The sequence below is a fragment of the Mangifera indica genome, chromosome 12 (genome assembly GCF_011075055.1).
Source record: "Mangifera indica cultivar Alphonso chromosome 12, CATAS_Mindica_2.1, whole genome shotgun sequence".
Classification (NCBI taxonomy): Eukaryota; Viridiplantae; Streptophyta; class Magnoliopsida; order Sapindales; family Anacardiaceae; genus Mangifera; species Mangifera indica.
Genome location: NC_058148.1, coordinates 14,297,334 through 14,433,490, shown reverse-complemented (window position 1 = coordinate 14,433,490; position 136,157 = coordinate 14,297,334). Strand labels below are relative to the sequence as shown.

At 34.6% G+C, this 136,157-nt stretch overlaps 16 protein-coding genes, 2 non-coding genes and 2 pseudogenes across 24 annotated transcripts; 9 read left to right on the top strand and 11 right to left on the bottom strand.

The window, feature by feature from the left end:
* Window positions 1-1,762: 1,762 nt before the first annotated feature.
* Window positions 1,763-11,225, bottom strand: LOC123192977 (probable LRR receptor-like serine/threonine-protein kinase RFK1). Its single transcript, XM_044605719.1, has 24 exons — window positions 11,025-11,225; window positions 10,657-10,819; window positions 10,159-10,230; window positions 8,052-8,120; window positions 7,887-7,958; window positions 7,712-7,783; window positions 7,548-7,619; window positions 7,390-7,461; window positions 7,234-7,305; window positions 7,081-7,152; window positions 6,914-6,985; window positions 6,686-6,754; window positions 6,529-6,594; window positions 6,245-6,313; window positions 6,082-6,129; window positions 5,086-5,129; window positions 4,554-4,927; window positions 4,130-4,328; window positions 3,671-3,799; window positions 3,366-3,487; window positions 3,059-3,269; window positions 2,719-2,956; window positions 2,476-2,626; window positions 1,763-2,403 (listed from the first exon to the last, which is right to left on the bottom strand). The coding sequence occupies exons 1-24, from the start codon at window positions 11,116-11,118 to the stop codon at window positions 1,981-1,983; spliced, it is 3,045 nt and encodes a 1,014-aa protein (XP_044461654.1). The 5' UTR covers window positions 11,119-11,225; the 3' UTR covers window positions 1,763-1,980.
* An 11,042-nt stretch (window positions 11,226-22,267) lies between these two features.
* On the bottom strand, window positions 22,268-24,351 carry LOC123192107 (annotated as a pseudogene).
* Window positions 24,352-25,612: 1,261 nt separating this feature from the next.
* Window positions 25,613-30,602, bottom strand: LOC123192974 (probable leucine-rich repeat receptor-like protein kinase At1g35710). 2 transcript variants are annotated; one of them, XM_044605712.1, is made up of 3 exons: window positions 30,341-30,602; window positions 26,238-30,174; window positions 25,613-26,138 (listed from the first exon to the last, which is right to left on the bottom strand). In XM_044605712.1, exons 1-3 carry the CDS (start codon window positions 30,410-30,412, stop codon window positions 25,852-25,854), a joined length of 4,296 nt encoding a protein of 1,431 aa, XP_044461647.1. In that variant the 5' UTR covers window positions 30,413-30,602; the 3' UTR covers window positions 25,613-25,851. The 2 variants fall into 2 exon arrangements, with proteins under 2 accessions (XP_044461647.1, XP_044461646.1); XM_044605711.1 differs by lacking the exon at window positions 30,341-30,602 and having other exon boundaries at window positions 26,238-30,329.
* A 3,512-nt stretch (window positions 30,603-34,114) lies between these two features.
* On the bottom strand, window positions 34,115-42,181 carry LOC123192975 (probable LRR receptor-like serine/threonine-protein kinase RFK1). Of its 3 annotated transcripts, XM_044605713.1 has the most exons (24): window positions 41,890-42,180; window positions 41,520-41,682; window positions 41,096-41,167; window positions 39,885-39,953; window positions 39,726-39,797; window positions 39,551-39,622; window positions 39,387-39,458; window positions 39,229-39,300; window positions 39,069-39,140; window positions 38,916-38,987; window positions 38,749-38,820; window positions 38,508-38,576; window positions 38,351-38,416; window positions 38,067-38,129; window positions 37,900-37,947; window positions 37,598-37,641; window positions 37,093-37,463; window positions 36,668-36,866; window positions 36,080-36,211; window positions 35,775-35,896; window positions 35,466-35,676; window positions 35,149-35,386; window positions 34,919-35,069; window positions 34,115-34,847 (listed from the first exon to the last, which is right to left on the bottom strand). In XM_044605713.1, exons 1-24 carry the CDS (start codon window positions 41,984-41,986, stop codon window positions 34,410-34,412), a joined length of 3,057 nt encoding a protein of 1,018 aa, XP_044461648.1. In that variant the 5' UTR covers window positions 41,987-42,180; the 3' UTR covers window positions 34,115-34,409. The 3 variants fall into 3 exon arrangements, with proteins under 3 accessions (XP_044461648.1, XP_044461651.1, XP_044461649.1); XM_044605716.1 differs by lacking the exon at window positions 36,080-36,211 and having other exon boundaries at window positions 41,890-42,181; XM_044605714.1 differs by lacking the exon at window positions 39,551-39,622.
* A 3,443-nt stretch (window positions 42,182-45,624) lies between these two features.
* Window positions 45,625-48,565, top strand: LOC123193280 (seipin-2-like). The gene is made up of 2 exons (XM_044606157.1): window positions 45,625-46,695; window positions 47,769-48,565. The coding sequence occupies exons 1-2, from the start codon at window positions 45,769-45,771 to the stop codon at window positions 48,252-48,254; spliced, it is 1,413 nt and encodes a 470-aa protein (XP_044462092.1). The 5' UTR covers window positions 45,625-45,768; the 3' UTR covers window positions 48,255-48,565.
* A 306-nt stretch (window positions 48,566-48,871) lies between these two features.
* LOC123193281 (aquaporin NIP1-1-like) lies at window positions 48,872-50,524 on the bottom strand. Of its 2 annotated transcripts, XM_044606159.1 has the most exons (5): window positions 50,344-50,524; window positions 50,025-50,249; window positions 49,641-49,838; window positions 49,374-49,435; window positions 48,872-49,261 (listed from the first exon to the last, which is right to left on the bottom strand). In XM_044606159.1, exons 1-5 carry the CDS (start codon window positions 50,440-50,442, stop codon window positions 49,051-49,053), a joined length of 795 nt encoding a protein of 264 aa, XP_044462094.1. In that variant the 5' UTR covers window positions 50,443-50,524; the 3' UTR covers window positions 48,872-49,050. The 2 variants fall into 2 exon arrangements, with proteins under 2 accessions (XP_044462094.1, XP_044462095.1); XM_044606160.1 differs by lacking the exon at window positions 50,344-50,524 and having other exon boundaries at window positions 50,025-50,255.
* Window positions 50,525-54,337: 3,813 nt separating this feature from the next.
* Window positions 54,338-55,412, top strand: LOC123193499 (probable C-terminal domain small phosphatase). The gene has a single exon (XM_044606520.1). The coding sequence runs from the start codon at window positions 54,379-54,381 to the stop codon at window positions 55,234-55,236; it is 858 nt and encodes a 285-aa protein (XP_044462455.1). The 5' UTR covers window positions 54,338-54,378; the 3' UTR covers window positions 55,237-55,412.
* Window positions 55,413-58,886: 3,474 nt separating this feature from the next.
* LOC123193787 lies at window positions 58,887-59,098 on the top strand. The gene has a single exon (XR_006497149.1). It is a non-coding gene; the product is annotated as a small nucleolar RNA U3 (small nucleolar RNA).
* Window positions 59,099-59,252: 154 nt separating this feature from the next.
* LOC123193114 lies at window positions 59,253-62,414 on the top strand. The gene is made up of 5 exons (XM_044605902.1): window positions 59,253-59,443; window positions 59,857-60,768; window positions 61,079-61,279; window positions 61,415-61,610; window positions 61,977-62,414. The coding sequence occupies exons 1-5, from the start codon at window positions 59,357-59,359 to the stop codon at window positions 62,159-62,161; spliced, it is 1,581 nt and encodes a 526-aa protein (XP_044461837.1). The 5' UTR covers window positions 59,253-59,356; the 3' UTR covers window positions 62,162-62,414.
* A 1,651-nt stretch (window positions 62,415-64,065) lies between these two features.
* On the bottom strand, window positions 64,066-67,308 carry LOC123193752 (BES1/BZR1 homolog protein 4-like). Of its 2 annotated transcripts, XM_044606840.1 has the most exons (3): window positions 66,938-67,308; window positions 64,412-65,175; window positions 64,066-64,321 (listed from the first exon to the last, which is right to left on the bottom strand). In XM_044606840.1, exons 1-3 carry the CDS (start codon window positions 67,151-67,153, stop codon window positions 64,318-64,320), a joined length of 984 nt encoding a protein of 327 aa, XP_044462775.1. In that variant the 5' UTR covers window positions 67,154-67,308; the 3' UTR covers window positions 64,066-64,317. The 2 variants fall into 2 exon arrangements, with proteins under 2 accessions (XP_044462775.1, XP_044462774.1); XM_044606839.1 differs by having other exon boundaries at window positions 64,066-65,175.
* Window positions 67,309-72,312: 5,004 nt separating this feature from the next.
* Window positions 72,313-74,575, top strand: LOC123230295 (heat stress transcription factor A-4c-like). Its single transcript, XM_044656463.1, has 3 exons — window positions 72,313-72,473; window positions 72,560-73,345; window positions 73,444-74,575. The coding sequence occupies exons 2-3, from the start codon at window positions 73,130-73,132 to the stop codon at window positions 74,431-74,433; spliced, it is 1,206 nt and encodes a 401-aa protein (XP_044512398.1). The 5' UTR covers window positions 72,313-72,473; window positions 72,560-73,129; the 3' UTR covers window positions 74,434-74,575.
* Window positions 74,576-77,612: 3,037 nt separating this feature from the next.
* LOC123192568 (transcription repressor OFP5-like) lies at window positions 77,613-79,099 on the bottom strand. The gene has a single exon (XM_044605157.1). It carries the CDS (start codon window positions 78,894-78,896, stop codon window positions 77,712-77,714), a length of 1,185 nt encoding a protein of 394 aa, XP_044461092.1. The 5' UTR covers window positions 78,897-79,099; the 3' UTR covers window positions 77,613-77,711.
* A 2,374-nt stretch (window positions 79,100-81,473) lies between these two features.
* Window positions 81,474-83,495, top strand: LOC123192730 (annotated as a pseudogene).
* A 669-nt stretch (window positions 83,496-84,164) lies between these two features.
* TRNAE-UUC lies at window positions 84,165-84,236 on the bottom strand. The gene has a single exon. It is a non-coding gene; the product is annotated as a tRNA-Glu (tRNA).
* A 2,084-nt stretch (window positions 84,237-86,320) lies between these two features.
* LOC123193206 (U-box domain-containing protein 17-like) lies at window positions 86,321-88,985 on the bottom strand. The gene is made up of 2 exons (XM_044606032.1): window positions 88,826-88,985; window positions 86,321-88,679 (listed from the first exon to the last, which is right to left on the bottom strand). Exon 2 carries the CDS (start codon window positions 88,617-88,619, stop codon window positions 86,466-86,468), a length of 2,154 nt encoding a protein of 717 aa, XP_044461967.1. The 5' UTR covers window positions 88,620-88,679; window positions 88,826-88,985; the 3' UTR covers window positions 86,321-86,465.
* A 4,062-nt stretch (window positions 88,986-93,047) lies between these two features.
* On the bottom strand, window positions 93,048-101,933 carry LOC123230352 (protein STICHEL-like 4). The gene is given in 7 exon segments (XM_044656545.1): window positions 93,048-93,365; window positions 93,984-94,047; window positions 94,151-94,802; window positions 96,522-97,076; window positions 97,468-97,687; window positions 98,325-99,548; window positions 99,551-101,933. Coding segments are annotated over 7 exon segments (3,636 nt in total). The 5' UTR covers window positions 100,379-101,933; the 3' UTR covers window positions 93,048-93,272.
* A 5,334-nt stretch (window positions 101,934-107,267) lies between these two features.
* Window positions 107,268-110,168, top strand: LOC123230298 (ER lumen protein-retaining receptor A-like). Its single transcript, XM_044656465.1, has 6 exons — window positions 107,268-107,499; window positions 107,917-108,182; window positions 108,758-108,873; window positions 109,498-109,571; window positions 109,668-109,731; window positions 109,829-110,168. Exons 1-6 carry the CDS (start codon window positions 107,409-107,411, stop codon window positions 109,863-109,865), a joined length of 648 nt encoding a protein of 215 aa, XP_044512400.1. The 5' UTR covers window positions 107,268-107,408; the 3' UTR covers window positions 109,866-110,168.
* Window positions 110,169-114,392: 4,224 nt separating this feature from the next.
* LOC123192850 (protein GRAVITROPIC IN THE LIGHT 1-like) lies at window positions 114,393-116,700 on the top strand. Its single transcript, XM_044605518.1, has one exon. It carries the CDS (start codon window positions 115,150-115,152, stop codon window positions 116,569-116,571), a length of 1,422 nt encoding a protein of 473 aa, XP_044461453.1. The 5' UTR covers window positions 114,393-115,149; the 3' UTR covers window positions 116,572-116,700.
* A 349-nt stretch (window positions 116,701-117,049) lies between these two features.
* On the bottom strand, window positions 117,050-121,467 carry LOC123192849 (probable alpha,alpha-trehalose-phosphate synthase [UDP-forming] 7). 2 transcript variants are annotated; one of them, XM_044605517.1, is made up of 4 exons: window positions 121,262-121,467; window positions 118,936-121,037; window positions 118,588-118,861; window positions 117,050-117,962 (listed from the first exon to the last, which is right to left on the bottom strand). In XM_044605517.1, the coding sequence occupies exons 2-4, from the start codon at window positions 120,921-120,923 to the stop codon at window positions 117,654-117,656; spliced, it is 2,571 nt and encodes an 856-aa protein (XP_044461452.1). In that variant the 5' UTR covers window positions 120,924-121,037; window positions 121,262-121,467; the 3' UTR covers window positions 117,050-117,653. The 2 variants fall into 2 exon arrangements, with proteins under 2 accessions (XP_044461452.1, XP_044461451.1); XM_044605516.1 differs by having other exon boundaries at window positions 118,936-121,046; window positions 121,262-121,466.
* Window positions 121,468-123,144: 1,677 nt separating this feature from the next.
* On the top strand, window positions 123,145-126,804 carry LOC123192106 (sodium-dependent phosphate transporter 1-like). The gene is given in 12 exon segments (XM_044604566.1): window positions 123,145-123,294; window positions 123,424-123,546; window positions 123,672-123,741; window positions 123,898-124,022; window positions 124,395-124,434; window positions 124,437-124,498; window positions 124,627-124,713; window positions 124,830-125,267; window positions 125,365-125,474; window positions 125,550-125,655; window positions 125,750-126,004; window positions 126,676-126,804. Coding segments are annotated over 12 exon segments (1,695 nt in total).
* The last annotated feature ends 9,353 nt before the right edge of the window (window positions 126,805-136,157 follow it).

The window sequence follows — 136,157 nt, the reverse complement described above, 5'->3', positions numbered from 1 at the left end:
TTTTTTTCAACTTGTGCCTTGATAATGTGGGCAATAAATTTTCTGCTACTCTAATTGGCAAATTAGTTTATCATACAGTTGCAGAGTAGAACATTTAATTAAAGGTTGATAATGTAGTCGACGCCCTAGTCAAAGTGTTAAAAAAATATTATTTTAATAAAAACAAATATATCATATATATAAAAATATAATTAAAATACAATCGAATTCATAATTAAATATACCGATTTCAAGATTAAGAGTAAAAAAAACCTTAAATATAATGGGCAAATAAAATTTTATAATAAATTTAGGTCAAACATCGAGGTCTGTAAAACCCATGGTTTCCTTAAAATAAATTTATCTCATTCTTTTGTGTGTTTAAGGATTTAAACGGCTTTTGTTTTCTAGGGCTGCTGGTGGGTGTTATTTTGCATTATTGAATCATGGAAAATTGGTAGCCATTAATGCATGAATCAAATAACTTGAGTAACTAGGAAAGTGTCAATGCCTTTCCATTTCTTATTAATTTTGGCAATAATTTCTTCATAAAAATCCAACTGTGAATACTAAATTTCAGACTTTGACTCCCATCAATCACATTTGTTGATAATAATACTGGTTTCTTTGATCGCCATACTTCATATTCCATATCTAAAGTTATGGTTCAAATTTTTAGATTATAATTAAGGGTGGATGTGACCTGGTCAAACCTAAACACCCCTTAACCCAAGTTTAGTTCAAATAAAAAATAGTTTAATTTGAGTTTATTCTTTATTTTTTTTTAAGATATGGTTCAAATTATTTATTTTTTTAAGTAAAAAAGATCAAAATTTTAGTTAGATTTTGAACAATTAACTTTATTCTTTGCTTTTGAGATTCTTCATATCTCTTCTACTTAAAACACGTTCCATGTTCTTTATTAATTAAATTAAGTAGAAATTGTTCATTCTAGCTCAACAAAATTCATAGAGCCCTAGACCAAAGGAAGAACACCATTGGGCTTCGATGTTTATGGGAATCCAAACGATGAGCTATAATATTATTTGCCGAAACTACTCTTATATATAATTTTGTTTATTTGGGCATGTCTCATGAGAGAACAATTAATTTACTAGTATAAATTTAAAAAAAAAAAAAAGGGCCATATTTTGGTGGGTAGTGTTGTCATTTCAGTTAGGTGTCTTATTTTCATTTTATCCATGTGATTATATACAGATAACGTGGAAAATTTTAAAGGAATGATATAAACAATGAGAACCAATTAAAAGGGTCTTTCATGGGATATATAAAGGTGATTTTGGCTCGGTTGAATCCATCATTCAACTCGAATAATCTAAAATAAAGTTGGAGCATTAGCTCAATAATTCAATTTAAATATTGCTCGTTTGTCTTTTTGACGACATTGTTCATATCACAAGTAATTCTACTTATCTCATCTGTAAGACTGTTTACCTCATTAGCTACCTTCCAACAACATTATCTACCAACACTAAAATTAAGAATAATAGATTTGAGCTGAACTCGAATCAACATTGAGTTCGGCATGAATCCACCCTTACATATTAAATTACATTCACATGATAAAGAACCAAATTACAATTGAAACTCATTGTTTTCTTGCTTCAAGATGGAATAATCTAATATTTTTTGAGTCCTTAACTACTAGATGTTGCTTTTCAGACAAGTAATAATATGGTATCAGAGAAAAAGTTGGATCCTGAAACTCTCCTTTCTATTTGGCAGAATTGGCAAAACATGTAACATAAATCAAACTCAAATCTAAAGAGAACAGATTCCATATCACATGCATATATGAGTACAAATGTTGGTACATTTCTTCAAAGATTTAATACTAATTCAGTCCTCTACTGTTAAATTGAGCTTCTGGGACAGCAACAAATATGCTATTGATACATTGCCTCCTAAATGTTAACGAAGTTTACGACCAAAAGATAGATAAAGAGAAAGTGAGAGACAGTACCTGTAAGGTTCTTTATACTAGACACTGGTATTGATGTTTGAAGAGCCAGACCGTGATGGCGTAGATGCTGAAAGTAGAACATCTGAATTCCCATCTGTAGCAAATTTATACCTCAAATATGATTCATCATCAATTGTGTAGAGGTCCTGGGGTGGTGTTGGATGCTGAGTTTGACTGCGGTTCAGTTCATGGAAGTCTCTTATGGCTTTGAACCTCAAATCTTGACTGTGACTACCTACTTCAGGTGTGAAATCTGGGATCGCTGTTTTCCCTTCCATCATGCTTACAGCTTCGGACATAGCTGGCCTTAATGTTGGTGAAGCATTTGTACACACTAGAGATGTTCTTATCATCCTTTCAGCTTCCTCTTTGTTGTATTCTGATCCCAGCTTTGGATCTACTAGCTCCATTATCTTCTTTTCTTGCTGCAACTTACAAGCCTGCAAAAGACACGCCATTAAGGACTAATATAACATCCATCATCAACACGTAATAGAATGTTAGTTTCTTACCCAATCTAGAAGACAACTGCAATCCTCAGCTGGACCATAACTCTTGTTGTTTCTCCCACTAACAATTTCTAATGCAACAATTCCAAAACTGTAAACATCTGCCTTGTAAGTCAGATAACCCCAAAGTGCATATTCTGGTGCCATGTATCCTCTGCATATATGTTCAAAATATTTAGTGTTTTATACTGAAACAATGACATTATAAACTTTCAGCTTGACAAGAGAGACATGTGATTAGCCTACATTGTTCCAGCAACTCGAGTGCTAATATGGGTTTTCTCCTCCTCATCAAGCTTAGCCAACCCAAAGTCCGATATTTTGGGGTTTAGATCCTTATCTAGCAAAACATTGGTAGTTTTGATGTCTCTGTGAACAATTTTGAACCTTGATTCTTCATGAAGAAAAGCTAAACCTTTAGCTATCCCAATACAGATCTTTTGTCTAGTTGGCCAGTCTAGCTTCAATTGACAATTTTCATGACCTTAAAACAAACAATTAATTTCAAGATATAGATATGACCTTAAAACAAACAAGCGAGAATGAACCTTCACATCAATAAGTAGATGCAGCAGATTCAACTTACCAAACAAAGCACGGGCAAGGCTGTTATTCTCCATGTATTCATAAACTAGCAATAGTTGATCCCCTTCAATACAACATCCATGAAGTTTTACAAGATTCTGGTGGTGCAAACAGGAAATTATGGCTATCTCATTCAAGAATTCTCGGTTTCCTTGCTTTGATTTTGAAGAAAGTTGTTTCACAGCAATTATAGTACCATCAGATAATTGACCCTATACAGGAAAAGAAAGTGTAAATATTTTAAGCAGATCATTGGAGAAAGTTATTAAGAGTAATATAATTGTGGCCCTAAAGATTAAATTGTATACCTTGTAAACAGGTCCAAAACCACCTTCTCCAATCTTGTTCTCAGGATCAAAATTGTTAGTGGCAGCTTTAATTTGTTTCAAGGTAAAAGAAATTGTTTTCAAATCTGATCCTTCTAAAACATCTGCCCAAAGAATGAAAGAGAAATAGCTACATTAAGATAACAAACTCATAGTTGCTAGCCACCATAAGATTTTTGTAGATAAATCATCACCCAAATGACATAGTCTTTCCAAGTTCAAACTTTCGAGAAAAAAAGTTGAACATGGTTGCAATAACTATCCTACAAGATTAAAGAAGACCAAACCATTTCCTTTGCGCCTCCTGATTCTGGAATAGTATCTCCAAGCAAGGATACCCAGTGCCAAGATTATGAGACATGATCCTACAACAACACCTGCTATGATTCCTGCAATCTTCTTCGCAGGTTTGTAGGCTGCCCAAGAAAACCCACCAAGAAATTATTATTACTTATTCTCTTGTGATAAAAATTGGATGAAACAGGGGAAATGTCAACTCTTTGATTCAAGTGCACATGTATTTGAGCAAATTACGACAAAATATATAATTTCAGTAATATATGCTCTAAGTTGCATATTCTCACATTTGTTATATCTAGTTCTGTTATATGATTCTGATATCTGTTGCCTCTACCAGCAAATGGGTATTATATAATTTTCGAGGCATTTCAACAACAGTAGCTTTTACATGACATTGTTTGAACAAGACTGTATTATGTGAAATTAGAAGAGAAGAAATCACTCACTAGGATCCACCACAGAAATTGCTGATACGAGGGGGCCATAGACTCCGCGTACAGGATGAGCATTAGTCCCTTTGCCAGCCCAATAAAAACGGATCTCTAAAACGTTATCCGTGATAGTAGCATTATATTTTCTTGTAACTGGCTTTAGAACCCCTGAAGCTTCAGCTTCTATATTAAAATCCTTCTCGACTTGTTTGTCCTGTAACATGGAAATCCGGTGAAACCTTTTTAGTTTGTCCTTTCCTGTGAGGAACAAACTCTAGCTGAACCTATGACCCAAAACTGTTAGCTTCAAGAACATAGCACCTTGAAACTTGGCCCGTACTTACAATCATGTGTAACAAGATATATCGAAAAAAGATACAATTGACACAGCATTATTGACCCAAAAATGAAAAGGTGTTTCTTGATTGTGATTATTTACCTGAACATAAATATCAAATATGCGCCTTCCAAGGCTTCCATATTTGTTGTCATTTGTGAACTGGATCTCAGCGAAGTCTAGACTGACAACATAATTCCCATTTTTTAAGCAATATCCAAAATAAGTAAGCGAAAGAGGAGCTTTGCGGGCATTAATGAATAATTTTGAAATGTCTGATGAGAGCACATGTTCAACAACATATTTCTTGTTTTGTTCATTATTATCATCACTGAAGTCTCCAGTACTACTAAATCCCCAATGATCATTTGAATAATAAGTTGCAGCACCACCCTCAACTTCTCCATCTCCTTCAAATGTGCTGCCATTTTCTTTTACATTACTTCCACCGCAATCAATGTAGAAAGAGCGCCAATCTACGAAACGAAGAAAATGTGCAAGACCAGCTTAGCAAGAAGCTCTAAGTTGTTTTCGGCTAAGTAGAGACAATTTATGCATAGAAAACAGAGATTTACATGTGATCAATGTGTCAATAAATTTATTTATACATAATGGATTTCTTAGGCATACTTACATCGATGACATTTCTGATTAGTCTTGCACGGAAGAACCCCACTTCTAGTTTAAGTCCAGTAAAAAACAGTTAGCATAATAGAGAAAACACTTAATGTCAAGAATATATTACTCTGTGAGACAACGAAAAATGAAATAAAAAATTATTTGATAATTTTGAAATATGTTTTCAATGGAAAAATGGTTGCTTTCTTGATAGATCAGTTAAAAAGAACAGAAGGGACAATCTAATATAGGGATGGCAATAGGGAGGGGCGGGGAGGGGATTGATATCCCCGTCTCCATTCCTGTCACCGCAGAGGATATCAATTTTGATCCCCTGCTCGTCTCTGTTACGGAGATAAAAATTATTCCTTATTATTTTTCCACGAAAAAAATCCCCTCCCCATCCTTGAGGGAAAAATCCTCTTTCCATATCCACAAAAAAAAAAAATCCCCTCCTCGTACCTTCTAAACACAACATAAATATGTGAAATAAAAAGATTAAGTAAAATTAAAATCAACTTATTATTTCAAAAGTCGCAAATATCATACATTAACCATCTTAATATGTGCAACAAAAATGTAAATAATCTAAAACTATAAAAATATGTTAGTATTTTAAGCAAAGATATTAATACAAAGGGGTGGGGACAAGGGCGGGGCGGAGACACATGTATCACAGTCCTCAATTACGAGAATTTTTTTTATCCTCATCCCCGTCCCCTTCCCTATTTCTATTGGGGAATCCCCTCCTTATCAAGGTCGGGGAGGGTCAAGGCTCTAAATTCGGGCCAAAATTGCCACTATAATCTAGTATAGGCCTCTGCCTCACTTGGCAAACGTGCAAATTGACAGTTTCATGCTCAAGAATCTGGCTCCTCTAAATCTATAAGATCTTAGAAGACAAACAAGTGGAGATGATGATTGGATGATAAAATGAATGATACGAGCGAACTTCTTGATGCATTGGTTGCTAAGGCTCACTTAAGCCAAAAGGCCAAAAGAGGTAACTTACAAATTGTTTGCTGCTGAATAACTTCGAAACAAGTTCAGATTCAATTCCCTAGTAACATAACAAATTATAAAGCGCATATCAGCACTGGGATCCACCATATTTGATTGTGACACAGAGAAGTAAACAGAGTGGATTATCGAATAAAGAAAATATAAAAATATACTGTGACTGCATGCTCTGACAAGCAGGATGCTCAGAGGTTGGCTGATTGAAATTATTGTAGGAAAGATCCCTGCAAGAAAGAAAGAAACGGAAGTGGAAATTCAATTTATAATGATGAAGCAATTGAAAAAATATAGACTACTTCCTTCTATAAATTAAACAAGCCATCCAAGGTTCTAAAACTGATAACAGTATGCAAAAAATTAGTGTATACATTGAGGTGAACAAATATCAGATCCATGTAATAAAGATGCTAAAGAAGAATACAAGAGATATGATACACACACATTGCTTCCTTTCACTAATATTGACTCTGGTATATCTCCTCTGAGAAAGTTGCCGGTTAGGAATCTGATGAAGACCATTAAAGCAGTTAGTATGGTGGAGCTGGACATGGCAAAATAAAACTGAAAATCTAAAAAACTAGCTTTCATTGACTTACATAAATAGCAGATCTTTAGGGATTGGAACATTGGGAAGTTCCCCAGTTAAGTTGTTAAAACTTACGTCCCTATTTAGAAACAAAAGATCTATCATTAAAACATAAGCATATGGAGTTTAACAAAATAATCGTATAAGTGTAGTCGAACTTGTTACATTGTCAGGAAGTTTAGTTTTCAGTTTTCATGCATATAGTCATTGTAAATTGATAGTTCAGTAATGTACTTACAGAACTCTCAGATTATTCATTCCCCAGATGTATTTAGGTATCTCTCCTGAAATATGGCAGTTCCTCAAAGTCCTGGAAATCCAATGTTAAAATGTGATGATTTGGTGAGACAAATTTTATTCCAACATCTGTATGCCAGAAAATATAGGAATAGGCAATGAACTTACAACCGTCTAAGGTGGGCATTCTTACTAAGAACAGGAAAAGCTTGATTTGTTCCATCTATGTCACTAATCTTTCTGTACATAAGAGTGTCAGTAAATTATTGCATTAAATAGTGCATATTCTTGTAGTTGACTAGTTGAGAAATATTGACTCACAATTGTTGTAGATTTTCCAAAAGGGAGATGGATGATGGAATGGGTCCTTTCAGTCCACTACCTAGAATTTCCCTTCATCAACCCAAAAAAAAAAACTGCTCAAGAACTCGATAGTTTGAATGAGTTGCAAAACTTCAGGAAAGTAGATGATTTTACAATCTCTCAAGCTGACTCCAGTTTTGTATAAATTCTGGTATGCTTCCATTGAAATTGTTATCATTGATCCTACTGCATTGTGCAAAAAAATCTCACTAACACTTAAAATTCAGACAAACTCTGCCCACACTCTTACAAAAATATTATGAAAAACTTACAAGTTTGTCATATTTGTGAGCTGAGAAAATTCATTAGGTAAATTTCCAGTCAATCTATTGGAGGAAAGCCTCCTGCAACCAAAATTTAATTGATAACTTCAATAAAAATGCTGATCATGGCTTAAAAAAACAACTGAATATAAGAAACCTACTAAATGCCTTACAAAGTTTCCAGGTTAACTAGCTTCCCAAGCTGAGTGGGTACTGTTCCTGAGAATTGGTTTGCTTCGATGTCCCTGGTAAAATAAAAACAAAAAGATAGACAATAGGACATATTTGCCTATTTCTCAACAGTATGGTTTGGACTATTTAGTGCAGGAGTTTAAACTTAAAGCTTACAAGAAAGTGAGACTGGTGATGTCCCCCAGATGGCTCGGAATATTGCCTGATAATCGGTTCCCAAAGAGAGAGCTGCATTGACAATTGCCAAGAGTTGATAAATTCATCATTTATTACTGTTTGGTTAGACTGATAAGGCAGAAATACATACAGCTCAGGGCTTACATAAAATTTAATTGCATCGAAGCCCATTCGACTGGTATGGAACCATTCAGGTAGTTGTAGGCAAAATCACTGCATACGGACAACAACATAGGCCTAATTCAGAGTTTTTTTTTTTGGTAAGTTAATTCAGAATGTTTCCGCTCTGCAATTAAAGATTTCTATTAAAGACAAAAGAGGGAAAAAGAAGAAAATACTCAGAAAAGCCTAGAAAATGATGCGGATTATTAAGAATACAGATTTTAATCAAAAGTTTTCATACTCCTTCCCACTGTAGAATCCTAAATGTCCATTCCTTCCTAATTACGGTCCATGTGTGGATTTTCTAGTTGTACTGTTGTAGTGAGGAAGCTCTCTCCTACCCAAAAGACAAAGTCAATGGTTAAAGTTATTCACGCCTATATATTCACACTCAATTTCTCAAACAACGTGAGATACTCAACAGTCCTCTCAACTAACAATCTTCCTTTAACCAGGTAAGCCAACCAGGATATAAATTGGCCAAACCTTCCCTTAAAGGCCTTTGGGTTATTAGATTGGAAATAAATCCCCCCTCAACGAGGCATTTGGGCTATAGATTGCAACTTCTAAAGAATCTTTTCCCTACAGGCTAATTTTTAACATTCTTGAACCAGGCCACTGACCTCCTATTAACCTTAACTAGGTCGAACACCACACCACCAACCACGCCACACACACACCCCCCCCCCCCCCCCCCCCCCCCCCTCCTCCTCCTCTCAAGGCCTCTGGGTTATTAGGTTGGAGAACAATCTCCTCTCAAATGGGTCTTTGGGTTATAGGTTGAAACTTCAAAAGAATATTTTTCTATCACACATTGGTCTATCAACAACCTCCCTTCAACCGGACGGCCCAGTTGGGAGCTTTTTCCTATGACACATTGGTCCATTAACAACCTCCCCTCAACCAGACATGACAAATTGAGAGAAAATTTTCTAAACTTGTTAAGATTCTTAAAATAGGTCAATCAACCTCCACTTAACTAGGTCAAACGTCCTTTTCATCTGAGCTTCCAGAACTGGTCAAACAAGGTCAAACAACCCATGAGCATCTAAATCCAACCCGGCAATAAGAGGCAACCTCCCCTTACCAAGTCAGAAAGCAAGGAGTAAAAGGTCCAAACCTCCCAAGACTCCTAAACCAAGCCAACTAACACACACCCCCTAAACCGGGAAGTAAGAAGCAACCTCCCCCACCAAGTTGGAAAGCAAGGAGTAAAATGGCCAAACCTCCCAAGACTCATAACCAGGCCAAACGACCTCCCTTGCCTTTGGTAACAACCTCCTCTCTACCGAAGAGTCAATTTAGGAGCCCAAACCAACCATATCAAGTAGAATGTAAAAAGCAATCTCTCCCTTCATCTAAGCCTCCTGAATCCTACTCCAAAAACTAACTCAAGGGTAAGGTTCTTCCTCATACTTATATACCAACACCCAGTTCGTTTTTCAACCAATATAGGATACTATGTAGCACGGAAACGGAAAAAGAGAAATGTGAAAAAGCGGAAACGGAAATGTGGAAACGCATTTTTTAAAAAATATAGGAAACGGAAATATGAAAAAACTTATAAATATGAAAAATATAAGAGTTTTTTTATAAATACTAAATTTTTTATAATAAAAATACATAAACTTGTATAATATAAAAATAAATAATTAAAAAAAATGAAGAGAAAGAATACTATAAAATATAATCATAGAACCTATTATAAATTGTTCTTAAACAAACGCATGTAGATATTTAAGAAAAAAACAACAATACACACCAATCTATATGATATGTCGAGGAGGAGATGAGTAACACAACAAAAAGTAGAGAGAAGATGAATTCAATATGAGATTTAAAGACATTTTTTGTTTGAAAATATAAAAAATATGTGTTTAATCGATTTCACGATTTTTCTTCTAAAATAAATGTGTTTCAAAATTTTTCAAAAATTTTGAAATGACTCGAAACGTTTCCTACAAGTTTCGGGGAGTTTCGGAAACGGAAACGTTTCTGAAACATGGAAACACATCCTATTGTAAGTTTCCATGCTACTTAGATAGGATACTCTACACTTTTAAAAAATATTCAGATTTGTTTAGCTCACACTTTAGAGATATTGGGAAGTTGGTTTAGTTCAGGCGGAAGAACTCCAGAAAGGTCGTAACGTTTGAATTCTCTGAAATTTGAAACAAAACATATCCAGAATCAGTTAGTCACACCTAAAAAATGTAAAATCAGGAACAAAACCAAACAATTAAAATGATAATTCTGTAATTTAGAAGAAAGGAAATATTCCACTATTAAGTCAAAACAATTAAAATAAATAGTAGAAAATATTAACAAGAGAATTAAATATACATGTTGTAAAACGACGTACCCCTTAAACTCTCTAATTTAATATTCTATTGTGTATTGAAACTTTCCAGAGAGGCATCATAGTACACAAATGGCAGTTCTCACTTTGATGACCACACAAGTTCACCTACTTACTGACGGCTAATTTTTTTCTTATTTCTTACGAGATTATGTGGAGGCTGTAAGGCTTTTTCCTAAGCTCATAATACCACGCTATATTGTCTATCCAAAGAACAAGAAAACCTACATTACTGAAATGCGGTGGGTACTGCCATCGGGACCCAGGATGCAACTGATGTTCTTGGTTACTTCTGTGACAGGCGATTTTTCATGGATTTCACAGGCAGTGTCAGCATCAAAAGTCCAGTTAGTAGCCCCCATTGTTTTCACAATTTGATTCAGAACATCAACTGCAACACATCCACAGACAAACAAAATCACAGAAAAGATCTTCAAATATCTTCTAAGGTCTCTCTTTTCCCCGAAAGATCTTTATGCTTTTTATTGTATGAACAGTCAGTATGATCACTTATACTAGTACTGAAGTGGAAAGTTAACCATGAACAAGGAGAAATTCAGCAGAACAGAAATTTGGGGAAGAAGAATTGGTCTTACCCTCAGATTGAGGCAGCTTAGCATCTACATATAGTTGTTTCACGACAAAACATAACGATAGAATCGATACAACGAGTAAATGCTTGAAGAACATCTTTGAAACTGAAAAGTTAGGAAAGATGCCTTCAACTCTCAAGTTCTTGAAATTCCCCAGATTCCCTGTATCTTCTTAGCTAAAATATGATAACTGTTACATGTTGATCAATCTTTATAATATATGGTAAAAGAGTAAAAATGTTATGAATGAGACAGTTATAAGCAAAAAAGCTAGACAATGAAACTTAAACAACCGTCCGGATGGGATATTTTGTCTATCAGCTAAGATGAATTTGAAGTCATGCTAATTAAGTAATCAATTACTGTTGTCTTGTTTTCTATGTCGTTTTACCATGCATTAAGAAAGCGTTTCGTAAAGTAATAAAAGATTTCGGAAATCTTTCATTAATAATAGTGATTGACAGATAATATAAAAAATAATTTTATTACTACATTCATTTTAGTTATTAAAATATCTCTAAGATAATTTTAGTTTTTGTTACTATTTTATCCTTACTTATTAAATTTTAAAAGCAAAAATGCCCTCAATTTTTAATTAAAATAATACAGAAAATATTTTTATATTTATTAATTTTTCATATAATAAATAAAATAATATATAATTATTCTTCAATTACTTTCAACCAAACATAATAATTATTTATATATTAATTTTATCAAATATTGTAATAAATTTATACTAGTAATTTTTTAGGTAATCTATCATTATAATAATATTTCATTTTCAGTAATAAAAAATTACATGAACCAAATGCATCCTAAGAAGATAAAAATAAAATTTGCTTTGGAATATATTTGACATTTAGATATTGTATATATTTTCGGCAAAAGATAAATAATTGTGATAAAAAGGCTTTTAAGTTTATGACAACAATGTTTTGTGCATATAGCAGATACTTTGTGATCACTATTCCGACACGACAGTAATTAGTTATGGATTACATCTTGTATGATTTGTAACTTTTTTTTTTTTAATTCTGTTACAAATAAACAATCCCTTCCTTCGTCATTTGACAACCTGAATATTTTGCTCTCAAGTCTTCAAGTTCTTTATGACAACTTTCATTTATATTTTCTCCCAAGTTCTTTTGGCAAAGTAATCATCCACAAATTGATAAAATTGGCGGTGGATTGGGGTTAAAAGAATTTTAACCTTCCAAAGTTTAAGGGTTAAAAGAATTGCGGATAGACGATTTTAATTTAGAAACAAACGATTTTAATCTATATTCATTATAGGAAGATCTGAATGTATTTTTTTATATAATTTTAAAATTATTTCTTTCTATTTTTGTATAAATACATGATTATACACAAGTAAAGAGATGATAAATTATATTTTTATATTGTTACTCCCTAAAATATTCACAAGAGAACTTAATAATATAATAAGGAACGTAAATTTTCGAATAACAAGTTGAATTATTTTTAAACATTTTACTTTATCTTAATCACTTGCATAAGATTACATAATTAACTTTACATACTTGTTATTGATAGAATTTTCATCATCAATACATATTTATACTTCTGTATTGAAATTGTCTTGTTGCAAATTAGTAATTTACTTTATTTTCTTTTTAATTTGAACGAAAGAATAATAATTTTATAAATAAAACAAATCGTGAAATGTTGAAAAATTAAATTCAGCGTCCCTTTCCACTTGACTTAGGCTCATAATTTGGCTAAAATATCAAATGAGTCATCATGCTGGCGTCCAAAAGGGAAAATTAGATTCTCCACGTGTCAACTACAGGATATCACAGTATTTAAAAGGATTATTATGAAATGATTCCTTTTATAAAGCTGGCCACACAACGTGGATATCTTCACATAAATAATATTATCTTAATCGAAAAGAAAATCTGTCATGCAATAAATACTAAGAAATGTCAGCCATATATTTTGAAGTGGATGGCCTAAACTCAAACCACTGACACAGGCAGTAGGACCCACCAATTAGCTATGTTACGTGGATTTGGAAGTGTTTAAAGAGCACAAATTATGTCAGAGATTATATTGGTAATAACGAAATTTCACTCATTTCACCCTGATAAGATAAAATAAATGACTAAAATTATTTTTGAATGGAATAAGAGTATTAATAGAGGTACAATATCTAAATATTATAAAATTTTTCAATTTTTGTATACATTCTCAACTTTCTTTTTTAGTTTATAAGTATCTTAAAAAAAGGTAATTTGACCACATTCTTGAGTAATGAAACCGACAAGAGAATTAGATTGAGGTAAAAGAGTAAAATATATTAAACGGTGTGGTTGAAACCTTGTCCTGCATGCACCATGGCTGCTCCTTACCAATAGTCCATCGGGACATATCAAGCAAAAATGTGTTGTTTAATTCAAAATATGAAATTCATGTTTCAAACTTTGGAATCGCCAAATTTCTCAAGCCATACTCATCCAATTGCACACTTGCAGACACATATGAATACATTGCACTAGGTATATATAATTCATTAGCTATTTTCTGAAGAACAATTACGATTGCATACATAAAGAACAATTATGATAGATATTCTCATGATTTGTCTTCTATATCACAGAATTAGTTTATATGATAAAGGTAATTGAGAAATATGATGTATATAATCTTGAAATGTTAGCATTAGAAGTGATAATGGGAAAACATCCAGGTGATCATGTCATTCCTTCTCGGTCATCTCGATTCACTCAGGAGAACATGTTACTAAGCAATATTTTGGACCAACGTCTTCCACTTCCTCCGCCTACTATTCAAGATTAAGCTAGCAATTGATTGTTTGAACTTCAATCCATAATGTAGACCGACCAATGACATGGTTTCTCATTTGTTTACGTAAATGTATTTGACAAATTATGAATATTTGTGATCACATTTCTCCGTTCCCATATCCACAATGGGCTTTTTTCTTAGTTTTTGTAAATGTATTTGGCAAGTCATGAACCACAACAGATCATATGTAATAAATATATTTATTCAAATATCTATTTCAAAAGCTACAAAATTGAGCTTTTAGAATCCTTTTATAAATCTGATTATGTTGTAATCAGCTTCAAATTTAATCAGTTTTAAAAGCTGTTTAAAGGATAGAAAACAAAAAGTTATATCGATAATTTGATAGAAGGGATAAATTTGTTATTGTAAACTCATTATGAAGTGTGGATATGACTGTAATAAAAATTTTATATTTCATTTTTTACTTATCGATTTTCAATAAATGAAAGAGGTAGACGACTACTTTAATAAAGAAATTTCTTTACGTGTCTCTGTCTTGCATTCCATCAAATTTAAGAATGAAATTGAAAAAGATAAGGGGGACTACAATTTTATTGCTCATGTAGTTTTCTGGGACATAATTTTTTTGTTACTTGCTCCTTGATATTGTGGGCAATAAATTTTCAGGAACTCTAATTGGCAAATTAGTTTCTCGTATAGTTGCAGAGTATGACATTTAATTAAAGCTTGATAATGTAGTCAACGACGTAGTCAAAGTGGTATTGGATGCTGGGTTTGACTGCAGCATCCAAATTTATTGATATCGTCGGATTTCTCGAGCCATACTCATCCAATTGCACACTTGCATGCACATATGAATACATTGCACTAGGTATATATAATTCATTTGCTATTTTCTGATACATCAGTTGCATACATAAAGAACAATTACGATAGATGTTCTCATGATTTGTCTTTTACATCACAAAATTAGCTTACATGATGAAGGTAATTGAGAAATATGATGTATATAATCTTGAAATGTTAGCATTAGAAGTGATAATGGAAAAAAATCCAGGTGATCATGTCGTTCCTTTTCAGTCATCTCCATTCACTCGGGAGAACATGTTACTAAGCAATGTTTTGGACCAACGTCTTCCACTTCCTCCGCCTACTATTCAAGATTGGGGTAAAAGAGTAATAGTCCATCGAGACATATCAAACAAAAATGTGTTGTTGAATTCAAAATATGAAGTTCATGTTTCAGACTTTGGAATCACCAAATTTCTCAAGCCAGACTCATCCAATTGCGCACTTGCAGGCACATATGGATACATTGCACTAGGTATATATTTCATTTGCTATTGTCTGATACATTAATTACATACATAAAGAACAATTATGATAGATGTTCTAATAATTTGTCTTTCACTTTACAAAATTGGCTTACAAGATGAAGGTAATTGAGAAATGTGATGTATATAACCTTGAAGTGTTAGCATTAGAAGTGATCAAGGGAAAACATCCAGGTGATCATGTCATTCCTTCTTGGTTGTCTCCATTCACACGGGAGAACATGTTACAGAGTAATGTTTTGGACCAACGTCTTCCACTTTCTCCGCCTTTTATTCAAGATTAAGCTAGCAATTGATTGCTTGAATTTCAATCCATAATGTAGGCCGACCATGAACATGGTTTCTCATTTGTTTATATAAATATATTTAACAAATTATGAATATTTGTGATCACATTTCTCCGTTTGCATATCCACAATGGGTTTTTTCTTAGTTTTTGTAAGTTTATTTGGCAAATCATGAATTGCAATGGATCATATGTAATAAATCTGTTTCAAAAGCTACAAAATTGAGCTTTTAGAATCCTTTTATAAATCTGATTATGTTATAATCAGCTTCAAATTTAATCAGTTTTAAAAGCTGTTTAAAGGATAGAAAACAAAAAGTTATATCGATAATTTGATAGAAAGGATAAATTTGTTATTGTAAACTCATTACGAAGTGTGGATATGATTGTAATAAAAATTTTATATTTCATTTTTTACTTATCGATATTCAATAAATGAAAAAGGTGGACTACTTTAATAAAGAAATTTCTTTACGTGTCTTTGTCTTGCATTCCATCAAATTTAATAATGAAATCCAAAAAGATAGGGGGGACTACTTCAATTTTATTGCTCATGTAGTTTTCAGGGACATAATTTTTTTGTTACTTGCTCCTTGATAATGTGGGCAATAAATTTTCTGGAACTCTAATTGGCAAATTAGTTTCTCGTATAGTTGCAGAGTATGACATTTAATTAAAGCTTGATAATGTAGTCAACGACGTAGTCAAAGTGTTAACAAAATATTTATGTTTTAATTAACTGTAAATAAATTATATATTAATAATATAATTAAAATGCAAACGTATTTAATATCAAATATAACAATTTCTAGATTGAGAATAGAAAAACTTTTAATATGACGGATAAAAAATGTCAATAAAATTTATAACAAACTTGGGTTGAACTTTGATGCCTATGAAATTGAATAATATATGTTTTTTAATTTTACATTAACGGAAGAATAGCAAGAAAGATTCACTATTCACCATAAGACAATCTAGATAACATTTCAAACAAAAATTCAGACTTCCACTCACATCAATAACATTTGTTGATAATACTTGTTTCTTTGATCCCCTTACTTCATTTTCCAGATTTTAAAATTTTAGATTATAATATGCATATGAATAAATTTTGTTCTTAATACATATTATATGTCAAAGAAACTATGCAGTTAAGTGTAACTAGTAATTAAAATTAGAACATAGAATTTACATTAAAAAAGCTAATGTGGAAAAAATCTACAAACAGAAGATAGAAAAATATTAACCATGAATGACGAAGAGTACAAGACGGACGAGATATTATTATTCGACACACTTACTTTTTTTAACATACGCCACTTAGTCATAGGTCACTCCTACTCTACTACGTATGTATTAAATAAATATGCATGGAAAGTTCCCACTTACTTTTTTTAGGCTGTATCAAATAAATTAGGTAGAAACGGTTCATTCTAGCTCTACAAAATCAACTCTGAAACAAATTTGATATTCTCAAAATTCTTGGTGTCCTAGACCAAAGGAAGAACAACTTCAAGCTTCGATGTGTATGGTAATATCATTTGACGAAATTACTCTCATATGTATAACTTCGTTTATATGGTCATGTCCCATAAAAGAACAATTAATTTAACATTATAAATTAAAAAAAAAAATAGCCATATTTTGGTGGGTAATGTTGTCATTTCAGTTGTCTATTTGGCTGAAGTAGATGAATTAGGTGTCATATTTTCATATTATCTTTGTGTTTATAAAAAAACATGGAAATTTCTAAAAGAAATAAAATAAATAATGGGAACCATTTAAAAGGGCTTTTCATGGGATATATTAAGGTAATGTGGCCCAACCCAAATTCATCAATCAGCTTAAACAATTCGAACTCGAACTAGAGTTTTAACTCAACAATTCAATTTAAGTTTGACTTCTTTATCTTTTTAATGATATTGTTTATCTTATTAGTGATATTATTTACTATGCCAAAACCATTGTTCATTCCATCGATATAGTACCATCTACTAGCACTAAAATTAAGTATGATAAATTCGAATCAAGTTCAAATTGATCTTAGGTTTGATATGAATCCACCCCTACATATTAAATTACATTTACATGATACTGAACCAAATTACAAATGAAGCTTGTTGTTTTCCTCTATTAGATGGAATAATCTAATATTCTTTTCAGACAAGTAATAATATGCTATCAAAGAAAAAGTTTTGGATACTGAAACTCTCCTTTCTATTTGGCAGAGTTGGCAAAACGTGTAACGTAAATCGAACTCAAATCTAAAGATTAACAGATTCCAGATCACATAAATATATGAATACAGATGTTGGTACATTTCTTCAGAGATTTAATACTAATTCAGTCCTCAACTGTTAAATTGAGCTTCTGGGACAGAAACAATATGCTATGGCTGCATTGCTTCATAAATGTTAATTGAATTTTTACAACCGTAGCTTCAATCTTATTGACAGTAGAAAATTGATACAGAAAGAAAAATACGTTTAGAAGAGAACTTTCTTGAAATATTTCATTCATTTCATTCTACAAACTAAAGCTATATATATAGGCTGTTTTTACAAAAAAGTAAGTTTAGCAAATCTTATCAAACGTGAGACAAGAATTGCTTAAACTTAGGACAGCCACACATATATTTTCTAGAGACTTCCAACCCACCTAATCTTTAATATAATAATATAAAAAAATAAACATATAGCAGCCAAAAAGTATCTAGAAAAATCTTAAATAACTTAACACTCCTCCTTAAGATTTTTCTTGAATACTCCAAGCATTTTCCTTTGTTCTTCATATTTCCCTTTTTGCAGACCCTTGGTTAAAATATCAGCAATCTGTTCATTTGAGTTGCAATGCAGCAGCTTGATCTCCTGGCTTGACTCAGCTTCCCTTATAGCATGAAACTTCACTTTTATGTGTTTTGATCTTCCATGAAACACTGGATTCTTGGCCATTGAAATTGCAGATTTGTTGTCAACCCATATAACTGTTGCATCAGTTTGTTTCATGCTGAGATCCTCCATCAGATTTCTTAACCAAATGGCTTGATTTGCAGCACCTGCAGCTGCAATATACTCTGCTTCAGTAGAGGATTGGGCCACTACCTCCTGTTTCTTAGAGCTCCATGAGAAAACACCAGAACCTAAATTAAATGCATATCCTGAGGTACTCTTTGAATCCTCCAAGCTTCCAGCCCAATCACTATCAGAGAACCCTTGCAGCAATCCTTTTTCAACTGATTTATACTCAATACCATAATCCAAAGTCCCTTTAACATATCTAAGGACTCTTTTAGCAGCTACCATGTGCTTCTCCCTTGGCTCTTGCATGAATCTTGATAAAAGACTAACTGAATACATCAAATCAGGTCTGGTGATGGTCAAATACAAAAGACTTCCTACCAACCTTCTGTAGCATGTAGGATCAGCCAATTCACCATCATCTTTTTTGGTTAATTTCTCATTTGCAACTAAAGGAGTAGATACCACCCTACAATTCTCCATCTTGAACTTCTTTAACAACTCAATAGCATACTTTTGTTGAAAAATGAAAATTCCACTTGACTTTTGTAGAATTTCCATTCCAAGAAAGTAGTGCATTTCACCCAAATCTGACATTTCAAAATTGATTTCCATTTCAGCCTTGAACTTCTTCATTTGCACTTCACTACTTCCAGTTACTAGTAGATCATCAACATATAAAGACACAATTAACATGTTTCCATATTTATCTTCTCTAATATAAAGAGTGGCCTCAAAGTTACTCCTCCTAAATCCTGAACTTGTCAAGTACTTGTCCACCTTGCTATACCAGGCTCTTGGAGCCTGCTTCAAGCCATAGAGAGCTTTGTTAAGCTTATAAACATGTTCTTCTTTCCCTTTAACTTCAAACCCTTGTGGCTGATCAACATAAATTTCTTCTTCAAGCTCTCCATTAAGGAAAGCAGATTTGACATCAAGGTGAAACAATCTCCATTTGTTTTGAGCAGCAAGAGCAATTAATAATCTTATAGTGTCATGTCTCGCAACCGGTGCAAATGTGTCACCAAAGTCCACACCATATTGTTGTGCATAACCCTTAACAACAAGCCTAGCTTTCAACTTGTTCAAAGACCCATTAGGATTAACTTTTGTCCTATACACCCATTTTACTCCTAAAACATTGCTTCCATGAGGTCTTTTCACTAATTCCCAAGTTTTATTTTTCTGAATCATATGCATTTCCTCCTCCATAGCTTGAACCCACCCTTTATACCTTGTTGCATCCTCATAACTTGAAGGTTCAACCAGTGCCACATTACATTTTTCATAAATTTCTGCAAGTGACTTAGTTTTACCTTTTATAGATTTATCTGGATCATCAGGTTCAACTTGTGAACTTGCTTCAACCATTTCTTCTTGATTTGCTGCAAGAACATTACTTTGTTTTTCTTCTTTACCCTGCTGAACTTTATTTTCTTCCCAATTCCAAAATGAATCCTCATCCACAAGTACATCCCTGCTAATTACTATCTTCTTGTCTTTCACATTATAGACCCTGTACCCTTTGGATTTTGCTGCATAACCCATGAAAATACCAACCTGTGACTTGACATCTAGCTTGCTTCTCTTTTCAACTGGAATGTGCACATAACAACAAGCTCCAAATACCTTCATATGCTTTACAGATGGCTTTACGCCACTCCATGCTTCAATTGGGGTTGCATTCTTTATGGCAGCAGTTGGCAGCCTATTTTGTAAATAAACTGCAGTATAGGCAGCCTCAGCCCAGAATTCATTGGGTAACTTCTTCTCAGCCAATAGAGACCTCACCATTTCCACTATACTTCTATTTTTTCTTTCAACAACCCCATTTTGCTCAGGGGTATAAGCTGTAGTCAATTGGTGCATTATTCCTTCAGCTTCACAAAAATCATTGAACTCCTTTGAATTAAATTCCATTCCATTATCAGATCGTACAGCCTTCAGCTTGCATCCAGATTTAACTTCCACCATCTTCTTGAATTTTTTAAAAACTTCCAGAAGTTGAGACTTGAATCTTATGAAATAGATCCAAGTCATCCTAGTTAAGTCATCAATAAAAAGGACAAAGTACTTGTTTTTGTTCAAGGACTCTGTCTTCATAGGGCCACACAAATCCGTATGTATTAATTCAAGTTTCTCTTTTGCTCTCCAAGTTGCAGTATGTGGAAAAGGCAGCCTATGTTGCTTTCCCATTTGACATGAGGCACAAACACCATTAGGTTTCACTATTTCAGGTAAACCATGCACCATACTATTTTTCTGCAGTAAGTTTAATGAATCATAACTGCCATGACCAAACCTTTTATGCCATAGTTTTGAATCAATCACTCTAGCAAGATTTGCCCTTTCTTTAACACAACTCCAATTTAATGGAAAACTTTTATCCACCATAGGCAACTCAGCAACAAGATTATTTTTAACATCATAAATAAAACAACAGTTCTCTTTAAAAAACAAGGAATATCCATTTTGCATCATTTGAGCTACACTAAGCAAATTTTGAGCTAAACAAGGTATATAAAGCACATTGTGAATGTATTTGATACCTTGATTAGTTTGGACAGGTATGGAACCCTTCCCTTGAGCTTGAACTACTGCACCATTACCAAGCTTCACTTTGGTGTTGACAGATCTATCCAGTTTATAGAAAATGGTTTCATCTTTCGCCATGTGGCTTGTACAACCACTATCAACATACCAAGTGTGCTTCCCTGCTGCTTTAAAGTTTTGAGTGGCCATGAACAAGCTTCCTTTGGTCTCCTGATCTTCTTCTTTTGTGTAATTTGCTTGTTGAGCTTTCTTTTCTTGATCTTGTTTTTGCTTCAGCCTGCAGCTTTTTTCAACATGACCAAGTTTCTTGCAATATTTGCATTGAATTGGAGGCTTTCCCTTAAACCAACAATCTTTTTCTAGATGATTGGTTCTATGACAAGAATTGCAAGGAGGGAATTTGCCTTTATTTTCTGAATTCTTTGAACCTGCCACTATTTTTCCTTTGTCTAGTTTGACTCCAACAACCTTCTTGCCATTCTTTTTAGCTTGATTTCCCTTGTGCATTGCTTGCAAAGCACCTTCAGTGACTTTCTCTTCTCTCATAAGTGATCTTTGCTCATGTACCTGCAGTTTACTTAATAATTCAACCACAGTCAGAGTTTTAAGATCACAAGACTCCTCTATTGCAGTAATTTTTGCTTCAAATTTTGCTGGAAGACTGATCAATATCTTCTCTACAATCCTTTTATCTGTTATTTCTTCTCCAAGTAGCCTGATCTTATTGACTAGATCAAGTAACTTAGAAGAGTAGTCCTCTACAGTTTCCCCATCCTTTATTCTTAGTAGTTCAAACTCCCTCTTTAAACTCAGGAGCTTGATTGATCTAACTCTTTCACTGCCTTCAAATTCATCTCTTAACTTTTCCCATACTTCCTTTGGAGATTCACAAGTCATAATTCTTGTGAATATAACTTCCGACAGAGCTGAATGAAGACAGGTCAAAGCTCTTGGCTTTTTAGCTTTTTGCTCTTCATGAACCTTGATCTGTGATAGAGTTGGATCAGGTCCCAAGGGTGCTGGATCTGGTCCATCCTCTATTGCCTCCCACAGATTCAAAGCTTGAAGATAAGACTTCATCTTCATAGCCTATATATGGTAATTCTCCCCTGCAAACTGAGGAGGTCCAGTTCCAAGAAAGTTGCTGCTGCTTGACATCTTTCTTCTTCCACAGATCCCTCAAGAATACAGCTCTGATACCAATTGATAGTAGAAAATTGATACAGAAAGAAAAATACGTTTAGAAGAGAACTTTCTTGAAATATTTTATTCATTTCATTCTACAAACTAAAGCTATATATATAGGCTGTTTTTACAAAAAAGTAACTTTAGCAAATCTTATCAAACGTGAGACAAGAATTGCTTAAACTTAGGACAGCCACACATATATTTTCTAGAGACTTCCAACCCACCTAATCTTTAATATAATAATATAAAAAAATAAACATATAGCAGCCAAAAAGTATCTAGAAAAATCTTAAATAACTTAACACTTATTAACATCACAATTGTCGAATGAATAACCAATAAAATTTTTACAACCCGAAGATAAGTAAAGAGAAAGTGATAGACAATACCTGTAAGGTTCTTTATACTAAGAATTGGTATTGATGTTTGAACAAGAGCCAGTTTATGATGGCATAGATGTTGAAAGTTGAACATCTGAACTTTCCTCTTTAGCAACTTTATACCTCAAATTTGACTCATCATCAATTGTGTAGAGGTCCTGGGCTGGTGTTGGATGCTGGGTTTGACTGCGGTTCAGTCCAGGGAAGTCTCTTATGGCTATGAACCTCAAACCTTGACTGTAACTACCTACTTCAGGTATGGAATCTGGGATCGCAGTTTTCCCTTCCCGCATGACAGTTGGCCTTAATGATGGTGAAGCATCTGTACACAATAGAGATATTCTTATCATCCTTTCAGCTTCCTCTTTGTTGTATTCTGATCCCAGCTTTGGATCAACTAGCTCCATTATCTTTTTTTCTTGCTGCAACTTACAAGCCTGCAAAAAACACACTATTAAGGACTAATATCACATCCATCATCAGTATGTATAGAATGTTAGTTTCTTACCCAATCAAGAAGGCAGGTGCAATCCTCAGCAGGACCATAACTCTTGTTGTTTCGCCCACTAAAAATTTCTAATGCAAAATTCCAGAGCTGTAAACATCTACTTTGTAAGTATGATAACCCCAAAGTGCATATTCTGGTGCCTTGTATCCTTTACATATATGTTCAAAATATCTAGTGTTTTATGCTCAAAAAAAATGAAAAAATTAACTTTCAGCTGGACAAAAGAGACATGTGATTAGCTTACATTGTTCCAGCAACTCGATTGCTTATATGGGTTGTCTCCTCCTCATCAAGCTTTGTCATCCCAAAGTCTGATATTTTGGGGTTTAGATCCTTATCAAGCAAAACGTTGGTAGCTTTGATGTCTCTGTGAACAATTTTGAAACTTGATTCTTCTTGAAGAAAAGCTAAACCTCTAGCTATCCCAATACAAATCTTTTGTTGGGTTAACCAATCCAATTTCGGTTGACAATTTTCATGATCTCAAAGCAAACAATTAATTTCAAGACATATTACTCAAACAAAAAGGAACCATGACATCAATAAGTAGATGCAGTAGATTCAACTTACCAAACAAAGCAAGCACAAGGCAGTTATTTTCCATGTATTAATAAACTAGAAATCGTTGATCCCCTTCAATAAAACATCCAAGAAACTTTATAAGATTCTAGTGTTGCGCACACAAAACCGTGGTTGTCTAATTCAAGAATTCTTAGTTTCTCTACTTTAATTTTGAAGAGAGCTATTTCACAGCAATTACAGTACCATCATATAATCAACCTTGCGCAGAAATACTGCAAATATTTTAATCAGATCATTGGAGAAAGTTATTATATTAAGATATATAATTGTGGCCCTAAAGAATAAATTGTATACCTTGTAAACAGGTCCTAAACCACCTTCTACAATCTTGTTCACAGGATCAAAATTGTTAGTTGTAGCTTCAATTTGCTTCAATTTGCTTCAAGGCAAAAGAAATTGTTTTCAAATCTGATCCATCTAAAACACCTGCCCAAAGCACGAAAGAGAAATAGCTCTATTAAGGCAATGAACTCATAGTTGCTAGCCACCATAAGATATTTGTAGATAAATCGTCAGCCAAATAAGATAGTCTTTCCAAGTTCAAACTTCTGAGAAAAAATTTTGAACATGGTTGCAACAAATATCCTACAAGATTAAAGAAGACCAAACCATTTCAATTGCGACTCCTGATTCTGGAATTTTATCTCCAACCAAGGATACCCAGTGCCAAGATTATGAGACATGATCCTACAACAACACCCACAATGATTTCTGCAATCTTCTTCTTTGCAGGTTTGTAGTCTGCCCAAGCAAACCCACTAAGCAATTATTATTATAATCAGAAACATACATATAGATTTGGCATGAAATTGTGCTTTCTAAATTGATTACTTAAATATGTCATTCACTTGTGATAAAAACTGGATGAAACAGGGGAAATGTCAACTCTTTGATTCCAGCAACATGTATGTGAGCTAATTAAGACAAAATATATAATTTCAGAAGTGTATGCTCTAAGTTGCATATTCTGAAATTTGTTATATGTCTAGTTCTTTAATATGTTTCTGACATCTTTAGCCTCTCCCAGCAACTGGGTATTATAAGATTTTCAAGGCATTTTCAACAGTTTCTGATGTATATCTATGATGAACTAAGGTAGATTACATTATATTGTATTTTTCATGCAACAGTAGCATTTGAATGACATTGTTTGAACAAGATTTTATTATGTGAAATTATAGGAGAAATCACTCACTGGAATCCACCACAGAAATTGCCGATACGAGGGGGCCGTAGACTCCCCTTTCAGGAAGAGCATTAGTCCCTTTGCCGGCTAATTAAAACAGATCTTTAAAATGTTATCCGTGATGGTAGCATCATATTTTCTTGTAACTGGCTTTAGAATCCCTGAAGCTTTAGCTTCTCTATCAAAATCCTTCTCGACTTGTTTGTCCTGCAACATGGCAACCCAGTAAAACCTTTGTAGTATGTCCTTCCCTGTGAGGAACAAACTTCAGCTGAACCTATGATCCATGGCTCCTTGGAACTTAGCCCGAGTTTGGAAACCATATAGCATAATTGGGAAAACACTGAAGGTCAAGAATATATTACTCTATAAGACAATGAAAAAAAAAAAAAAAGAAATGATTTCTCGACAGATATGTTTTCAAGGGATTGGTTTCTTGACAGATCAATTAAGAAGCACAGAAGGGACAATCGAATCTCAGCCTCTGCCTCACATGGCAAATGTGCAAAATAAGAGTTTCATGTTCAGGAATCTGACTCCTCTGAATCTCAAAGATCTTAGAAGACAAACAAATGGAGATGAAGATTGGATGATAAAATGAATGATACAAGCAAACTTCTTGATGTATTGGTTGCCGCTGAATAACTTCAAAACAAGTTCAGATTTCAATTCCTTAGTAACAGAACAAATTATAAAGAAAATATCAGCACTGGGATCCATCATATGTGATTGTGACACAGAGAAGTAAAGAGAGTGGATTATTGAATCACTGATATATAGAACTTTTATTTTCAAGTAATTTAAACATGCATTTCTTAGTTTTGGAACTTTTATTTTTCATAAAGCCTTGACTAATACATAAAAATTATAAGGAAATAAAACGCATGCCTTGAAAACTAGATGCTTACAGTGAACCAGAATAACAAAATAACACAAATTATATTTCTTCCATAGCAGAAGACATTCTACTTAGTATTAATAAACGATCCCTTGCGGCTCAAAACATATGAGAAACCACTTCCATGGTGGGCCTGAATTCAGGATTGGAACCCAAGCAATCAATTGCTAGTTTTATGACTGCCATTAGTTGATCACGAATAGTAGGCAAAGGAAGCGGAAGACGTGGATCCAAAACATTGTTCAACAACATGTTCTCCCAAGTGAACAGAGAGGACAAAGAAGGAATGATATCACCTGGATGATTTCCCTTAATCACTTCTAATGCTAACACTCCAAAACTATATACATCGCATTTCTCATTTACCTTCATGGTGTAAGCCAATTCTGCAAAGTCGAGGATAAATCATAAGAACATATATTGCAACTTTTCTTTATGTGTGTAGTTAATGAATTAGACAACTATAGCAAATGAATTATATATACCTGGTGCAATGTATCCATATGTGCCTGCAATTTGTGTCCAATTGGATGAGTCTGGCTTGAGAAATTTGGCAATTCCAAAGTCTGAAACATGAGCTTCATATTCTGAATCCAAAAACACATTTTTGCTTGATATGTCTCGATGGACTATTGGGGGGGAGCAACCATGGTGCAAATAGGACAAGGCTTCAGCCACACCTTTTAAGATATTTACTCTCTTACCCCAATCCAATTCTGTTGCTGTAGCTTCTCTACTAAATAATGTGTCCAAGCTACCTCTTTCAAAATACTCATAAACTAAGAAAGAGTGTTGAGAATGTACACAAAAACCGATAAATTTCACAATATTTCGATGTCGTATTTCTGTTAATGCACTTATTTCATTCAAAAACTCTTTTTGGTCATCTATATCATCAGAATGAAATGAGTGAAATTTCTTTATTGCCAAAATAGGCCCTGATAGAAGTTGTGCTTTGTAAACACTTCCAGATCCACCACTCCCGATGCAATACTTGGCATCAAAATTCTCTGTTACACTCGCAATTTCTTCAAACATTGTTTTCCCATCAAAATTTAATGCTGAAAGAAATTTATAATTGTTCACACTTCTACGTTCTTTCTGTAGCTCTTGTTTCTTTCTTCGAAAACAAAAGAACATTATTGTCACAACAATTAGAAGAGCAAGTGCTCCTAAAGCAACAAAGGAAATTACCAACCTCTTTTCTAAGACGTGTTTTTGTGAAGTGAGAGAGCTGCAAGGTGTGAATCCACTAACATTGCCACACAATCTTTTATTCCCTTGTAATGCTTCAATTGGAGCATCTCGAAATGCTTTGTTGTTGGGAATTGGACCTTGTAACTCGTTATAAGATATGTCAATACGTGACAATCCATGCATATCTTCAAAGCAACTTGGGATGAAACCAGAAAGGTTATTGTAGGAAAGATTTAGATATTCCAAACTCTCCATGTTACAAATCTGAGAAGGTATCTCTCCTTTGAGTAAATTATGACTCAAATCTAGTTCTGAGAGTTGAATCAAATTACCCAATTGAAATGGAATTTCGAGACTAAACTGATTGTTTCTCAAATTTAAATAATGCAATTTCGACAGGCTCCCTAATTCTCCTGGGATTGACTTGCGTAATCTATTTGTAGACAAGTCAAGGTACTCAAGTTCTGTGAGTAATCCAATTTCATGAGGTATACCTCCAGAGAGATGATTCCTTGTTAAAACAAGCTCGTTAAGAGAAGTCAACTTTCCAAGTTCCACTGGAATCTCTCCAATTAAATGATTTGAAGAAAGGTCAAGTTCATGTAATTCGATCGAATTTTGAATATGCAGCACAATGCTCCCAGTAATATTGTTTCCAGAGACATTTAAAGTACCTAACCGAGAGCACCTTGCCCAAGTAGATGAGATTTCACCATAAAATTTATTGTGACTAAGATCTATAAAAGTTAGATTTGGATAGACACCAAAATCCTCAGAAATATTTCCAATAAATTGGTTTCCTTGGAGGCGGACTCTAATTAAGCTTGAGCATTCTTTCAAATCTTTAGGGATACGACCAAGCAAATTGTTCCCACCAATGAGAAAGGTGGTAAGTGATCCACTTCGACAAACATTATGGGGAAGAGAACCTGTAAAGTGATTATGGGACAACTCTAGTTCAATCAACTTCAATAAATTCCCAACTTCATGAGGAATGATGCCAGAAAGGTTGTTGAAGCTTAGAAACAAAGATTTCATATTGCTTAGATTTCCAATGGAACGAGGAATAGAGCCACTCAGGTGATTCGTGCTCAACCCCAAATCTGAAATAGACTTCAAGTTGCCTATCTCCTCGGGAATGGAGCCAGAAAGGTTATTGGTGTAGAAGTATAAAACTTCTAAATTGCTTAAATTTCCAATGGAACGAGGAATAGTACCATTCAGATGATTTTTGCCCAACCCCAAATCTGAAACAGACTTCAAGTTGCCTATCTCCTCGGGAATAGAGCCAGAAAGGTTGTTGGTGTGGAGGTATAAAACTTTTAAATTGCTTAAATTTCCAATGGAGCGAGGAATAAAGCCACTCAGATGATTTGTGCCCAACTGTAAATCTAAAATAGACTTCAAGTTGCCTATCTCCTCGGGAATAGAGCCAAAAAGGTTGTTGGTATGGAGGTATAAAACTTTTAAATTGCTTAAATTTCCAATGGAACGAGGAATAGAGCCACTCAGGTGATTCATGCTCAACCCCAAATCTGAAATAGACTTCAAGTTGCCTATCTCCTCGGGAATAGAGCCAGAAAGGTTATTGGTGTAGAGGTATAAAACTTTTAAATTGCTTAAATTTCCAATGGAACGAGGAATAGAGCCATTCAGACGATTTTTACCCAACCCTAAATCTGAAACAGACTTCAAGTTGCCTATCTCCTCAGGAATAGAGCCAGAAAGGTTGTTGGTGTGGAGGTATAAAACTTTTAAATTGCTTAAATTTCCAATGGAGCGAGGAATAAAGCCACTCAGATGATTTGTGCTCAATTGTAAATTTGAAATAGACTTCAAGTTGCCTATCTCCTCGGGAATTGAGCCAAAAAGGTTGTTGGTGTAGAGGTATAAAACTTTTAAATTGCTTAAATTTCCAATGGAACGAGGAATAGAGCCATTCAGACGATTTTTGCCCAACCCCAAATCTGAAATAGACTTCAAGTTGCCTATTTCCTTAGGAATGGAGCCAGAAAGGTTGTTGGTATGAAGGTATAAAACTTCTAAATTGCTTAAATTTCCAATAGAACAAGGAATAGAGCCACTCAAGTGATTTATGCCCAACCCCAAATCTGAAATAGACTTCAAGTTGCCTATCTCCTCAGGAATGGAGCCAGAAAGGTTGTTGGTGTGGAGGTATAAAACTTCTAAATTGCTTAAATTTCCAATGGAACGAGGAATATAGCCACTCAGGTGATTTATGCCCAATCGCAAATCTGAAATAGATTTCAAGTTACCTATCTCCTCGGGAATGGAGCCAGAAAGGTTGTTGGTGTGGAGGTATAAAACTTCTAAATTGCTTAAATTTCCAATGGAACAAGGAATAGAGCCACTCAGGTGATTTATGCCCAACCGCAAATCTGAAATAGACTTCAAGTTGCCTATCTCCTCAGGAATGGAGCCAGAAAGGTTGTTAGTGTAGAGGTATAAAACTTCTAAATTGCTCAAATTTCCAAAGGAACGAGGAATAGAGCCACTCAACTGATTTTCGCTCAATATTAGATTTGAAATAGACTTCAAGTTGCCTATTTCCTCAGGAATGGCGCCAGAAAGGTTGTTGGTGCAAAGGTATAAAAATTTTAAATTGCTCAAATTTCCAATGGAACGAGGAATAGAGCCACTCAAGTGATTTATGCCCAACTGCAAATCCGAAATAGACTTCAAGTTGCCTATCTCCTCAGGAATGGAGCCAGAAAGGTTGTTGGTGTTGAGGTATAAAGCTTTTAAGTTGCTCATATTTCCAATAGAATTAGGAATAAAGTCACTCAATTGATTATCCCCCAAAGCTAAATTTGTTAGGGAGTTCAAGTTTCCTATCTCATTAGGAATAGAACCAGATAACTTATTTGAATAAAGGTAAAGGACCTCTAGATTTTTTAGGTGGCTGATTTGAGGAGGGATGACACCAAAGAGTTCATTCACACTTAGATCAATGAATGCAAGATTGGGAAATAATGAGAATGATAGTTCATGAAGTGTGCCTTTCAGACTTGTGCGTGTCAAGTTAATACTTGTGATACTTCCAGCACGATTGCAAGAGATTCCAAACCAAGTGCATGGACTTATCTTGGTTTTGAGGTGGCTAGAAGTGTTTGTGGAATTTGCAGAAAAAAGAGTCCATGATGACAGAAGGGAATGACTGTGGTTTTGAAGGCTGGCTTTCCATTTGAGAAGAGCCAGTGCTTCCTGAGTAGAATTAGAAGCAATATCAGTTGAAGAATGAGACATAGCAACAAACAAGAGAAGGAAAACAAGTGAAAAAACACTCTTCAAGATTGGCAACCCCATTGTTTCTGAATTATGTAATGCATATCATAATTTGGAAACACTGATAAATATAAAAGCAAATTACAAACCGTGTGGATGCTTGAAAAGTTTCCCCCCTAATTTCCTGCTCACGAAATAAAATTTTCAAAAAGCTCATGGCGTGTATGCTAATGTTTCTTGCCCTCTATTGACTCAAAAAGTGCCCCTGTCCTCATTCAATTATTGATATGCTTTGATGTATTACATCTCATTCAATTATTGTCTTTGCCGGTAAGTACACGCATAAATGTGTAACACATTGATGGTTGAAAAATCTCCAATTTCAGATTTAGGTTAAATATTAAGTTACAAAAATTTAAATATAAATCAAGAAAAAAATATACCCAAAATAGAGAACATTACCATGAAGAATAACTGCCGCATTATTTATTTCCAATTATGTCGATCTGGTGTAAGTGTAACAGTAATATTCTTTATTCGATGTATATATATAAAGCATGAAAATTTCATTTTTTCAAAACACAAAAATACAATCAATATTCAATAAAAACAAGTATTTTATTTTTCCTTTCATATTAATATATTTTTAGTTAGTGGCTTGGTGGATTTTTCATTCTGTCTAACTCAGTAGATAGAAAAGAAGAGGCAACAGCATTTGATATGAGCTTTACTATTGAATCATGGAAAATTGGTAACCGTTAATTGCGGAACTTGGACTTTGTCGGTGTCCTATTTCACGTGTGACTGGTTTCTTTGATACTTCTAGGTCATAGAAACGTGTGGCACGTTTTGACTCAACTCAAGTTTGAATTTTGAGTCGAGTTCAAGGTAAAAAAGTTGATTCACTATTAAATTTGAGCCCAATTTGAATTAGAAAGAATTTGGCTCAGTCAATCTGAAAAATCAAGAGATGGTTCAATTCCATTTTGGCTCACAACTCTGTTTGGATTATATCAGAATGATGTAGTTTTTCTTATTATTGAATAAAACAATATTATTTTGTTATTTAAATACAAACTCAAATAACATATTCGAGATATAGATTTGAATCATGAACTTGAGACAAACTTAAGCAAAATTCAAACCATGAACTCACATCTTATTGGTTTCCCACTCGGTCTATGTCAAAATTATAAATTATTATCAAAAATATATTAGACTTACAATTATGAAGATTGAAGTTCATATTACACAAAACTAATTGATTTATGTTAAAATCTAATTCATAAACTTATATACCATTTATTTTACTTAATTTTATTAGATATAAAATCGATTTCCTTTTTATTTGAGTCTTCAACAAATGTCATTTTTAAGTTTTTGAAAAGCCATAATTTCACAAATTATCTATTTTTCCTGTAATATTAAATTATAAATTATTATTTAGATATTTTTTCTATTTATTTTTTAATATTAATTATAATTTAAAATAAAAATTATTTTTATATTATTTCTATTTTTATATTATTTTTTCTTTTTTTTACCACTATCGATTTGCTACCTCCCATCTCCCCCTTGTCGTCATTCCACCTTCCTATTATCAAATATCACCACGACAACATTAGTTGTCATTGCCATTATGCTACCAACACCCAAGTTTGTGCAACATTTCCCCTTGCCATTACACAAATTCCCTTTCCCATCTTCATACCATCACACCACCTCCTCCTCCACCTACTTTTAGAGGTGTCAAATGGGTTAGCTTGTCAAGCCCGATGTGATACCCTTAGGCGAATCCCACATCGACAAAGCACGGGAGAGATGCTGGGTCTGTGTGTGCTCTGTCTATGGATCCCACATTGGTTAGTGGTGGGAGAATTGAATTGGTTAAATAGCCTGTGAGCTCCTTAACTGTTAAGACGCGTTTTGGGTTGCAAAGCCCAAAAGCAAACCCATGATGGACTGTGTGTCCAAAGTGGACAATATCTTGACAGTGGGCTGGGTTATTAGACCAGGGATGTTATCAATGGTATCAGAGCAACTTCGCGTGTCCTCTTGAACGATGGTGGGGCAAACCTCAGCGAGGACGCTAAGTCCCGTAAGAGGGGGGTGTATGTGATACCCTTAGGCGAATCCCACATCGACAAAGCACGGGAGAGATGTTGGGTCTGTGTGTGCTCTGTCTATGGATCCCACATTGGTTAGTGGTGGGAGAATTGGATTGGTTAAATAGCCTGTGAGCTTCTTAACTGTTAAGACGCGTTCTGGGCTCTAAGTGTTGGCGGCAAAGACCGCAGGCCCAGGAACAAAACCCCGAAAAGGCTGGGCCGTAAGGGGACAATATCTTGCCAGTTGAGTGAGGGCCCACTCGTTTCCCTGCAAGACGCGTTTTGGGTTGCAAAGCCCAGAAGCAAACTCATGATGGACTGTGTGTCCAAAGTGGACAATATCTTAACAGTGGGCCGGGTTATTGGATCTGGGGTGTTACACCCGACCCATGGGTCTTGGGCCTAGACACAAGGTTTGTAGGTGGACTCGATCTGTCACTGTTTTCATAATTATTTACAAAATTAAATAAATAAATAATTCATTAATTAATAATTATAATATAAAAATTATTTTTTATTAAAATTAATTGGTTGGCTCGTTATTGCAAGGTTCGACCCTATATATAGGGTTGAGCCATGGATCTTATAATTTATATGAGTTTATGCAACTTGTAAGATCTGTTATTGTGCAAATCTTAAGTCTAACCCGACTTATGGGTCTAGTGAACCTGACCAGATCCAACCCACTGCCACCTCTACTTACTTCCCTAATTTGTTCAACATTTTCTGCATCCAACTCTATTACAATCACTCCTCAACAAAAATCCAAAGTCACTTTTAACAAAACCTAATAGAAGAGATACACTTGATCCTCCATTTTGCATCTAGATAAGGATGACATTGATACAAGATGACTAAAGGTTGTGGCATGGCAGTGGAGGATGAAAGATGAGGTTGGTTGTGGCATGTCAGTGGAGGATAAGAGATGAGGTTTCGTGTGATGGTGGAAAGGAAAGAGTGGGTTGTAATGTGTGATGGGGCCTACTGAACTTAAACAACAAGTTCAATTGTTAATAAAAGTCGGGGATGATGATGGTGGTGTCATTGATGATAGAGGTGATGGTGATGATGTTGATGTTGATAATAGTAGGGATAGTGGTGGTACCGTCAATGGTGACAATAAGTGATAGTATTTTTGTGATTATTTTGTGAAATAAATTGTAGATAAACAATTTTGTTGCAATTTTGTTTTTTTATTATAATCATTTTTTCCTTTTGTTTTCCCCTTTTTTTCTTAAAATGTAGCTAAATTTAATAATATAACTTGACGTAAAGTAAGAATATATCATTTTTTGACTTTAAGAATGATAACTTATCATTTTAATATAATTCGGATGCAATCAATATCCCTAATGATATTCAGGATAACAACATCCACAAAGTGACCCTTATGATAATTATATTTATTTTATAATGTTAGATTGAAATAAAATATAATTTTTTTAGATTTCCATTTGAGTTAAAAAATTTTAGATTTAAGTTTAAGAAAATCTATAATTTGTGAAATAAATTGTAAACAAACAACTCTGCTACAAGGGCATTCCAATAAATGGTTTTGTGCTTACGACTGCTCTGTGGGCTGGGCCAGTAAGAGATCCTTGTTTCTTCCTTTCATATTAGTTGGGGTAAATTCTACTCAAACTATCTCAATTTGAATATATTATTCGACTCAAATAATTTGAACTCATATTGGATCTTTAATTCGATAGTTTGATTCGTTTGTCTTCTCAGTGATACAGTACATCCTTTCAACAATATTATTAACCCCATTGACAACATTGTTCATCCCATTAATAACATTCAGACAATACTACCCACCAATACTAATGAATAACATATAATGTATTCGAGCCAACTTTAGGCTCCACATGAATGTCAGTACATTTCTTCAGAGATTTAAAACCAATTCAGTCCTTAACTGTTAAATTGACATTTTAGGACGGTAACAATATGTTATTGAGCCATTGCTTCATAGATGTTAATTAAATTTTTACAACTGTAGCTCAATTCTTATTAATATCACAATTGTAAAATGAATAACCAATAAAAATTTATTAGAGATAAATAAAGAGAAAGTGAGAATCAATACCTGTAACGTTCTTTATACTACAAATTGGTATTGATGTTTGACGAAGAGCCAGTCCATGATGGCATAGACGTTGAAAGTTGAACATCTGAAATCCCTGTTTCAGTCAGTTTATTAGCATCTTTATGCCTCAAATATGACTCATCATCAATTGTGTAGAGGTCCTGGGCTGGTGTTGAACGCTGAGTTTGACTGCGGTTCAGTCCATGGAAGTCTCTTATGGCTTTGAACCTCAAATCTTGACTGTAACTACCTACTTCAGGGATGATATCTGGGATCGCAGTTTTCCCTTCCAGCATACTTACAGCTTCGGACATAGTTGGCCTCAGTGATGGTGAAGCATTTGTACACAATAGAGATACTCTTATCATCCTTTCAGCTTCCTCTCTGTTGCATTCTGATCCCAGCTTTGGATCAACTAGCTCCATTATCTTCTTTTCTTGCTGCAACTTACAAGCCTGCAAAAAACACACCACTAAGGACTAATATCTCATCCATCATCAATATTTATAGAATGTTAGTTTCTTACCCAATCTAGAAGACAAGTGCAATCCTCAGCTGGACCATAACTCTTGTTGTTTCTCCCACTAACAATTTCCAATGCAACAATTCCGAAGCTGTAAACATCTGCCTTGTAAGTCAGATAACCCCAAAGTGCATATTCTGGTGCCATGTATCCTCTGCATATATGTTCAAAATATTTAGTATTTTATACTGTTTTACTTTCAGCTTGACAAGAGAGACATGTGATTAGCCTACATTGTTCCAGCAACTCGAGTGCTAATATGGGTTTTCTCCTCCTCATCAAGCTTAGCCAACCCGAAGTCCGATATTTTGGGGTTTAGATCCTTATCTAGCAAAACATTGGTAGCTTTGATGTCTCTGTGAACAATTTTGAACCTTGATTCTTCATGAAGAAAAGCTAAACCTCTAGCTATCCCAATACAAATCTTTTGTCTGGTTGGCCAATCTAACTTCAATTGACAATTTTCACGACCTTAAAACAAACAATTAATTTCAAGATATATTACTAAAGCAAGAAGGAACCTTAAAATCAATATGTAGATTCAACTTACCAAACAAAGCACGGGCAAGACTGTTATTTTCCATGTATTCATAAACTAGCAATAGTTGATCCTCTTCAATACAACATCCATGAAGCTTTACAAGATTCTGGTGTTGCAGACACGAAATCATGGCTATCTCATTCAAGAATTCTCGGTTTCCCTGCTTTGATTTTGAAGAAAGCTGCTTCACAGCAACTATAGTACCATCAGATAACTGACCCTGCACAGGAAAAGTGTAAAGATTTTAAGCAAATCGATAGAGAAAGTTATTCTATTAAGAATGATTTATAATTGTGGCCTAAAGATTAAGTAGTATACCTTGTAAACAGGCCCAAAACCACCTTCCCCAATCTTGTTCGCAAGATCAAAATTGTCAGTTGCAGCTTTAATTTGCTTCAAGGTAAAAGAAATCGTTTTCAGATCTGATCCTTCTAAAAAATCTGCCCAAAGAATGAAAGAGAAATAACTATATTAAGATAATGAACTCATAGTTGCTAGCCACCATAAGATATTTGTAGATAAATCATCGCCCAAATAAAATAGTCTTTCCAAGTTCAAACGCTTGGGAAAAAAATTTGAACATGGTTGCAATAAAGATCCTACAAGATTAAAGAAGACCAAACCATTTCCTTTGCGCTTCCTGATTCTGGAATAGTATCTCCAACCAAGGACACCCAGTGCTAATATTATGAGACATGTTCCTACAACAACACCTACAATGATTTCTGCAATCTTCTTCTTTTCAGGTTTGTAGTCTGCCCAAGAAAACCCACCAAGCAATTATCATTACTTAAAGATTTGGGCATGAAACTGTACTTTCTAAATAGATTACTTAAATATGTCACTCTTTTGATAAAAATTGGATGAAACAGGGGAAATGTCAACTCTTTGATTGCAGTACACATGTATTTGAGCTAATTAAGACAAAATATATAATTTCAGTAATATATGCTCTAAGTTGCATATTCTAACATTTGTTATGTCTAGTTCTATTATATGTTTCTGACATCTGTTGCCTCTAACATTTGTTATGTCTAGTTCTATTATAATTTCAGTAATTTTCGAGGCATTTTCAACAGTTTCTGATGCATAACTATGATGAACTAAGGTAAACTGCATTATCTTGAATTTTTCATACAACAGTAGCATTTATATGGCATTGCTTGAACATGACTGTATTAAATGAAATTAGAAGAGGAGAAATCACTCACTGACATCCACCACAGAAATTGCTGATACGAGGGGGCCATAGACTCCTCTTTCGGGAAGAGCAGTAGTCCCTTTGCCAGCCCAATAAAACCGGATCTCTAAAATGTTATCTGTGACGGTAGCATTATATTTTCTTGTAATTGGCTTAAGGACCCCTGAAGCATTAGCTTCTATATCGAAATCCTTCTCAACTTGTTTGTCCTGCAACATGGAAATCCGGTGAAAACCTTTTTAGTGTGTCCTTTCCTGTGAGGAACAAATTCTAGCTGAACCTATGACCCAAAACTGTTTGCTCCAAGAGCATAGCACCTTGAAACTTAGCCCGTACTTAGGATCATGTGTAACAAGATAGACTGAAAAAGGATACAATTGATACAGTATTATCAACCCAAAAATGAAAAGGTTTTTCCTGATTGTGATTAATTACCTGAACATAAATATCAAACATGCGCCTTCCGAGGCTTCCATATGTGTTGTCATTTGTGAACTGAATCTCGGCAAAGTCTAAACTAACAACATAATTCCCATTTTCTAAGCAATACCCAAAATAAGTAAGTGAAAGAGGAGCTTTGCGGGCATCAATGAATAATTCTGAAATGTCTGATGAGAGCACAGATGCAACATAACGTTTGTTTTGTTCATTATTATCATCTGCGAAGTCTCCAGTACTACTAAATCCCCAATTATCATTTAAATAATAAGTTGCAGCACCACCATCTACTTCTCCATCTCCTTCAAATGTGCTGCCATTTTCTTTTACATTTTTCCCACCACAATTAATGTAGAAAGCGCGCCAATCTATGAAATGAAGAAAATGTGAACATTTTTTTTGGATAAGTTGAGAGCATTTATGTATAGAATATCAAAAATTTACTTGTGATCAAGATGTCAATCAATTTATTTATTCATAAAAACACCTTAGACATACTTACATCGATGACATTTCTGATCAGCCTTGCATGGAAGAACCCGACTTCTAGTTTAAGTCAAGTAAAAACCAGTTAGCATTATAGAGAAAACACTTCAAGGTCAATAATATATTACTCTATGAGACGATGAAACAATGAAAAAAATTATTTGATAACTCTAAAATGTGTTTCAAGTGAAGAATGATTGCTTTCTTGACAAATCAGTAAAAAGCATAGAAGGGACAATATACAAAAAAGGAAGCCTTGGAGCTGCATTTCTTTTTCATTGGTTGCTAAGGCTCACTTAAACCAAAAAGGCAACTTACAAGTTGTTTGCTGCTGAATAACTTTGAAACAAGTTCAGATTTAATTCCCTGGTAACATAAAAAATTATAAAGCAAACATCAGCACTGGCATCCACCATATGTGATTGTGACACAGAGAAGTAAACAGAGTGGACTATTGAATCACAAATATATAGAAATATACTAACTGCATGCTCTGGCAAGCATGATGCTCAGAGGTTGGCTGAGTGAAATTATTGTAGGAAAGATCCCTGCAAGAAAGTAAGAAACAGAAGTGGAAATTTAATTTATAATGATGAAGCAACTGAGAAAAAATATATAGACTTCCTTCTATAAATTAATCAAGTCATCATAGGTTATAAACTAATACAAGTACACAACAGATAAGTGTGTTCACTGAGGTGAACAAATATCAGATCCATGTAATAAAGATGCTAAAGAACTCAAAGGATACAAGAGATATGATACACACACATTACTTCCTTTCACTAATATTGACTCTGGTATATCTCCGCTAAGAAAGTTGCCAGTTAGAAATCTGATGAAGACCATTAAAGCAGTTAGTATGGCAGAGCTGGACATGGCAAAACAAAACTGAAAATCTAGAAAATTGGCTTTCATTGACTTACATAAATAGCAGATCCCTAGGGATTGCAACATTGGGAAGTTCCCCAGTTAACTTGTTAAAGCTGAGGTCCCTATTTAAAAGCAAAAGATTTATCATAAAAACATAAGCATATGGAGTTTAAAAAAATAATTGTGTAAGCGTAGGCAAAGTTGTTACATTGTCATGCATGCAAATAAGGAAGTTTAGTTTTCAGTTTTCAAGCATATAATCATTGTAAATTGATAGTTCAGTAATGTACTTACAGAACTCTCAGATTATTCATTTCCCAGACGTACATAGGTATTTCTCCTGAAATATGGCAGTTCCTCAAAGTCCTGGAAATCCAATGTTAAAATGTGATGATTTTGTGAGACAAATTTTACTCCAATATCTGTATGCCAGAAAATATAGGAACAGGCAATGAACTTACAACCGTCTAAGGCGGGTATTCTTTTTAAGATCAGGAAAAGCTTGATTTGTTCCATCTATGTCACTAATCTTACTGTACATAAGAGTGTCAGTAAATTAATGCATTAAATAGGGCATATTCTTGTAGTTGACTAGTTGAGAAATATTGACTCACAATTGTTGTAGATTTTCCAAAAGGGAGATGGATGATGGAATGGGTCCTTTCAATCCACTACCTAGGATTTCCCTTTATCAACCCAAAAAAAAAAAAAAACCGCTTAAGAACTCGATAGCTAGAATGAGTTGCAAAACTTCAGGAAAGTAGATCATCTTACAATCTCCCAAGTTGCCTCCAGTTTTGTATAAATTCTGGTATGCTTCCATTGAAATTGTTATCATTGATCCTACTGCACTGTGCAAAAAGATCTCACTAACACTTAAAATTCAGACAAACTCTGCGCAAACTCTTACAAAAATATTATGAAAAACTTACAAGTCTGTCATATTTGTCAGCTGAGAAAATTCATTTGGTAAATTTCCAGTCAATCTATTGGAGGAAAGCTTCCTGCAACCAAAATTTAATTGATAACGTCAATAAAAATGCTGATCATGGCTTAAAAAAACAACTGAATATAAGAAACCTACTAAATGCCTTACAGAATTTCCAGTTTAACTAGCTTCCCGAGCTGAGTGGGTACTGTTCCTGAGAATTGGTTTGCTTCGATGTCCCTGGTAAAATAAAAACAAAAAGATAGACAATAGGACATATTTGCCTATTTCTCAACAGTATAGTTTGGACTATTTAGTGCAGGAGTTTAAACTTAAAGCTTACAAGTAAGTTAGACTGGTGATGTCCCCCAGATGGCTCGGAATATTGCCTGATAATCGGTTCCCAGAGAGAGAGCTGCATTGACAATGGGTTGATAAATTCATTATTTATTACTATCTGGTTAGACTGATAAAGCAGAAATACATACAGCTTAGGGCTTACATAAAATTTAATTGCGTCAAAGCCCATTCGGCTGGTATCGATCCATTCAGGTAGTTGTAGGAAAAATCACTGCATACAGACAACAGCAATTAATGATTTCTATTAAAGACAAAAAGAGGAAAAAAATTAAAATAGTCATAAAAGCCTTGGAAATGATCCAGATTATTAAGAATGCAGATTTTGATGAAAATTTGTCATTACTACTTCCCACTACAGAATCCTAAATGTTCGAATTTAAGGAAAGTGTTAATTAGAAAAGTGAATTTTCCAGCCATATTTTGTTGGGACACCACAGAAGTAGTGTTGGCGCTCTTGTAACACATTGGTCCATCAACAATCTCTCCAACCAAACAGGCAAACCAGGAATAAACTAGCCGAACCTCTCGTTCATTTGAGCCTCTTGAACCAAGCCAAACGAGGAGTAAGAAACAATCTCTCCTCAATTGGGCCTTTGGGTTACTGGATTGGAAAGCAACCTCCCCTCAATTGTGTCTTTGGGTTACCGGCTTAGAACTTCTTAACAGCCCTCCCGTATCATACACTGATCCATCAAAGCAACATCCCTCAACCAGGTCTTTGGGTTACCAACTTGGAAAACAATCTCCTGTCAAGTCTAGGCTTTTATGTTGCCATGTTGGAACTTCAAAACGATCCAACCCTATCACACATTGGTCCGTCAATAACCTTCCCTCAACTAGGTAGGCCAATTGAGGAATAAGTCGGTCAATCCTCCCCATCTTTTAAGCCTCTTAGACTAGGGTAAGGAACACGAGGCTAAACCTCCTTTTCACTTCGGAGAGCAAGAAGCAAACCAAACCTCCCATTCATCTAAGCCTTCTAAACCAAGTCAACCAAGGAGTAAGAAGCAACCTCCCCTCGACTAGACCTTTGGTTTACCAAGTTGGAAACCCATGAACCAAGCCACCATGACCACGCCAACTGGGGAGTAAGCAAACACCCCCACAACTGGACCTTTGGGTTACCAAGTTGGAAAGTAAAGTCCCCTCAACTGTCACTATAGTGGATTTAGCCATCACAAAAGCGTTATTGGGCTCTTCTACTCCAAAAGAGAGCTCAAGAGGGGAAAATTTCCCTTACTCTTATTTATCATACCCAATTTGTTTTCCTACTAATATGTGATAGTTAACAATGTCAAAAAAAAAAAAAAATTATACATGCATAAAGTATATATTCAGAATTATTTAGCTTACACTTTAGAGATATTGGGAAGTTGGTTTAATTCAGGCGGAAGAACTCCAGAAAGGCTGTAACGTTTGAATTCTCTGAAATTTGAAACAGAACAGATCCAGAATCAGTTAGTCACACCCAAAATATGTAAAATCTGGAGCAAAACCAAACAACTAAAATGATAATTCTGTAATTTAGAAGAAGGGAAATATTCCACTATTATGTCAAAACAACTAAAATAAATAATAGAAAATATTAACTGAGAATTAAATATACATGTTGTAAAAGGACTTAGCCCTTAAACCCTCTAATTTAATATTTATTGTGTATTGAAACTTTCCAGAGAGGCATCACAGTCCACAAATGGTTGTTCTCACTTTAATGACCACAAAATCAAAGCAAATTCACTAATTTCTGCAAACATATGCAAAGAATAAGAAAACCTACATTACTGAAATGTGGTGGGTACTGCCATCGGGACCCAGGATGCAAGAGATGTTCTTGGTTACTTCTGTAACAGCCGATTTTTCATGGAGTTCACAGGCAGTGTCAGCATCAAAAGTCCAGTTAGTAGCCCCCATTGTTTTGGCAATCTGATTCAGAACATCAACTGCAACACATCCACAAACAAATAAAATCACAGAAAAGCTCTTCAAATATCCTCTAACATATCCTTTTTCCCTGAAAGATCTTTATGCTTTTTATTGAATAAACAGTCAGTATGATCACTTATACTGGTTACTGAAGTGTAAAGTAAACCATGAACATGGAGAAATTCAGCAGAAACAGAAATTTGGGGAAGAAGAATTGGTCTTACCCTCAGTTTGAGGCAGCTTAGCATCTACATATACTCGTTTCACTTCAAAGCTTAAAGATAGAATCGATACAAGGAGCAAATGCTTGAAGAACATCATTGAAATTGAAAAATTAGGAAAGATGCCTTCAACTCTCAAGTTCTTGAAATTCCCCAGATTCCCTGTATCTTCTTAGCCAAAATATGAAGACTGTCACATGTTGATCAATCTTTATATTATATGGTAAAAGTAAAAAAGTTATGAATGAGAAAATTATAAGCAAAAAAGCTAGACAATGAAACTCAAACAACTACCCGGATGGGATATTTTGTCTTTCAGCAAAGATGAATTAGAAGTCCTGTTAGTTAAGTAATCAATTATTGTCTTCCTGTTCACTTTGTCGTTTTTCCATGCATTAAGAAGATAAAAATAAAACGCGTATAGCAGACATGACTAAAGAAGCAAGTGGGGATTGAACGGCATGGTGTCTGGTTTCAAAAAACCTCAGCTCCCAGGATTTGAAAATTCATTGGTTTTCGGTAACAAATTAATATGGTTAGTTGCTTTGGAATATATTTGACTATTAAATATTGTATATATTTTAAACAAACCATGAATAATTATGATTAAAAAAAGCTTTCAAGTTTATGATAATAATGTTATGTGCAAATAGAAGATACTTTGTGAATACTTCTCTGACACAGGACATTAATTAGTTATGGATTACACATGGTAAGATCTGTAACTTTTTTAATTCTGCTACAACTAAACTATCCCTTCCTTCATCATTTGACGGCCTGAATATTTTGCTCTCAAGTCTTCAAGTTCTTTATGACAACTTTCATTTTTATTTTCTCTCAAGTTCTACTGGCAAGTAATATTCCACAGATCGATAGAATTGACGGTGGCTTGAGGTTAAAAGGATTTTAACCTTTCAAAGTTGAAGGGATTTTGGCTTTTATGTTCAAGGGGATTTTAAATTTCTCATTTTAAGCTAAAGGCTATTTTCTGGCACATGATTCGTGATTGTTTGAATTACGGAAAAATTTGTATCCATGTAATATGTGCACGATCAGCATGTATCATTTATAAGTATAAATTATCAAGATGATCTGACCTCTATGGCGGGTCGCCGGTCGGTAAGGTCCCATGATTCGCATACAACAGTAAACAAGTCCTAGGAAAAACTCCTCCATGACAACTGCATCATGGTTGAAATTTCTAGGGGCTGCACAGATCAAAAATTGAATCCTTGACTTCAGGATTCCTGTCACTCTCACAAATAACCAAGACAGCAGCCTACTTCAGAGAGTCTTAGCTTCATTTGTCTATACTTGATTAAGGCAACCGAGATTCTTCCTCAAAAAAGCAACGAAAACATAAATGATCCACCTAGTATTTGACAAGCCTACCATTTTGAATTTTCTTTTCCATTCACAAGTCTGAACACGTAAACATGCAAGTCAAATACATTCAAATATAGCGAGTGAAGAATATTACCCAGATTTCATTTATAATATCAGTTGGCTTTCCTTTCTCAATGTAAACCCGTGACTTCTATTATTAAATGCATATTTTTTAACGGTGTCTATCTTCATGAAGGAGATAAGGTTTGAATTGGTAAGCTTAGTGGACAAGTGGGATCCTTTTTTATTTTTCAACATTGACATGAGGGGACCAAGAGTTGCAAACCCACATTGCAGAGAAGGTTCAAAGAAGGAGACCATGTCAGAGAGAAGCCATTCAGTCTTGTTTGCCAAGAATGCAGCTCTATTAACTGCTGGTTTGGCTGATTCAATAACACTCATTGACTTCTACTGACTAACTAATATGAAGAGAAAACTCTTCAAGAAATAGTCTACTACACCATATACACTAGGAGAAATGGTAAAGCTTCAACTCCTCTTCAAAATTATTGTTGTATACTGATAAACCAAATTCTGTAAAAAATTATTAGAATACTAGAAGCAAATTCAAGAAGTGGATTTCCAGTAAATGCAACGAACATTATAACGGATACGACCTGTAGGCAGAACATATACAATCTATCATATCAAATATATACTAACTAATGTTTACATACATATGTTGTCTATGTAAAAAGGAGAGAAAGAGTGCATCGTAATTAGAAGGAGTAAAATTGTTCTCTTCTTTATCTTATAGTCTTCTTTACTAATAATAAAATTTTCTATCTTTTACCTGTGATTGTTCACGTATTGGATTTTTCACATAAATTATGCATTTTTGTTTAAAGTACTTGTACAGTTTGCTGTCTTTTTTCTTTGGAATTCCTATCAATAATATATAGCAACTTATGGGACAATGAAAAATAATTGGAGACACTTTCAACAAAACTTGTATATACGCAACCAATATATAGATAGAGACTGTTAATATTGCTGATTGAACCAAAATCAATACAAAATTTGTAATTTACAAGTGGGTTGAATTCAATAGTAATAAATACTACAACTTGCATGAAGAACCGACAAAATTAATGAAATTAAATTAAGTAAATCAATAAATAAAAGACGACAACTACATCCAACTGGATCTTTTCGCTCTTCCCATCTGATTTGTCCACTGCTTGGGGCCATCTCCGCCAAGTTGTTCAGTTCATTAATTTCATTGAATTTACCATTTAGAGTTTAAGGTTTATAAATCTCCAGGCTGGTACGACCCACCTGACAATTCAAGAGATGCTGGCTGATTGTAAATAAACCATTCTTCGAGCAAATGTCAGTTACAATTAAAGAAAAACTTAGAAGAAAATTGGAGAGGAGAAAGGAAATGAAGTAGAGAAAAAGAATCTGGATAGCAAAATTATTCTCTATTATTCCCTTTCCAAAATACAAAAGCTTTTATATATATATATATATATATATATATATATATATATATATATATGAGTCCACTCACATGACAATTAAATATGATAATGCTAAGCTAAATTAGATAAAACTTACTAATTATGTTTGCTCTCATCCTTACAGAATAAATCTATTTCATCTAATGAAATCATTGAGCCACATAAATGGTTTCCTAATCTTTTTTGGGTATTTATTGGTTTGCACTTCTTGGATCCCTTTACGAACTTCAATATTGGATTGTTCCTCGTTGTTTAGCTTTTGTGGTTCTTCCACATGCCCTTCATCCCTTGTATTTTGTTGTTTCTCATCAACTTGCTCTAAGTGTATGAGTTTGGTTGTATCACAAGCTCTCAAAACACTAAGAATGTCATAACTTTAGCGTCTGGTAAATGTAGGGGGTAAGTGTCAATTTTCAAACCATGTGGGTTTTGTGAATCCTCATGCTCATAACTGTAGAAAGCCAACCAGATGGAAGTAATTAGCTCTTGATTCGATTTGAGTTGAATTTGAACAATACTTAGTCCAAGATCAACTTAAAGGCAACAAGTTTAAATTCAAAATTGGTTCTTAATTCCAAAATGCCTATCAAATTGAATGTTGGATTGGATATAAATTAATTTCAAGCAAAACCCAACTCAAAATCAATTTGAATTTAAAATGTTCACTCAAAATCGATGAATTAAAACTCGAATTTAGTTTAAAAATAATTTTACTTTGAATTTGATTTAAATCAATTCAAATTAAATATTTTAATCAACTCAAATTCAACTCAATTTATAAAATAAGTTTAATCTTTATTCAAACTTAACTCATGCAAATTGGGTTTGAATTTGGGCTGAGATAAGCTAAAGTTTAGGGTTGATAAGATATTAACCCCAAAATTGAGGACCCTTCTGGGTGTACCAGACTGACGCTGACCACGTGTCTCGAAACTGGTTGTGTCAGCAGAAATGTAAGAATCGGAGGTCTGTGAAAGGAGCGAATGCGAAATTTTCAATCGTGATGTAATTTATCACAAACCCTAATCTTTTAATGGACCCACCAAATCCCACCGACGATGACGACGATGAAGTCTTCTTCGACGACTTCCCCTGCCACAATTGCCTTCATGACGATCAATCAGATCAGTCCTCGTTGGAAACCAAAGACATCCCCTCGCCTCTGCGGCGCCGTTCGCTCTCTCGTCGTCGAAGTGAAATTCATCGAAATTTGAAGGAGAATGAAACTGTAATGGATAAAAGATTGGACTCGGCTGTGGACCGAGTTGACTCATTCCGAGTCAGTCAAGAGAAGACTGAAGAATCGGCGGTAACTTTCGAAAATGAGGACCCGGTTGGTGACTCTGTTGATTCGGTAGACTCTGAGTCTTCGAGTTTGCTAGTTTATATTGCTGGGTTAATGATTAAAGCAATTTGGTTTCAATTCAATTTGCTAATTACCTTCGTTTTATTTCCTGTATCGATTTTATCTTCTTTCTACATGTTTGTACTTGACCCATTTCGTACATTAAAGCGTGGAAGAGAGTGTTTGATGCTAAAGTTTTACAATTTATGGAATTTGATTTATGGGATTGTTAGTCCTTTGATTCATGACTGGTTAAAAGGGAATGAATGGGTATGGAAGCTTTTTTTGAGATCAGGTTGGGGCTTTTTTTGGTCTATTTATGTATGCTCTATGTTGTGTGGGTTATTGCTGTTGGCAGTCGTGATTAGTGTGTTTTTTATGAGGTTTTTGGTGAAGGAGCCAATTCAAATAGAAGAGACTCTGAATTTTGATTACACAAAGAATAGTCCAGTCGCGTATGTACCTATTCAGTCTTGTAAGGGTGTTTTTTGTGGCTTCAATTGTGAAGAGAAGAGTTTAGGGTCTCGGGTTATACCAGTGGATCATAAGTTGCAGGTTATTGTCATGTTGACATTGCCAGAATCAGATTACAATCAAAAACTTGGGATTTTTCAGGTAACTATTTGTTGCAAAGTGTGTGATTTCTTTTGGCTTTGTGTTCTTTTCATGTTTCAATCAAGTTAATTGTCTTGAATCAGTCAATAGGTTTATATTAGTAGTAATTTAGACTTTGTAGTTTGCTCTGTTTCATGCAACAGCATTTGCTATTGTTCAAACTACTAACTTATGCAAAGTTTCTTTAAAATTTAAGATGTTTTTAAGTAATTTCAGATAAGAAAACTAACTTATTCAAGTGAATGAATCTTAAATTTTCTGCTAATCAATTGTTACTTCAGATGTCCTGTATACACAAGATATTCTAGTAGGTATTAAGCTCTGCTGCATTTCTATATGTGAATTAAAAGTGATAGTTTCTTCTTGCAAGTTGCAATATCAAACTATAACCAAAAGATTGAGACATTATTTCCTTTTAGAGGATGAAAGGACCTTAGAGAACGATTTTAATGATGTGATATGGCTCTAATTCTTAAAGAATTATTCCCAGGATCTCTCCCTCATCTCAGTGAAGTTTAATGGCATTAGGTTGAAGTTGATAAATTTTATGTAATGAGGATGAATGCTAGATAATGAACTTCTACCTAGTGACAATAAGCTTTGGTTGTTGTGAAGATTAGCTGGAATCTCTGAAGAGAAAGGGTGATTTATCAAAACAACAAAAATAATGAATCTTAATACCAGTTTACCACAACATTGTGGCCACTAGACCATGTGAACTTAAATCACTGGTTGCTTTTTGTAAAGAAATACGTATGCCAATTGTCTTTTTGTTTGATAAAAATAAATTTTATCATATTCCATCACCACTATCACATCTATCCTGAATCTGTTCTTAACATGTTCTGTTTAGAAGTTGATACTGAGACTTGTAATATGCAATCTCACAGCCACAAATATTTTAGATTGATTTTATTTCCTCGATTCTTAAATTGTCAAGCATTTTTGTTCATTATCTTTTCCTTGTTCTTGAGATCTGTACAATAATTGTAGCATTGGAAATTTGATTGCATTTTTTTGGGTATGTAGAGGATTGGCACATTTCTAACTGATTTCTTTTCTTCCTTTTGAAGGTCAGAGTAGAACTCCTTTCTTCTAATGGCAAAACACTTGTGAGTTCAAGCCTTCCTTGCATGTTAAAATTCAAAAGTGAACCTGTCCGTCTTCTTTTGACTTTCCTGAAAGTTGCTCCAATTGTTGCTGGGTATGTATCAGAATCTCAAACACTGAACGTGAAGCTTAAAGGTTTCAGAGAAGGGCATGTGCCTACTTCATGCTTAAAGGTGAAAATTGAACAACGAGCAGAATATGTGGCTGGTGCCGGTATCCCTGAAATATATGATGCCTCACTTATCCTTGAGTCAGAACTTCCATTTTTCAGAAGAATTATATGGTATTGGAAGATAACCATATTTGTATGGATTACCATTACGTTGTTTATAATGGAGTTGTGCTTCACGCTAATCTGTTGTAGACCTATTATTCTTCCAAGAGCAAGACCAAGGGGTGGTTCTGCAGGCAATAGTGCCCGACCAATTAGAATCCAGTCACAAACATAGTTAAGGCCATAAGGCTTCAGCGGAATCCAGTCACAAAACATTGTTTAGACCATGCGGCGTCAGCAGAATTCGGTCACAAATTTAGTTATGGTCATGAGGCTTCAGCAAACTTGACTAAACTGATGTTAGCAAAGGTTAACATCACTCCCAACACTTTCACAGCCAGATTCCTCGTAATTTGATCTTTTCTTATTTGTAAATCCTTTTTGGCAACTATGTACATGTCTTTATGTTGTAAACTCAATGGTATAAATTAATCTACATGTAACATTCATTTAGAGTTGTATTTATCAGGAATATTTCTTTTGGAAGATCTTCAGTAGTTTCCATTTTTTTCCTTTTTTAAGTTCATTTCAGTCTTTAAACTGACTATTAAATCATTCAATAAAATTATATATAATGACAAATAATTTGTATATTTAAATTATATACCAAAAGTTTGTACACGTTCGATTGCTCTAAATCACTAATTGGCTAAATCCTTATGTAATGAATAACTTTATTCTGGGAACAAACAGGATCAATCATAAGCTTATCTGCCTTCTTTCCAAATTTAATCAGTCAACGTAAGCCAACAAAAATTGCTAAATCGGAATAAAGAAAGAAAACACCAAGAATAACAAGTTCAACTTATTTTACTTTCACATTACCGGACTGAATACATACATCCTAAGAGGCTAAAATGTCAATCCACCCCAGTAACATGAATTAGTTGAAAACCTCCAAAATCTATCTTTTAGTGTACACAAGTTAATTAGCCTATTCATTCTGTAAATTAAACTCCTTAATTGAACTCTTAGGGCCGGTTTACACTCTTCAGGAATGAAGCGCTCATGGTAATCTCGCGCAAGGGCTTGTCTGTGTACCTCACCGTATTGTACATCCAAGCTCCAGCTATGGCTCCAAGGATGGGTGAAGTCAAGTAAATCCATATACCCTTATACTGGTTTGAAACAAGGGCAGGTCCCAAGCTTCTTGCAGGGTTCATTGATGCTCCTGATATTGGTCTGCACAAGACAAGAAATTAATATTCTACTGAAGATGGCCTATGCTGAGCTCCAACATGTCTTGACTATGATATGTTTAATAAGTTTAAAATGATTAATTAAGTTAATATACCCTGAAATCATCACATTAAGCAGCACAGTGGCACCGACAGCGAGCCCTGCAAGCTCTCCAATCTGCAAAAGCAACAGATCAAGCCGTTGTTTTAACATTAAGAGTCACAAACTTTGGTATTTAGTAGACAGGTTAATATTAAAAAACTTCAACATATCTGAAATTCCTTTTTTGTTATGCAAGTTAATTAGCCAACATATTGAATAATTATTTATATCTAATCATAAATTAGAATAAATAATCAGGGGAGAAGGAGGATGAACTTACAGCTCTGTTATCAGTTGCAACTCCAGATATAACAAACATCAGGTAGAATGTGATTATGAACTCAATCACAAAAGACTGCAAGTCTGACCCAGTTGGTGCCGTTCCAGCAAAGTGGTCATGCTTCCCCTGGAATAGCAATCGAAGAGTTCCAGCCGCCAGTGTCGCTCCAAGAACTTGACCTGCTACATAAGCTGGTGCCTGCAACATTTAAGCAAAGTAAACTTGATACAAATCTAAGCTGAAATAGAGTTGATTTTAGTATAACTTAAAGCGCCTTAACCAGAAAAAACTGAAATGATTGTCAACAGTGGCTGCAGTCATAATAGTAGTAACACAATTTTTGTTGAAGTATTGACCAAGTTTTCATTGCAGCAGCTTAATTACCTGTTTCAATGGAAGCCTCTTGCAGGTAGCAAAAGCAATGGTGACAGCAGGATTAAAATGAGCACCAGAAATATGGCCAACAGCATAAATCATCACCATCACCGCCAGTCCCCACACTATGGCAATTCCAGGCAGTGTCACAACCTTGTCCTTGTCCGAATTCACCACCACGGCCGCACAACCAGCAAAAACCAAGAAGTATGTGCCAAAAATCTCAGCTATTATCTGCATAAACACAACAAGCAACAACTCAATGACCCCATATACAAAACCAAATAATTTTTCAATAGAATTCAGAAGAAGAAGAATGTTCAATCACCTTCTGCATGAAACACACAGAAGGGGAAGGAGTATTTTCTCCATCTTTAAAGTTGAGAACAACTTCATTGCATCCATTGCTCACTACTGCCTCGGCCATATTGATCTGTATGCACAAGAACAAAATATTGAACTGGCGAGGTAAGGTGGATGATGTACAACTTAAGGACAACCGATGAAGGGCCCCTTATATAATGGAGAAAGAAAGACAGAAATGGCAAGGTGAGGTTGGACTGTAATTTTTCACAAAGAAAGAATATTAATTTGTCATAAACTTTATATTAAATTATTTACTATATTTTCTTTTTGAAATATAAACGATGATCAAATAATAATGTCTGTCAGTTTACTTTGAAGGCATTGAAGAAGGAAAAGCATTGAAGAAGGCTAACAAGTTGCTTCAACCACCCACCGCAAATACGGACAGACATGCAGGTTTCGATACTATCCTTATTTATTATCCTCTTTAATTTTTTTTTATATTAATTATATATTTTAAATAAAATATGGGATTTAATGCCACATTCCATCATTATCACTGTAACAAAAAAATAATATTAAATATATTATTTTATTTCTAATTTAAAACCAACCAATCAAATAATTAACACGATAATGCCTATATTTTGTATTCACACTTTTTCATACAAAAATTTAACACCATTTATAGAATCGGGTTTTAGCACAAATATAGAAAATGTAATTATTATATTATCTTAATTGGTTTGTTTTTTTTAATTTTATTATATACCTTTAAATGTTATTATTAAATATAATTAATTAATAATATATTAAAAATAAATATTTTATAATTTAATTATAACGACCCAAAATGAGAGATGACCCAAAAAAAAAAAAAAGAAGCCATAAATAATAGAGTTTTCTATATTTAACCATTTCAACTAATAAATTACTGATGATAGATATCTTATAATTAATTATATCTGCCCCAAATTACGGGAGACAACAAGAAAAACGGCCTTAAAGTCACAAGGGATTTCATCATCAATTTTTCGAAAGGGAATGAGAGGAAATTTGTTGAATGTGAATCAAAGACTGTCATAAAGGGTAGTTTTGTAATTTAGCAGCTAGAGACAGCTTAGTATGTTTTGTTATTTTCAATTAAAGTCAAAGATATTTAATTCTTACGCTAAGTAGTAATAACAAAATGAGATTTATTATATTATGGGAAGAGAACTATTTTTTACTCAAATTTTAGTTCAATTTCAAAGTTATACTCATGAAAAATAAAAAACTCAAACTTTTATTTATGATCAAATTATTATCTAAATTTTCAATTAGAGACATAACTAATCATTACATATTCTTCGTATATCTACTAACTCTTCTTAAATGTCTCTTACACATATTTCATACTTTTATCCAAAGAAAAATATAAACATGTAATAATTGTCCCTAATTTTTGAAGTGCGAGTAGGGCGAATAGGGCTCTGAATGAGAGCAATTAGTTCCACCAACATGAAGGCCTCGAGCTATTGACTATGGCGTCTGAAATAAATGTCATAAAATCAGTTTCAGTTTATTTTAATTTTACTTTTATAATTTACAAGTACTTTTGTCTGCAGATCTGAATATGCATAATCAATCTTCAACTACCAAATTTCCAGTCGGGTTTCAATGCATGATATTGGCCCATGGTATGATGAATGAAATATTTGGAAAGTAACAGATGAAGAAGATGAAGATGGTTCAATTTTATGTCCTATGAAAAGTAAATTACGCAAATTTGACTTGACCCATATATTCTAGATCTTGGTGATCTCATAATATGTCACCATTACGTGGGTTTTTCTTCTTATTGCTTAATTATGATTAATTAAATTAAGAAAAAATTAATCAACTTACTTTTGCTTGACCGTTTGTATTTGTTTGTTATAATAATATCCTTTTAGGCTTAAATTATGCCTTGAAAGTATCAACTAACTCATTAATTCTCAATTTCTTTGTAAATTTTTCTTCAACAGTCATCAAATTTTGACTCATAGTTTTTCTCTATGAATTTAATTTCATGTGGGCATGTGCAACCACTGCTCCACGTCGTCAAGCATATGATATTAGTAAATAAGCACCAACGTAACGTTTATCCCTTTATCATCCATCATGTTACACGTGAAGACTTTCTTTGACCACCTAATTTTATATGTTTCACATTTAAGGACATAACAAACTAAAGGTAACTTTTAGGAATTGTGACTAAACATGCCACCCATTTGTCAATCAACCGTAAATGCAGGTAGAAATATTATCACTCAGAGTTAATGAGAATGATTTTATACGACAATATATCTCATCAACATTTATAAGACATTTCATCTCGTATTTATTGAGAGAAATAATCATATTTGGATTCAATATCTTTGTTCATCATGTTATAAATACAAAGAATTATTGTATAAGTAACTACTAAAAAATATATATATCTCTATAAATAAAGTATAAATAATAACATATCATTATGTAATTAGATAATTTTAAACTAAAGATAGAATAACATTCAATCTTATAATGACATATCATTATTTATACACATAATTTTATTATATAGTGAAAAAAAGCGTTGTGTACTTAATCCTAATCATCGTTATCATAAATGTAGGGTTTAAAATCAGGTATTTAGTGAGGGATAGAAGATCTCATCAACCCATTAAATTAAATGTTTCACAGATTTGGTAATAGTTTATCAATATCATATATTTATGGAGACTGTTCATATTAAAATGAAAGGCAGACGCATACAAAGCATCAGATTCTATCATGCCACTGACATATAAATATGGTGCACTTGCAGTGCACTGGTGGCTAACTCTGGTGTGAAAATAAGTAATAAAACATACTGTTTCAACGCGCAAGGAGCAAGCCACCTTTATGTTTGATCAAATCAGTCATCCTCTCTTTCTTCATTTTTCTGCCTTCCCATTAATTCTGTAGGAGACTTAAAGCCATTTTTGGACCCATTTTTCTACTTTCGTGTTTTCTTTTCGGATTGGACTGCGTCCAACACTGTGAAATTTTCAAACCCAGATGGGTCCTTATTTGTCTTTTCCCATTTTGAGATTCTGAAAGTGTCTTTGTAATCTTCTGCTTTCACACTTGAAATTCTCTTTTGTTGTCAAATTGGTTTGGTAAGACTGAGAGTACCCCGTCAAAGGGTCCCCCATTTTTAACGGAGATTCACTAGAATTCCAAAATTTATTGTTTCAAGATTAGTGGCAGACAAAGACTTCTGTAGCATTTCACTTTATATAGAATTTTGCTTATAGCATGCATATCTTTGCCTGCTTGATTGTTTTCATCACTCAGCAACTCATTTTCGTAAACAAGTCTAAGTTTAAGTCACGAATTAGACTCATTTTCATAAATATTGCAAGTATGAGTAAAAAAATTGAGTTCATTTTCATTAACAAATCCCAGTTCAAGGCATTTCGAACATTCAAATTCAAGCTCTACTAGGACCAAATCCAAAGTCAAATTGTTTCAAACTAGGTTTGAGCATCATATCATCTGTTTCAAGCTTATCTTTAGCTGTGAATTTTAAATTCATACTGATCTCAACCTGACCTTTGTTTGGGTTTGCCCTGATGGAATCCAGTATTATTTCAAAAGCAAACGGGAAATGCAGTTGGGCTTATTATTAGAGTTTGTTGCTTATATGGGCCAAGTTTTTAGTCGTAAAAAATGTGAAAGATCCTTTGCCTTGGGCGTTTTATTTAACAATAACAAATGAAAGCCCATTTAACCTTTTTACCAAAATAGTCCACTAAAATCTTTATTTTGATTTAAAGCAAGGACGGAGCAGACAAGGGAGGCATCTTCCATTATTCTCTTAATTTCTTTTAGCCCCAAATTTTAAGCAAATTAATTATTTCCCATAAATTTGACAATCTCTAACACTAACAAAATATAGCTTCGGTTCCGAGCCTCCTCCCTTCTCGACCGTTATACCAAACCACAATTTAAACCCCCAAAGCTGCCCATTTCCGTTCCCTAAATTTCTCAGGAAAAGAATGCCATAAAAATGGTGGCCAAGTTTACCAAAAAGGCCCAATCAAAAATCTCCAAGAACAGCCATCGCCGCCGCAAGAAGTCCCCCTCCAAGTCCGGCTCCGCCGCCAACTTCATCTCCTCCATCAACAAATCATTAAACTCATGCAAGCGCCGTTTCGCCAAGTTTTTCTCCAAGTTGGTGCGTATGACCACCACCCCAACTCGGAAAAGCAAAGGCTACAAAATATTGAAAACCGAACAAAAAGATAATCCTGAATCTAAAGATCAGATTCTTGTTCCTAAAGTTCTTTTCTTCTGCAAAGAAAACGTTCTTCCTCCTCTCCTATCTCCCGAGAAAAAAACCATCTTTCTCGATCTAGACGAGACGCTAATCCATTCAAAACCCGACCCTCCTCCGAAAAGATTTGACTTCGTTGTCAGGCCAAGAATCGATGGAGAGTTTATGAATTTTTATGTCGCAAAACGGCCCGGTGTGGATGCTTTCTTGGAATCCGTAAGTAAAAAGTACGAGGTGGTGGTATTCACGGCGGGATTAAAGGAGTATGCGTCGTTGGTTCTCGATAGGCTCGACGAGAAGCGGGTGATTTCGCATCGGCTTTATCGCGATTCTTGCAAAAAACACGATGGGAGGTTTGTAAAGGACTTATCAGAGATGGGAAGAGACTTGAAGAAGGTGGTGATTGTTGATGATAATCCCAATGCCTATGTATTTCAGCCGGGAAATGCAATTCCGGTGAAACCCTTTACCGGCGACGCCAAGGATAAGGAGTTGCGCATGCTGGCCAAATTTTTTGAGGGTTGTGATCGTTTTCTTGACATGAGGGATGCCGTGAAGGCATTTGGGCGCTTTAAGGACTACTTTGATTAAGATATGAGAGCTCGAAAATGTGTTTTCTAATTATTATTATTATTTTTTAGTTTTATTGTTGAAGAAAATTGTATTACACAATGAATTGCCAAATTAGAAGAATGCAATGAATTGTAAAAGTTTATTTTAGGGATTGAATTCAGATGCAAAGCTTCTTTGCATGATGCATTGCACCATGACAAGTTGATTGATTATGTTTGTTTGTTTGTTTAAATTTTTTGTTTGGATTTAAATGGTGTTTAAGAATATACCCATTTACAATATGTGAAAAAGTGGAATGTTGAATTAATTGAAAAGCTGAAATTGAATTAAAGATCTTTAAGAATTATCACTTAATACTTAAAATTGACAATTGAATAGAAATTCCCCTTAATGGAATGATCATTCTGTTATAGTCATCAAAATCACAAACCATTAATGATAAAGAGAACATTTTTATTTTAATTAAAAATGGGCATTCGTATTAGTGTAATGAGATATTAATGGTTTTTTTTTCAATCAAAGAACGTGTGTTTTATGACTTGAAGTGTGTCCGTTCTAAGGATAAAGTATCTGTTAATACAAATGTAAATGGTAGTGATTATTCACAAACCATCAAAATTGTTATGACATATTTGATTAAACAATGCAATTGTTCATCACACCTAATTGATGTGCCAAATTATTCCTATATAAATGGTGGACAAGTGGAAATCATTTCACTTGTAACACTTGATTGTGGTATATAGCAAATCAAAGCTGAGTTTTTCAAATTTTACTAACATAAAAGAGTCGGTTTTGAAAATTTTCTAACTATTAGCTCTGCTCTCAGTTACATAAACTAGCAAGAAGATATCCATAGAATTATTTCACTGACTTTTATAGGTAGCTGAAGATTACATGAAACTTTCTCACTCAACTCTTGGAGAGCTTTAATAAACTCTTCTGGCGACCTCTTTCACCTTTAAGGACAGCAGTTGATTTGTTTCAGTCAGTAACCACAAGAATTTTCCTATTTAAGTCTTGGCAATTTGAAGTTAAGTTCAAATAGCGTCTAATTCCTGCTTTACCAGGGCAGATTCAAAGAAGCAATAACAAGGTATCTAGCATAAAGACTACGGTTTCCCAATTACAAGAATTTATGGTTGGCAGAATTGTCTCAATGTTTCCTGCTGGATATCCAATATTAAACAATAATGGTAATATGCAATTCAACATTACCCACATCTCGTTTCTCCACATAACATCATCAACCACAGCATGGAATCAAGATTGAAACACAATTTTTCAATTCTAAATATACGCCTCTTCTAGAAGACATTTTTCAGAACACAGCCCACTTCTGCAAATAGAATCTTATCTAGTAATTTCAATTTAAGCAATACAAACATGCTACGATCTATATTACCATTATACAAGCAGATACTAATAAATAAACCCAAGACAAAATGCCCATATGGAACTGCAAAGTTTTGGTTTAAGGAAAAGTCCAAAACCTCGTGGGCAGCAACACGAGGAGAGCATACGAGGTTGTTGGCTTCGTGGTGATATCAACAGCAAGGAGTTGGTCTGGGATTGGCGAGTGTAGGAGTGGAGTGGAGCAATACGGGTTGTTAAATAAGGGACTAAGTCATCTCTACACAACTAGTTAGAGATTGAAGTCACTCCCTTAATAATTCTAATGCAAACAAAACCAATAACACTAAACCCAAAAGGGTGTCTGCAAGGTTGACCCTCGAGAGTCGGTGAGCTCAAGGGTGCTGCACAGACAATTCTGTTGTGCCAAATCTGTAAACTTGTGACATGGTGCTTAAGACAGAGTTCATGAACAGGGTTAAGGCAATGCCAATCCCATTTGCCGACACTATGTGCATTTTGGAGGAAGGAAACATGTATATGGTGAGTTATCATGTGACGTTGTGCTCCAGTCCAAGACAATCGCAGCCATGCAACTGTCTAAGAGCCTAAAGCATGAACAGTCAACAATCATATCAGTATTGATGGAGGAGTGATCGGATGTGCCAAATGACATGCCCAGGGAGACTCTTAAGGAGTTCAAAGACCGGATGTCTGCAGAATCACTAAAGAGGTCGCCACTTGAACAAGAAGTAGATCCCTGCATTGAGCCAAAGGCAGGAACTTAGTTGCCATCTTTTGCATCAGGTCGGGTAGTGCCTCCCAAGTTGGAAAAATTGACGAGGCAGATGATGGACTTGTTGGATGCAGGGTGTATCCAACCTTCCAAAGCACCCCATGGAACGCCAGTGCCATTTCGGGATAAGCATGACACACCAGCTCTGCACAGATTATCGAGTGCCCCACAATAGTTTCCAAGGGGTGTGATGGAATGGAGCTCCAGCTAGGGAAGGCCAACTTGATGGTGGACACACTAAGTGAAATGGCCACTACCAATTCAAAAAAGGGTCCTGCAACCATCAAATTAGCTAATGGGCAAGAAGAAAAGATTAATTTGGCAAGATCTTACACGGCTAGGGCAACCAAAAGGAGGAAGAGTGGGTTGACAAAAAGAGGACTTTGAATGAGGCTCACAACAGCATACTGAAGTGGATGAAGATCGGCAGGTCGTGGCATGAGAAGAGAATCTATATATAACACAAAGCTTCTATTTAAGTAAATCCTAAGGGGGTCTACTCTGATAACCAAAAGAAAATATTGATTACAAACATTTATATGGAATGCATACGACATCATCCACGTGTCTATCGTAAAAACATAACATGCCATACATGCTTGTAAAATTTCTTAGTCATCAATAGATGACAAGTCTTATGTGCCTGTCAGATCCCATCCAGAAACTTTCTCAACATCAAAATCTACATAGTTTTAAGTAAGCATCCCAAACAAGTTAAGAAAAGGCAGAATTTGAGAAGCAGAAGCACATACCAACGAGAGAACATGACCAACAATTAACTCCAACACACAACGTAAAAAGTAAAGTTATCCAAAACAGAAGGAAAAATCTCATCATTGGCTTCCTTCAAGAATCAGAAAGTTTTCCCTTCAAGAACAACTCTCTTCAAAGAAAATCCAATTAATGGTGCGAATTGAGAATGTCTTCTGTGCTATAAATTAAATCCCAAACTTTCCAAAGCAGAGCTAACTCCATAAATTTATCAGTAATGACAAAGCACCAACAAGCTATCTCAATTCACTCATATTAAAAAAGGAAAGGAAAAAACATAACGCAAAATGGATTAACACAATGCAATTCAAAATCAAGCTCACTTAGTGGACAAGGTCATGAATCACAAGTAAAGACCTGGTGAGGCAACCGCCAAGCTTCAGTTTTGCAAAAGCACATGTCATCGAGAGCTTCGCTACGGCACCATCGGCACTTAGGGGTCTGGGAACACTGAGATCTTGACAACATTTCATTGCAGCTTGGGATCTGGGCTTGTTTCCTTTCAACTGCCAACAGGTTTCGATTTGAAGATGAAGAAAAAGAGATTGATGTGGGATTGAGAGGATGTGTTGAAGAAAACTGGAACAGACTCGATAGGAAGATGAAGAGGATCAGCATCAAAACTGAGCTTCTACAGATCGCTGCCGCCATGGGGAAGACAAAGTGCACTTGCAATGTTGAATCCCACATCGATGAAATATGTCTCTAGAAGGGCTGTTTTTATAGGTTTATGAGAAGCCTCCGCGGCACGACCTTACTTGAACAGGATCTGTTCTATAGGCTCGTACCTCTGTGTCCTTGAGTTCTAAGGAGACAGGATATCAAGTCTGGTGGATGAATCATGACCGTGTGATCAGAGCGTGATTAACAGTGCCTTTGGTCGACGGTCACTGGCGCAGTAGAGGATCGTTCTCAGTTAAGTAGTTTGGCTGGGGTGATCGCACGGTTGTCTGACAGACTCTCAAAATTTTTTTTTCCAATTTTATCCCTGCGTTGCTGACTTGTCAGAGTTTCATTCGTCAATCCTAAGTAAAGACCACGCACATTACTGTAGGGTGCCACGTAAAAGGAACGTGAAAAAGACGTAAAAAGGTGTGCAAGGAAACAAGGACTCCAAAGAGACGCCATTTCAGCTCAAAATCCCTAAATAATTTAATTTCACACAACATATTCTAAAATTCTTATTCAATTTATTCAAATCCTTCTTTTCTTGATTAGATGGGCGACAATCAAATGAATCCCAAGTCCGATTTGGTTGAAGACGGAGCTCCAGGATCCGGTCTCCCGAATCCTCCTCCTCCGCCGGTAAGTTTTTTTTTTTATTATTATTATAATTCGTTTGGTCCAGTTTTTTTTTTTGTTTTAAATTTGATTTTATAGTTTTATGGATATTGAATTCAATCCATGTTCCGTTCTTTTTTATTTAGCTGACCAGTTTGGGCGTTTAGTTCTTATGATCAGGCGTAATAATAATAATAATAATTTCTTTGAGTGTTATTGTGTTCAGGTTGTTCGTTGCATATATTGATCATTAATTGGATTAACAGAATTTTGAAATTCTTCGTACATGTGGTCTAAGATGTGAAAATTTTCATTGAGTGGTTAAATGTTAATCTGATTGATTTGAATATATTAGGATAGAGATTAGTGAATAATTCATTGTTGATGCGTGGTTGTAAGTTTTTTTTTTTAATGGGGCTTTTGGTGTTTAATTACAGGATGTTATGGGAACTGAAGATTGCGGAGATCATTCTAAATCACTACCCGTTGTTGTCTTTGAGAGTAAAAGAGTTGTTGAATCTAGAGATGACGATACTCAGTTATCTAGAGAAGTTAATAAGTACGAACAAAATATGGATTCAAAGGCTGCAAAGAAAAATATGGGAAAATACTTCTATTATGACTCCCCACATTACGAAGATACTGGGATATGGATACCTGTTTCTGTTCCACCAATGATGGAAGGCGATAATGAAGAGTGGGCAAGGGAGTTTCATGCAAATGGGGGTTACTTACCAGAAGGTGACATGGGGTGGAGCCAATGCCTTAAGGAAGATAAGGAGTTGACCATGTGGGATGTTATAGCGGAGATGTTACTGGTGGCTCGTGGAAAAGTAAGTGCTATCGCTAAGGGTGATATTCATCGATGTAACTTTTCATGGATATCAAGCCATTTACTTGAGCAAGCTTGGCAAGAGATGGCTCAAACTCTCACTGAGGCCAATTTTGGTAATGTAAGTGAACTTCTTGAAGCAGAGCCACCAAAATGGATGGCTGATAGTACTGCTTCTTCTTGTATGCTGTGTGGTGTGCGGTTTCATCCTATTATGTGCTCCAGGCATCACTGCCGGTTTTGTGGAGGAATATTTTGTGGTGAGTGTTCTAAAGGAAGGAGTTTGTTGCCTGTAAAGTTTCGAGTTTCTGATCCCCAGCGTGTCTGTGATGTGTGTTGTGTGCGACTTGAGTCCATCCAACCATACTTGATGAACGAAGTAAGTAATGCTGCTCAGTTGCCAACCCATGACCTGACAGACCTCAGTACATTGAGATCCTGGGTTAATTTTCCATGGGGGCAGTCCATGGAATATGAGATTTACAAGGCAACAAACACAATTCGAGGTTATACTAAGGTAAGATTCAAGTTCCAATGATGTTCCATTTTTGCTTGAGTCATATCTCTTTTTGTGAAAGCTGCTATATGAATAAGCCAATGAATTGCGGGGATCACTTTTAATAAGTATTTAAGCAAAAGTATTAGTTCTCCTCATATTTATTCTTTCCTAGCCCAAAAACTGTGCTCAAGAATTATTACATGTGGACCTTGGATCTAATTTGGAGACATAAGCTCTTTGCTTATATATTTTTAGCTGGATTAAAGAATTCTATTATGTTCTTCAAAGGCACTTTTTCTCATTGTCTTAATTAAATATTTCATCTCAGGTTGGTTATCTAAAGCCTGAGAAATCAATTCCAGATGTTATTTTACGGCAAGCAAAGGGCCTTGCAATGGTATCTATCGCAAAAGTTGGGATGATGGTTACCTACAATATTGGAACAGGCCTTGTAATTGCTCGTAGGGAAGATGAATCATGGTCTCCACCATCTGCCATTTCTTCATTTGGTGTAGGATGGGGAGCTCAGGTGAAGTAACTCTTCTTTGAGGATTGCCAGAACTTAGAAGAAACTTTAATTTCCAGCTACTGATGGTTAACAAATATTTTGGAATTATTCACCTTTGTTTTATCTTTTCATTATTGTGGGGTTATTTGCTTACAGGCTGGAGGAGAATTGACAGACTTCATAATTGTTTTGAGAACAACTGAGGCTGTGAAGACATTTACGGGTAATGCGCATCTCTCTCTTGGAGCTGGCTTGAGTGCAGCAGTTGGCACAATAGGACGGGCAGTTGAAGCTGATGTACGGGCTGGTGACGGTGGTTATGCTGCTTGCTATACATACAGTTGCAGTAAAGGTGAAAGTTTTGTTGCGATATTAGATTTATTATGTATTTATATGCCAACTCTTTTTTCCTCCTCTCATATTTTCTGTCTTTCTCCAATTTACCAGGTTCATCATTTAGGTTTCTTTTTTAATTTTTTTCAAGTAACTTTCTTCTATGTAAACTATTCAAATTGGTTAATTGAAGGATTGAATCTGATTAGAGTTCAAATTGGTTTAATATTGATCCTCAAAGATTTTATAGTAGAAAATATTTCTTGGCTCAACTAGTAGTATTGTGAGATGCAGAGATGCAAGCCTCTCCTGCTGCTGTCACTTGATTCATCATTTTTTTCTTTTTGCCAATTCCTTTTATTTTGCTTTATACTTAAATATGCAGGTGCATACATTGGGTGTTCATTGGGAGGAAGTATTTTTACCACTCGTGCACGAGAGAATTCCCGGTTTTACGGCAGTCAATCCATAACCGCATCTGATATACTTCTGGGATCAATGCCAATGCCACCTGCCGCTGCTATTCTCTACCGGGCACTTGAAGATCTATATCAGAACTTTGAGCATTAGTTACATTGGAGTCGGAATGAAATTATTTGCCTGTATATAGGGAAAGAAGTAAAAAGAGAAGGCAGAGTCCTGGGCGTATGAGACGTTTTGTGGTGAAAGCGTCTCGTGTGCGTGATAGATTTTTAGCCACGATTTGTTGGGTTTGTAAATACTTTATATTCAAGTGTACAGTATGTTCACATGAATTGATTAATTGTAAAGCAACGTGGTTATCGTTCTTTATTAGAAGACAAGTTAAAAAATTATGAATAAATCTTGTCCACAATTGAAGTCCCAACCCACCCATGGCACCGGCAGTATGATAATAACCAGAAAAATTCTTGTCTCAAGACAGAGATAGAGAACTTATTTACTATTTTCAATTCATTTTCCGCCAGGGGTAAGGATGGGGGTAAACCTGATTCAAATTCACTTAAATCAAAATTATGACTTGGTTTAATTGAGTTAATCTGAAGCAAAAGTTTTAATTTTGACGGTTCATTTCAAGATTGGCATATTTGTTCATTTGATAATATTATTTATCTTATGATAATATTGTTCATTTATTTAATAATATTATTTCCTCTGTTAATGATATTTTAATGATATTATATGTCAATTCAAGTAAGCTCAAACTCAAAAGTGGATTTTGTAGCTTCTAGAGCATGGGTTAGTTTGAAATAAATCCACCCCTATAGTGTGTAAGCCCAAAAACCCCTAAATCAGATTGGATTGGTATTGAGAACTTCAATAAATAAAAAATAAACACAGAATAAGGCATAATATTAAATTTATTAACTTATTAATACAAATTAATATATATTATATCAAAATCCCTTAAACATAATAATACATATTAATTTGTATAGATAAGTTTTTTTTTTAAATGTATTTATGTAGATAAGTTAGTAAAAAATCTTAAACAATTACCAAAATATATTTAGTGAAAAAATATATTAATATTTTAAATAAATTTGTTATGAATTAACCTATTATATGTGATTATTATGCAATTCTTGAAGTTAAGATTACATTATTAAGATTAATTTTTAATTAGGAAAATTAAATGTACAGAAAAATAGAATTATTAAATTATAAGTAACATAACATAAACTAAGGGAAAAAATAATTTTATATATAAAATTAAAACCAATTAATCTGAACCATCTCAACCCAACCCTATTTAAGTTGATTAGATTTATTTTAAAGTTTTACATTATCAATTTAAAATTATTTAACCACATAATTATATATATTTTACATATGCCATTAGATATTATAAAACTATGGCATTCTTTGCTTCATGACTTGCTCCCTTTACCAATTGGACCTGTGAGATGTCATCCCTTTTTGTACTAATTGTTTAGTCTAACTTATGATCTAATTTAAAACTCGGACAGGACCAGCCCATCCGACCAGGAAAAGCAATCACACTAATTTAAGCATATCATTGGGACCATATTCATCCCCTGCATCTACAGATATTTAATCACTCACAGCAACGACCATAATAATTGTCCAACAACATGCCCATGATAATGATTCCCTCCCCTTCCTAATCCCACAAATTCTCAATTATCATAAAGTCACAGAGAGCTGGCATGCAATGCATTCAACTTCATTCTAAATGTTCGACATTTAAACTGAAAAACCTCAAATCTGCTGCCCAAACCACTAAAACATTAATTGAACACATAAACAATAGTGGTTATCTATGTCAATTAGTGTGATGGAAGAAGGCACGGAATGAAAAAAATCATATGCTATGAATAATAAATCAACAGCAACCATAAAATCAAAGTACTCCTACGCGTGCACAAACCCTTTTAAGCACAAGCCAAAAATTACACTAAAAACCAAGTCCAATGTATCAATGGGAAATTCTATTTGGGAAAATGCGATAAAGTAGGGAACATAAGAACGAATTGAACCAACAGGGCAAGGTCATCACAATGAGCTATTTATAATTTTAACTTTTTGTCCTTTTCTTTTTGTTATGAAAAATAGAAAGTAAAAAAAAACAAGGAAGAAAGGTACTCCTACTCACTGTACTTCTAATTCAGCTGCCTTGCCAACTGAAAACGCTAGATAATTTGAAGTTGAATTTTGCACAAGCAATGAAGAAGCGAAATCAAGACACTCACATAATTCCCTCATACCTCTTACACAAACATTCTTTATCTGCAATAGCAGAGTGAACATATAGGTAACAAAGCCAGAAGGAACTATATAATATGCTAAATCATACATCCACAAATGATTTTGATTTACCTGGTTCTAGAGTTTCCCAGTGTAAGTTCAAGATCATCAGATACACATTCCTCGTGGATCCTTTCTCCTTCCCAAGGCTTCACTAAACCAGTTGCATTACAGCCAAATGCAAACTCAGCTGCAATCCCATCCATCATTGGAACATCTGCCATTTGATCAACACCAGCTGGAACGGCAGGAGAGCAGGTCCCACTTTGTCCAGGAGTCCACATCCGTGACGGTCCACCTGACAGAACCTCATCTCTAAAACCAAACGGATTTGGAGCGACAAGGCTGAATGTTGGAGATGATGGACCACTTTGGGGAATTTGAATTCCTGCAAGCCATCCCGAATCAGGCAGGACTTGACGGCCAGGACTTGGTGGGGTTGATGATGGCATGTAAGAATAATGCTGCCCAGCCAAGGATGAGCCAGCAGCAGGGTCATCCCAGTCATTTTTTGTTCGAGGAGTTCGGGCAGTAGGCGAGCTCAATGGAGGGGTCACTGGAGCACTTATGGAACCCCCATGAATATAGAGATGGTGCAGGTGTTTAGATGAAGTTGATGATGAGCTGGAAGAGAGGTTTTTGAGCCATGGTATGAGGGAATTGGCATCAGCAACACCATTTGCATTGGCAGCATAATGAGATGCACGCGGACTGGGGAAGGAAGATGAGGCAGGACTTGGATTGTAGGATGCACATGGACTTGGATGGTATGATGAGCATGGACTAGCTGATGCAGACCCTCCTACAATGTCCATGCGTTCTACAGGTTTGCAGCCCTACAAAAAGGCATAAAAAGGAAATTAAATGGGCAGAGCAAAATTATTCAAACTTTACTATTATCATGTATTCCACCTCATAAAAGATTAAATTATCATAAGAAAAAAAAATTGACAATTATCATATGCACTACTGTCCAAATAGACACTTCCTACTTTATCATCTCATTTCAAGCTAAATTTCATGTGATCATGGGTCATAAAAGTCAAAAGTTAAATTACTCAATGAGATTGTGATATTTGTATGAAGCTTTCGGTCACTTGACAATATCAATAACTGGAAGCACATTTTATTGAATGAACTAGAATGGTTGACTCTTAATTCTGGACCTAATATCTTTTCATATAAGTACCTAAACATACTGATGTCACATTAAAATTTGATAAATTTGTGCGGACACAATTCAACCACTAGAAAGAAAACATCCTTAATTTAAGTTGTTCCATTATATTCAGTTCATATTTAGTTCAAAGACCAATTTCATATTAATAAACCGATCCTACAGTCAACGGTGGCTTTCATCACAAAGTCTTAAACGGCACAACTTCATTATATCTAAGAAAATGACAACATTATCTACTAAGATAGTTATCTCCATTATCTCCTAGACCCCACCACATATGTCAATCAAAACACAATGCAAAGGTTTTAACCACTAAAATCCTTATTGACCCATAATTTTCAAAGAAGCCATCAATACAGAGTAAACCATTTTAACTGTTTAACACGTATGCAGGATTGAATAAATGCGTAGTGAACTTATTATATAACTACAATCACTACAACAAGAGCCACCAAATCGGCCACTCGCATCCAAATTGCAAAATAATGGTGGATAGTGTAGTAATTTCCACCCGACATGTTACTATATTAATACATTATGCACCTCATAACACGCTATCTCCCAACATGATGTTCCTACCTTAATCAAAGACATCCCACACGCTTTACTGTCTAAATTAAAAAATTATTGCAAAATGTGGAATCCAACGATTCATACTCCATTTCTGATTCAACAATTAATAAACTAGCAAACCCGCCGGCCCACCAAAAAAAAAATACCCGGGAATTTCGCCAAAAATGTTACAAAATTACCAGAGTAACCTCACAATTATGAAGAAAGTTCGGCCTTACAGTGGCAATTTGGGAAGGTAACAGTAAATGATGACGTGGAAGAAAAGGTTTTCACGATAAAATGTAAAGCGCTTGAAAATCGAGAATCTACAAAAGAGGAAAAGGAGAGATTGAGCACAGAAACAACAGAGATTGCAATAAAGCAAAGTGGAAGTTCAATCCAGCAAAAGGATCAAACAAATCGACGGAACTGCCCCTGTAAAAAGCATCGTTGGGATGACAAATCATGGATATGGTCGTCTTTTATGAAAGTAATCCGAAACACTCTGTCCCTCTCCTCATCCCGTTGTCATATGAAAATCAAAAACAACCAACAGGGAGCGAATATTACGATCTTGTGTTTCGTGCTATCAACTATAATGATATTTTCTATCAAATCGTGTAAAAATAAGCAACTAAAACAATCTCCACCGTCGATCATGCAACATCACGAAATGTTATCTGACCTACGCTGAGCAACTGACCGGCACAGGTCACCATGTCAATATCAACTTTGAATGAACAAAATTTTCCATTAATTTCCAGCATCGATTTCAAATTTAAGATCCACGTAAATGTTAACTATCACCACTGAAAGCATGACATTAATTACTAACAATAATTAATATTTAATTAATGAATAATTACCTTTCTGTAAGTGGTGCCGTCTTCTTCGACGGTCCAACCGGCTTCATTGCAGAGAGCTTTCAAGACTTCGTTGTTGTCGCAGTGTTTAGGCAGCTTGTAGTTACCGTACATTCTCAAGCCGGAGTAGATCTTCGCGGCGATGGCTCGTCTTCTCCGCTCTCGTCTCTTGTTGTTATCCCTCTCCTTCCACGTCGGCATTCTCGTTCCCGACGTCATGTTTTGAGGAACTTCTGTTGGTCCAGAAAACGACGTCGCTTTATGAGCGTTGTCTCATGAGAAGGGAAAATGATCGGAGAGGGAGTGAACTGATTGGCGGGATTTTTTTAAGAGACGGGGTCCTGAAATGAAGTGATTATTTGGAGGAGAGGGTGAACTAAATACAATGTGTGAACTTTAATGGACATGGAAATGTATTGTAATTACCAGGGTGCCATTTTTTGTGCTTTATTCCGAGATCACGGGGCTAACACGTGTTTAGGCTTTTTATAAGTTAAGTCCATGTGATGTAGACTGTAGAGAGTGGGCTCCGCGATACCCAAAGCTTAATAAATTAAACGGTGTCGTAGTGTTTGCTGTCTTATTAGACTCTTTTTTGGTCGTGGAAACCCATTTGCCGACTAAACAAAGGAAAAAGGAAAAGAGGGTATTATGGGGAGCTTGCAAGGAAATTTTGTCAAATCTGACTTTGGCCTTGTGGATTTGGATTTTGGGTTAACGCCGAGACCTTTCAGGCGAAATATTTGACCATCTATTCAGCTTATTATTTAATTGTTGGCGTGTATTAAATTTGGTGATTTGAAAGGAGGAGGTATCGACGGTGGGGGAGCCGTTGCACGGCGGCGTGATGTGATTTGAGTGACTTCATGGTGGTGAAACGGTGTCACTTTGTTGTCAGTGTGGATTTTAGAAATGATGTGACTGAATGTTCGTCGGATGGTCTGAGAGTAAGTCAGGTCAGTGCTTCTCTCTCGCTGCAGTCTTCACGTGACCGTGCCCACTTGCGCCTTTAGCGTGACTAACGAGAAGAGAGACTTATTTTCTCAGAAGATAATTAGATGGCCAGATGTCAAGAGGTTGTTGGTCGGTAAATGTTGGGCAATCTGACATGTGCCACCCTCTCCGATGAGCTTTTTACTTTTGTTGTCGATTAATAATCTTCGAGCCCTACTTTCACCTAGTGGAACTGCACTATTATTCTCTACAATATTACCGTTTTAACCGCACATATACTTCAGTTATAAGGGTACTTAGGTCATTTAATAAGGTCATGGGATGACGAGAGGGTCCTGTCTGACATCGATGTTGATACAATCCATATTGTCATTTGATCCGAAGTCCGACGTTCCACACGTGCGCCGCGGACTCCAAATGGCAATGAATAAATTGGATTGAAATGAGGTCAGTCGGGTCCGCCCCAGCCACCCCTATGGCTAATGAGGTTGCCGGCTAGGCAGTTTTTTATTAGCTAGCAAGCAGCCAATGGCACAGTGATGTGGCACCTTTTAATCATACGGGGAGGGGGAGAGAGTTAGACTAGCACCGATTACGGGGGTTTTGAAAGTTAGTAGAAAATGGTGGGGACCAATAGGTTTGGAAAATCTTATCATATCCGTTAAACTGGTGGCGTCACGTGATGGCCGATATGCCCGCCACCCACGAGGCACTTTGACGCTGATTTATTTTCAGGTGAAAGCTTGGTTGGTTGCGTTGTCGTTTCAAGGTTTTGTTATTTGTCACTTCAATCTCAACTCTCGCTAAAAACAAAAATTAACTCACATCACGGCCGTTGGATCATTTCTTTCTTTATGCTTTTTTGGGGAAATTGCAATTTAAAGAAATAATAATTTATGTTGGAATAAAAATAATTATTAATTACTTGCGTTTCAAGTCACTGGACACTCTACCCTTCGAAAAATTTTATAAACAACTTTGTATAAATTATTGGCATATTGATTTTTATTATTTCAGAAAAGTAAACAATTATTAATAAAATTATCTCCCCGTCATCCATATACTCCATATTGGGGCTTTCATTTTCTTCTACGCAGTACGACAATCGTAATGCCCTCAAGAAGATTCGGTTGGCCCAATCACCAATTGTTTTTCCCCTAATTTTATGCTCTAGTGAAGATGGTAATTTGCGACAGGGAAAAGGAGTATTTCTCACCCAAATTTTAGCTCAATTTCAAACTCATACCATAAAAGATGAAAAATTTAAACTTTCACTCATAACCAAATTTTTATTAATTTTTTCTGTTAAAAGATGGATAAAATAATTATTTTACTGTATGTATTAAAAATTATAAAGTTTATTACTTTTCACCCCAGGTTTTAAAAACAAATATTTTACCTTTACCTAAAGTTTTTAAACTTTGAAAAATAATATTTTCACCCTCAAACCTAGGATTTCCATATTTTTCAAAACTCAGCCACTTCCTATAACTTTCAAAAATAAAAATTTCGCCCCCACTCTTCAACTTCATTTTTCGATGTTGTCTCTGATCTCCTCCTTCGTCTGGTGTGACGATGTTGGTGCAACGAAAAGACAAAGATCTCTTCATCACACCACCGTGCGACAAAAAGATATATCTTCATTGCATAACCCATATGACGAAAGACGACACTTCATCATCCTCTGTCTCTCGTTGGGTCGTTCAGACGCAATGACAAAGGACAACGAAGCGTCATCCTTCGCCTATTCTTCCAGATTTAGACAATGCTTCATCGTATAAACTTGGGTGATAAATGTTTGTCCTTCGTTGTCCTTTGTAGCCAAAGAAGGGAGATTGGTGGAAAGAGTCGGCTATCAGTGGTGGCCAGAGAAGGAAGCAAACCCTAGGGATGAAATCTAAACTTTTCAAACTTTGAGGATGGGTTGAAATGTTAGTTTTTAAAACCTGGAAGGCGAAATGATAAAAATTTTGAAGTTTTAAAGTTTATAGATAAAATGATGATTTTATTCTTATCTCTAACTGAAAATTTGGATGACAGTTTGGTTATGAGTGAGAGTTTGAGTTTTTCATCTCCCATAGGTGTGACTTTGAGATTGGGCTAAAATTTAGGTGGAAAATAGTCATTTTCCCTTTGTGACACTAACATGTTACAAAGCGGGTTCCATTGGGTAATTTTTATAGGAATAGCAAACAAGTCATATTTGTGTTAAACCATTTGTAAATAAGTGAAATTTGGGTTAACCCTTGATACTCCAAGCACAATCTCGTATATAAGTATTGTGTCATGTTCTTTCATGACAAAATAAGTCAAATGGGTAAAACAAGTAAAACGGGTCATATTATAACTCATTTCATATCAATTAGTTCATAAATGGAATCGTATTTGGGTTTGATGTCAATTTGTTCATGAATGGAGTCAAATGGATGTAAGTCGATTAGAGAGATGATCGAACAGAGAAAAAATTGTAAAAAGAGGACGTTGATATTGTAAGAGATGGTAACCAGAGAATAAAAAAAAAAAAACCCTATAAATGTTATAAGAAAAGGTTATTTTTCAAAACTGAAAAATTTGAAATTAGAGTAAAATTGTCAGTTTTTAAAACTTTAAAAAAAGGAAATAAAATTATTTTTTTTAATATTACTAATAAAATAACAATTTTATCCTTAATATTAATAAAAAATTTTAATAAACGTTAGATGATGGATAAACATTTAGATTTTTAAAATTTTATATATGGGAGTTTGAGAATACATCGAACCATTGGTGGAAATAAGTTTTTTTTTTTTTTTTTTTTAGAACTAGGATTTTATTTGACCAATTGCACAATCGATGTTGAGATTTGCCATCATATATATATCCATTTGGAAGACTTTAAGCATAATATAAACTAAACTAGTAAAGCTACTTGATATATATTTCGTAGCTTACCGTATTCAACCAGTTTATCTATTATTTATTTTTTGATTTTTTAATACATTGATTTCAAACAATTAGATTTTAATCCGATAATTAAACTATGAATTGTTACTTTGAGGGTCAACAATCAAGTTGGGTCTAGAACATGGTATGAATAACTCATTTAATCAAATTCTGATTTGTATATATATATATATATAAGTATATATATATATATATATATATATATATATATATATATATAAAAGATCCTAAATCAATCTAAGATAACTTAAAAAAATTACGTTATTAGGTTGATTTCAATGTTTGAAACGTACAGAAAAATTATGTAATAGGATAATATTAAACAAATAAAAAATTATATCAAATAAAATAGACTCAATAGAGTGTATTGAACTTACATATATATATTAATTACAAATCAAGTTTGAATTTAGAACAATTTAAATTTGATTTGATTTAAAAAAGTTGAGTTCGAATCTTAATAATTTTTTTTAAAATCATATCAAGTTCGGTTAGATTTAAGAAAAGTCGAGCATGTTCAACTCAAGTTTCACTATAATATTAAATTGAGTAAAAATCAATTAAAACAATATCATTTTTTATATGTATTGATTAATATGACTATCGATTCAAATTAAATTTCTTTGAGATTATGAGTTTGTGCAAGTCGAACACTTCGCTCGAGCATAATATTACAAAACCCAATAATACAAATCCTTAAGCTCAATTGCTATCTCGGTCTGAATCCAGTGCTAATTTTAACCGACTAAAGCATTACATATATGTCACAATCTCACATCAAAAGTGATGAAGCTGGATGCATTGACCACAATGTAAACTCCATTCTCATTTTCACCATTGTTTGAACCAATAAAGGCCTAAAATATGGTAAACGTGTGAGTTTGACGCTGACCCGAGCAACTTGTTTGCAAGGCCACTGGCCCGCCCTTTCTGTGAGCCGAGCCTAAGCCGAATGAGCTAAGCAAATCCTTTTCGCTTAGCATGGCAAAATCAAAATAAAATGGGAGGATCTTTACGGCCCATAAACTTTACTTTAATATCGTCAATTCCTACAAGTTTTTGAAATTTAATTACTACACCCCCCAACCAGAAAAAAGGCTTATATAAATATAATTTAGATATTCAAATTAAAAATAATATTATGTTTATTTAGTTTTTAGTATATAATTAAATACTTAAATAATATATTATTATATAATTAATTATTATTTTATATTTAATTTAAAATTATCTAATTATAATTATATAATAATTGGTTTTTAATTGCATATGCAAAACTAAGTGTACGTAAATTTGATTGATAAATCAAGGATAAGAGGGAAGTTTCTCAAAGCAAGTGAGAACTTAGTTATTAACTTAAATTCTGGGAAGTTATGGTGACATCACATGTATCAGTCCACATAAGCAAGCACGTCACACAAATACACGCAAACACTGGTACTACCAGTCGTCAATAGCCTTTTATTTATTGAATTACACGGCTAAAAGGGCAAGTTTATACATAAATTACATGGTAATGAATTTGCATGTAATAATTTTGTTGTATTAAAACCCTAAAAAAAATCTCTCCACTCAACTAAACGAATCGTTTTGGGGATCGGAACCATCCTGCCAGCGTGACGTGACGGCTATTTTCTGTTTGGTAAAAGCTCCGACACCTTGAGCTCTTTTTTTTATTCTTTATTTTTATGTGGAATTTAATTGAAATTGGATGTTTGGGAAATACAGGGATTGACTGCTACTGTTGTTAGATACTTGGGAAATTTTTGTGGGTTTTTAACTGTTTTTGGATTTGACGATTCTTGAAGCTTCGGCAAATCTTGGATGATAAGTTTGGTTTGGTTGTGAGTGTTGTGAGGTGAAAAGGGTTTCTGTTCTGTTTATTGTGGAGCTTGGAATTCGGGTTTTTTCCATTTGAATTGTTCCTTGATTTCGTTAGTATCATTTTAGCTGTAAAGAGCTCAAGGAAAATTGTGCAATTTGATTGGGTATTTGCTAAGAGTAAAGGGTTTTTCATTTGGAGATTTAAGAGTTGTAAATGGTTTTATAGGAATTTAGTGTTTGTAAATTCACCGGATTCTAGCAACTTTATGAGGTCCTTAATGATGTTTGATCTCAAATGAAACAATGATGGAAGGGTTTGCTTTTTGTTGAGATTGAAACTTGGAGTGGATATTGAAGTTTTTTAATAAAAGTAATTTGAGCTTTGTCCTAAGGTGCTGAAAATATTCGAGCAAGTTGAGAGTTTGCATCAGGTTTTGACTTTAGGAAATTTGATTAGAATTTAAGAGGTTTGCAATGGATGACACACAAGGCAGTTCAAATTCGCTTCCTCCTTTCCTTGCGAAAACATATGATATGGTAGACGATCTTTCGACAAATTCGATTGTGTCCTGGAGTCCATCTAACAGAAGCTTTGTTGTGTGGAATCCGCCAGAATTTGCAAGGGATCTGCTACCAAGATTCTTTAAGCATAATAACTTCTCAAGTTTTATCAGACAGCTCAATACATATGTAAGCCATTATTGTTTCATTTGATTGGTATATTTTATTTGATTTAATATTTATATAGATTAATGCATATGGTGATATTGACTTATACATTTCAACAGGGTTTCAGAAAAGTTGATCCTGAGCAATGGGAATTTGCAAATGAGGATTTTGTAAGGGGTCAACCACATCTTATGAAGAATATCCACAGACGAAAGCCAGTTCATAGTCATTCTCTTCAGAATGTACAAAGCCAAGGAAATCCATTAACCGAACTAGAAAGGCAGAGCTTAAAGGAAGAGATTGAAAGATTAAAAAATGATAAAGAATTACTCATTTTGGAGCTACAGAGTCATGAGCAGGAGTGGCAAGGGTTTGAATTGCAAATGCAGCTTTTGAAGGAGCGTTTTCAGCATATGGAACAGAGACAGAAGAGGATGTTGTCTTCTGTGGCTCGAGCCTTGCAGAAACCAGCCATTGCCTCAAATCTTGTGTCACAATTGGAAACTCATGATAGAAAGAGAAGACTTCCAAGAATAGGTTACTTCTACAATGAGGACAACATTGGAGACAATCCGCTGGGGACTTCCCAAACTGTAGCTAGAGATAATGGTGAGAGTGCTCATGCTTTATCATCAAATACAGAACAGTTTGAGCATTTGGAATCCTCCTTGACCTTTTGGGAGGATATTGTGCATGATTTTGATGAAACTACCGTTCAACTTAATTCAAGCCTAGACTTGGATGAATCTACAAGTTGTGCTGATAGTCCAGCCATATTGAATGCTGATGTTAGGCCAAAATCTCCGGGAATTGACATGAACTCTGAGCCTGTTGTGGCAGCTGCTTCTGATCCTGGTAGGTCAAGGGAACCAGCTGCTGTGACCACTGCTCCTGTGGCAACTGGAGTCAATGACGTATTTTGGGAACAGTTTTTGACAGAGAATCCTGGTTCTACTGAAACCCAGGAAGTTCAGTCAGAAAGAAGGGATTCTGAGGGCAGAAAGAATGAAAACAAACCTGTTGATCCTGGCAGATTTTGGTGGAATGTGAGAAATGTAAATAGTCTTGCAGAACAGATGGGGCATCTAACACCTGCAGAGAGAACGTGATATTGTTTGATTGTGTGTTTTTTTTTTTTTTTAAATTTTCCAGCTTTTGATGCCACGATGTTCTATGTTTGTAGTTCACTGTTAGTCAGAACATCATGATTTATTGTTGTGCCACAAATTCCATTATGCTTTTTGGTTTTAATTGCTGTATGATTTAAATGTTCTGCTCAATCTGCTTTTTTTTTTTTTTTTGGGGGGGGTGTGGGGGAGGAGGGAGGGAGGTGAGGGGAAGGGGAAAGACATTTGTGAGCATGCAGTAAAGCTCATGCCTTGATGTTGTGTTTAGGCAAGAAGCTGCTGATCTTTTAATCAATCTTTAAGACTCCCTGTTAAACTATCCTCCTTGCCCATCCACTGATACACATCTTTTCTTGAAAAAGACATTAGATTATGATCTGATTGTTACTGGTGTTCCCAGTTGATGATCTGTCATTTAATATATGCTACTACTAGAGGAATCTAACGTGCCCAGTTTAATCAAGGAAACTTCCTTTTACATGTCTTGTCTACTTTTCTCCTCTTGGATATGGCCTCGTGACTTTTTATTACTTGTTTCATATCATCCAATTATTGATTTTATGGCTTCATGAGTTAACTTTAGACTAAGGTTCGCAGCTTGAACAGCCATTTGTTAGGATAGATTTGAATGCCTGTAGTAGTACCGTTTCCCTGCCAAAAGTCAAATTGAATGCTTTTCAGGTTTTTTATTTATTGGTGTCATGCCTTGCCTTTCTCGTTAATTGGGTGCTCTGCTCACTGTTTCTTCTGGATTGACCCGCTGATAAGATTGCTTCTGGGGACGCCCATGTTTTTGTCGCTGTAGCACTAAAACATGAGTTGCTAATGGAACAAATATCATTCTTATAATCTGGAGAGGCACTTATATTACCAACTGGAGTAAAAGAATCAGTTTGACCACACAGCTCCTGATTAATTGAACTATTTATGCGTATTTTCGCCTTATTAACACATTCATTATTTCTGATTGACAACTTTGAAATATGATGAACTATGGCCTGTGTGGCTAGGTAGTCTTGACTAGTGTCTGGCTGGTAACCATGCTACCTCGCTGGTAAGTGTGAGCATGCTTTGCACTTTCTCTCCGAGCTATACATAGGTAAAGGGCATTTCATGATAATGATTTGTGCTCAACAGCAGAATCTTGCATAATTTCAGGCATGATATGGCAGCAGAACTTACTTTTGTTACACTACTATATCGCTTCCATATGACTGGTGATCATCTCATATAACTGTAATGCCCTTGGGAAAGAATCAAGGATTCTAAAGTTCTTTCGCAGACGTTAATGTAATCGCATAGCTTCAACTGTTCTTCCCCTTGAATCGGATTTTGCAAGTTAGTAAGATGAAGTTTGATGCATGCAGAGGACTCCCATTAGCAGGATTAACACTTGTCCTGACCAAATTCATGTTATTTGACAGTAGACAGGTGATTGTTACTAGTAAAAGAGGCAAATCATTTTACAATTGCGTATTTGAAAATGGGCGATTTGCTGGTGCCGAGAAATTCTCAAATTTTCTACTTCTACACGTAGAAACCGGAAACAATTCTAGCGGGTGAAAAGGTGAGAGGCCCCGAAGTTAGACTCTCTTTGGGAGTTCTTTATTGCCATAATCTCGCCTCCCCCTTTCTGTCACAATATACCTACTGTTTATGAAGAAGATATAGATGATATTCGCAGCCGCAGGAAGCATAGCATTTACTGAGAAAGTGCTGCTGGGTAGTTAGGTTACATATAACACAGCTACCTTCAAGCTTTCCGCCGTAAGCACATGGCTAATAAGCTATGTTATCAAGTGCTATTTTTGGAATGGAATCTTGTGTAGCCGTGCTATATGGCTACCACTGCACCAGTTCAGAACCTAGCTAGAACATTTAGTGGATGATGGTGATGTTGTCCTCTTTACTGTAATAAAGTTGCTTAGTGTTAAGTTTTATATGAATTGACATGGGCTGGGTCGAAAGGACAATATCACCTCATAAGCATCTCATACAGAATAGAAATGGAATAAAACTCTAAAATTGTAGAAATGGTGGGAACGTTTGAATTTGTCAACAGTTGATTCTCCAGTGTACTTCCATTAGTTTAATTAAGAAATGGTTTACAGCACAGCAATATGTATTGCCAAATCCGCATAATGTGCTTGATAAAATGCCAACCGAGACGTGGTTTCTGGAAATGCCATGTTGAGTGCTTATGGAGTTAATGCGCGAATTGTTTAATTAAATGGTTGAAAGGAGTGTAGAATCTTGGAATATTATGACTTTGGGGTATGCAAATGTTGGATTGGTTGAAGAAGCTTGACAGGTTTTTAATAAGATGCCTCTGAAGAACGCTTTCCTGGAATGCCATCAACACTGTTTAATGTTTATGCGCTGCATACGCGAGTTGTTTCAAGGAAGTTTTGGTCTTGTTTTAGGATATGCAGAATGCGAAAGTAAAGCCTGAAAGTTGCACATTTGTGAACGTTTTGTCTGACTTGGTTGACGGGGATTACGTGAGGAGGCTGAGGAACTCAACTTGTGAGAAAATTGCCACAGAAAGAAGCTCCTGTGGTCTGGGAATCACTTTGGGGAGCTTGCAAAAACCGTGGTAAAATCTATTGGCCGAGTTTATCGCTGGGAAATTTACCCTGAGAAGTATGAATTAGACAATCCAAAATGCAAGCTCTTCCTGGAAATCCTAGAGCTAAACTCAGTATGAAACCTACTTGTTTTAGAAGCCCCCTTACCAGTAGCCATGCACTGTAGATTGTAGTCTGTACAAGAATAGGCAGTAGAATATGAGAGAAAAGGTGCCTCCGGATCCATAACTGTTGCATAAAATTCTGCCAAATGGGATGTTAAGATTGTTTGTACTTGAAGAATTGGAATCTCTTCATCTTTAGAACATAGGAGGGCAGAATATTGTGGGGAGGCACCTAGGGATAGTGTTCCCTAATTGTAAGTAGCTAATTTTTGTACTATTTATCACCTAAAAACCTATTTTCTTTTAGTTCAATCAGAGGAGGGTTAGACTTAAGTTGAATTATCAAACTGAAACTCTAACTTAAACAACGAGCTAAGATAAGTTTATTTGATTCAAATCCAACCCTCAGTCCTACCAATTTTCAACTTGAGAGGATTTTGGTTGCATGTGTTATATATTTAAACAAATATTTCAATGCAAATGAAATTAGAAGCATGATATTAAAACATTAATACTGTAACTATTGATATTATGATTACAAGTTTGCCTATCATTAGCTAACCATTAGCTAATTATGGAAGTCCATTTCCTTCTGTATTTCATTGTCAAAGCTAGCCCGGGTCATCATGTCATACCATACCTGCCGGAAAACCTTGATGATGAGATCATGGTATTCATCGGAATTCAACGTTAGATAGCAGGCCAAGAGCTCTTCGAGTTCTTCAGGCTGGTTGATCTTCTTCTCCATGATCATCTCCTTCATCGAGTCTCGAAAGTCTTTTTGTGGATCAAATGAGGTTTTCACCACAGCAAAGCTCTCTAGGCCTGTTCCTCCCTCCATTGTTTTCTCTTTTCCCTTTCTCATCTTCAGTTTGGCCTTCTTCATGTCTTCAAGCGCCTTTATTCTTGGAGAGGAAACTTTCACCTTGCCACTCTGCTTTGTTCTTTTTCCCTGTAATTCTCTGCTTATGTACAATGATTTCCTCTGGCTATCATTCTTGGACTTTACCTCTTTGATCTTCATCTGTTTCAATTCTTCCCACTCTGAACTCCGTGCTGCAAATTCACAACCTTCTTCAGCTTTTAAATTAAAGTTCTTCGAAATTCTCAATGACAGACGATGCTGTTTCTCTCTCTGCAATTCCAAGTTGTCTTTTTCAACTGATTTTCTTGATTTCTCCTCTGTTTCAATTGAACTTCTTGAAACTCCTGGATTCATTCTCTTCAACTTCTTTTCAGTTTTCACCTTTGGTTTCTTGAAAATTGCTTCATGTACTTCACTTTTGCATGCGTCCATCTGAGGAAAGATCTCCAGGTCTCTTGAAGACTCTCTAATCTTCCTTGAACTCAAACTCAAATTCTCAAACATCTGAATCTCTTCTTTTCCCATTAATGTTGTAGCTTTTGATCCAGAACTCTGCCAAGTCGAAGGTAGAACGTCCAACTCATCATGAGAATTATACCAAACCGAGCTTAAAACACTCCTGCTCTTCCCCTCAACACCCTCTTCGCCAAACGATAATCTCCAGAAATCATCACCTTCTCCACCATAGAATCTACCTCCTCCTCTACATGTTTTCGAACTTACAAAGGTTGAATTCCACTTGGCATCACCGCGCTTCTCTTTACCAGGCTTTGGTTCCACGTCTCTACTCTTTCGCCTCAGCTTAGAAAGCCATGAAATGGGAAAGACATGGGAGATCAAAAAAGAAGAGGAGCTGGATTTACTTTCTTTCTTTCTTCCCCACTTCATTATCTTATGGCTAACAGAGATAAGTGAGTTAATTCTCCAAATGGGAACTGTTTGAAGAAGGAGACGATCACATGACGAGTTGATGTTGATGTTGATCACATTCAGAAAACTGAATAAGGTCTAGCAGTTATGGGGCAGTTGGGCTGATAAATAGGTAAGTGGCGGATTCTTACTGGTTTTTTTGTGTTTACTGATATTTTTCTTGCCTTTTGTTTTTGGGGTTTAAAAGAAAGAACCGCTCAAATTCATGTGACCCCTTTGGCCACCTTTTTCTGATTTAATAAAATTATATACACAAAAAATGACATATTCTCATATAATTAAATGTTGTTTTATCTCTAATTTAAAACTATCAAATCATATAATAACATGTTATTATATATATAAAAAATTATATATATTATTTATGCACGTAACACTATTTTTTATACTTTATGATTTGTACCTGGATGGAAATTTATGCCAAGGAAGGGACCCTATTTCTGCAGCTCAAGTTAAGTAACAACCTAAGTACATTGATCAGAAACTCAGTTAAACCCAGATGTCCACTTCTCTTTTTTCTCCCAAATTACCTCAAGACTTCTCCATTGGCTGGCTGTCTATTTTGTTCAATATTAGATGATTAAGGCTGACAGACAGTCCTCTCTTTTTTGTATGATTTTAGTGATTCAGAGATGTTTTTTTTTCTTTAATCATTTCCTTGTCTTTGGTACTAAAATCAAATTGATTGTTTTGTTGTTCCCTCTTTTGCTTTTCGGCTTTTCTACCTTTGGTCGTCTTCTTTTAGTCAAACTTCGGTTCAGATTCTCTGCAGTAGCCGAAGAAATCTTATAGGTTGGATTGGGCTAGCTAGAACATACTCACCCCAACTACTCTAAACTACTTCAGATCATACCTCGCAGTGGCTCAAAGAGAGAACTTACCATATTAAACCATCCTACATTGATAAAAAATAAAAGAGATATTATTGATATCTCATATCGATTTAAAATGACAAAACATAATAGGCCAATCTGTTGGATCAGATGTTACAAAACTCAATAATTTTTAATCAAAATCAGTTTCTTTTTTGGCTCTGTTTTCTGCCAGCTTCAATGGGTTCCCCTCTATACTGATGTAACAACACACAAACAACTTGCATTTTTACATTTTTCGGTAAGTCATTTCTCATTTGAAAAATATCTACGTAGGCTTGATAACAATTATCTTTAAAAGTTAGGCATGAGTTCAAGTATTTTTTTATAACATACCAAAATGAAATTCTTAATTTATTCAATTCAATGGTTATGGAATCAGTCATTAAATTCATAGTTTAACTTACTCAGTGTGATTAATTTCGTCCTAAAGGGACCGTCCAATTCGGGTGGGGTTCTTCATTCATATATATATATATATATATATATATATATATATATATATATATGAATCTTTTAAAGTCTAAATTTTACAAATTGGAAAGTTTCTCATTTTATTACAGGCACTTCTTCGTCTGAATATACATATTGGCTAATTTTACAATGGCGATAGCAAGAGCCAAAACAAAAGAGAAAGGCTAATTCATGAACAGAATATAAGAAGAAAACCCAGTTAACTCTTTAGTTTTTCTTATGATTTGACTTTTAAAATCTTGAATTATCTCAATTAAGTAAACATATTTTGGGTGAAAAATACTTCAGTAATGGTTCTGGAATCAGCCTCCTAGGATGGTTTACACCTCAAGTACAGAATCCTAACTTTGCTCTAACTTCATGAATAATGGAAGTATCACTATGGTTAAAAGAAAACCATTATATCTTAATCCTGAGGCTCACAAATGTCAAGTCTTTCATCCTAACCGCTCCTGTACTGTTTTCTTCAATTTTTAGTTCAAATCAGAATATGCATTTTATATGCTTAGCAATAAAAAGAAATATTATTGTAATCAAGAACATTATTGAAATTAAGCCAGTAAAAACAGAGATGGTAAAAGTTAGATAGCAGAAATCAAAGATTTCTGTAAAGATAACCGGGTTTGTCATTGTTCTTTCTGGTAGGAAAGTCAAGATCAACAAAAAAGCTTAAGCATCAAACCGCCCTCTATGATTTAGAAATTGCATTGCACCCATAAGGAATTAACTATAGTGCTTGATTTGACTGCAGTTCACCTAACACTTAGAAATTAAAGAGCCATAAATTTATTAAATTGGACTTTAATAGTATGTTCAAGCCATTAGCAGTAAGAATAAAGTATGAGTTATGAAGATCTTATTAACTTCCCTTCTTGAAAAACTTATGGACTACCAAAAGTGTAGATAATGCTTCATTTTCAAATCCATTCAATACATTGTTTGGCCAATATTATCTCTTATTATGTGGAAGCAGTAAATTCCCTTGTGGAAAAGTTGAACTTCTGAAAGAGATGGGCTAGCCCTTTTCTTTTCTGGTAGGAAAGTCAAGGACTAACAAATGCTCAAGCATCAAACTACCTTCTAAATACAGAATTTGCACCCAACAAATGGCAAAATTAGGAAAAAGTAATGATATATTAGTGCTGCACAGCTTTACTTACACCTAACAATCAGTATGAGAAAGGCATTTAAGATAAGAGTAAGTGCTATGCCTTTCAAAAGTAGGAACAAAAAATTTTAAAGCAAACTCCACAAAGTTTTAATTAAATAAGTCTCATTATTTATTGATTGTTTCATACATAAAAAGCACAAAAACTTTGTTATAAAAATGTTCTTCATCTCAACTTAGCTTGAAATATCATCAATGGCTAAACTCAGAAAACCATGGAGCATTTCTTTTGCTGTATATCTAGTTCTGGTTTTTCTTTGCAATGGTTGGCATGCAAGTGCTGAAACTGAGTATATATCAGCCGTAGGCGATCCAGGAATGAGAAGGGATAGCCTAAGATTAGCCATTGAGTCATGGAATCAATGCAATGAGGTAGGAGAAGAAGTTCCTCATATGGGAAGTCCAAGAGCTGCGGATTGCTTTGACATAAACAAGGCTTCTCCACAGTCAAATGGTAAGTTCCCACTTTTTAATTGATTAATTACCAGACTTGCTGCAATTTTTCTTCTGCAATGTAGAACAAATAGTCATTCTTTACATTTTATCCTTATGTTTGGCAATTAATTTATGTGTAGAAAAAAACTGTTCCATTTGCAACATGCTGCCCTTCATATTGGTCCACAGGGTGACAGAGGCAGACAACAAGCTAGGAATTGGAGACCCTTTTCTTGGATTGCAACCAGATGCCTTATTCAATGCAGACCTCTATGCTGCAGAGAAGGAACTCTATTTGGGATCCAAATGTGAAGTTAAAGACAACCCAATTCCTTGGCAATTCTGGACGATCATGCTCAAGAGTGGTAACATGGACACTACTGCAGCCAAGTGTCCTAAAAATGGGTATAAAGTTGGGCCATTTGGCCTTGATAAAGGGTTCCCTTGCTTTAGAAAAGGTGCATGAATCAACCATTGATATATCATGACTACACCACATTATAAGGACCAAATAGGACTACTCTTAATGGACGGTTTTATGGCTCATGGGATTTGAATAATGATTTGAGTAAAGGATTAGTGGGTAACATTTCTTACCATTCTGTGGATTGGGAGAAGGAAGTCGGAAAAGGAAGTTGGGTTTTTCATCATGTCTTGAGGACTTCAACAAAGTATCCATGGTTGATGCTTTACTTCAGGTCAGATGCCACGAAGGAGCTCTCTGGTGGCTACCGTTATCCCACCAAGGGTATGTCTAAGATGGTAAGTTATTTTCACTTCAATTTCGCTTTATAGAAGAATTTTCTTCAAATTTGTAACTTTTCGAACAAGCAATTTAGGTTGTTGAACAATCAGTAAAATCCCAGATGTATTTTGCAGATTCCAGAATCACCAAACTTTAAAGTAAGGTTCACTATAAATGTGATCAAAAGTGGAGGTCCTAGCAGCCAATTCTACCTAATGGACATTGGCAGTTGTTGGAAGAACAATGGACAACCTTGTGATGGCAATGTAACATCAGATGTTACTAGATACAGTGAAATGATCGTAAATCCCAACACAACTTCATGGTGCCATCCTGACCATCTTAGCATATGTCCACCGTGCCATACTTTCCCTGATGGAACACGCGTACATCGCAACCGCACTGCCTGCTTCCCTTAGCTGCTTATCACTTGTATTGCTCCCCTGGAAATGCAGAGTATCCTAAAATGCCTAACACTTTATGTGATCCATACAACAATCCTCAGCCTCAGGAAATATTGCAAATTTTGCCGCATCCCGTTCGGGTGTTTATGGCTATCCTACCAGGCAAGGAGAAGGTTGGATTGGTGATCCAAGGACTTGGGAACTTGATGTAGGAAGATTGTCTCGGTCCTTATATTTTTATCAGGATCCTAGTACTCCTCCAGCTAGAAGGCAATGGAGGTCTATTGATTTAGGAACTGAAATTTTCAAAGACCCGGATCAAGTTGCTGAGCGGACTGTTCAGTGACTTCGATATCCTTGTATCAAATCAATGAATATGCAATGATACAGAAAGAGAGAGAGAGATTAGGTGCAAATCAAAATATGAATTAATTGTAAAGTGAGTTTCTTCAGCTTCAATCCGAAGGATTTCTGCCATTCTTTTCAACATATCAAGAAAATTTCTCAATCAGAATTTTCTGCTGCAAAAATTTGCAGGCTGAATCTCCATAATGAACCATAAAAGATGCACGTAATTGAACTTGTACAAATTTAACAAAATATACAAGGCATCTCCATAAACAACACATTCATAAGCAATGCTGTTAAGGGTTCATATACCAAGCATCTCTATTAATTACAAAAGAGTTAATTCAAAGACCACAAAAGAACCAATTCAAAATCAGTTTGATATTGACGAATTGAGTTTTGAATTTAATTTGAAAATAATTTAATTTTAAATTTGATCCGAACTAACTAAATTTATATATATACACACTCTCACTCTTGTACTCACTCTCAATTCACCCCTCTTTACTATTGTATGGTATTTTTAAACATTCTGCTCGGTTGGGGTGCATGGTGATCACAAATTATGAATTTTTTTTAAAGAAAAAGTAGAATGAATTCCCTTAATCAAAAGAAAAAAAATTATCTTCACATTATAAATTTTTTAGGGAAAACTTTATATTGTCTTCAAGTTATCAAGTTTATTTTAGAAAAAAAAAAAATCTTAAAATATAAATTTAATAAAATATTGAAAAAGTAATATTTTAAAACAGAAAAAATAAATTTAAAAAAATGAAAAATTTCCGTTGCCGGGAATCGAACCCGGGTCTCCTGGGTGAAAGCCAGATATCCTAACCGCTGGACGACAACGGATCATTTGTTAAGTTTTCTCAAGAATATTTTATAAATTTATTTTAGCTTAAATCATAAATTGCTCTGCTTGTTTATTTATACCCAGCTGTGCCAATTATAGATAAAACCACTCCATTCTGTAATTTGCAATGATACTAACGATATTTTATAGAAATAATTTTTTAGTGAGATAAACATGTAAGTGTTAAATTTGAGTTGGGCTGATTCTAGGATTTTAGCTCAAGCTTAAAATTATTTAAATTGATGTATAATATCATTAAAAAGATGTTAATAAGATAAATAGTATTATTAAAGAAAATCATCGGAAAGATAAATTAACCAAATTATTGAGAAAAAATTTTAACTCAAGTTTGATTTGTTCGAACCGAATCGAATCGACTTAAATCTATTCATATATATAACACATAGTATGTACAATACAAAATCAAATATCTCATTTATGATCAAACAATCTTCAAAGTTTAAAATTGAAAGAAAAGAATAGTTAATCTTCAGAAGTGCACAACCGATTAAAAGATAATAGTCACAAATATCATCTACCTAGTTTTGTTTTGTTTTGCCCTGAAGTTGATGACTAGTCTATAACCAAATCCCTCAAGAACAGGTAGAGAGGCAATAGGGAAGCCACAATTGCATTGTCATGTGACATATTACTAACTTCAAACTTGTGACTAGGGCAATTGAGATTGACTACCACCAACCCCATTTAGGAACTTTCTTCAGACCATTTTATCAAACCCTATATTCCAAATATGTATCAAGCTACTTACCACGGTAAAATAACTGACAAAAATACGAAATCTCAAGTATAGAATTAAAAGACTTAAATTTGACTTCAAACTCTCACAAATAAACTTTAGTACACATATTAACACCTTTTGATATGTCTGTATTAGAGTAAAAAACATTAATAATAGGTTGTTATTGTTAAACTAATCTCTTCGGAGTTTATCAATTTGATGGTCATACTTTGTTAAATAGGGTTCAACTACCACTCTCACCACCACCACTACCATCACATTTCTATCTTTGTGGTTATCTCCAATTATTTCCCAACTAAACGGCCTGCTTGTGATCCCACTTTGTCTGTCTGCCATTCAATCTTAATCCTTTAAATCACATGGCTGATGGTGAATGCTTTTGCCCCACCACATCCAACCATTTTCGGAACTCTCAATTGCAACAAGATTCTTCTCAATGTCATATTTCCCCAAAGAGTGGACTCAAATGGGCATCTTAAACTCACAAAGCTCTGTTTATATGTATTTATATAGACGAATCACAATATGCCTGGGCCATTAGAATTGAGTTCAATTCACTAAAAAGCATAAAGTATGTACTTCATTATCATGTTGACCATATCCTTTACTACTGCAACTTTTTGATGCAACTTCAGCAAGTTGATGCAGGTCTGGCATGCACCAGCCATTGGAGTTTAGTAGGCCAGAGAGATTGACATCGTCTCAGGATCCTCTAGAATCGGTGATAGAACAAAACTTGGTTTCTAAATAGGATTACTGAAAATGACAACCACTAGGTTGATCGCCAGTAAGCTTCCCATTATTGAAATTTATTCTAGCCTTTCCTTAGAATCTCCATAAAGCAATTCTCAGCAGAAATATGCCTTATTCTTGTGATTTTTTTTAACATTAAGAGGATCTAAGCCCTCTTTTTTTACCATCTAGATTCCTATATGCACTCTTTCATCACATGTGAAGGGTTAATACAAGTAAATTATGCCATTCAGATCATAACAAGATCCTCAGCATCTTTTTAGGACTCTCACTGAATGAGGAAATATGCAAGATAGTACAAGACCAATCAGTTCAGCCATATAACGTCATACAATTAGCCTTAGGGCCAGCCAGAAGCTAAATATGCAGTCATATAATCAATATTTGGATCTTTCTCAAGTATATTTAATTCACAAAACTACTGAACAAAGTAGAAGAACAATCTGAAAAAGAGCCTGTTTCTTGAGCATCTGTAAACTGCTGACATTTATGTTGAGTCCTTTAATATTAAGTTTCTAAATCAATAAGCATTACTTGTTAAAATTTGAAAGGGCTCTAGAACATTTGTCATTCATTCAAAACAAGTATGGTATTGCTATAACTTTAATTTTTATCATAACCTGAAATTTCAGTGAAAGAATTTGTAACTATTACCAACAAAAATGTGAACATATATAAGTAGGGAAGACAACACCACAAGAGTGGCTGTTTACTATTACAAAACAGGCACAGACATAGACATAGGTACGGAGACATCACCAGTGAAACTTGAATCCCTACTTGCAGCTGAATTGCCTGAAAATGCATAACTGACACCCAGTCCACTGAAATGCAAAGCAGCATTTTCACACCTTTGAAAAACTCTAGCAAGGGATGCTGCCTTTCTTCTTGCCCGCTTTGTACCAGTAAACAACAGAGTCTGAAGCAAACCAGCCAATGCTGGTGCCTTAAGAACTCTCTCGGTTGTGGCTGCCCCACCACTCCTGCACAATTCGAGTAATGCTGCAACTGCATTCTCTTTCCCCCTTGGTGTCCCACACCTCATCATTCCAATCAACCCTGCCACAGCCATTTCCTCTTTCTCCACAGCTGCAGCCCCAATTTGCTGCCTAACAATTAAGGCCAATGCACCTGCTGCTTCCTCTGCAACCCCTTCAGTTCCCAATGCTTCGACTAGTGCTGCGACAGCCCCAGCCTCTATCATTCTCAGACAGTTATCTGTGTGCGTAGATAGATTAAATAAAGCAGTAACAGCATCCTTCTTCCCTCTAGGGGTTCCAACTCTCAACAACCGGGCCAAGGCCTCAGCTGCCCCACTCTCATCAGCTATTATCTTCTTATAGTCATGGACGGCAGAGAGGCTAAACAATGTTGCTGCAGCATTTTCCCTAGCTTCTGTTGTGAGCCCAAACCTCAGAACTTCAACAATAGATGCCAAACACCCTTCCTCATCCATGATACGACTTTTGTTCTTGTCATAAATTGATAGATTAAGCATTGCAGTAACTGAATTCTCTTGTGCAACAGGGTCATGAGATGAAAGTAGCTTGTGGAGATGGGGGATTGCACCAGCTTGTGCTATAAAAGCACGGTTTTCTTTTCCTGTCTTTGCTAATAAGCGTATCTCCCGTGCAGCCATAGTCTTTGCAGCCTGCAACCCATAAGCTAGCTGTTCAATGAGAAGCTCTGCCGTGGCTTTGTTGGCTTCAATTGCAGCTTTACTAGGCAAAGCCGCAGCAAAAAAATCTGCAGAGGTATCTGTAGCCTCTGGAGGGTCATATGGAATTCCATGAGCCACACACCACTGCACAATTAAATTCCTCAAAGCTCGATTAGGAATAAGGCGGGTATGGACAAGCATTTGCCCCGTCTTTGGACAAGAACAATGCCCTTCCTCCAACCATCGGGTAATTGAACTTCTATCATAAGTCTGTCCAGTTGAAATTATCACTGGATCATGCATCAAATCCAACGATATTGGGCAGCAGAAGTCCTTCAGTACTGGTACTGATAAAAAGGTATCTGCAATCTCTTGAGAAATCAACCCTTTTATTGGCTTCTTCTGATTGCCAATTCTCAATCTCACCTCATCTTCCTCGAACCCGAATAGCAAAAACCTGCAATATCGTGTCACCGCAACAAACCCATTAAGGACAGCAGCTGTTGGCTCCACATCTCCCTCATGGTTAGAAATTTGCTCCTCTAAAAACTCAATTTCAGTTCTACAACTCTTAGCGTCTTTAATCTCCAAATTATCCACAAAGAACGATCGCAACTCCACATGATTTGGTACCTTCCCATTCTCAAACTCATCAAGAAAATAAAAGAATTTAACCCTCAATGAATCATCCTTTTCATCTATATACAATTTAGCCCTCCTAGCATGTGTCTTTATAAGGTCAACCTGCTCCCTAACGTCCTCGCTCAAGTCAACATCATTAACAGGAAAAACATCCAAAAGGGTCGATATTTCTTGATTCAAATCATGAAAATGCCCCGAAATAGAATGATTTTGAATCAAAAGCCATAACTTACTGGACTGTCCACAATAATCAAGCAATATTTTGCACCTGTAAAGAACCAAATAGAGCTCCTTGAAACACAACATGGCCGTTGAAGGAAGAACATTACCCGAATCTCTTAAACACTCTAATAACACAAGAAAAACCTCGATCTTCCGAATCAAAGAACGAAAATTCTTCCTCTGAAAGAAGAAAGACTTGTTGGAAAAGCAGGAAACAAGCTCAGATGAAATATTTACAAGGGTCTGTATAAGAGCCACATCAGTTAAGTCAACCGGGGCCAGGAATGCCTGCAAAGAAGGTGATCTCCGTCTCCGAAGGGACGAAAATATTGCCGCTGTAGCCATAGATTATCCAGAAATAAATAACTCTACCCAAAAAAATCGAAGATTTTAACGCAACTCGATCTAAAACAATGAAGATAACTCAAAGTCAGTACAGAAAACAAAACAAAACCAAACCAAACCAAAGAATAATAATAAAACAATGAAAAAAAAAATGGTGAAACCGAATGACAAAAAAAAATAGAACAAGACTAAGAAAAATCTCTCACTCTTGTTCTGGGTTTGAATTTGATGTTCATAAGAAGAAAATGGCATAAATAAATAAGATAGGTTTAAAAGTGAACTCAGATTGTGTGCCGTATGCGCGTTTGTTAAAGGAAAGGAAGAACAGAGTAAATTTCCAAGGCTTTTATGAATTTCAATTCAAGGGAGTTGAAGTTTGTTTTTTTGAAAACGACTTGTATGGTTTTTGATGCTTAATCATCCAGATTCTTCTCCAATTGCCTTCTTCTTCTTACTCTTCAACAACTCTTCATCGATATTCACTCTTTTACATTTACAGTCACAGCAACCTTAGAAGAATTTTTCCCCTCGATAATATTATTATCATTTTTTTTTTAATTATTTGGTTAAGTATTTTCATGGTTATTAGTGTATTACATAGACAATACTTATTAAATTTCAGGTATATTGAAAATATTCGATATATTTTTTTAGTATATATATATATATATATATAAATTATGTATTATTATATGGTTAAATATTAATTTATTTTTAATTTAAAGTTACACAATCTACATTATGTTATATATTTTTATTGTAATATGGTATGATATATTGATGGGTACAATTTTTAGATATTTGATTATGTGATAATAGGCTATTTGAGAATTTTAATAATTTTAAAAATTATTTATGATATTTTTTAATATTATAATATAACAATTAAATTTTTTATTATTTTGTTAAGATGTATATTTTGATACAGAATAAGTGATTCAACTCTCATAATTATTATAACAACTTTACTAAGTGATCATAACTTCTTATCTAGGGTCGAATTTCAGTTAATTTAAATATTTGATTAATTAAAATTCAAATAATAATAAAAATAATTTAATTTAAATTAATTCAAACACAAATATTTAAATTAATTTTAACTAATATTGTATCCGTAATTCAAATTTGTGAGAGAGAGCTCTTAGTAAAATTGATTGAATCTATCGTTATTTTTATTAATTAATTTAATATTTTTTTTTGCCGTATGAGGAAATTAATTAAAATATTTAATTTATTTAAAAGCGAATTTCAAAATTGACGTCTAGAAATTTTCAAATTATTGGATTAGGTTCCGGGTCATGGAGAAGTTTATTATAATATATATAATTATAGGCCTTTTCTTTATAATTATACATTCAAAAAAATATTAACAACTTTCTTATTATTGAAAAAATATATAAAATAATAAATACAAGTTCATACGTGTATAATATAAAAAAGCTTTCCTCAAAAATAGTGACATTTATTTGGTGAAGTTTTACCTTTACTGTTGAGTAAGATTTATTTACTTTTTAAAAAATTAAAAGTAAGAAAAAGTAAAAAAAAAAACTAGATTTGGTTGGAAGCGTTGACTAAAACAAAGGTGGTGGACCCACGTGACTCTTGGTTTCAGGCGCGCCGGTGGAATTTCAGAGGCCATTTAGTGTGGGCCGCGCCTATTTATTATCTTTTATTGTTATTTTTTTTGAGATACTTATCAAAATTACGTTTACACCCCAACCGAGATCATTCATGATAAAGTTTAATTTAAAGATGCAACTTAATTTATAAATTAGGTTAAATTATATTAATTAATTATTAAAATAATATTATTTTATTAATAATTATTAATCTAAATCATAAATTAAATTAAATTAAATTATTTTTATTTAAATCAAATAATTTAAATTTGAATCATCTTTTAACTTTAATTTAACAAATTCAAACTAAATTTAAATCAAACAAAATTAAAAATATTTAAATTTGGTTCAATTTGTACCAATTCGTACTAACAAAAACGCACTCAAGGCCCGGCCTGGCAACTCTTTTTTTAAAGCTTCGACTGAAGGCAACGTTTTTGAAATTTAAAAGCTTCTACACTCAATTATTGCAGCCTCTTCTTTTTGGTGTTTGATTTTTATTCTTAAAAAATATTTCAAAATATAGCCATCATCAACAAAATAAATTTATCTAAAATATAATTTTCAATTTAATATTTGTCAACAATGAATATATTTCATATTAAATAATCTCATAAGTAAATAAAATAAACTCTCAAAAATATGTTTAAATAGTGTAAATAAATATAAAGGCAAAATATTATATTTGGGGGAATTACCTCTCATTTTCAAATAATAATAAAAAATAAAATTTATATATTAATTTAGTTTTTGTCTGTGTTACCGTGGCTAATGATTAAAGATTTGACCAAATTTATATATTAATTGAAATTGGAAGTTGCGTTTGGTTGTTCTTGTTTGTTTTTGATTACCTAAAATTTAACAATTAATTAATTTCTTAAATTACGTAAATTTTGGTCAGTCCAAATCTCTCAATTAGTCTTTAATTTAATTAGGCGAATTAAGTGGGATTATAAATAATTTAATGGAGATTAGTGAAATGAGTTAAGTATGGGCGGAACAGAAAGGTTGTTCAAAGCTTCTGCTTGATGTCTTTGTCAGTTTGGCTTTGCTTGGTATTTGGTAAAGCCAACAATAGTCCATCTTCAATTTTATATATATTTTAAAACCAATTATTTGATTTTTTTTTTTAATTTTTAAATATGAAAATAATTAAAATAATATATTTTTAATGCATTTAAACAATTTCAACAAACATTTTATAGATTATATAAATATATCAAAAAATCATATGTTTTGTTGAAAATGTCTAATTCCGAAATTTATGATGAATAGTTATTCAGTGTGATAAATAGTAATTATGCACAATAGTATCTATAATTTGTGTACGTGTCGGTAGGTGATTAGATGGTTATGGAAGTCAACCTTGAATTACACGCCTAAGACAAGTACAGCTGTGGCCGTAGTCGCGCCACGAAGAAAGAAGTCAACTGATTAGAAAAGTCAAAGAAAAGCAAGGGCAGACATAGGGTAGAATGGACGGTATGACCAAAGAAAGCTCGGCCGGTTTGTCTGTGGTGTGGTAAAAATCAAAACCTTACCTTAGTGGTATGACGTGGGGAATTTCTATTGGAGAATAGAGAGTGAGGGGTCATAAGTGCCGGCTGTTTCGCGTTTACGTGTGCGTGAGTGCGGAACGTGTATTGTATTGTATGGTTTCTGGTTGCAAAGCAACACAAGTGGCTACCGCCACGTGTCCTTTGCTCAGAAATAATAACTTCTAAATCAGGATTAGTCTATCAAGATATGATTAACATCATAGGATTCCCCATTTTAAACACTTTGTATTAAATACTAACAATTCCCAATTGATTGTATTTTAGCTCTTTCTGATCAGGTGCCAACTCATAATTATTTTTATCAAGACTTCGTATTCTTATCTTAAAGTTACGTATAAGAAATATCAATTGAAATTTCTTTTGATAATATATTAAAATTAAATTATTAATTTATCTGATTTAATAATTATAAAATCGATCATTAAATTTAAATTTTATCTTATTTAATATGATTGATTTAATTATGAGAATAATACTCTAACTATAAGCACTCTCATAAATTGAGTTTAATGATAAATCTGATTCGATTCAAATTATAATTTTGAATTACAAATACCTCCTTCAAGTTTAGTGTAAATACAATACAGTCCAAAACCTGACCAACCCCCAACCAAGAAGATAAAAGAGCAACTTTTCAAATGTCTTCCATTCATATTGAAATTAGACAGGGCACAAGCTTGTATCGTATTGTCCACACGTTCATATTATTTTCAATAAGTGAAAGCTGCGTCTGAACATTCCATAATCCACCATCAAGTTGTATACAGAAATTGCTTTTGATAGACTTCTTGTTTCTAAATAAATGAAAAATGAAAAAGTTTGTCTTTCTGCAAAGTGTACAGAAAAGTTTGGCTTTCCTGGAACCCAAACAAGCTGACCAGGTCCAGAGTATGAAAATCTGACTGATGATTTTAATGGAAAAAATGATTGAATGTCTAGCTTTTGACTCATGGGTTCATACATAACAGTTATGAGAGGTTTTTTCTTGGAGTAAACGAGGGTTTAATGAGAAAACAACTTCAATGCTGCATTTACTTTGCCCAGATTCTTGTTTTCTTTCTCATTTTTCTTGCTTTTCATTTCTACAACTCCATTGGTAACTTTCAATAATCACTTGATTTGAAAGCTTGAATTTGATATAAAGGACTCTAATATTGATATTAATCTCATAAGAAATTCCCCCAAACTAGGGGTGCATTTGATTCGAGCCTTGGAAATGTTGAAATCACAAGCATCCTAAAACAGAATAATTTAGAGGGATGAGGGGTAACCCATATGAAAATTCATTAAAAGAAAATGCACTACAAGATTTTCTTTCCTAAATTTTCTCATCTGAAATAACTACATTTTATTCAAGGATTGGTAGATAGAACTGAACTGACCTAATAAACGGCAATAAAATGGCTAATTACAGGAATAATATCAATAACTCACACACGGAACCGCTGAAACCATCCCAAAATTTTTACCTTGCCCTACCTTGGAGATTTAGAAGAGAGACATTTTCCACAGGAGACAAGCTTCAGCAATGAATGTGGCTTTCGCGTTCTAGTTTTCAAACGGGAAAGCTGCAGATGCATACAAATATACTTCAATAAATATGTACCCGTAATGAACATGAAACAACTCACAGCAGTACATAATATATGATATGCAGTGCTTCTGGTTCCCTACGAAATAACCAGAGCTGTATAAAGTTAATACAGATAATCACCTATATATTTGTTTAATGCACCATTATCAGTTAAGCATCCATAAATTTGTTTTCTCTCCCTCTCCAACTAGCTTGCCTAATACTGGATTAACAAGAAATCTTCATAAATTAATATGCCTCTAATTCTGCTTCCAGAAATTGAAGTTTTATTGATACTCTATTGCTTTAGATTAAAAAGCGAAGCACCACATATTGATGGATAATGAAAACATTTAGCAAAATGAGTATTAGGTCATATGTAGCAAAAATGAGTACTAGGTCTAGGACTGTATTTGAGCCAAGCCAAGAATTGTTGGGCCTGAGGTAGGCTCAATTGCAGCCCTAAGTAGGTTATATGTTGCAAAACAAGTACTAGGTTGTCAAGGTCACATTTTGCCAAGATGAGTTCAATCTCAAGTTTGCCAAAATTCGTACTAGTAATAGTATTCACCGTTAGAAGTGAGTAAAGAAAGTTGAGAACGAGATGACTTACCTTCCGACGTGTTACTTGAGTTGCTTTCCAGCAAAGCAAGCTTTTTGATCTAGGCTCCAATCTCCTGTAAAGTTAACAAACATAAGAGCCACAATATTTAGTGCCACAGTTAAAGCCTTCGTGAATACTTGCAACATGGTAATTATGGAAAGACTATAAACACTTACAGATTCTCTTGTTCAAGCTTTTCAGCAATAGAAACTGCTTTACGTCTTGACCATCCACTTCGCAGTGTACATCCTTCTGCCTGCTGAAGTACATGTGCAAGGGAAACTTTGCCTCTCACAAGGCTCTGGCTCTGACTTTGTTCCCTATGTTTCCTTCTTTCCAAGGTGGAGGCCAAGGGTGATTTCTTCTGTGAAGTCGAGGCATCTCCCATCAATGTACTTCCACCTCTTGTATTGTATTCTGTTCGACTGCCAGCATGATCGTTGTCTTTGGTTCCCCGGGGAGAAGCTGGTACTTCAAAAATTTCACTCCTTTCCATTTCAAGAGATTCAGCATGCAAAAGCTGTGCTTGGGCACTTGCTTCATTAATACCTCTATCTCTGGTAACTCTTTTGTTAAGTTCAAGAGATCCAGCTGAAGGCAATCCGTTGCCCGTATTAGACTCCACATTAGTAAACATCTGAGAATCTTTGGGTGCTAAGCTAAGAGGTGAATGAAACCCTGTTCCACTGTCATTCCTCGATTCACATCTAATTTCTATTCTAACCGGAGAACCAAGAACAGATTTAAATGCTAGAAAAATGTGATCCTTAAACTTTTCTGCCTTGGATTTTGTGAGATGCGAACTAAACATCAAATGTACGGTTGGAGCTGAAAGAAACAATCAATGCAGATGAAGAATTAGACACCAAGCAATGAATGAGCAAAACTGCATTAAATAAAAATTATAAAACATAATATCAAGTAGAGTAATAAGATTGTCAGATAAGCTTCTGGTATAGAAGCTAGAGGGAATGCCAACAAAAAGTTGTATTCAGGGAGTCTACAAACATGATAGGCAATGCTTAACAAGGCATATCTCCAGTAATGGTTTGGGAGAATGAAGCATGGATAGGCTGCCTGCAGGATCTAAAGATAGCATTAACAGTTAAAATCATACTATGATACTTTCAGCACATGAAATCTTTCTGTACAGACAAAAAAATCAATGGAAGTCAAGTTAAGACATCAACACAAGAGAGGTCAAGTAAGAATACACAAAATCATATGTAGTCGCGAAAAAAAGAGTCCACAAGCTGAACTTCCAAACAGAGTAGCAATACATTATGCTGAAATGCATAGTTGCAGTGAAGGAGAATAACGATTCTAGTAACTGGACGCTGAGGACAATTGAAATACAAATTTGGTGACAGAAGTGTATTATTTAGCAGTTCTTGTGGCTGTTTCAGAATATCTACACCATGGCAAGCCAGGGTCCAATAACCAGCTAAAAGTTTTAAACCAACTGTGTAAAGCAAGCCAAGGCAATACAACAGCTCAAACTTTTACTAAAGTGGATGCAACCTAGCTGTTACCAAACCAAAATGTGGTCAGCGAGAACTTGATAATAAAAGGCATGGAGACAGCCTAACTAATTAGTAAACATCGAAATAGCATTTAGAGAGCATTAAAATCAAAGTGTGGCAATATGTTTTGAGTGGTAATAGGAGATAAAGTTGTCATCACAAATGTGGGACGGAAATTCTCCACATATCATCTTATACTCCACTTCCAGGCCAGTTACCTGTTGTCAGCAAGATATGCCTGCTTTTCTGCAGTGGCACACAACTAAAACTATAGGGAGGATATTTTTATTGATAGTGAAGCATGTTCCAAAAATGGTAGCACGCATGCAGTAGACAGAGACTCAACTTGATAGACGAAAAGAGAAAAATAAAATATATATATTATTCTGGGTTGCAAAGGAAGTGATAGTGGTCAGTTCATTGCATCACAGAAAATTTCCAATTTACTAACATTCAGAGAGTACAAAAATATATGGGGAGAGGCATGCATAATTTTGTCCATTTGACTTGAGCAAATGTAGACTACCTTTGTGACCTGAAAGTTGTTGGAAACTTCAGGTGTAGCATGAAAGAACATAAGAACATTGGTTGAACTGTTCTTTAACTTTTGACAAAGAAATGAAAAAAAAAAAAATGGAAGGGGAAATTGAGTGAAATGTCAAGAGAAGATTACCTCACACATTAGGGAAATAAAAGGATTTTGTTTAATTTGATTTAAGCCTTTATGGAATGAAATGAATGTCAAGTTTCTTCGATTCTTAAATAGTGTATTAAATCACCTTCAAGATCCCGAGTTCCTTAAGTTCAAATTCAAAAGCACCCCAGTGACATGCAACGGGATTCAAAAGCACTAGATTTTCAGTTTAGGTTTAATACGATTCTGGTTTCACTAAACAGCACCACAAACAATTAGCTTTAAGAATGCTAAGGACTCTCCCACACAATATAGAAATAGGAGGCCGAGAAATTTCCAAATCTTTCCAAATAATTGCTTAAAGTGAGCATAATGCACGTTAGGATGTACCTGCACCAAAACTGACAGAGATCAACCTTCCTTCTCTGTACAAAAACTCTTTTATACCATTGTTTTGAATCTTCTTAAGCACTTCCAACCAGGTTTCTTCAATTCCAGTGTGGCTTTTGCCTGAAATCTGCCTGCCACATAGTCTAATTGTATCAGTGGATGTTTGTTGAGGAGCCATCCCAGCTCCAACATGTCTTTCTCTATGTAGACTAGGACCTTTCATCATGCTATTTTTAATGAAATCACCAGAACTTCCAGCATGGAAATTTTCCAATCTAACATTCATTGACATGCCTGCCTCTTTATTAGAAGTCACAGCTGGGTCACCACCTTTCCAGGTCATATTTCTACCACCTGCATTATCTAGGGCGAAGGGACTTTGATTAAAACTAGTATCTGCAGAAGAACTCGGCAATATATACTGCTGATCTGGAGCAAGTTGAAGCAATGCAGCCGTTAGCCATGTTAATTTATCATTTGACGTCCTCAGTTGTTTCTCAGCTTCTGACAAAGTTTTTAGAGCTTGGCGCAGTTTCTCCATATCTTCTTTTGACACTGGAAACAACAAATTTATTATAACATTTCTAGATGAATAATAATCTTGAAAATAAAAGATAAAACTTAAAAGCTGAAAATGATAAAGATTTGAACTCCAAAAGGAAAAAAATTTAAGATCAGAGAAACTTAATAAATTAAACATAGTCAAGGTAGAAGAGCTGAAAGAACTTCAGACTGCACCAAAACTGTTCAAAGATATTAGTAAGTGATAAGCAGTTGTTACAAAGGAGCTGCCTTAACCTAATCCCAGGCATAGTAAGCAATATACAGTTCTGCATACGCATATTTAAAAGGATCTAATACAATTAGCACCACTTAAAATAGAATTGATGGATTTGCTAATTATACGAAGTTGTAGGAACTGAGAGGAAGCAATTTTTAAACTCACATCGTTGTCTCCGAAAAAACCTCCTTCTATGCCTGTCTTTTGTGAAATCATAACTACCAGCAAGAATATCAGTTATCACAGTAGCAAGTTGTGACATCAAAGCGAAAGGCTCCACACCAGTTTCCATTATCACCCTTAGATTCTTTACAGTGTTTACTGTGTCTGCAGATAATGCTAAATCAAGAAGATCCACCAACTTTTCATCAGAGATAAGCCCAACCTGTGAAAAGAACTCATATTTCAGAGCAATTTATGCATAAAACCACCAGTAAATTACACTTAACAAATAATATTAATATTTTTACCAACCCACAGACTTTATGGGTGCATGAACAGCCAGGTATGGGAAAAAATCTGTTCTATTGTCATTAATATTTTTACCAATTGAACAATCAGACCTCCTCCAAGAAAACATACAAGACGACGAATCACCAACTACTTATCTAGAAAACTCAAGTCACACATTAAAAGAATAATCAAGCGTCATCAAATGAATATCAGAGACAACTTCTAAAAAAAATTGATCATAAAGCATAATTATAAAGTTCTTTAGAATACGAATAGCTCGGCAGCACCTTGCTGAATCAATAGTCAGACTGTCTACCTACAGAGAACATTTCAATAGCATTGCTTTTGAGGTTACAACTATTACCTTATGTATATAAAGAACATTGAAGACATTACAATACAAGGAAGGTATCATGACAAAGAAGTCTTTAGTAACAAAGAAAACAAGAAATGGAGATGGTCATATGAGCTCAATTAATCATGATTATATAAAATAACCGACATAAATAGTAAGAACTTAAAAACAACTAAATATTTTGATTCTGGTTCCAAAAGAATAAAGAACTCACCAGTTCTTGAACCAGAGGAACTGAAATTCTCTGTCCAAGCAAACTAAGTTGCTCCAAGGTCATCTCTGCATCCCGCAATGATCCATCTGATCTAGATGCAATAAGTTTTAGTGCATCCTTGTCAATTTCTATATCTTCCTTGGATGCAATCCACCGTAAAGTATCGATGATATCTGCATCTTTCAACTTTGGGAAAAAAAATTTCTGGCACCTGGATATGATTATATGAGGCAAAACATCAAGGCTTGAACTGACCAAAACAATAACCATACGTCTAGGTGCTCGATCAGTGACCTTTGATATAGCAGTCCAGCAATCTGAGGACATACTATCGCAGTCATCAAAAACAAATATCCTATATTGTGATGGTAACTTGGAGATCACCATATTGTCAAGTAGATTCAGGATGCCCTCAAAGTCAAAATTACTGACTGGACCAACTTCACATATATTTCGACTTTTACCCATATCATGAGAAATGCAAGAGTTACAAAAGCCACAAGGTTTGGGATGTTCCAGAGACTGACAGTTCAAAGCTCGAGCAAAAATGCGAGCACAGGAAGTTTTCCCTGTGCCATGAGGTCCATAAAACACATATAGCAACCCAACTTTTCTTCTCATGGCGGCATTAGAAAGAGCTTGTGCTACCAAATTCTGTCCCACTAGATCTCTGAAAGTTCTTGGCATGTATTTTTGTGTCAAATTTTGGTGCCTCCCATTGCGGTTTGCACCTAACTTATGCTGGTCACCAGATGTACCTTCAGAAGCAAGGTCAGAATCAATGTCATTCTTCAGTAAATGATCAGCAAAGATACCTAGCTCCCCAGAATAGTCATGCATCCAATGGTTTTCAGTGCTTTCTTGAGATCCAGATGCCTCAACAAGCAGAGGCAGAGCCTCCGCATCTGATTTAGTGGATGAGATAGAATGATCAGATGCCACAGGCATAGGAATATCTCTTCCATGGGAAGCTCCTTTCCTCATCCTTGAGTCTGACAGACCACAAGAAGTTAAACTTCTTCCAGCCATGTCAAGGAATGTTTTACCCCTATGATGAATTCTTGACCAATTCCATGGAATTCCACACCCATTTCTAGGAGCCCTTGTGACATTTTTATCTCCATACTCTTCTTCCTCCTCTATGCGATACCTTGGGCGTGCTGAACCTTGAGCTAATGAATTAGAAGCCACAGACATTTCACTCTGACCTTTAATATCCCTCAAGCTGAAGCAGTTCGATTTCTTCTGGTCCCCCGAAACTTACGCCTTTTTCCCCTATTCAATTGATTGGTGTAACCATGGATGCTGACTTCTGGTTCCTCACCAGTTCTCTCTAGTCGAGAACGTCTACCATGAAATTGAACATTTGAAGATACTAAATCATCACTGTCCATCAGGATATCACCCAACTGCTCAGAGAGGGTCTTAACTCGAACATCTTGAGATTGCTTTCCCTTCTTTTTACTCTTTCTACCCTTAATCTCATAGTTACCTGACACAACATCTTGAACCAAAAAATTACCATCTTGGGTTTCTGGAAGCTCCTCGCTGCCACCCAAAAAGTCAGTCCTACTTTTCCGACTAGATTCTTCTCTCCTAACTCTTCTACCAGCATGATTTCCACTTTTACTACTACGATCTCTAATTGCTGCCACTACTCCTTCATTGAGCACAACAACTTCAGCAGGAGCAACTTGTGAGGTAACAACATTTGGTAAAGGAGGTGAGGTGCCCGACAACCGACTCAAACACTCAATGCTAGTTGACCTTCTCCCCTCCCGTTTAGTGGCATCCTTCTCGCCTTTCTTAGGAAGCAAATCAACAACCGAAGGTGAATGCCATGATGGAGGACTGGCAGAGGGATCCCTAAGAGACCGCGACCTCTGAAGGACTGTAAGGTCCCTCATAAGGGACCTATCAGCCAAAATTGGGCTCTGCTTATGCATATGATTTTTCAAGTGAATGCAATTGGTTAAATGTATGTGGTTGCGTAGATGGTCACTAATATTACCATTCACATCCTTGAGAATCCTATCACGAACAGCCTTGGTCATGATTAGACTATAAATATTTCCAACAACAGATTTTCTTGTAAATTATAGATACAAATCAAACCAGATTGCATTCTTCTTTGATTCTACAACCGTCCCAGAACTTCACAATTACATCATTATGAAAAAGTAAACATTTTTTCCCAACTGGTTAATGATACTTCCCTGATTGACTGAAAAAAAGTACAACATCTTCACAATTCAAACAATAAAAAATCCACGATATAAAAAGGTTGAAACAACTGCATCATCAATAACGCACGAAGAAGTTTCATATTTTCTTTCAAGAACAACAAATTCTCCAAAACAAAAAATTATCTGCCACTCAAATTTGACAAAAAACCCATTCCTACAAATCACTAAAGAGAAACACATGAATACCTAAAACCCGTGTTCGAATAAAGAAATTAAAACCTTAGTGTCGAAAGCAGCAGCAATGGCGACAATCTCTGCAAGTGATGTAACAACAGCAACAGCAAGAAGGGGATGGTAAAGTTTCAAGCTTGAAGCTAAAAAGCCCTGGAAGGTCAAAACTTTTAACCAAATGGAGTGTTTTAAGAAACCATGAGGTGGTTACAACTAGAAGAGAAAGACAACAAGAGAAGCAAAAGAAAAAGTACAAAAAGGCAGCAGGATAGACTGAGTAATGAGTTCACTCAAGTTAAGTAGTCACAGCAAAACTCCCAAAAGGCAAAGTGAGAGTTTGGACCATTAAACCAATTAGATCTCTCTTTCTTTCTCAACCAACTTCACAAGCACTTCACCACCTGGGGCTTTCAAACGAAAACGACAGCCCACTACATAGCAAAAACGAAAACACAGCGAAAAGAGAGAAAATTTTCTGTATATTGTTTGAGTTTGTGAAGAGATAGTGAAATAGTGGAGTGCACAGAGAGAATCTCGAGAGGACTCGGTAACGGGGATGAGATCTGTTACACTTACAGACAGGACCCCAGAAGATAACACAACACATGTGTCCATTTGTTTGAGCATGCAAATTTTGGTTCTTTTTGCATTTATATTTTTATTTTTCTTCAGAAAAATGATTCTTTAGTAAGAAAAGAGAAAATTTTTTGACACCGTTTTTCAAGTCTACGGATTTTGAATGGGGACCAAAAAGTGCCTTCTGTTGAATTTTTTGCAGTTTTCTTGGTACAGTCTCTGATTGGACTTTCCCAACGGCAACAAATGAAAAAACACAAATGTAAAAACCAGTGAAAACAATTCAAGCAATTAGATTTTACGAAGTGTGGCCTTTTTCAGCTTTTGTTAGTAGTTGGGTTTTGATTCTTTTAGTGGTACCATGAACATTACATCTGTATAAAAGGATTTACCGGTTTTAGTTCTGGAATCAAATTGATAAAGTGGAAAAAGCAGTGCACTTTTGGACTCAAATTCTTCTGCCTTCAGTAGCTGAATGCTGAATTAACTCATCCGTTTCCCAGTGCCACGAGGGGGATCAATGAGTTGGTTTGCCGATCGACATGATGTGCAGACCGATGCAGATCGCAACGGTGGTTGATGTCTTGGCACTTAGAAGTTCCCCGTTTATTCTTAAAAACAAAAAATGTCCTGGACTTCATGAAGTTTCTTATTCTGTAGTTGAAGTCCTCCAATTCACCTGTTCTGTGTCAGATGAAGCATTAAAGCATTCATGTTGGTTAAGTGGTTAAATTTTGGGTTGTATTAAAAAATAATAAAACTTTTGTCCTTTTGGGTAGTTTTTTTTATTGTAACATTTTAATTACGATGTGACCCCAACTGATAATAATGATCCAGTGTGGCCCAGTTTATTTCCGAAACGGTGATTAGTGGTGAATGATTCCGTTGAACTATCAGTATCACGGTCAGAGTCATAGTCAAAGTCAGCATAATTGGTTCTTCTGATTGTTGAGTCATAATCTCGTGCTTCTCACTCCATCACTCACCGTACTACGCCACGTTGCTACACCCTATATCATTGAGTCCTTTATGGTAAAATCCGACCGTTGCGCTTGTCGTTAATACTCAGACTGACCAACCATCCTTGTCCTTTCCGACACAAATAAATCACAAGCAGTCTGGATTCTAATACACAGGCCAAAAACTTGTCCCCACCCAAGATAGAGTGGAAACCTAATGTTTCTCCTTCTAATTTTCAAAATTTTAAAAATTCATTTATAAATTAAATTTTCTTAAAAATTTTAATTAAATTAAAAAATAAAATTATTATTTAACAAAAATTTAAAAAATTAAACTTTTATTATATTTTTTCCTTCAATTTTAAAATCTCATATTCCCCCCTAAATTTTCCTTCAAAATTTAAAAAATGATAATTTTTTATCTAAGATTTTCTCTCATTCTCTCGAACAATCAATTTTTTCTCGGTTGTTGATAAATCTTTCCTTTTTTTTTTGTGAACACTTCTCCTTCTTCCCTCTTTTTTTGTCAAAGATAGAGACCGTCATTTTTGCCTTAAAAGAAGACAAAACATCTTCACTTAAAGAATGCACGTTTTCATCTCAGAAAAAGACGTTCTATTTTTGTCTGAGACAGAGACGACGGTCTTCGTCTTCAATGACAAAGGAAGGAAGAAGGAGGAGTGTCGACAGAGAAAGAGGAGGGAAAGGCGATTGATGGCTAGAAGAAATTGGTCACCGAAGAGGAGAGAAAAACTTAGAGGAAAAATTATTATTTTTCAAACTTTAGAGTGATAAATTATTAGATTTTTTAATTGTGGGGGGAATGCGATAAAACTTTAGTTTTTTAAATTTTTTTATTAAATGATAATTTTGCCCTTAACTTTAACTAAAAATTTTAACAGGATTTAAGTCATAGATGAGTGTTTGAATTTTTGAATGTGATAAAATAAGACTTTGAATTTTTACTATACTTTAGGTGGGAACAAGTCTTCTGACCTAATACATATTTCTCAATAAATATATCAACTGCCATGAAAGAAAATATGGACAAGGACGGTGATGAACTATCATTAAGATGATCATAATGGTATTTGATTGGATAATGTATATCACATGTTGACCAACTGATAATACATGGAAAAAGAAAAAAAAATCTCAAGTTTTACTTCACAAGACACTAGGATTGATTTAAGAACATTGAACTCGAATGAATTAAGTTTGAGTTAAAAATTTAACTCATTTTTATAAACAAATCTAGTCCAAACAAATCTAAGTATTCGAGTTTGAGTCTACTTAAATCAAATTTAAAATTAATTAATTTTTAAATTAAGTTTAAATCTTATCTTGTTGATAACGGGTTAGGTCAAAATCAGAATAAATTGAAAATTAGTTGACTTACATAGACAAGGATTTGAAGACTCATACTTGATTAAATATGATAATTTCAACCCAAATTTAGGTCTCAATCCTAATAAGGAGATGATTCTATGATAAAAACAAGAAAAGAAAGGGGTTGGGGACGGGGATGGGGACAGGGATAGGGATACATGTGTTTCATCTTGGCCCCACCCCTATCCTCGCTATTTTAAATTAATATTTTTGCTTCAAATATTAACATAGTTTTTTAGTTTTATATTATTTATATTTTTAAAATTTTTTATTTTTTTGTTGTATGTACTAAAGTGATTAATACATGATATTTGTGACATTTGAAATAGTAGGTTAGTTTTAATTTTAATTAATTTTGTTATTTAATATATTTAGAGAATACGGAAAGATGATTTTTTTCTCATAGAGATAGAGATGAGGAAGAGATTTTTCTTTACAAAAAGGAGATAAAAATCTTTTTTATCCCCATAATGGGAATGAGATAGGAACGGAGATTAATATCTTTTACAAGGGCAAAGACAGGGATTTAAATGTCCTCTCTCTCTCTCCTTGTTGCTATCCCTATTCCTAATTCAATAGGAAACACACCTATACATAATAAGAAAGTCAACTAGAGAAACAAATTTTCTTGATGTTGCCAAATATTGATAAAAATAAAGCATACACATTATTTTTTTTGGAAAAAAATTCAAATTTATACTATTAGATGGAATTAAAATGACACTACTAATTGGATTTATCCAAGTGTTAAAAGGGGGCTTGAACATGTACCACCAAAATGGTATAAAATTTTTTCTCACACTAATAGTCAAGTATTGGAAGGGAACATCCCATTGCTTGGCATACGGGGAATAGAAAGCAATAGGGAACACATACTTAGACATTACATATACTATGGTGGGGCTCTGCCACTGTCAACCTATCGAACCATATCCAAATTTATCACTCTCAAATAACCATGATATCTATTACAATGGTATAATATCTTTTTATTGATAAAGATAAAAATTTATCTGTCAAAGATGATTATTAACTTTTTATTTTATCTTTAAATGGTTACAGTCAATACAAAAGAGAGAAAAAAAACTTAAAGATTTAGGGTGAAATAATCACTTTTTAAAATATGAAAACTTAGAGTAAAAGAAGAGAAATTATGAGGTTTTTAAATTTAGAGAAGAAAATATAATAAAATTTTAATTTTTTATATTTTTTTAATAAATAGTATTTTATTTCTATCTTTAATTATGATTTTTAATAATAATTAAGTCATAAATAAATATATAAATTTTTAAAATTTTATAAATACGTAATTATCTTTGCTTTAAAACTTTCATGGGAAATAGTCGTTACGCCTTTGTCCGAATTCACATGTTTTTTATGCAATCTATTGAATGCTATTATATTTTCTTCTGTAACACCTGTCACGGTCACATGTGGCCAAGGTGGGTATCGTTCATTTTCAATCCATCTTTCTTCCTAAAACGTCATCCAATCCATCTGGATCTTCTTGGATTCTCTATACAAATCAATGAAAGAAGCTGAGTATGGACCACAATTTGAGCTGGGCGTCTAGTGCACCCTGCCAGCGAAAACAAGACGACGATGAAGAACATCATGCACCTACAACAGTTACTTAAACTTGGCTCTTTTCTTGTGTTCAGTTAGTAGCTGTCAGCCAATTTAATGAACAAATGTCCTTTTATGTAATAAAGGTTTTTATTGTAAAGTTCAGTCTTGGGTTTCAATTCACATTGAACAAACTAAATTCAAACTGGATTAATTTATTTATTTGATAATATTATCCATTTTTTAATTATTTATCCTATCATTGAACTTTTGTGATATTGTATTATAATTAAAGTTTAAGTTCAAACTAACTCTTATTTGAGTTTGACTAATAGCCGAAGAATCTTTGACTGGCTGGGCCTCGCAAATCTAGCAGTATGGGTCAATCTCCTTATGAAATTAATAAACGTGAAAACTAGAAGGAATCCCATGTGGCTGACCTTGCATGATATGAAGAATGTAGGGAGACTATAATTTTTACTCATCGGCAATGGGCCTTTTATGTCTAGTTCCCGAGGGACAAAACTTTTGTAATGCGTTCCATTACTTTAATGCAATCACCAATCTACTTAAACCTCGTGATAACGTGGCAACTTTAAGGCGTTCTTGCGCCTCAACATGGTGCCTGGCTGGCTACAAACCACAAGGCTATGGCAAAAGCGTCGGAGTTTGGTTCAGCACTGATGTAGGCAAGCATTTTAAACAATAAAACATCAACTAAATTTATATAATACATAAAAACAAGCTTATCTAAAATGGACCCTGATTAGGGATGGATCCTAACATTGCCAATTTGGGCTTAAAATTGCTAAAATTCAATAAATTGAAATTGCTTTAGTTTGAATTTAGCTCTTTTAAAACAGAAAGTCAAGCTTGAATTGGTTTGGCTCAATCCACCTTTTGTAGAGATAGATGGTGTTTAAGTGCATTGTAGATAGAACTGTTGGGCTTAGTCTTGGCCTTCTGTGGCCCAATTAATCCCCCCCACACCCCCGCTGCACTCCCCCCGCCGCACCCCCCCCCCCAAAACAAAAATTATTGGCGAAAATTTTTCTTTTGGGTTCTCTACTTTTAGGCTTGATTTTTGAATTAACGACTTGCTCCAATGCTTCCAGGTTTATTCACCTACAAAAATAAACATGAATTAAATTAAATTAAATAAACAAGAAATATATAATATAAAATAGGTCTAATAAGTCGTACCACCCATTAGATGTGGACACTTTACGACCTTTTATTATCACGAGCTTTACCGAAATTTGGGGCATAGATTTCTTCTAACCTAATTTATTGTGAGTCGGATACATTTGAACTTACTCAAGTTTGTTGTTAGTTTAACTAAAACAAGTTTTATTTAGGTAAACTTAAGTTTAATCTTGAATTGAAAGGTTTTTTATTATCGAATTCGAGTTTGAGTAATATTTAGTTTATCAAACTCTTGAGTATAAAAAATTCATTCTAATTGACTAAAATAAGGTTATTTTAATTAATATATTATTAAAATAATATTATTTTGATCATATTTCGTTCAAGTATAATATTAAATAAACTCAATTCAAACTTAATTTGATAATATCATCAAATTCAAGTTTACTTCCTTTTAAATTGAATTGAATTGAAAATTGTTTAAGAAAATATATAGCTCTTAAATTAAGATTTTGATTTATCCCTAATTATGATTTCGTTATAAAAATATAACATTTAACTTGAATTTTATCATACGTATTAATCAACCCTTTTTTTGGAATTTCCCTTTTTTTTAATTATAACAAACATTTTGCCGATTACAAGGGCAGGTGATGACGATGCCGACCATGATCGAATGATCAATAGCCGTTGGTGAAAAAAATGGCACGAGTACTAGTAATATACTAATATTATAACTCATTAGAGCGACGTCGTTTTGGAGATTATTCACATTTTCAAACTCCGCCGCTCCTTCAAGAGTAATGAGCATGGTTTCCGATTGCCACGTCAGTTACTTCCTGTCACATTCATCAGTCATAAAAGGTTACTTAAAAAAAAAAAAAAAAAGGGAAAATGACTAAATTTGCACGCATCATCTGCGTAGACCTCCTTCTCCTCTCTCTCTTCTAGGGATCAAAAAAATTCGATTTCCATTTTTTTTTTTCTCTCCTGAAATTGAAAAAGAGAGGTGCGAGCAATACTAAACAACCATGAATATCTTCAGATTAGCTGGTGACATGACTCATTTGATGAGTATTTTAGTCCTTCTTCTCAAAATCTACGCTACCAAATCTTGCTCCGGTAACTCCTTCTCTTCTATCATTTTCAATTTTCAGTGCCTCTTACTTAGTTTCTAATCAACAGCGGAAAAGTAGGAGAAAATGGAACTGAATTAACGGTTTGTTTTTCATTTTTATTTTTCGAAGTTAAGTTTTTCGGCTTTTTGTTGTTTGTTGATGTTGACTGATTTTAAGAAGTTTAAGTTGATTATTGGATTTCTTGTTCTATAGTTATGGGAAATTAGAGTTTGAAAGCGGAATAATAGAAAATGAGATTTAAATTTTATAATTTCGTGTACTGATTATTGGCGACGCTTGAAATGAGATAAACTAACTAATAAAATCATTTAGTTTATAATTTAACGGATAAGTGGCGCTTTAAGAAGTGCTGCGTCTGGGTTTGATTTTTCAAAATTTTGGAATTTTTATGGTGATTTAGGGATTTCGCTCAAGACTCAAGAACTCTATGCGTTGGTGTTTTTGACGCGTTACTTGGATCTCTTCACCGACTTCATCTCTGTTTACAACACTGTGATGAAGTTAGTATTCATCGTGAGTTCACTAGCTATTGTTTGGTGCATGAGGATGCACCGAGTTGTGAGGCGTTCGTATGACAAACAACTTGACACTTTCCGTCACTACTTTCTTGTTGCTGCGTGTTTTGTGTTGGCTCTGATTTTAAACGAGAAGTTTACATTTCAAGAGGTGAGATTGTTAAATTTGCTGTATTCGTTTCATGCTTGAGGGGTTGATTCTTTTGTGAAGTGTGAACTGTAAATATCTATGAATCATTAATTCTTTGGTTAATACAATTCTTCCCATTTCCTAGAAAGTGTATAGGGAGAGTAGGGCCGGTGGTGGTGCTGGGTGAAGAATTTTTTTGACCACCGTCTCCCTGCTGGCAATTTCCTTTTTACAATATGCTTATATCCTTAAGCTGTGACAAGTTCCTTAAATTTTATTCTTAGAGAGAATGGTGGGGGTGGCTTTGAGGTATTATACAACATTACCTCCAATTATACACCAACAATTTTTGGGAAACAGATGAATGATTTATACTCATTGCGCTATTTTGATTTGCTGGTTTTGGTGAAATATCTTTATTACAATTTCTATTCAATTTATTAGTTTTATTGCGTGAGGAGAAAAATATGTTAATTGTTATGCATTAGTTTCAGTTTCCTAGTTGTAGTATTTCTTGATTCCAAGCAGTTGTTTTGCTGTGCATTCTTAAGTCTGAACATATTTATACATTTGTGCTAATGCAAATCTACTTACAGATCTTTTGGGCATTTTCTATATACTTAGAGGCAGTTGCTATTCTTCCCCAGCTAGTTTTACTACAGCGAAGTGGAAATGTTGACAATTTAACGGGGCAATATGTGTTCTTACTTGGGTATGTATATGTTATGTATTGCTATAAACGGTTCACATTGAGACTTGATTCTTCATAAATGAGGACACTTTATATTGGTTTGGTATCATAGCTTCTTCCTATAAGAGTACTGTGCATAGATTGGTCTTCCCCATATATCCAGAACTAGTTTGGCTCTAAACTAATGCTTTTGGAAGTCCATTGCACACTTTTGGAGAACTTAATAGAGGAAATGGTATAGGAAAACCATTTGTTTGCTTGCTGCATTAGTATGGCTATTTTTTTAATTGTTTTTTTCAAAATTATGGAAAATGTTTTCTTTCTATTTTATATATTATTATTGCTATTTTCATGATGTTACCTTGCTAATCAGAAAATACCTGCCTTGCTTTTATGGTATTATGTAAGTTCTTCACCCAAATTGCTTGGTTGTTTTCCATTTTATCACTGTAGAGTTAGACAACTAGCCCAACTATACGATTCCTGTTTTTCACTGAGATAACAGTTAAACAAAAAGAGAGATTTCTTATTGTAAAGATTTATTGCCATGCTTACTGTGAGATGTGATTTTGTATTGGGACATGCGAACTTTATTTTCTATGTTTTGTGGATATTAAATTTACCAATCATGCTGTTGATTTGCAGAGCATATCGCGCACTCTACATTCTCAACTGGATTTATCGCTATCTGAAGGAGCCACGATTTACTCGATGGATTGGTAGGCTTTTTTATGGATGGAAAAGAATTTCTTTTGTTTGGTTGTTTCTGCATGCATGTTTATCCTGACTTTCATATTTTATTTGTGACATTTTAGCTTGCGTCTCCGGTGTCATCCAGACAGCTCTCTATGCTGATTTCTTCTATTACTATTTCCTTAGGTAAAGATATATGTAATACTACTTGATTAATGGTAATCTTATATTTTTCCACAGAATTTTGTAAATAATGGAGATCTTCTGTTCTTTGTTTGTGCAGCTGGAAGAACAATGCAAAACTTAAGCTACCAGCCTGACCAAGCAGAGATGTGTTGAAAAATCGACGTGTTGAGCTGAAGTATTGTTAAAGTGTTTACTCGAAGTCTTTCATAAACTCACTGCTAGCTGATACTTGTGAAGAGGATACATGATTTATAGTTCTTTTCTTTTTTATTAGATTAAAATACCCATGTCCGAAGAGGTTTTAATTTTTTGAAATTTCTCCAGCCTTCTCATTTCTTCTAACATGCAAAGATGATTTTGGGAAGGCGAATTCCAGATCTGCCTAACATCATAGTTGGATTTCTAATCGGTATAAAATTAATCAGATTTTTGTCTCCCTTCTTTCTATTGAATGCCTGCTTTTGAAAGGAGAAATTTGTTGGACCTTGATACTGATACTTAGAATAAAATTATTTAATATTAAATATTGCAAGACTTATTAACATATTACATATATTATGTAGCTTCTTTATTTTGTATGAAACTCAGCCAAAAGTCATAAACTTCTTAACGACTTGGGCTTCCTGAAGGAAATTTTGACAAGTTCAACAATTTTTATAGGCTGGTCTCACTTAACACCACATGGATAGATGTGGAAATCTGATGGTAATTTGCTACGCATATTTGTCTTGTTACTCTGAAAAAACTTTAATATGTTAAGCTCTCTGAAATAGATGAAAAACTTGTGCAGGATAAATGAGAATCAATGGATCTGCCACAAGCTTAAAGAATAATAAGGTACTGGTACTGCTTAATGTGATGGAATCGCTTTCTCCCCAACAGAATGAGGTAAGAAATTTCAGAGACAAGAAAGAGATATTCTTCCTATAATCCTACTAAAAAGAATTCTTATGATTTTATATATAGATTAGGCATCTGGGTTTGGTGCATACTTTCACTTTGTCTCTTTGTCATTTTTTATTTTTCAAAGCAAATGCTCTCTGTTTTTTAATTTTTCAAAGATGGGGATCATTAAAAATAGCTTTCTGATTGATTCCTACAATCTCATGTAGTTGATAGGCTTGACCTAGAAGCACTTTGTTCTTGTTATTTTAAAATTAAAAGATTTGTAAATATTCCTTTTCCTCTTTGAGGCATTTCTTTCTAAGATTATACATCCAAATTAAAAAAAAAAAGGATTAATTGAGAAAACAAGCTAATGACTTTATTGATATGATCTTAGTTTCTTTATGAATTCAGCAATGATGATGGATCTTATAATTGAAATCTTTAACCTCATTCGCATATTTTTACTATCAACTTTGTATGCTTTATTGGATTTATTTTTGTGCCACAGCTGAAAAGATTGACTCCCATTCATATTATTTAAGAATCTATTTACCTTAATTTGTATATATAACATTATTCATAGTAAAAAGCTTGCCATTTTATTAGTTTCTTGACAAAGAAATCTGTCAATGCATAAGCTGCAGAGAAGGAATAAACTCTGACAACATTGTTCCTTACGATAATTTGTTTTTTTTTTTTTTGGTAAGTAAAGTAAATTAACCAAAAGGGAGCCTCAAAGAGGCAGAACAAACTAGGCACTCTAGAGCAACTTCAAACAAGAGGGAAGTTCAAGCAGCAACTAAACAAAAAAACTATAAGAGCAAATACAAACATGTACACTGTTAACAAACAAAGAAAACCAAACAAAGGGGAGCTTGCAGACTAAAGGACCCAACTTGGAGAAACAAGAGCACAACAGAGAAGTAATAAAAAAAAGTAATTGGAGAGTCCATTTCTTGAAGACAATAAAGGTAATGACGGTGATAGGTTTCAAGAGCAGAAAGAACCAAGAACCAAGCAAAAGGAGACCATCAACCAGCTGAAACAAGAGCCACAGGACAACAAACTTCTTGACCGAAGAAGTTGGGTTCCAGATAGATATGTTCATATTTACTCATTGGTACAAACCTTTGGGTTATCGGAAAGCCCAGTAGAACACAATCTCATAACAGTAAATGTGCAGCTTTTATCACAGCCGTTGGATTCCAATATCTAGACCTCTTAACCTTGGGAAGGCTGAAAAGCTGGTGGTAAAGTGGTCGTATCTTTAATTCAGATTTCAATTTTCTAGCTAGCTTCCTATATTTCGGTAGATATAGAAATAGATTTAATTCAAATAAAATTTAAACAAAGGTTAATTTGAGTTTGATTTAATTTTTATAAATGGCACTAAAAATAGAACTTAGCTTGTAAAATTAGTAAACAAAATTTTAGGGAAAATATCTGGTTAAAAAAAAGAAGAATAGTTAGAAATAAGAGGATCCAAGCCAGTCAAATCGGATCCATTCCGGGTTGTACAGCAGCAGCAAGCCCCCCCTGGGCCCTCGACCTTGGAACTTTTAAAAGTGATAAAAAATGTGGTGACAAACTATGACAAATTCACGGTTCTCTGTAACTTTCTCTCTTTCCAATATTAGTGTGTGTTTTTTTTTTTTTTTAAAAGAATTAATCTTATAAAATATCAATTTAAAATATCAATTTAAAATACCCAAAATTTCAATTTGTCTTATTTTTTTGTCATCGAATAATTTCCTCCAATTATTCGTTTGAGTGAATTTTTTTGTTTATTTTATGAATCCATGTCTTTAACCCTACTAATTACATTAATCCTCTATAACATCTTTTAAGTTTCATGTATTAAAATATATGGTAGAAGGGCAATTCTGTAATATTCACATTCAATTATTAACAACAAAATATTATTTTTATTTTAAACAATATTATGAAATGCACTCAAATAATTGTTGCCTTATAAAAAAGAAATATATGAAATCAAAAAAAAAAAAAAAAACAATTTCTCCCTTTATACTCTTTTTTTTATAATGGCATTTTTGTAGATTTTTTTTTTTATCATTTTTTAAAGGTTATATTAGATAAGTATTGCATAAAGTGGCAATAATAATAATAATAGGCATCATTATATATATATATATATAGTTTTTCCAATAATTTCTGCATACATAATGTCAATTAAACTTGCTTTCATTTTTTCTTCGTTTGGAAGCCAACTTTTGTTTGTATTATTTAGTCTTCATATGGAAGACTAAAGTGTGATTGATTAGCAACATTTTAAATTCTAATTCTATTTAAATTGAGGTCCTTTATTTGTAATGGAATGTTAAGAAAATAGGTGTTATTAGTATTATCCATTACGAGTAAAACAACTGATTAAAATGTAAAATCTTATACGTAGAATCAAAGGATTAAGTTTGACTCTACACTCTTATAAATGAACTTGAGTGCATACAATAATATCATATGATATACTTATATTAAAGTGAAAAGTTTTTGTGATGGGTTATTGAATTAGTCTTTTCGTAATTTATTAGCTCAGTGGTGGGCTCCACCCTAGACATGTTTCTCATCCATATGGGTGAATTTAAGTTAAATCAAATTATGCTCTGACTTCTAATTTTGTTTTTCCAAAATTTTTATAAATAGTTTAACAAATCACTTTACCTATTATTAACAAAAGGTATTTGAATAGGTATAAGGGTTAAATATTATAGTCTTAACACGTTCAATAGTAGTTTTAAAAGTAAATCAGCATTGATTAGAAATTGAATGAAGTCAAGACCTCCGGCAGCAAAATCAAAGTGTTTTCCATGTTGAATGTCTAGCTTGAGAAAGAAGAAGATGATGATGATGATTCAAGTGTTGCGAAAAAAAAGATTGTTTTTTTGAAAAAAAGAAAAAAGTGTGGCCCTATTATGAAATAAGCAGGGGACAAAGCCCTTAAAGAAGTTTCCTTTTATTATTGTTTTAATTACAAGACTGTCATCATTTTAAGTGCCCCTTAAACCCATTAAATAACCAATTTTACTTTGTATAGACTTATTCAGTAAAGTTGATTTCGCTTCAAAAAGATGGTTCGATTCGAATAACATCCTTCATTAAAAGAAAAAAAAAAAACTTTGTTTTATTTACAAATAGTTATATTGATAAATATTCATTAATCAATATAGAAAACTATCACTTTTACGTAAAATTGTATCTTGGATACGAATTCGTAAATGGAAAACTAGTGTGTAACAAATTTTATCACCACTAAAAAGTAAATATCGGAACCATTGATCATACCATTTATTTTGAGCATGGTCTATAATGGTATGTTACATGTTTCTTACATAAATCATTCAATGTTCCTAATGTCAATGATAATCAAGAAATTTGAGCCTCGAGTTTCTCACTTGAATAAATTTTTCTTCACTTCTGCTACCAGCCCCACTTCACAGTTAAATATTTTTTGTAGCATATCTTATTGTCAAATTTCTTTGCCCATTTGAAAACTGAAATTGGTCATGTCTCATTCTGTCCCACACCTTAACCTTGTCTTGGTCACCGTCTTCTTTCGGCCATATTGTCTTTTTTTATGGCATTTTCTTCCTTCTTTTCATTTGGATCTTTGCAAAATTGAATTAAATTTCAACCTTAATTAAGGCATTTTATTCAGGAGAGGCCAAGTTTATTGTTTCAACTGATGGTTGTAAAGTAAACTTTCAATCTTTTGGCATGAAGGCAGTGCATAAATCATTTAAGGATGAACAAAAAATATAAATTCATGTATCTCCTTTTATTAGGAGGAAGCTTCTGTTGGCAGTTGGCAGTGTATATAATGACACTTACAAATCTCAACAGTAAGATTACCTGAGCCTGCTTTCAGTGTTCCCTCTGCCCCCACCATCTCACACACAAACTCATCTGTTCCCATTTTCTGATGTCTCTCTAAATTCCAATCATCTTTAATGCTTAAAACTCACTCCCCATTCATCTACAGAGTCTCTCAAAACAATCCCATTACTTCAAATTTTTGCCCTTTCTCCGACACTAAAAGGATCAGGCCATGCAGAATGTAATCCAACACTGAAGCACCTCCATTTCTAGCATCTAAATAGCTGTCTAATGGACCCCATTTTCGCATCAATCAGTCAATCCAATAAGGTAGGCTCCATATCATCATCATAAGTTCTCTGTGGTACTGTAAGTTCAAATCAAAAGAAATCTGTTAAATATTTAGTATGAGTTCATATTCATTCTATCATTCCTCGCGGAGTACCCAACAGCAGCTATTCTTTTTCCTTTCTTCCAGCGCTTTAAATCCCACTTTTTATTATTATTATTTTTTGTATTTATCGCCGCCTATGTCTGCGGCTCCAATCTGAATCTGATGGTCACTGGTAGTCAAAGTTGTTTGCTTTACATTTTCTCACTTTCCTTCTATCACGGTCTCAACCCAACCCTTCTGCTAAGTTTTCTCTTCTTCCTTCGCAACTGTTATCTGTCAATTTTGATTCTTTCTTCGTCTAATTAATGGAGACTGTGAGACCCAAATCGGCTCTCAGCGGCAAGAGCAAACTGGCCAAGACTTTTCAGAAAGTAATCAATTTGAGAAGAGCAACGAAGAACATGGCGTCTAACAATGGGATTGGAATCTGCATCCTCACTTCACAGCACAAGTTTGGAGACGAAGATTCGTTTTGTATGAAAAGGAGTAGCAATAATCACATGGAAAAGCATGGAGATCCCAGAGCTCGGCAAAGGGCGGTCATGGAAGCGTTGGTAGCGAAGCTTTTTGCAGGAATCACTTCCATCAAAGCGGCTTATGCCGAGCTGCAAATGGCTCAGAATCCGTACAACAGTGAGGCCATTCATGCAGCGGACCAGGCGGTGGTTGATGAGTTGAAGGCTATATCCGAGTTGAAACGAAGTTTCTTCAAGAAAGAACTTGATCTTTCGCCTCAAGTTACAATAATGTTAGCGGAGATTCAGGAACAACAAAGTTTGATGAAGACTTATGGGATCACAATCAAGAAACTAGAAGCTGAAGTTGAAAAGAAAGAATCGGAAATTTCTTCACTGGAAAAACAGCTTCAAGAGGCTCTCGCTTTTAATAAAACTATTGAAAAGAGATTAAACGCTAGTGGACCTATATCCATCCTCGACAATCTTCAGCTTTCAGCTTTGAATCCGAGCCATTTCGTTCAGTTTCTTCACTATACATTAAGATCTGTGAGAAGTTTCGTGAAGTTAATGATCAAAGAAATGGAGTCAGCTATCTGGGATCTTGATGCAGCAGCCAAAGTTATAGAACCTGAAGCAATTTTTACAAAGCCAAGCCATAAATATTTCGCCTTTGAATCCTTTGTTTGCAAAACAATGTTCGAAGGCTTCAACTTTCCAAATTTTTCTCCAAATGAGTGTCAGTCTTTTAATAAAATCCCTCCTGAACAATCCTTGGACGAATTCAAGAAACTCAAGTCTGTCAATGCAAAGCACTTTCTTTCTCAGAAACAAAACTCAAGCTCTAGTTTTGCTAAGTTCACTCGTGCCAAGTACTTTCATTTGGTCCACGCAAAGATGGAGTGTTCACTTTTCGGTAACTTGAACCAGAGAAAGCTGATTAACCATGGAGATTTCCCAGATTCTATTTTCTTCATATATTTTGGTGAGATGGCGAGAAGGGTTTGGCTTTTACACCGCTTGGCATTCTCGTTTGGCCAAGAAGTTAACATTTTTGAGGTCCGAAGAAACTGCAGATTTTCAGAGGTGTTCATGGAGAATGTGAGCGACGATTCAATGGTTTCATGTGAAATTCCTGATTCTGGTGTTGATTTCCGAGTGAATTTTACAGTGGTGCCTGGGTTCAAGATTGGGAAAACTGTGATACAGAGCCAGGTATACTTGTCTCCAGTGACAGCTAACACTGCGGCAAGTCCTGAACTTTATATTTAAAAAAAAAAAATCCTTTTTTGAATTTTTTTTCCTTAAAAGAAAAATGGGTACAACTGTATATTGCATTAGAAGCTCTCAGATGTAAATAGAAATGATGACATACACCTTAAAAGCGCTTTCCGGGTTCAAGTTTCCATTTTCTTGAAATTTGCAAGCACAATTAGGATACTTCCATTTTCATAGCCAATGATTTCTGTCTTGGGTCAGCTTGACACCTTAGTGTCCCTACTTCACCGAAAGGATTTCGAGTTGAGAAGATGATGTTTACAGGCGTGCATCAGTTCCCTTTCTATCAGGCCAATGTAGGAAAACAGTCGTGGCATTAAATATAATTGGTTGTAAAGATGGTATCTCTGTCACCACAGACAGATATCATACTGTCTCATTTCTATCAGTCTCTCTGTTGCCAAATATCATACCGTCTCGTACACAAGTGATCACAAGGAATCTTTAAGTTGCAGAAACAAATAGAAAGCAATGCATTTAAAGAGATTGAATTGATTTCCACAGAATTTACAGGTTATTAAGCAATGGAATTATCAAAATAACAGGAAAATTTCACCCAAGAATGAGAAAAAATGCCCAGGAGTAGAAAAACTGCTTACGCTACCACCATAGCTCCATTTCCCACCATTTAAGTCTGTCACTTAGCGTGCCTGAATACCGATAAGCAGAAAACGTACGTCACCTACATGATTTACCTAACAATTGCAAGGGATAAGCTTGCTGCCTTTACATTTACGTGAGGAACAATTATTTGGATATTACATTAACTTCCAAGTCAATCTCCAAAATGATTCCCGTATGTCCTTGAATGCTCTACCTGTAAGAGGTTGCTGTGAAAAGACTAAGGTTTCACAAGAAAAATCCCTCTCCCAACATTGGAGAGCTTTCGTTATTTATGGCACAAACAATCCAAGCTGCCGATGTTTCTCCATTGGCCATCAAAACATCAAACACGACATCAAGCTACTTCCAAACATAGTATACGACTGCTACCTTCATTAAAGCCAGTGTGTACCATCTTCTCCAGATTGACTTAAGAAGAGTTAAGCCAGAGTTGAACTCACCAAGGGAAAGTTTCAGACGGATTTAGGTGATCCATCTGGAGAGAACGGCGGGTCTGAAGCATCCGCAAGTGCGTCAAGCATGCTTACTACCTCTGATGTATCATCCAGATAGTACTTGGCTTTGCTTGGTTTTTGTCCAACAGTGCATGCAAATATGGATGTATTAGTTGAGAGGACACCATTTGTCACTGCATTGCCTATGATCTCAAACATGTCTTCATCAGATCTGTCATCACCAATACAAAATACAAAATCGACCTGCCTGCCTTCCTCTGCCATTGACGTGAAGATCTTTTCGGCAACCAGACCTTTACTGACACCCTAAAGCAACAGAAAATGTTTGTTAATACAATGCACTTTTACAAATTCAAGAAAGTTATCTACTACTTCAAAAGCAGTAGCTCACACTACAAGGGCTTCGATATTCACAGATTGTCAATGGCATCATGATGTTCGATAAGTGTACAGTACATAACAAGTATCACTAGAACTAAAATTACTAACATGATTTTAGTTAGACATGTTACATGTATAAATAGGCATGGAGCATTTTCCTGTTCACCCATTCAATAGTTGAAGAAAAAGCAAATATCAAGGTAGCATGTGACAGTATGGGTGCACTTATTTTCTGTTCAATATAATGAAGATTTATCGCATAGATTTCAATATCATTGGGAAGCATTATTGTCAAAAGAGCAGACTGATGGAAATAATCTAAGTACATATCTTGTTGATCATAATCAGAACTAAAGAATTTGAGGTTCCAAAAAGAGACATTGAACAAAGTAGTTTTGCAGCATCTATAGCCACTTATGCATGTTCATGATACTAAAACCTGATGCCAGGAACAAAAATTACATGTAATATAGGATAACTGATAGAAAATCTCTCACACACACAAACACACGTATATATAAAATCTAAAATCTAGTTTAGTGATCAATACCTGTGGCTTTACTTCTACAATGAACTGACCGCTTTTCACAGCAACAGGTTCATTTGCTAGTACACTTTCAAGATGGTCTAACATTTCTTTGGCCTGACTATAGCCAAAAACTGGGTCTGCATCCCGATGATGCCAGACCAAGGCACTTTCTTTGGTCTCAATTGAAGAACCATCAGTAGATTCTGTATACAGTTTCATAACAGGCTCAGCTATTTGTATCCACCCGAAATCAGCACTCTGCCCACAAACTTCCCAGTCCTCATCTGCAGACCACCTGATAGCCACACAATTTAGTGCGTGTCCCAATGGCCAACAAACATAGAAATGCAAAAAGTAGTAAATACTTACCTCACAAAGTAACCGTGTTCAGCAGCGATTCCAAGTTTTTTGCATGGAGCAAACCATTTGCCTAAACTTTCCCTTCCTCTTCCACTGACAACAAATACAGTGTTCTTGGCATCATCACAAAGTGCATTGATGATTGAGATAACTTCTTGGCTTGGAGCCTTGTTTATAGAGGTTTGGGGCATTACAGTTCCATCATAATCAAATAGTATAGCTCTATTTTTGGACCGTAAAAATGCATTAACAAGGGCATCTGTTGACAACTTCCTGAAATTTGGATCAAGTGCCACAACTCTGAAACCAAAGCTCAGGCCAATTCCCCAACAACGTCTTCTAAAATGATCTTTACAAGTCCTTTCCATATCTTGGAAGAAGCTTCTAGCCCAGTATGCAACATCATGCGTACTGACATACCTATAATGCTTCTCATGCCGCAACTGCTTCTCAGCATCAGCCATTGAAATTGCCTCATGCATTGCCTCTGCAGTTGCTTCAATGTTCCATGGATTAACCCGAATTGCACCACTGAGTGAAGGTGAGCATCCAATGAACTCTGATACTACTAGCATGCTCTTCTTTGGTCCACTCGATTCAGCCGATGAATCTGATTCAGAGATTCCCTGCCTGCAAACAACGTACTCATATGGGGTAAGATTCATCCCATCCCTTACAGCAGAGACAACAACACACTCGGCAAGGGTATAATATGCAGCTTTTTCACTGAGAGAAACTGGCCTATTAATGAACACAATTGGTCTGTAACCAGGTTGGCCATATGTATCATTAATTCTATTGCAGGTTGAATGTATCTCATCCTGAATTTCCTCAAGATCTCTCCCTCTTCCCCTAGCAGGATTTGTAATCTGTACCAATACTGCATTCCCCTGCCACTTTGGATGCTGCTTTAGCATATGCTCCATTGCTAACAGCTTCAAGTCAACACCTTTAAAGATGTCCATATCATCGACACCAAGCAACACAGTCTTTCCTTCAAACTGCTGTTTTAGCTCCTCCACTCTCCATTCCATATCTGCAAGTCTCAGAACAGACTCAATCTGCCCCATGTGAATCCCAACAGGCATAATCTTTATCCCAACAGTCCTTCCATAATACTCCAACCCAATATAACCTCTCTTCGATTGATACTCCAAACCCAACATGCGACTACAACAAGAGAGAAAATGCCGAGCATAATCAAAAGTATGAAAACCAATAAGGTCAGAATTCAAAAGTGCTTTAAGAATCTCCTCCCTCACAGGCAAAGTCCTATATATCTCTGAGGAGGGAAATGGACTGTGAAGGAAAAAACCCATTCTTAATCTATTAAACCTTCTTCTCAAGAATGTAGGAAGCACCATCAAATGATAATCATGAATCCACACATAATCATCTTCTGGGTTTATAACCTCAATAACCCGTTGAGAGAAAATCTTATTTGCCGATACATAGGCCTCCCACAAAGACCGGTCAAACCTTCCCCCATGATTGGCTGAGAATGGAAGCATATAATGAAAAAGCGGCCACAAATGCTGCTTACAAAACCCATGATAAAACTTTGCTAGAATGTCTGCTGGCAAAAATGCTGGCACACACTTAAACTTCTCCAACAAAAGCTGTGACACATCATCTTGTTCACTCACATCAACATCTACTCTCAATGATCCCACATATATAACTTCCATGTCTTCAGGTAAACCATCTTTTAACTGTAATAACAATGAATCCTCATCCCAACTAAAACTCCACCCATTATTATCTGGTCTTCGCTTAGATTTTACTGGCAGCTGATTTGCTACGATTATAACACGATCTTGAACAAGCGATGATGGTACATCCGAGCTCACACTATTAGCCTGATCATCATCAAGCTCAGAAATGACACCAGGAACTGTCATTACTCTTGGCAATCTTTTCTTTTCACGCGTTTGGGTCATAACAGGAAAATTACCCGAAGCTAGATCTAAAAGATTGGTATACGATTTTGACATCATTTTTAACCACTTCTTGTTATTAATCTCAACTCCAACAACACACCGCAGGATCTTAAAATTCAAAACCAGACCCAAGATTGCTTTCTTCGTGATATGACTATAATTTCGCAAGATCTGTAAAGCCTTTAGAAAAAAATTACACATCATTAAACACTCTCCAATCACGAATCACACAGAAATACTATTTTACATCAAAATTGAAACATTACCAATCATATATATCACTAAAAATCATGACTACAATGAAATAAACAGTCTTTAACAAAAAAAAACTATTCAACATACAATTAACAAGCCTTAAATCAGCTAAAAAAAAAGAAAAGAAAAGAAAAACTAACCTTGACCCAACTTCGAAGAACAAAATTGAATCTTTATCCGGTACAAGATTGGATCAAAAATCAAAACAAAAAATACCAAAAAAAAAATTTCTCAGTAGCAAAAGAAGGAAATCTAGGGTTTGGTTTTGGGTTGGCTTGGCCTTCTTTATATCTCAGGGGTCACATACAATCTCTCTCTCTCTCTCTACATACAATACAAATGGTTTCTTTGTATGTTTTTAGATTTTTTTTTTTTTAAATAAAGAAGAGGATAAGGTCGGCCTGTAGACTTTCCGGTAATGCCAACTGGCAATGTCGAGTTTCCATCTCACGCGCTGGTTCTGCCTCTTCCTTAGAGAGCTGCCGACGTGTCAGCCACTTAAATTCGACATGTTTTCTTATTATTTGCCACATGGGTCCACCACGTCATCCCGAATAATCCATCACGTGTTTCAGTCATCGCCAAAGATATTTTCCCTCTATCCACTGGATCGAACCACGTAATCGAATTTTAATTCCTGCCTACAAGTGTCGTGACGGGATAAAGAGACTTCCGGCAGTTTGTGGTCCAAGCAGTACCTGAAATAAAAAAAACTGGGGACCGCGAAAGCAGTTGTCCGTACATGATGTTTCCACGTCGTGTAAAAAGTTTACGGATAATTTGCAATGGTAGGTGACGTGTCAAATTGATAACGTCATCCATGACATAAGATTGATTACGTGGCAACGCGTGATTGGGGCGTTGTTTAACGGTTACAGTTTGTGGATATGGTTTGGTCCAGGTTGGTCGTTTATGCATAATAAATAAAATAAAATAGTCCTGTTGGGGAGTAACTGAGTTGGGACGCTGGTCCGGATAAAAGTATGTTTGGATTGATTTGATTTGAATAAATTAATCTTAAATTAAGTTAAAAATTAATTAATTAATTAAATAATATTATAATATATTATCCAGATGTATTATTTATTCAGTTAATAACATTTTTATAATATTATATAAAATGTTATTCCCATTTTGAAGCTTGATTATAATTTCACTTTAAAGAAATGATGATACATCCCATTTAAATTTGATTTGAAATTTGAAAAAGGAAAAAAAATTGGAACTGTAATCCAGATTTTGAAGGAGCAGAAGCATTTTGTGTAATCCAGCTATATAATAAGTACTTGCTGAAGGTGCACTCCACCTCAAAAGCTTGCGGTCCATCTTGTCTTTGGAACTTCTCTATTTTCTGTTGATTTTTTTTAATCATATCTTCTTCCCCACTTCTTGTAAAACGAGGCAAGAAATGTGTACTTTTGTTTGAAAAATAATTATGAATGGGGCTCCCCTGGTTCTGGAATGGTATTTTTCAACGAATTTGGTCCCTGCCAAACTGTGATTTTTTTAAATTATAATGCATTGTGTTCTGCCCATTTCCACATTTATGATGTTTACATGTAACAAAAAGGCTGAGGAAGACGTTTTTTATGCTCCCCCACTCTTTTATGGCCGTCCTAGACAGCATATAATGGAGCCTGCATGCTTGCCCATCATTCTCTGCACAATCGTTCGCACATTCTCATAGGGCCTATGTAGATTTGTTGCATTCTGATTTGGTGTCTTCTTTCTTAATAGTGTAAATGGAAGATTCGGGGCTTTCTAATTTTTATCCTTTTTTGATTCTTAGGCATTGGAGTATCCAAATCCAATGAGGCAAGAAACTCATCCTCGAAGATTACTAGGAAAACCAGCTAAGATTGTCTGTTAATCCAGCAGCAGAACATTTAGTACAAAAGACAATAAAAGTTAATCATGCGCCTGCATTTGAGGGATATATCCAATGTAAATTTGCAAAAAATTTCTAATGCCGGACAGAATAAAATTTTTCTGATTGAGCGAGACTCTACTATCTGACAGAATAATGTCTTCAAAGCATGAGAAAATTAATGTTGAATTTGCTTCCGCAGTTGTTGGAAAGTGGAAGGAAACTTATCATTGGGTGCCAATATTAGGAGCTTTTGCTGCTGTTGCAATGGCATTTTCGGCTGGTGCCAACAATCTTCCAGCTCCGGTCTGTTTCTATCTTTTCCATTTCATATATGAAGCATAATCCAACATCTAAAAACTGCAGACTTTATATTACTATACATAATTATGGTGAGCTTGTGGCATTTGAATATGTTTTACTGTGGAATGGCAGTTCTCAACACCAGTAGGGCCAGGAGCATTGACCCTTTTAAAGGCTTCAATAGTAGCTTGCTTAATCTATGTTCCTGGAGCAGCCTTCACGAGCAGCAGCAGTGTTAATGCTTTATTTTCTGATGTAGGGTCAGGGAAAATGATTTGCGCTTTTACTTTACAAGACAGCACATTTGATTAAGCACTAAAAAACCACTGTTAGAAACTAGATTTATGGATAAAGGCTAATAATTATTTGTGTGTTGGCAGTTTCTCAAAGAAAATCAGCCAAGTGAAGGTTTCTTGATGTGGAGTATGGTGGTTGTCCTCATCAGTGCATGTACTTTAAAACTCTCTGTTGTTAATTACATATATTACTTAAAGTTATAGTGAAGACTATAATTTAGTTGAATGCTATTGTGAGCTATTGAAAATAAAGCCATTACAGAAGGTAGATGATTCTTTCTGATATCAATTAGCCTAAACTTTGGCACAGCAATCTGGCTGGGAATTGCAACATATTTGGAGTTACCAGTGTCATGTCAACAATCGATGCAGGCTGCTTTGTTAGGAACTATTCTAGTTGCTGAAGGTTTCGATTACATACCCATGTGGAACAAGGTAAAGACATTATTTAAGAACAGTCTAAGAATTTACGGAAGGCCTGCCTTCTTGATTAATGATTTCCAATGATTCAAAATCAACAAATCCTCAGAATGTTTAATTCTAATTGCCTGTTTATCATTCTAGTGTCAATTCTTGAGTTGCAGCATACAATGTTCAACGGCAGATAATAGGATTAATCACTATTTTGTGTTTCATGTGTACCCTTTGTGGAAGGCAACTATTCATTTCTAATACTCGAGCAATGGTGTAATGCAGAAAGAAAATCATGATTTTAATGGTGGAGGAATCCTCTGGATATTCCTTGAATGGACTGTGGCTCCATTACTAGCCTGCATATTCGCAGGCTCCCTATTCGCTCTCTTGAAGGCTTCTCTACTTCGCCATGAAAATGCAACCAAGAGGATTCTTTTCTCCTCCCCATTGACTATGGAATATCTGCAGGACTGCTTTGCCTTTTCCTTACGCTTCAGGTCATTTACATTTAGCTTCATAATGTGTAATATGCATCCAAATAATTGAGAATAGAAAAGACTTAATGCATTCAATCTATTAATTTCTTGATTGAAATGATATATCTTCTACTGAATTTTGACTGCAGGTCATAGCAAATGTAGGTCCTGTTTCCAGTTGGTTTATAATATTAGCTGTAGGACTGGCCACACTGATTGGAGTATTCTTATCTATGGTATATTCTCAAATCATCTCTGTTCTTATATCGATAAATCATGTTACCAACTCTAAGATAAATTTCTCATTATTTTTGTCTTTCTTTTCCATCTTGTTTAATTGGTTTTACTATAGGTTGTGGTGGTTCCTTTGGCTGTTAAAAAACTTGATGCTGCAAGAAATTATAAGACAGCAAAGAAAAACATGGCAGAAAAGCAACAATGTGTAGAAAGTCAGGATCAGGATCAGGATCAGAATCAGACCAATGATACAGAAGGGGAGAATGATATTGAAGAAGTATTGAAAGAGTTCATGAAGATGAGAGTTCTTGACACAGTCTATGAAGAGGAAGAGCGCAGCTGCACCCCACCGGATGTAATCAAAGATCCTGAACAGGCTCAATCAATGTCCCAGATTGATGTGACTGAACAACATACACCATTTAAACAACTGCTTGAGTTTACACCAAATCACTTGGTTGAAATCAAGAACTTTCAAAAGATTGAGAAAGCTAGCTTAGTTGAAACTGCCTCTAAGTTCATCAGAAAGATTGCAAAATCTACTGTGTCTCCAGTAAGTAAGCTCTGAGTCTGATAGGCAATAAAGAAAATTGAAGGTCGTGCTGAAAATTATTGTTAAGAAAAATAGTGTTGGTTCTGTGATGAGGCAGGTTATTAAGTATGACAGAGACACCCTCATTCGACATGCTTTAGCTGAAAAATATGATGAGATGGAGGACTTCTTCAGCTTTCCACAGCTTCTAGCTTCATGTATCTTCGCGTAAGTTTGTTCTTGGTATTATAGAAAACAAGACATCACTATGTTTGTTTACATCTGCAATTCATTCTTATGCAGCCTCATTCAATCTGCCAGTGAGATAGCTGCTGTTGTGAGTCCATATGGAGCCATTGTTGATGTTTTCAAACACAGGGAAAAATACTCCGGAAGCGGCGAAGATGTGGTGAGTTAGTTTCTTTTCAATTTTCTACTCAAACCACACAGAGTGTAACATTTAATTACATTGAAACAAAGTAACATAAATAAGATACTTTCAGAAGTTTATACATGTCAGTTGGTGGTTCAGAGGTGTTGGAGGATTTGCAGCTGCAATGGGATTCTTCCTGTGTGGATGGAGGCTAACTCAATGCCTTGGTGGCAAGCTCACATTCATTAGCAACTCTAGAGGATTGGCTTCACAATTATCTACTGTTGCTGCAATCATCATAGTAAATGAAATAAATCTTCCTGTTTCAAGTGTTCATGCTTTTGTTGGATCACTTGTGGGAGTTGGGATTGCAGATGACTTTCAGGTATGATTTCTTTTATGTATCCAAGTAAGCTAGAATATATTCTACCTTATGAAATTTACCATGGCTTTTGGGGTAAATTTGCAGAATGTGAACTGGAAGCTCCTGGTGAAATTTATTTGTGGATGGGTGATGACAATAATATTCTGTTGTACAGTTGCTTATGTTATTTTCGCCGCCTCCGTTCACACACCGGCATATGCAGTGCCCTGATCCTGTAATATTTAAGCTATCAGTACATGACAATAGTATCTCATTGATGCTATGAATCTCTTTGATTTGTATTATAATTTTTTATCTTTTTTGTCAAAATGTGAGGAGGGGAGGGATGGAAAACAAATGTTTTTGTAACAACAACATTTTCACAACACTCATTTATGATCACTCAAAATGAGATGAACCTTGTAAATAGGAACTCTTGTTATTTTGCTTCAATTATTGACAGTAAGTTTTAAGGCTCTTTCTATATATATGAGGATACAGGTTGATTTTCCTATACTTCTTAATCTGTTTGTGTCTCGCCAAAAATGATTCTCTTCTAGATATAGACATACTCCAATCTTCATCGGCTCGATCTTGATCATTTTTTGCTCAAAAACTATGGCTGCCCCCCTTAAGCAATCATCACTCATATTCTTCATTTTTGCAGTGTTGTCAATATTTATGCAATTCAGGCTCAGTCGCTCATTTCTAATTACGATAGGAAACCGGATCTTCTGAATTTTGGTGAGGGTGAAGATCTCGAAAGGCCTCATTCATATTCTCCTTCTTCCTACCACAAAAATGGAGGAAACCCCTCCTAAAAGAGAAGCTCGATTACTTGTTCATTACTACTTCAAATTAAATGATCTTAATATGGATAATGATTATAGTCCTGAAATCTCTCCCTAAAAATTTATCTTTAAGCTACGAGAATGATAGACTCATGTAACATATTAAATAATTTTTTGTTTTAATGAGTCTAAGTATGATGTGATGAGTCATGATTATTATATGTATATGTTGGGTTCTAAATCCCAATTAAATTTCCATTAATCATCCTTTATCTAATTAAGTAATTAATAATTTGTAACTTTCTAGTAATTATGCTGACTTACATTTCGAGGAAAATTGTTGGAAGCCCTCTTCATGCAATCTAGTCATGTTTCCACACCTTTTTTGCTGCATGATTCGCATCTTCCCTGTTGTTGTGAAAATTGTCACATCCTTTTCAAAGGGTACGCTAAATCGTTTTAATACTATTTGTAATATCTTTGATTTAGTAGGATAATTTACTATTAAGATATTATTCATTTTTGATAAAAGTCTATCATGATTTTATTTTTGAGTTACAAAAGATATTATCTACTTTAAATATATATAGTTTTATTTTTAGATTTTATAACTCAAAATACGCTTAATAGTTTAAAGAGTTTATATCCTATTTAATCAATCAAATTCTCTCGTCTCTAATCAATGTGAGATATACAAATAAAATATAAATATACATAGTATCTCTTCCATAGTTTATCAATTTAGAATTTATCTAAGAATATCACATGTGAAATTTCTTTGTAATTAAAATAATCTTGGGGACAATGGTCGGTTTGAAGTTGAATTCCCAGGCAGGTGCCCAAGAATTATAGCTTGTCGATGACGAAACATGTTTGAAGATAGTTTATTAGCAGTTCACGTTTCGCTTTGAATGTAAAACGTGCGAGGAAAATCAATTCCAAAACTGGCACACGTGAGGTCAAACAGTCAAAACAATTGGATCTTTATTGTAGGCTACTCACCTGATACCGTATTTGACTCCGTTATTTACTTACTACTGTAAATTCACGTACACATAATTTTTCAAATCATACTTAAAAATTATATGTAACGTATAAATAAGTGCCAAAAACTTTATTCTAAACCACTTAATTTGTTCACGAAATCGACTATAAACAGACCCGAGTAAAAGATGGACTGTAATTTGTGGTATTTTTCCTAGCTGTTGTGGTGGATAAGAAGGCATCTTTGTAAAACCGGTTTACTGTATAAAGTACTTAGGCGTGTGAGAAACGCCATTGGAAACATTTAATGTTCCATAAATAAAGTAGATCGAGACAGAAATCAATTAGAGAATTGGAAAAACAAACACAAGGTATTTCCATGATCATGACGTGTTGAGATAGTCAAGATAGTGGTGACAGCAGACGTGTAAAAGATTTTATCAGAATGAAAGCCATTGCAGGAAACGATTAGGAAGATGCAGCATGTGACTGATTAATCCGGGTCAATTTTGATGTCTTCGAGACTTAACTTTCCTGGTCTTTCCTAGATTTTGTTTGAAATATTAGTCGGCAAAGTTGGATTTTTCTATGCTAGGAGGATGTGACATTGCACTTGTGCATATGAGCCTTAGTGAGCTTCAAATGAGTCATAGATAATTTTGTGACACACCGAAACAAATATTGTATTAACAAAACACATAAGAAAGGTTAGATATATGTATATATCTCACAACACTTAAGAATGAAAAGATCAAACTGGTTACATTAAACAATTAAAATGTGTTTTGGATTATAAAACATAAAAACAATAAAATTATTTCGAATTATTCCCGAAAAAAAGTGATTACAAATTTCACTTTGCCTAAAGAGTTCTTCGAAAATACGGTTAAATAACTCATACCAAAACCATTCGTTTTAAATAGTTGCTTTATTATGAAGTAATTAAATTATTAGACACAGAGAGATTGGATGGATTTTTTGCAGTAGACCAGAACATAACTTCTTTAAGCCCCACAGAAATGTGGCCATGGATGCACATTATTTGCATTGCCATTGCTATCTTTTTCAACTTTTTATTTGCCAAATCTGGGGCATGTGGCATACTTTGCATGACATGTAGACCTCAACACCTCCATAGTATTTCCCATTTCTAAGAATATTAGTGAAAGAATGAAATGCCCACTTTGTCACACTTCAAACTTATGAAAAAAGGAGAAAGAGATAAACAGAATATATAACAGATTTTATACTAAATTTAATCCTGTATATATATAATGAAGAGAAAATTGAAAAGAAAATAAATCCTAAGCTTGACTATACACTGGTATGTGTACAATGATAATATATAATCACCCCACAAAGTAGAAAAAAGAATCAAAGGACAAACTAATGCAAAGTCTTAGCCTGTAGTAGATACTTAACATATCAGAAAATCTTATGAAAATACTAATGGCCGTTTCCGGGGCTTGGAACTGAGCGCAGAATCCGATCAATGCTAGCAAGGTGTCGAGCAAAGAGCTTTTCATCGTCAAGCGTGGCATGTGTCTGCTTGCTAGGAGAAGAAAACGGAACAGTGCCTTCAGGGAGAGCGCTGAGCACCAAACTCTTGCATGAAGAAGGAATTTTGTCATTGCTCTTCTCTCTGTTTAGGAGCTTTCTCGCATCCACTGACGGCACCACTGATGAAGCAAACAAAACCAAGAAAACTATGGCAAAAGAACCCGAACGAGCCATGAATTAATGTATTGTATATGTAGAGAAATGAAAAGAGCGAAAAAGGGATCTGGGTGTGGTTGATTGATGAGAAGAGAAAGCTTAATGGGAGGATTTTTGGAGTGGCTTGTTTATATAGAAAGATGGGCGTGTTGAGCTTAGAGAGTCAAAGATAAAAAAAGGTCTGAAATTAAGAAAGAAATGTGAATTAACGTGGTCTTACGTTGGTATGTATGCTAAAACCTACTATAAATTTGCCGTGTGAGATTGTTAGGTGAGAGAAAGATAAGCCGCCGGCCACGGTTTCGTTGGAATTTTAGTACATATACTGTCAATAAATCTAGGTTTACTTTAACCCATCTGCACTAAAAATGGAATTTAGCTGGGATTTTACTAGATTTGCTCAAAGTGGGTTCATGCACAGTTTTTTTTTTTTTTGTTTATTTACCATATGCGGTGTTGCTGAAGCCGACTGAGCTGCGTGTGAATCGCAAGACAAAGTCAAAGCGGTAAAGCTAGAAACGATATCCAACAGGTCCCACGGAGTTAATTTTTGCAGAAAATTTGAGCTTTTCTCGAGGGAAAAAACTATTCATTCTCATAAAACCTTGGAGGGCTTAAGCCTAGGGAATCATTCTATAATGGTCTCACATTCAGTGTTGCACATGGTCTTGTTTTCAGTGTTTGTATTTAACTATCTTAATTATGATTAGAGATAATTAATCACAAACCCATATAAATGAAAAACCTTGTTTTTAATTTTCCTCAATATCTAATCTTTCTATTTCAGTCACCCTCTTAAATGTTAATTGCACAAAACCCGCATACGCTTCCACGTTGCGAATCCTGTGTCAACAACTATACTAGCATGGCCCATCATATTTAAATTTCTAGGTTTCCAAACACGGGTATCCTCATCCACATTTAATATTGAATTCCTCAAGGAGTTTCAGGCGAGCTCACCATGATATCAATTTCCTTATAATTATCTCAAGGACAATTTTTCAGGCCCTCCCTCGTTGTTGATTGTTAGATTGCATCAAAAGATTGCTAATCTGACTCATAATTGAATCGTTTTGTTTTCTTTGCTTTATATATTTTTATTATGTCTTCTCATGTCCAGCATACACAAAACTTGTCTTTGATGATTGTTTTATAATAATCAGGTAAATGCTAGAACTTAATTAGGAAAAGAATATCAGATCCCAGTTGCGGATACATGGCACTGTCAACCAGCATGCTGTATGACATTAGCTTAACATTAATACTTTCATTTATCACGCAATTAATTAATACCAAATGTGCAAGTTGGTAGAGGCTTATTAATGGTAGGAGTTGGAAACTTGGAATGGCTTTGAAAAACAACTTCCTGCTCCCTCTTGCAGTTTCCTTTGCTGTCTTCTTGGCAGAAAGGAGTGAAAACAAGAAGAATTTTGCCGAAAAAATGGTTATTTACATTTTAGAAGTTGAAAGCATTTAATGAATATTTGTTCGGGTAGGTGCAGTGCGATCATGTCAAGGATGATTATAAGCTTTTCTCTGCTATCTTTAATAATGCGCCAGTCTTTTGAGTATATTTGAATACCATATTCAAGTGCATTCTTTCTTTTCTGGTAATACTGTAGTACTGAGACTGAATATGATTATGGGATGCCATTGTTGAGATTAGAGATGTGCTTTGATTCAAATCATAAAATTAAATTAAATTATTTAAAAATTATAGTTTAATTTGAATTGTAAAATAGTTTAGTTTGGGTTAAAATATTCCAAACTATTTTTTTAGTTCAAATTACGATTTAGATAATTTTCAAATCGAACTGAACTAAACCATAAATCATATTTTTTTAATATATATAACTATATTTGACAAAATTTTTAAGAAATAATTAAGTGTATAACATTTTTTTTATATTTATTTTGATATTTTTTTTACATGTATATTGTATATAATTTTTATGTTTATTTTAGACACACACATATTTATATAAAATATTTTAGAAAATTATAATTAAGTTAATTTTAGTAAATGATATATATATATATATATATATATATATATATATATATATTTATTTATTTATTTATTTATTTAGAAATAAATGATTTTAAAATATTCAAATTATGGTAGTCAAATTACATATTATGTTATATATCAAAACCTAATTTACCATATCATGTATCATATCGTATGATACATCCTTTAAAAATTAAAATAATAAAATACTAATAAAATATTATAATTGACATATAATCATTTTAAAAAATATTATAAATACCGTTAACATTTTAAATTTTTTCATGTACACCTCTCATGCACTATCATTTTATCTAAATAAAATGTTTCAATTTGTATCAGTAACATATATCATATTATAGGATTGTATTGTATTATATGATACGTTTATTATATTGTATTAATCTAATATATCTTATGATACATATTATTTTTTATCTGTATTATATTGTATCGTAGGATTATGATACATATCCATACTAATAACTATGGTTCAAACTATAATTTAAATTAGACCAAACTCTATTTTTTCAGTTTAGTTTGATTTAGTTCAAAATCTAAAATGGTTTGGTTTAGTTTAAAAAAATGTAAAAAATCTTTTTTTCAGTTTGATTTGAAAAACTTTCAAATCGTATCAAACCAGACTGTACACCCCCTTAATTGAGATACTTTATTGCTTTTGACATGTATGCATAATGAAATATTTAAGTTATTGCATAACCACTTGATTATAATTAATGTATTGTTCAAATGCTGATACAAAGATGTCAACCATTAAAGAATAATATAATTAGTAAACAAAAGAATGACTATTATAGACTCATTAAAAATACAAAAATACTTTCCATAATTTTAAATATTTATTAAGTATAAATAACGCCTTTATCTCCAAATTTTATGAAATATATTTTTACCTCTGTTTTATAAAAATAATAAATTTTAAAACTTAAAACAGTCACCTATAACAATTGGAACCGGAGTAGTACAATTCTAACTGAAATGGTATCATTTACATATTTAATTATAATTGAATCAATATAATATCATTTTAACTTTAATTTCAATTATAATTGATGCAATTATAGATTTGAGATTGATCGAAGTTGAGTTAGAGTTTTTATCTTTTTAAATTAAAGATAGGGCTCATAGAGATATATTTTGAAGTTGGTGGGAGAAAATAAATTTGTTTGTTCTTTAAAGTGTAAATGATATTAATGTTATAATATTAAATAATGTTATGTGTACAAATAATGATATGTCATCAATGTGATTGAGTTGTTTAAAATTAGAGATAAAATAATATTTAATCATATAATAACATACTAACATATGTATACAAAATTATATATATTGTTTGCACATATAATTTTTTTTAATAATATTTATATATTTTATACCAACTAAAATAGTATTTGATATTAACTGTCAACTTTAAAAATGAACGCCTGTCATTTTGATATAACCCGGATGAGAAAGTGTGTGCTGACTGCTGAGCGTTGTGTCCGAGTTCTTAGCAGCAGCAAATTCAGAAAAATGATGCAGGTGGACTTTGCTGAATAAGCATCCTTACCAACTACAATTGACTTATTAATTTATATTCATAATCACAATTAGATTTCAGATTAATGAACTACCAGATTGGTCAGCAAACCGACCAAGTGGACCTCGTATCAAAGGGAATCGGGGAATAAGAAACAGAAAAAAAAAAAAAAAGAGGGATTTGACTCTACCATATAACGCTATCATTTTCTTGACAACCACTGTGATAATGCTGTAGCAGATTGTCAAATGCAAAATATATATGAGCTTTTAACATTTTATCACTTGGATCTCTATGTTTATATGTCCTGACGGCAGACAGGTATGGTCAAATAGTCTTTTGTTTAAATGCCATGTGTATGTGTTTGTATAGAGAAAAGTCTTGAACCCTAATGTAATTGAAGATAACAAAATGAAATAAACAAGTATTCTGTTAACAAAAACCTTTATGGGTCTACCCTTATTCTTGATCAGAATATCTTATCCCACTCCACTGACCACTTCGTAGGTAGAATGTAGGACCCTTTTGCCTTCTCTGGTTAATTTCTTTTATGGTTTTACTCCATTAATTGCGGTGAGAAGGAGAAAAACATCTGCATGTGCAAAACCTATATATGCATCATTTTAACTACTCATATATTGCCTTTTTTTTTTTTTTGTGTCTTGGCATAATATGGAGCAAGAGTTCGTAAACCCTAATACACGTGTTGTGGAAAAAAATAGTTTCCCAATAGAACTTTAGCAATTCATTTTCAACATTCTGTTTGGTGTCAATATCAGTATATAGGGATGTGAAAACAAGTTTTTGTAACCATTTATTTCTTGTTGGATCAGTCCGATAAGTAATGGCTATCCACAATTCAAATAGTAATTACCTATATATTGATTAGTTTCATTATTCTACCTATTGTTATGGCCTTAAAGAATCATGCGATTTTACAATATTAATGGTGGTGGATGAGCCTAATTAAGTCTTAAAACAGACATAAAGAACTTAAACAAATACGAACAATTTAAAAAGAAAGAGATGACTTATAACTTTAACATTAATTAGCTTTATTAAGAGTTTACAAATATATACAAATCCAATAGATTGATTGAATGATTAGGATTAATCATGTTAGAATAAGAATCCTAATCCTATTTAATTATCTATTTGGGTAAACAATATTTTAGAGTGTCAAGAAAGCTTGTTGACATATTTTTTTGGATTCTATTTAGATTCAAGTGTCCCACCATGGATTGGGCTTATTCAGCCCTTGAATTTTAGGCTAGCTGTGATGTTCCCTCATCTAATTGTGTGACACCCTTATCACATGAGTACGAAATTGTCATGACTTTTGAGTGTTACCATACGTAGGACTATGTCTTCACTTCCCCTTTGCTCTCTTCTGTTGATTCTTCATGATATCACTCAAGGCTTGTTTTTTTTTGTGTAACTTGCTTAATACCACATCTTTATCCTTGACTAGTTTCATTGAGTTTAGATGAATTCCACAAGACCTTGATTTAGCTAGCCACTATAGGAATGATGCATGAACTTCCATCTATTATGGAGACCATGTTGTTGCAAGACATTATGACCATATTGTATTGTCTTCTTGCAAATAGCCTATCTATCTTTATCTCTCTCAAATCCATTTTTACCTTTATGATCAAAGTTTGATGATTCACCAATTCATGAATCTTCTTTTCTTAAAATCTAAACCTCACTCTAATATCAACTATCATGACTTAAGAGAATTTGTGTAGTTTTAGATCACAAACGATGGTGGTTAGCTCTATAAGTAAGCCTAGAAACACACATAAATGACTCAAGAAAATATAGAGAACCTTCTTGATAAATAGCCCAATTCATCTTTATCTCTCCCTAATCTTTATTATTGCAATTTGAGTTTGATGTTTTGACGATCAATGATTCTTCTTTTCTTGAGATATAAACATTGCTTTGATGACTTGTATGAACCTCTAGCACAAACAAAGACGATTGGCTCTAAGTAAGCCTAAAACACACATAATAACTCAAGAAAATATGAAGAACCCAGAAAGAAGGAGATAAAGAGAAAACTCTATTGTAGTATTGAAATTATCAAAATAATAAAATGTTTGGAATGTATATAACTCTATCATTAGCTAGCTTTATATGTGAGTTTATAAATAGATTTGACAATTCAAGTCTATAAAACTCTAATAGATTGAATGATCAATATTAATCATAATATAATAAGAATCCTAATTCTAGTAGGTCATCTATTTGGGTGAGAAAATTTTTAAAGCATCTTGAAAGCTTCCTGAAATATTCCTTAGATGCTCTTTATACTATAGATTAGGTCTAATGAACTCTTGAATTCAAACTAAACATGACACTGAAGAGACAATTTTTGGTTAGGTATTGTAAGGCCAGAGTTCATAAACCTATTGCACAAATGTTCTCGTGAAAATATTTATGAAACTTTCGTGATTCCATTTCATCTTAAGTATATCTCTCACAATCTCGGGCGTTCTGCATGCATTTGATGTTCACGATACACAGATTAAGTGCCAAGAGAACCTAACCACACCGTTGTTAACAAAGTCTTCGTCTAGTGGGTCAATCAACGAAAGCAATACAATACTGGTGGACCATGTTGACAAAACGAAAAGGAAGGAATGGCTACCACGATTAAAATAAAGGTCGACAGTCAGCATAAGTTGGTATAAGAAATAAAGAAGACAGTATTTGTTTGCTGGGCGGTGAGGTGATGTCTACAAAATGGCCTTCATTTATTCATTCATGTCAGCTGCTCTGGCGACAGAAATTATCCTTTTGCCTTTGCCGAAAGCTTCCTTGTCTCACTACACATCATAAATTTTGCTCTGAACACGTCCTTGTGAAACGTTATATGTGCTATTGACTTCTACATATCTTCCAGTAAGTAATAATTTGATCTCCTCATGTCTTGTGTGTATATTTCTGGCAAAACCTGCTGAAATTAGACCCCTTACTGGCTAATCGAACTCTTTTAATTTTCATTTGCAGGTTTGATTATAATTATTTTAATGAAAATTTTTGATAGAATCAATCTTATACTAGAGGAAAGGGATGGTTGGCCTAGATCATTCAAAAGAAAGGAAGCTTATGAACCATCAAATT

Bases quoted from the DNA above. Each gene is read 5' to 3' on its own strand.
- LOC123192977 (XM_044605719.1), bottom strand. From the start codon at position 11,118: ATGTTCTTCAAGCATTTACTCGTTGTATCGATTCTATCGTTATGTTTT. The intron at 10,820-11,024 runs GTAAGACCAATT...GATGTGTTGCAG, and splicing joins TAAGCTGCCTCAATCTGAGG to TTGATGTTCTGAATCAAATT. The intron at 7,462-7,547 runs GTAAGTTTTTCA...TGCACAATGCAG, and splicing joins CTCACAAATATGACAAACTT to TAGGATCAATGATAACAATT.
- LOC123192974 (XM_044605711.1), bottom strand. From the start codon at position 30,276: ATGGGGTTGCCAATCTTGAAGAGTGTTTTTTCACTTGTTTTCCTTCTC. The intron at 26,139-26,237 runs GTATATATAATT...TCGACTTTGCAG, and splicing joins ATATGGATACATTGCACCAG to AATTGGCTTACACCATGAAG.
- LOC123192975 (XM_044605713.1), bottom strand. From the start codon at position 41,986: ATGATGTTCTTCAAGCATTTGCTCCTTGTATCGATTCTATCTTTAAGC. The intron at 39,954-41,095 runs GTAAGCTAAATA...GTCTGTATGCAG, and splicing joins CTTCCCAATATCTCTAAAGT to TGATTTTTCCTACAACTACC. The intron at 39,141-39,228 runs GTAAGATGATCT...GGGTTGATAAAG, and splicing joins TGGAGGCAACTTGGGAGATT to GGAAATCCTAGGTAGTGGAT.
- LOC123193280 (XM_044606157.1), top strand. From the start codon at position 45,769: ATGGACCCACCAAATCCCACCGACGATGACGACGATGAAGTCTTCTTC. The intron at 46,696-47,768 runs GTAACTATTTGT...TTCCTTTTGAAG, and splicing joins AAAAACTTGGGATTTTTCAG to GTCAGAGTAGAACTCCTTTC.
- LOC123193281 (XM_044606159.1), bottom strand. From the start codon at position 50,442: ATGGCCGAGGCAGTAGTGAGCAATGGATGCAATGAAGTTGTTCTCAAC. The intron at 49,839-50,024 runs GTAATTAAGCTG...TAAATGTTGCAG, and splicing joins AGAGGCTTCCATTGAAACAG to GCACCAGCTTATGTAGCAGG. The intron at 49,262-49,373 runs GTATATTAACTT...TGTCTTGTGCAG, and splicing joins CTTAATGTGATGATTTCAGG to ACCAATATCAGGAGCATCAA.
- LOC123193499 (XM_044606520.1), top strand. From the start codon at position 54,379: ATGGTGGCCAAGTTTACCAAAAAGGCCCAATCAAAAATCTCCAAGAAC.
- LOC123193114 (XM_044605902.1), top strand. From the start codon at position 59,357: ATGGGCGACAATCAAATGAATCCCAAGTCCGATTTGGTTGAAGACGGA. The intron at 59,444-59,856 runs GTAAGTTTTTTT...GTTTAATTACAG, and splicing joins CGAATCCTCCTCCTCCGCCG to GATGTTATGGGAACTGAAGA. The intron at 61,611-61,976 runs GTGAAAGTTTTG...TTAAATATGCAG, and splicing joins TACATACAGTTGCAGTAAAG to GTGCATACATTGGGTGTTCA.
- LOC123193752 (XM_044606839.1), bottom strand. From the start codon at position 67,153: ATGACGTCGGGAACGAGAATGCCGACGTGGAAGGAGAGGGATAACAAC. The intron at 65,176-66,937 runs GTAATTATTCAT...GCCTTTTTGTAG, and splicing joins ACGGCACCACTTACAGAAAG to GGCTGCAAACCTGTAGAACG.
- LOC123230295 (XM_044656463.1), top strand. From the start codon at position 73,130: ATGGATGACACACAAGGCAGTTCAAATTCGCTTCCTCCTTTCCTTGCG. The intron at 73,346-73,443 runs GTAAGCCATTAT...ACATTTCAACAG, and splicing joins TCAGACAGCTCAATACATAT to GGTTTCAGAAAAGTTGATCC.
- LOC123192568 (XM_044605157.1), bottom strand. From the start codon at position 78,896: ATGAAGTGGGGAAGAAAGAAAGAAAGTAAATCCAGCTCCTCTTCTTTT.
- LOC123193206 (XM_044606032.1), bottom strand. From the start codon at position 88,619: ATGGCTACAGCGGCAATATTTTCGTCCCTTCGGAGACGGAGATCACCT.
- LOC123230298 (XM_044656465.1), top strand. From the start codon at position 107,409: ATGAATATCTTCAGATTAGCTGGTGACATGACTCATTTGATGAGTATT. The intron at 107,500-107,916 runs GTAACTCCTTCT...ATGGTGATTTAG, and splicing joins CGCTACCAAATCTTGCTCCG to GGATTTCGCTCAAGACTCAA. The intron at 108,874-109,497 runs GTATGTATATGT...GTTGATTTGCAG, and splicing joins CAATATGTGTTCTTACTTGG to AGCATATCGCGCACTCTACA.
- LOC123192850 (XM_044605518.1), top strand. From the start codon at position 115,150: ATGGAGACTGTGAGACCCAAATCGGCTCTCAGCGGCAAGAGCAAACTG.
- LOC123192849 (XM_044605517.1), bottom strand. From the start codon at position 120,923: ATGATGTCAAAATCGTATACCAATCTTTTAGATCTAGCTTCGGGTAAT. The intron at 118,862-118,935 runs GTAAGTATTTAC...TGTGGCTATCAG, and splicing joins GAACACGGTTACTTTGTGAG to GTGGTCTGCAGATGAGGACT. The intron at 117,963-118,587 runs GTATTGATCACT...CTGTTGCTTTAG, and splicing joins TTGTAGAAGTAAAGCCACAG to GGTGTCAGTAAAGGTCTGGT.